This window comes from Meles meles, chromosome 15 (genome assembly GCF_922984935.1).
Source record: "Meles meles chromosome 15, mMelMel3.1 paternal haplotype, whole genome shotgun sequence".
Lineage (NCBI taxonomy): Eukaryota > Metazoa > Chordata > Mammalia > Carnivora > Mustelidae > Meles > Meles meles.
The window spans coordinates 37,039,421-37,183,599 of record NC_060080.1 but is presented as its reverse complement, the minus strand read 5'-3'; the positions used below and the strand labels follow the sequence as shown (position 1 = coordinate 37,183,599).

The 144,179-nt window shown below is 40.5% G+C and overlaps 2 protein-coding genes and 2 pseudogenes across 2 annotated transcripts; 1 reads left to right on the top strand and 3 right to left on the bottom strand.

The window, feature by feature from the left end:
* Window positions 1–29,017: 29,017 nt before the first annotated feature.
* Window positions 29,018–92,193, bottom strand: ZC3H6 (zinc finger CCCH-type containing 6). The gene is made up of 12 exons (XM_045979640.1): window positions 91,774–92,193; window positions 62,437–62,617; window positions 58,874–58,996; window positions 49,354–49,603; window positions 46,858–46,991; window positions 40,830–40,946; window positions 40,086–40,197; window positions 39,076–39,185; window positions 38,410–38,663; window positions 35,980–36,476; window positions 35,021–35,254; window positions 29,018–31,477 (listed from the first exon to the last, which is right to left on the bottom strand). The coding sequence occupies exons 1-12, from the start codon at window positions 91,803–91,805 to the stop codon at window positions 30,012–30,014; spliced, it is 3,510 nt and encodes a 1,169-aa protein (XP_045835596.1). The 5' UTR covers window positions 91,806–92,193; the 3' UTR covers window positions 29,018–30,011.
* On the bottom strand, window positions 41,647–41,846 carry LOC123926294 (annotated as a pseudogene).
* Window positions 92,194–97,909: 5,716 nt separating the features above from the next.
* Window positions 97,910–131,151, top strand: ZC3H8 (zinc finger CCCH-type containing 8). Its single transcript, XM_045980030.1, has 9 exons — window positions 97,910–98,040; window positions 102,954–103,071; window positions 111,761–111,995; window positions 112,919–113,052; window positions 115,135–115,257; window positions 115,674–115,785; window positions 116,946–117,055; window positions 118,358–118,407; window positions 129,189–131,151. Exons 1-8 carry the CDS (start codon window positions 97,964–97,966, stop codon window positions 118,385–118,387), a joined length of 939 nt encoding a protein of 312 aa, XP_045835986.1. The 5' UTR covers window positions 97,910–97,963; the 3' UTR covers window positions 118,388–118,407; window positions 129,189–131,151.
* LOC123926195 lies at window positions 106,532–106,977 on the bottom strand (annotated as a pseudogene).
* Window positions 131,152–144,179: the final 13,028 nt, after the last annotated feature.

The following is a 144,179-nucleotide window of genomic DNA, read 5'->3' as shown; positions in this document are numbered from 1 at the left end:
ATAACTTTAAAAAATTAGCTACAGTACATTATAAGTGAAAAATTTTAGTGCTTCTATGAAGTATTGTCTCCTTCTAGAGAAAGTTTAATTTATTCTGGTGGGCAATTAATGTAGGGAAAGGTCACACTTATCCAATCAAAGCCTTGAGACGATTCAGGACTAATTTCCCCTTTGTATGAAGATACTTATTTCTGGCTTGTTCTTATTCCCAAGGTGTAGACTTTTGGGGTCTCAGCTAAAATCCTGGGGTATTCGTTAGGTTCCCTTCACAACAACAAGACCCAAAGTCAAATGTTTGTTTTCTCAGAAGTTGTGGTATAGCTGCTATTTTGTAATGGCTTTTCTGTCTTTTGGCCTGTGTTACTCGGGAATAAGTCCTGGCTGTCTTGGCTATTCTCTGGGTTTAGTTAACTGTTTTATTCATCTTTTATAACTGTTCTTGATGAGCAGGTTACTCTGATACTGTCATGACTTGACACGGAAGCTTGAGCATGTTTATAGTTATCCCTCCAATCATGATCTGAAGGATCGCCAATAATACAATTCAAACCAGAGAGCAAAAAGAGAAAGATAGAAATCATGCATGAAGAAACAGTAGAATTGGAGGCCAGATGGAGGAGACCCAGCTTGCAAATAATGGGGCTTCTAGAAGGAGAAAAATGAAGACATTGAGGAGAAGCAAAACTTCAATAATAGAAGAAAATTTCTCTGAGCCTGTTAATGACCCAAATCTGTCCACAAAAATTGCTCCCTCGGTTCTCGGTGAGACTGTGTAGAAAAGATACATCTTAAAGCACATGGTGGTAAAATTCCTGAACTCTAAGTACATTCAGACACAGGAAATAGAATTACTCACAAAGGAAAATCAACTAGACTGGTATCAAATAGACTGGCCTCAGATTTCTGACCTGTACCTCTGGAGGCCAAAAGGTGCTGGAATCGGGTCTATGGGCTGCTTGGAGGAAAGGACAACCACAAAGAATGGTCACTTATCATTATATTTCCTGCACCCCCCACCCCCAGCACAGAAGAACATAAACAGTGCAGATGTGCAAAGATGTGGTGACTATTACCACCATGTACTCCAATTCCAAAAACCATGAAAATCAAGAAAAATAATGATTAACAACACTAAACAGAAACCCACAATCAGAAACCAAAAACAGAGACTTCAAGGTAAGGGAAGATGAAAAAGCAAAGAACTTTGTACAGGACAGTAATATTGTATCTTGGAATGCCTCGATGATCAAAATTCTGGGAAGAGAAAATGCAATGCTAAGGGAAATTCCAACTGTAGCTTCAAATGAATAACATTAAACTATCTCAGCCAAATCTGAAAGCAGGGATAGGAGTGCGGGCTGAGAGGAGCCCGCAGGAAGAGAGGAGCATGTTCCCCAGGTCTCAAGGAAGAGGGAGGAGCATACAGAAGTCTGGCAGGTCATGACAGGTGTCTACTGACCTTCTCTGTGTGAAGCACCTTGGACTCAAGCTTATATTGGGATATAGCCATTGAAATTTCCTTAACACAGCGCTCCGCTGTGTTAAAGAAATTCACATTGACAGTCCTGATGTTCGATAGCTTTGTTTCTTTCCCCTCCTTTTGACATTGGGAAGTGAGAAATGCCAGGAGGCCAGGCTGCGTGGGGGAAGGTCCCAGCTCTGCAACTGAACAGCTGACAGGCTGTGGCAAGTCCTATTTACGGGCTGAGCCGGCTGCATGTCAAGTGCAGGTGATGAGTATGTTCTCCAAAAGGAGTGAAAAGTAAAGTAAGGGAAGGAGACAGCTGTCACACATTCCTCGCCCTTAACGTTTCAGCATTTCAACATGCTGGGTTGTTTGGTTTATCCCACTCTGCGCGAGGGGAACTCAAGGGTCGCTGGGATGTTTGGAACAGGCCGGGATGAAGAGGTTTTGAAATCGGCTGCTGCTATGTAAGGGACCAAAAGCGGAGAGGAGATTCTCAGTGATTACCCCAGCTGGCACTCCTGTGTTCTCTCAGCCTACAGTTCAGAAGGCACAGAGCTCAGCTTCATTTGCAAAGAATAATCACAAGGGGGCCAGAGGACTTGTTCTGCTCTGTGTAATCAGGGATTACTGTTGAAAAGGAAATGTTTGCATCACATGAAAACAGTTGCTGTGGACATCTGTGTTCATGGAAATGGATTTTTGTTATGCAAAACCTTTCCTCTTGATAACATGGATTGAAATGAGATTCTAGGTATTTCTTTCTTACAAAAAGAGGCTTTGGGTTTTTGTGTAATTATACATGTTCAGTGCAGAGAAAATGAGGACAATTCAAAAAGGAATGAAGCATATTTTTATTTTTAAAGATTTTATTAATTTATTTGTCAGAGAGGGAGAGAGAGCACAAGCAGGGGAAGCGGCAGGCAGAGGGAGAAGCAGGCTCCTGGCTGAGCAGGGAGCCTGATGCGAGACTGGATCTCAGGACCCTGGGATCATGACCTGAGCCGAAGGCAGAGGCCTCAACCCACTGAGCCACCCAGGCGCCCCCCAATGAAGCATATTTTTAAATGCCAAGCTATAACCACAGTTTGATGATTATCCATCTAGGTAGATAGTTCTTTATGTAGATATGTACATAATTGAAAACTAATGAGATCTTGCCATACATGCTATTTTATAATTTGGTTTTATTTACTTAACATTATGTCTTGGAGAGGATTTTATCACCATTAATACACACTTACCTTACCATTTTAAGAGCTTCACAGTACTCTGTAAATTCTATGTATCATAATCTGCTTATGGGTATGTTTCATTTTTGTATCATTCCATTCATGGACATGTCTGTAATGCTGCCTGAAAACGTGTCTGTCCAGGCTGGCAGGAGACCCTGAAGAGGAGTGGCTCTGGGAGGAAATGGGACCTACTGCTGAGTCTCTGAACCTGTCTGGGAGGACCATCCTGCTGGTAGCTCAGAAGCTCCATCTTCAGCCCGAATGTCAAAGCCACCAGGAGGAGCTAGTGACTACAGCTCAACAGATCTTGGTGGATACCACCAAGGTGAGGCTGATATCCGATCTGGTTAGCTGGTTAGTGGGACATAGCTCATTGCAACAAAGCATGAGTTGGGCACGTCATTCCCACAGTGGATGACTGTTGCAGAGAAATCCCCTACCCAAGCTTCCAGTAAGATCACAGCACGACTTCATTACCAATTTAATAAATGCTAAATGTGGAAGATGCCATAGGGAGCCAGTAGACCTACTAAATTAGGGTCTATGGTCTTTTTTTTTTTTAAGATTTATTTATTTATTTGACAGAGAGAGACACAGCGAGAGAGGGAATACAAGCAGGGGGAGTGGGAGAGGGAGGAGCAGGCTTCCCACCAAGCAGGGAGCCCAATATGGGGCTCGATCCCAGGATGCTGGGATAATGATCTGAGCCAAAGGCAGACAGTTAACAACTGAGCCACCCAGGAACCCTGGGGTGTATGGTCTTAAACCCATGTGCCTCCTTACCCCTCCCCCCCACTTGTTTAATCAACCTCTAATAAAAAGGTGTCACTGAGGGGTTCATTTTTCACCTGGCTCATGGCCAGGAGCTCTGGAGGAGAGCCTGCTGAAATCTCTGTGAGTCTTAACCTATTTGGCGAATGTGGCTCCAAAATGAAAGCTTTCCTGGAAGGATCTTGGGGGCGGGGGACAGGATAACCTCTTGGCTTCCAAATACTCCCCATTTTCCCGACATCCCACTGTATGGCACAACTCTTGTAAGTTGGGGCATTGTTCCTGAGTAGGATCTATATGTCTTAAACATTACAATATTAGCATTCATCATTGAACCTTTAATGATGGGGTAATTGTGTGGGGACGGCATTGGCAACTTAACAGGCCCTCATTAAAGCTAGACTGGAAATGGGGCGATGTGAGAGGCAAAGGCAAAGGGCTTTGGGGCACCTGCTGATGGGAGGAAAAGAGGGGAAGAAGGGCAGTCTGTTGGAAGCGTTTGGGTACCCGCTCTGTCACTTCCTAGACAGGCCATTTCTTCAGCCCCTATCATCCTCATCGAAATAGTAAGTCTCTCCTATAGTCCCTCTTACAGTCCTCCCAACGGTAGGTCCCTCCTAAACACTTTCCCCTTAGTTACGTGTCAGTTACCACATCGACAGTTGACTGCTCCTCTTCTAGAGATGCCCACTCCAAACCCAAGTTTGACCTGCCATTAAAAGAAGCTCAAATTTAGGAACCCTCACATTTTCAGTCAAGCCAAGTATTTATTTTAGAGGTCACTCCTAGATACCTTGCGTTGTTTTGTTTTGGCCCTGAGATTCTATACTCTGCAGCCTTGGGATGTTGGAGGGAACGTCTATTCGTAAAACTGGGGCGGGGTGGGGGGCGAGGGAAGCAGCTGCCGCTGTCTGCTATCATTCCTGAAACGTGCCAGCGTTTTTAAGCCCCCCACCCCCACCCCCGTCTGTCCGAACAGGTCCTGCTCCTTGAAGACGCGGTGATGGCGAGGAAGATGGTGCAGGCGGCGGGGTGGTGCCTGACCTGCCTGGATGCGCTGGAGTACGGGGAGAACGCGACCTCGCTGCGCGGCCCCTTCGCGGACCTGGCCTCGGCGCTGCTCCGCCTGGGCGGCCTGACAGCGCGCGGGCCTGGGGAGCGCCTGGGCCGCGCCGGCCACCTGCTGCGAGGCTGTGTCCTCGCGCTTCTTGAGGCCGCCCGTGGACACGTGCAGCGTCCGCGCGACCCGCAGCTGGCCGCTTCCCAGCGCCACACTTTGGCCCAGACCAGGAAGACCCTCGACGAGCTCCTGGCGCAGCTGGAGCCCCGCGCCGCGGCCCCGGCGGCCGGCGCGCTCACCTGGCGTCTGCGGCGGCTGCGCGAGCTGCTGGCGGCGCCAGCGCCCGAGCGCATGCGCGGAGGCCCAGTGGACGTGCTGCTGGCAGCCGTGGTGTGGCACTGCATGCGCCTGGCCGCCTGCTCCGCCGCGCCTGAAAGACTGAGCCTAGTGGCCCGCTGCGGCCAGCTGCTGGAGCTGCGGGGAGCCCGGCGCCTGGGTCGGATACACGGGCCTCCCGGAAGCCCGGAGCCGGGGTGGGAGTGCGCGGCGCTGCAGGCCGCGACCGAGGCCCTCGCCCAGGGAGTCCGGGCCGGCCTGCTGCGCCAGATCCTGGACACGTTCACTGACACGCAAAGTCCTCTTCAAAGACTGGTCCAGGCCGCCTTGGCTGCTCGCCCATTCGGCTCCCCGTGCCATGGCGAGGCCTTGTCAAAGAAACTCCAGCTTTTCCTTGCCGCTTTCCGTGACCAGGCCAAGCAGATGCTCAGAGTGGCTCACGTGGTCTTGGTTTGCTGCCCCCGACAACAAACCGGCAAAGACATGGAGGTAGCCATGGCAGGACTTTGGGGGCTTGTGGTCAGAGTGCAACAGCTTTTTTCACAAAGCCCCCAAGGGTCTGGTCTGGACTGGAGCCCTGATGCCTTGCAGGCCCTGCTTCAGGCATGGACCAAGGCCTCTGAAGGCCTCTTGGCATGTTTCGATGACGTTCTCAATATTCCTGAGTTCCTGAGTGTGTCCATTCAGGAAATGACCAACCACTTGGACTTGTTTACATGGGCTTTGAGGAATGGAGATTCCAAAGAGTTTCCCGGTCTTGTGGCATATTTACAGGGTCGAGCCACACACATAGTACAGGTGATGAGCAGGTATGTGGACCAACATCGAGATCCCATTTTCCGGAATGGCCTGAGAGTCCTGATCCAGCAGCTGGAGCAGTCTTCCCTGTTCTTGAGTGCAGCTGCTGAGTGCTGTTCAGGTGGGCACAGCGCTCAGAGCACAGATGTGTTTCTAACTGTGGCAAAACATCTGATCTCTTCAGCCCAGAGCATCCAAGAGGGGCTGGATGGGACTAACCACCCAGATATCCTCAGCCCTCTCCGGGACCAGGTCCAAAGGTTTGACACCGCTAAGGGACAACCTTATTTTTTTCTCCCCAGCCTTCAGGACTCTAGAGATCCTGCACCCAAACACCAGGAGGAACCTGGGTTGGAGAAAAGCAACTCAGGTACTTCCTATCCACCGAGGGACAATCTTTCTTGCGCCCTGATTCCTGATGCCCATCCACAGAGGAGGGAGTCTCTGCTACCAGCCGTCAGCAAACTCATCCTTGATGTAGAGATCCAGAGCCACCAGGCAGTGACATCAGCTAGCACCAGCTTGCAGGAGCAGGAGGCAGCTGTGGATGTACTTCAAGAGGCCCTGGCTGGGGAGGGACCACTGGGGTCAGGGAGGTTGCTTGGACTCCAAGAAACCCCAACACTAGCACCTTCTGTTACTGACCTAGCAAGGGAGCTAGCACACTGCACAACTGCTAGAAGTGATGGGCTTCTGGAAGTGGCTCTCCAGCTGTCTGGGAGACCCAGGAAAACTGGGCAGGATTTGGTGGCCAGGGCTGGTGACTGGTACCTTCTGTGTCAACAGCTACTTTGTCACAACCCAGCAGCTGATCTTCCAGGGAACATGGCAGTGTTCATGGAGCTTCAGCAGAATTTAGCCTCAATGGTTCACCTAGCAGCCAAAAGTGGACCTGTGGACTTGAGGAAGAAGGACCCTGCTTCGACTGGGCATCCAGAAACACTTTTACAAATGCAAGGCAGATTGGAGGAAGTAGAGACCCAAGCTAAACAGCTGTTGGACAAGATTCTAACTTCTGATGGTCTTCAAACCCCTAAGTCATGCAAGGAGAGCATGGACGATGGGTGCCTTCTATGGTCAGTGGCTGTCCAAGACCTACTCCAGTGCATGGAGAGACTCAGCAGGAGACAAGGCCTGTTCTTACTGCCCCTGCGACAGGCCATGAAGGATCAGCAGGGATTGCAGGAAGGGTTGGCCCAGGCAGCAGATGGTTCTCAGAGGCTACAAGAGGCTGCCAGGCTGTCTGGCCTCCTGTGTGGGGATGTGCATATAAAAGGTGAGGTCTCCTTTTTGCTCAGGGAAATTCATGTGCTCACAGATGCTGTGCTGGATGTGGCCGAGATCCTGGCCTCCTCCCCCAGACCATCTCCCAGCCTGTCCACACGCTTTGAACTTCTCTGCTTAGAGCTGTCCTTTAGAGCCAAGACCCTGATTGGTCACCTCAGCATCATCAATGCTGACTATGAACATGCTTTCCAAGATGCCGTCTGTCCAAGCCTCCCTGTCTGTAAAGAACCTCAGACCAGACCAGAAAACTCCCTGGAAAGAATGGCGTCTGCTATCCAAGCTGCACAGGGAATTGTGGCAGAAAGTCAGGAGTCTGGGCCCGGCCAGGAAGATCTTTTTATGGCTCTGGAGAGCATTCTCACCCTCACCAAGGAGGTGGCCCAGAGGGTCCCAGCGCTCCAAGAACTCCCAGAGGAGTGGAGAATGCATACACTGGACTGGCTTCAGTGGGAGTGGGCAGCCAAGGCCCATTGTGCTATGGCCCAGCTCCAGATCTGGAAGGGTGGTCACACGGAGGCCTTGAGACTCCTGGCCCAGTGCCTGAAGCCCAGTGAGGAGACAACAGTAATGAAAGCCAGGGATGAACAAGACACTGCCCAGCCCCAGCTCCACTGTGACGAGCATGCACCAGGAGCTGTTGCAGTGGGCAGTGTGGATTCTCAGGGTGCTGCCCCCCAAAACACCCAGGAGAGCTCAGCGGGGACCTGCGCTGCTGATCCAGCCATCCCCGGGACAGGCGCGGCAGACCCAGACACGGTAGGGCTGTCAGCATCTTTCTTTCTCCCCCACCACAGCCCTCTTTCTAGTAACCACAGGCCATTGCCAAGTTCCAGAAAAAGCTGTCTTGGTGCCCACTTGTGTAATTCACATCTGGCAGGCAGCACAGAGTAGTGCAGCGTTTGAGAATCTGAGATCAGGAATCTCACTGCCCGGGGCTCTGCCTGCTTCCAGCATTTTGTAGCTCTGAGACCTCAGTGAAGCTTCTGAGCTGGGTTGGACTTTAAGATTCTAGTTTAGGAAATAGGGACATTGATACTCTTCTAGCAGAGGGTTAACGAAAGCTTCCATGTAAAATCCTCACACTTGCCTGGAGGGACATAGAAAGTGTCCTTCCTCTAGGTGGTGGCTGTGATTGTGGACCTCTGTGAAGCTTTTCCCCATTGCCCCAGCTGGAAGTGGTTCCCCTTGCTGCAACCGACAGCGCCCCTCCTGTGGGTCGGGCTGCCTCGTGCAGCCTTGGCCTCTGTGATCTTTCCTCCCTGCCCCAGGCGAGGTTCTTTTGTTGGCAAATGGTAGGGATCCAACTTGAAGCAGCCTAGGCAGAAAGTTTGTTGGAAGGGTGCTGGGTCTGTTGGATACCTTCCATACGGAGACATTTCCTTCTAGGGCATCAGACAGGACATTTAGCCTCCGGGGAGCCCAGATGTTTGATTTACTTAGACCTGCTGTGACCAAAGTCAGTGGGAGATACAGTAGATTGGTGATGGCCAAGAAATGCCCTAGCAGGCATGCTCATTCCAGCGTTTTATGCACAACTTGATCCATCCTCTTCATGACCTTATGCTTGGCTGTGTGGACCCTTCCAAGCCCTTCCCGGGGCCTTCTCCCAAAGCAAAGCTGACCAGACCGTGTGCCTCCACTCCCTTCCTCTTTAATTCCTTTCTCTCCCTCTCATTACCATGAGAGGGGACCCTCTTCCCAAAGTAGCTGGGAGGAGAGCAGGCACAGTGCCTTTTCCTCTACAGCCTAAGGCCTCTCTCCTCGGATTCCAGCTGTCTTTTAGGCCTACCTTGCTCCATAGCTCTTTGTCTCGTGAAGTCAGTATCCTGCAGTCTCCTCCTTATCTGTTTCTGCATATGGTCTTTCTGACGCTTGCTTGATGCCACTGGCTTCAAGAACATTCTGTTTCTCTCCGTTCCCCTGATGCATCCCCTTTTTGTCAAAACCTCCTGTCAGGAGCCTTTCGCACAATTGCACCAGGGCAGGTGAGGCCTGCCGCCCAGGTCTGACGCCCCCTGGTGGAGAGAACAGCAGGACCGTTCAGCCTTCATCGCCACTCCTGTCCACGAAAGGGTGTCATCTCTCTTATTGGAGGCTGGTTTCCCCTGTGTGAGGAGCAAGGCCTCATGTTCCAAGGTTTCTATTCCAGAGGAAGCCTGGTCCTACACACATCACTCCAATAGGGACAATGGCTCTGCCTCAAGCCCCCCCCACCCCCCCCCCCCCCCCGCCATGCGAGGGTCGGCAGAAAAGGGAGAATCACCATGCATGGTATCTGTCTGTGCCACTGTCCCACTCCCTGGGGGGCAGAGGCACACCCGCTGTCTATCCCAGATCAACACCTCAAACGGTGAGCCCGAGAGAACCTGCTGAGGGAGGACATGGGTTTGGGAAGGGGTTCTGTGTCTTCTGGGCACTTGGAAGTCACAAGTGGAAATTCTTCGTTCCAGGTAAGGGGATCTTACACACAGTGCTAGGCCTTTTCCCTTATTACAGAGCCTGGAGACGCTTCAAAGCCAGACATTTGGCTTTGGGCGCTTAAAGTCCCTGACAGTTGAATATGAGACACGAGTTGAAAAGAATTATTTTCTGCTTTCCTAACCTTTGACTCAAGGACCACAGATCGCACATTTGCCATTTTTGCCCTTGTTTGCAGTCACTGTGGTTGAGTCTTAGTCTCGGGTGGATTCTCTCCCTTTCCCCCTCTTCTTCTCACCTACTCCAGGGCCCCATCTGGGTAAGCTGAGGACCTCAGTGTAATTTGGTCCCTCTCCAGAAAAGCTCACCCCTCCCAGCATTCAGGGGACATCCCAGCCTGTCTAAAAGAAGGCTGACGAACCGTTTTCAGAAGGCAGGGGACCATTTAACTGAAGAAGCAGCACGAAACAATAGCGAACCAGACGATTCCTCCATGTGCACAGACACAGAAGGCCGCAGACAGATCTGTTACTGGCCTTCAGGCCTCAGTCTTACTCCTTTAGATCCTTCAAAGCAAGCGCAGATGCTGCTGCTTCGCAGGGCCCACTAAGTGATTTTGCCTCTTTGCAAGGATGCTAAAGACAGACTACAAGTGCAGAAGGGGCTCAAGTTCTGGGCAAAGTGGTCGTAGAAGGAATGAAACAGAAGTTCTAGAGGCCTAAGAGGAAGGCAGTCTCCAGTGGAGTTTCGGAGGAAGCAGGGGATCTGTCTTGTCCGCAAAGACGGGAAGGACTCTCCAAGCAACAAAAGCGCCGAGGCGGGCTGGTAGCCGGAAGGCCTCCCAGGGCCTGTGCTGAGATTTGCTCCTGGTGTGAAAGGGTATACCTGATGGCTGGAGAGAAAAGTAGCCGGAACCTAAGCCTTCACTACGGAACTCTGTACCATCTTCAGCCACGCAGCTGGCTGGTTGCTGTTTTCCTCACCTGGACAGCTTCTGAGTTGAGCCTGAGGCATTCGGACGCTTCCCAAAGCCTTAACAGCTGTTACCTCTGCTTCCTCCTGGGCCAGGCTTGGGGCCAAATGTACAGCTTTGGAACACCAAGATCCCAGGGCGGGTCCCCTGGATCTTGTCCTCTGCGGTCTCTTGGTCGCAGACTCTCGCCCCCTTTCTGTTGCAGGGCAACTTCCATACCCGCCTGAGCTCTGTAGCAACAGCCAACTGGATACAGTTCACCTCATGCCTTCCTGGGTGGTTGGTCTCCTGGTTCCACACCGTTAGCTATAGACCCCTTCCTGTGTGCTTAGTAGTGGGGGAGCATGACAGAACATAGCCACCTACCAAGGCGGGAGTGGAAGGGACACGGGCAGGTCTCTCTGCAGGACTGGAACACTTAACCTTTGATTTCCATTCCTCTTTTGCCCAAACATTTGTTACATTAACAGCCTGCAACCAAACAGAATCAGGAACTTCTGTCTCCCAATTTAGATAGAATTTATCACGTTCAGGACCTCACTTTTCCAAAAGCGACATCTAATAGTTCTATCCCTTCTGAGGCATTAGGATGCTACTCTGGGGTATTGGGGAAAAACAGGTATTGGGGGCAGGCCTGGAGGTCCCTCCCACCCTGTTCCCTGCCCACCTATACCCCTGCCCTCGGGAGCTCAGGATCTGGTGGGTAGGGTGGAGAGACATCAAGGCCAGTCTTGATCCTCTGCTATTGGATTTGGCTCAAAGCCAGAACAACTTGTCTCAATTCCAGAGTTTGGAAAAGGCTAAGGGGAGGCTCCACGAAGGATCCAATAAAAAAAATTACCTGGCCTAGCTATGCATGCCTGCTCACTTCTGGGTGCCAGTGGTAACTCTTTTTCTCACTCGAAAAATAACATGTTCATACAAGAATATTCCTAATTATTCATATCAGAACTGTAAAGTCCTTTCACATGGAGTGGTTGGTGAGAAAGTGTCTGGGTCCCCAAAGAATACTCAAGGCTTCCCAAATTTCCTCTGGGAGCTACAGAGTCTCCCTTCTCCCATGTAAGGCCTGACACTTCACAGAAAGAGAGAAAAGGGGATATTGGAACCATACTGGGATCTGAGTATGCCAGGTTCCAGTTTATGAAAGTTCGGGATGAATGGAACACCTAGTAATAAGGATTCATCGTTTTCCTATGTACTTGGAGAAAACCGCCTCGAGCTGCTGGTACGTGGAGAATCAGGAAGCCCTCTTGACTCCCACTCTTCCTTGAAAAGTGGTGAGAGGGCCATCGCCCAGTAGTTGAAGGCCTGGGCGTCTGGAGTCTCATTAGCTGTACCCTGTCCTCTTGCAGGAGCAGCCTGGCCATCCCTCAGCCAGCACCCTGAGTCCCCTGGCCTGGCTGAACCCTGAGCTGGACCAGCCCCTCCCGGAGGATGGCGGCGCAGAGAAGGGGAGCAGAATCATCCAGATTACCCGCGAGATGGCTGCAGAGGTGCTCCTGATGGCTGAGAGTCTGAGGAGGAGAGGACCCATCTTGGTACTTTGACCTTTTGCTGTGGTGGAGGGGCTGGGCACCATGGGGGCAGTGCGCCCCCTATGGCTGATGTGGGAGCTGGGACAGACCAGGCCCCGCAGCTCCCAGAAAGGAAGGGCCATTCTCTGGGCTGATGGGCACATAGCGTTCTAGGGTGCTCTATTTCTCTATCTGGGTGCGTCCTAGAATTCACTGTTCTCTGCCCCTCATCTTTTGGGCTCAATCATGAAGTCTTGGTCTTACTGCACCAGGAAAGATCATTTATCAGAAACTGCAACTCGCTAAAATCAAGGACTCATTCATATCCCCAAAGGATGAACTGAAGGGGGCTATTTACATCTTTAAAAAATTCCCCCAAATAGGAGTGCCTGGGTAGCTCAGTCTGTTTAGCGTCTGCCTTCAGCTCAGGTCATGATCCCAGGGTCCTGGGAATGAACCCCACGTTGTGCTCCCTGCTCAGCGGGGAGCCTGCTTCCCCCTCTCCCTCTGTTGCTCCCCCTGTTTGTTCTCTCTTGCTTTCTCTCTCTCAAATAAATGAAATCTTAAAAGAAATTCTCTCAGATAGAAGTAACAGAGCTGTCACCTTCCGACGGATAGCCATTCGGGGCCAGCACAGCCTGAAGAGGAAGGGGCTGCTCTCCACTGGCGTTTGGAGGCCAAGTGCAGTCATGTGTGGCTGTTCTAGTTCTCTTCATCCCTCGTCCTGATTCAAACCCAGCAGCCCCCACCACACCCAAGTCTCAGGCTTTTCATTGCCCTGCTCAGTTCAACCAGCTACTTTTTCACTGAGTACCCAGGGGTCATTCCCTCAGGAGGGGAAGTGGTTACATCTCACTGACTCCCATTTTCTTTCCAAACATCTCAGACAGTCTCCTTTATATAGGACTTGGGTGCTGGCCATGCCGTGTGGCTGAGGGACCATGAATATGCTGACCTTCCACCCCATGGAGTTCCCTGGGGAAATGTACACGTAAGGGGAAACGACAGAACAGTCAAATGATAGTCTTTACTAGCGAGCCTAGTGCCTGGGAAGATGGAGTGAGTGTCTCTGCAGAATTCTCCCACAAGCCTCCTGAATCTGTGTTAATACCTTCCAGATTTTAACCACCAAACTCAATAAGAGAAAGAGTTTAAAATAGCTGGTGAGGGGAATACTGGCAGCCCCGGAGTGGGGGACCTAGAGTATCCTGAAGCAGAATGTTAGACCCCATGACACTAACCTAGAACCAGCCATGTCAGCCACGCTTCCGCCCAGAGACTGGGGTGGAGCTGGAGGAGACAAGGAGGAAGGTGGGGTCCACTGGAAAAACAGAAAAAGGAAGCACCTCCTTCCGTGGTGGAGGTCTACACAAGATTAATGCTGTTTGTGGTTGCTTCAGCATTCCTGTGATGTTTAAGATTTTATTTGCATTAAAGGTTCTGTTTTCTGTCTCCAGCCCATTAGTGATCGTTTTCCAGCTAGGAAGCTCTACACAGGACTGTAGGCCTTTGCACCTTTGCTCCAGCCGAGATCCCCTTCAGCGTAGATGTTCCCCATATGTGACCCTTCTTAGGGGCCTCATCTCTGCCCTGGGTCTGCTGAAAACACCCTGAGCCAGTGCAGGCCATGGCTCCTGTGGGAAAAGGGCTAGACCACGAGGAGGCTGAGCTACCTTCCCTACAGCAGTTTCCCCCCAGGAGCCTAGGTGCGGACTGCTTCATTCCGCTGGCTTTCAGCAGAGTGAGCTTCCGCGTGGCTGGTCCTGAAGCCTTTGGAGGAGGTTCGGGAGATCATGAATTTAGACCAAGCTAAAATGTGTTCATTCTGGGGCTGATGTACCTTGCGACCAAACAAGTTTTGGATGCTTTATAGCTTTTAAAGAATATTTTTATTTGTTTTTATTTAGAGAGAGAGAAAACGTGTGAGTGTGAACAGGGGAAGGGGCAGAGGGAGAAGGACAGAGAATCCCAAGTATACCCTGTTCTAAGCGTGGAGCCTGACTCAGGGCTGGATCTCAGGTCCCCGAGGTCCTGGCCTGAGCCGAAAACAAGAGTCAGCCGCTTAACTGACTGAGACACCCAGGCGGCCCATTGGATGCTTTCTAATTTGCCACCGATTCCTTAGGGGAAACTTGGGAGGGCGCTGTTGATCGACTTCTAACTCTCTCATTTCTTTGATATAGACCAAAGATCAGCTCATTACCTCTGCCAGGAAAATTGCGACTTCTGGAGAAAACTTCGCCAGACTTATCCGCATCATTGCTAAGAACTGCATCGATCGAAGATGTTCCCAGGAGCTTTTGTGTGTGGTAGAGCAGATTCAGATGATGAGCAACCAGCTCCGCATCATCTCCAGGTGGGAAATGGCTTTGGGGGCCACGGCTGTGCTCTGCCTTCTCAAGAACCAGAAGAAGGCTTAGGAAGGGGAAGATCTTCTTTGCTTTTTGGGTTTTTTGTATACTTTTAAAAACGTTTCCTCCAAGAGTCTACATTTATGTTGAGAATGCTAAACAGATGTTGAAAATAGAGAGAATTATTACAGAGGACCAAAAAACACATTTCAAGTCACTGTCATTTCTCCTTTGATCCCCAAAATAGTATATCTGGCAATATACTTAAGAAAAAAAAAAAAGAAGATTTAACATGCCAAACTAGATCCTGAGGAGGTGTGAACATAAAGTAACTATAAGAAATGTTTAAAAATCAGACACATTAGAACATCTGTTCCCCTGCAAGGATCCCCATCCGGTCACCGCACCGTGCACCTGCTGCAGCCGTCCTCCCATGCTCACATCGCGTCAGAATTCATCCAGAAACAGAAATGACTCATCTCTACTTTGTAATCATGTTTACGTTTTGAGCATTAGTTCTCTATTTGTTTTTATACCAATCATCTCTAACCAAAAAACCAGTTGTCTGAAAATACCTTAATTACAAAGTGAAAGCACTGTGAATTCCATCAGCCTCAGGGAAACTGTAGCAGTACAATGCTTATGTTAAGATATATTCATTTATGGCACCTGGGTGGCTCAGTCTGTTGAGCGCCTGCCTTCAGTGCAGGTCATGATCCCGGGGCCCTGGGATAGAGCCCTGCGTCAGGCTCCCTGCTCAGTGGGAAGCCTGCTTCTCCCTCTGCCTGCTCTGCCTGCTGCTTCCCCCTGCTTGTGTTCTCTCTCTCTCACATACACAAATAAATAAATAAAATCTTTAAAAAAAAACAAACAAACATCCTAATGTAAGCATGGGATGGTTTCCTTCCAGCCCAAGTCTCCCAACACCTGCATTGGCATATTTGTCAGTAACAAACCCGTCCTCATAATATTCTTATATTATAGGAAAGCTTGATAGTTAAAATTATTATCAGTCGCTAGGAGGCATAAAAATAACATCGCCAAGAACAGGGTATGTGAATTTTTTTAGACAATTCTTTAAAAATAAAACGTGGCTTCTGTTCTCTGGGAAATACTATTTCAGGTACACAATCATTTCAAGGATAGCTACCCAACCCTTTGTACTTAGGATACAGGAACTGCAATTAATTTTAGCATTTCAGTTATGGGTATCGTTATAAGGTTACTTGGGATTTGTTTCCTTCAGGTACAGTAAGATGTGGAAATGTGGAAAAGACTGGCTTGGAGGAAGAAGGTCCCTAGAATCAGGAGGCATGGTACACCAGGCAGAGCCGCACCGGGAAGCACCGCGGTTGGTCAGAAAGCAGCAGGAGCCAGGGAGAAACACGATAAAAGCCTGTATTGGGGTTTTCATGGGAAGGAATGGGCAAGGCAGGGGAAGGAGGCAAACAGGTTTAAGACAGGTTAGATTGAGTATTTTCAAGCGGCCCCAGGAGTGCAGAGATGATCTCTAGTTGGTACCCGGCCCTGGGTGATTAGAGCTGCAGCCCCCAGGGAGAAAGCGCCAAAAAGAAGGTGTTCGGGCATGGGCTGGTTTGCCTGTGTCCAGGTCAACGGGTCATTTACCCTCTCTGGCCAGTGGCGAACCCCGGGAGGGGCAGTCGTCCCAAGGTCAGCAGGGCTCTAAGAGTCAATGCATCCGAAATACGGGAAGTCCACAGGCATGATGAATACAGGCATATTTATCAAGCTCCCAGTCTTCTAAAGTACGTAGGTCCTGAGATTTTACCAAAGTTAAAGGAACTTCCATTGCACATCTGTATTTGCCTTTGTGGAAAGCCAGTTGTCTAACTCAACCCAGTTACATGCCATTTAACAAAAGTCATTGAGGTGTGTAATGGAATTTGTGTGATCTTGGAGCAGAACACTGAAGTCCTGAATGCAGTCCAGTGCGAAATCTCTTGCTCCCCGCAGCATCTAGAGATGTTGCCACGCGCTCTGCTGCTTCCTTCCATTATTTTCTAGAAAAACACACTTCTTATTAAACTGTAGGTACTGTACGGTTCATGCTTTCTTAGTGTTAAAATATAAATTTCATTTTAACACGTGAAATTTTGCCTTGGGGATATTTTCTTCTCAGAGTCGTCCTGATAAAAAGGCATCCCAGCTCTCTAGGAGAGGCTGCCATGGTAGAACCTTCTGGTATGTGTGTATTTGAGATCGCACCTCTTACCTGGTGTAACGTTGTCTGCTTCCCTCCCCTAAACGCTCCAGCGTGAAGGCCTCGCTGGCAAGAAGCAGGTCCTCTGAAGAGCTCCTGCTGGAAAACGCGGAACAGCTCCTGCGGGCTGTCGCCAAGACTGTGGGGACCACGGAAGCTGCGAGTCTCCGGGTAGGTGCTGACCCCAAAAGCTGGCATTGGCAGAGACTGCACATGCCTGGCACCGGGGCTCAGGCTCACTGGCCGAAGGGAACATTTATTAAAATGTAAACTCCACGTGCCCTTGTGATGAGCCCTGGGAGATGGATGGAAGTGTTGGATCACTCTATTGTTTCCCTGCAACTAAAATTTTTTAAAAAGTTGACTCCATGAAGCCACAGACCTAGAATTGTGGGCTGCTGCATGGAGGCTAACTAAATCGAAGGAGAATGTTCATGTCAAATTGAAGGAAACTTCGTACCCGTTAAGCGCAAAGAGCACGTAGGATACGCACACCCAATGAAAAGCATTTGAAAAATGTGCCTATTTTAGCTATAGGCTCCAGTCTTTTGGATATAAAGAATGCTGACAGAAAAGCTCCAGCCTGGCCCCTTGGGGAGCAGTGTCTGTCCCTCCCTGCTGGCTTGGCCACAGTCCCAGCCCCACAATGGACCCCACAGCACCCTTCGAGGCGGAGCCGGTCCCCACAGCCCAGCCCCCGGGCCGCTTGAGTGCTGGAGAACCCGAGAGTGGGGCTGGGTCCTGGCAGCGTGCCCCTGTGTCCCAGTTCTGCTTAGGCCACGGGCCCAAGACCCATGGATAATTCGCATAAAGCAAAATGAATAAAGCGAAATCCCAAAGGAGGCAGAATTTGGGGTAGAGAGAGAAGTCTTTAATTGGCTACGTTCTCAGAACCTTTGATGGTGACCAACATAGGATCCTTTGTTCCGTTGCACTTCTTTCCCGAGTGAGTGAAAGAGCGGGCTGTAATTCAGAAGACCTCTTCAAACGCAGTTCCTTGATCTTTTTTTAAAAAAAAATTTTTTTTTTAAAATTTTATTTAGTTACTTGACAGAGAGAGAGAGAGAGAGCGAGCACAAGCTGGGGGAGTAGCAGGCAGAGGGAGAGGGAGAAGCAGGCTCCCTGCTGAGTAGGGAGCCTGACATGGGGCTCGACCCCAGGACCCCAGGATCATGACCTGAACTGAAGGCAGTCGCTTAACCAACTGAGGCACCCAGGTGCCCTGACCTTGATCTCTTTTAAATTAGGGCCAGTGGTGCCTGGCCTGGCTCAGTCGAAGAACATGTGACTCTTGATCTTGGGGCCATGAGTTCGAGCCCCATGTTGGGTGTAGAGTTTAATAAATATAAATAAATAAGTAATTTAACTGGGAAAAAAATTAGGGTTAGAATGTCAGAAAATCAGCTCCACCTTCTCTCAGCGGAGTCCCCTAAGCAAGAGCTCCAGTGAGTGTGTACGGTGCTCCCCAGTACCCAAAATTACCTCTCTCTCCTCCAGGGCTTGAGACCACCTTCCTCAGACCCAGAAGAATTGGAAGTTGCCGCCTTCTGCGCGCAGTGGAGAAGAAAACTGCTGAGGCACAGACTTCGAGAAACTTCAAACCTGGACTATGATGAGATGGGCCTGCGAAAAACTGGTGTGAGAGGGCCCCCATCCCTGGCAGCCCTGGTTCAGGACGGCTTATAAAGGCTGAAAAGTATTCCCCGAGTCAGATGCTCTGTCGATGTGGACCTCAACCCTGAGATGGGGCACCCACAGTGGGGAGTGCCTTTTAGGCGGAATCAGCCTACAGGGACACAGGGTGGATTGGGCGAGGGCCAGGTGACTGGGGCCAGGCTTCACAGAGAGCTTCCCTGGCTGCGTTCCTGGTTCGGGAGACTGTCCCCGGGCCTCTCATGAGGCCAATCTCCTCCTGGGCAGAATGCTGTTTCTGGGCTTAGAGGGAACATCACGTATAGACTGTGGAAAGAGGGGGAAAACATCCAAGCCGCATCAGCTTAAGCCATTATTAAGGCATTGCAAAGTGAGAAGAGTCCCAGTTATACGGAAGCCAGGTACGGGAAGATACATAGGCTAGAATGGGGAGGTCGGTCAAGTTCAAGGTATGGGAAAGCTGAGGTGGTGTTAGCCTGGGATGGCGTCCCTACAAGGGCTGCTGGCATTGCTGCGTGAAGATCAGTTAGCATACTCTAGGATGGTTTTTTTTTACAGATTGATTGATTGATTGATTGATTGATTGATTTTACAGAGCTCACGAGTAAGCAGAGAGGCACGCTCCCTCCTGAGCAGAGAGCCCGATGCGGGGCTCAATCCCAGGACCCTGAGATCATGACCCAAGCCGAAGGCAGAGACTTGACCCACTGAGCCACCCAGGTGCCCCGCATTCCCTAGGATTTTTATAAACCTGGGATCCCGTAGTAACATTCTTTCTTTCCCCTCTGGCTTCTTTCCTTCAGCATGATGACTGTGACGTAACTCTTTCCAGCTCCCAAGGGCTCTTTGCAGCGCTTAGGTCGTAAGATTTCCTCTGATGTTTTCTTCTGAAAGATTGATGTAGAGATTTCTCCATTTTATGTGCGTTTTAAAATAACCACTTTTAGGTGCGCCTGGGTGGCTCAGTGGGTTAAAGCCTCTGCCTTCAGCTCGGGTCATGGTCTCGGGGTTCTGGGATCGAGCCCCGTGTCGGGCCCTCTGCTCAGCGGGGAGCCTGCTTCCTCCTCTCTCTCTCTGCCTGCCTCTCTGTCTACTTGTGATCTCTGTTTGTCAAATAAATGAATAAAAATCTTTAAAAAAAATAAATAAATAACCACTTTTAGTTTTATTGACTTTCTCTCTTAGATTTCTGTTTTCTACTTCATGGATTCCTTCTCTTTAATATTTCTTTTCTTATCATGACTTTGGGCTTAACCTGTTCTCCTTTTCAAGTTTCTGAATGTGGAAGGGGGGGATCATGGTTCTGTAGTGTTCTTTTCTTTTTCTTTTTGAAGATTTTATTTATTTGAGAGAGAGAGCACGAGCTGAGGGAGGGGCCCAGGGAGAGGGACAAGCAGATTGCCTGCTGGCGCGGAGCCTGATGCAGGGCTCTATCCCACGGCCCCAAGATCATGACCTGAGCAGAAATCAAGAGTTGGACTCCTAACCGACTGCCCCACCCAGGCGCCTCTGTTCCTTTCTAACATAAGCTTTTAGTGCTCTAATTTCTAAGCATGACTTTAGGATTATCCTCCAATTTTTATTGTTTTCTTTCTCATTATGCGTTCTAATTTCCTTTTTGAATTCTTTGCGGACCCATGGATTATTTGCAATTGTGTTGTTTAGTTTCAAAATATTTCGCGGGGGACAGGGAATTCCAATATTTTTGTTTTATTTTGTTTTGACTTCTGTTTTGACAAAACTTTGTTTTGTGGCCTGGCTTAGAGTCTGTCTTGATAAACGTTCCGTGTGTGCTAGGTAAGAACGTCCCCCTTGATGTTCCCTCTACTTTTTCCATCCATTTTGAGAGAGGGTTATTGAAACTGGCAACTAGGAGTGTGACTTTGCCTGTTGGGTTTGTCTCTTAAGGATGACTGTCCTGTGCTGCCTGGGGTCCAAGGCTGAGGCTACTGGTTTTGTACATTTTCATCTGGTGGTTTTGTGCCTTCAGATGGGGTGTGTGTACCCAGACTTGGTCTCTGATACTCCATCTCGGCCAGCAGAAGTACTCACTTCTCTTTCTGAACTACCTTTTCTCTGGCTCATGTTCACGTCTCCTTTTTTTTCCCAGAAACATTCCCTGGAATGTTCTCCTGCTATTCAGAATCAAGCTCCTATAAATATTAGTCTCCCTCCTATTTTGTTTCTGTACCATCCACTAATTCTTCAAAAATCTGACTTAGTTTTTCATTGTTTTTCCAGTGTGTCAGATGCAGTGGGCTCTTCCCAGAACTCGGTCTCCCTGAGTTGTTGACTTCACACTCTCTCCTCTGTGGGCCTCCTCTCTGTAGTTTTCCCCTTGGTTGGCTGGGTCTTTTTATGACCTTTGTCCCACCCCTCCTCCCCCTATTCTCTACCCCGCACTGTTACCATTTTATTTTATTTTATTATTTTAAGTAGAGGTGTGGAGCTCCACACAGGGCTTGAACTCATAACTCTGAGGTCAAGGCCTGAGCTGAGATCAAGAGTCAGACGTTCAGCACTCCTGGCACCGAGCCACTCCAGGCTCCCCCTTGTTGCCATTTCCCCTCTCTAATTTGCAGCGTCAAATCTCTTTCTGAGGACAGGACAGAGCGAGAATGAGGAGTCAGCCTGTAGCCCGCCCTTCAGTCCCCGCTGAAGAAGAAGAAGCCCTGTGAGGCCAGGCTTGTCTCCTTAGGGAGACCCCTCCGGGGTCACAGTGAGGAGGCAGAGGGCCCTTCCCTGGGGGCTCCAGACACTTGGGAGGGGTGGCTTTTAGAAAGGCGTGTGAGGGAGTTACCAACTTGGGGGTGGGGTGAAACCGGGGTGAATCTTGCCGCAGGCTGGGATCTGTCTGGTATGGGTCTAATCAGCTCACCCCTAAGACCAAGCCCAGAGCCCAGAGCCTTCCGAGTTGCAGAAGACGTGGGAGGGATGGATTCGGTACTCCTTCCATAAGCCGGTACTCCGCATGGCCTCCAGATGGCAGGCAGACTCAGCTGTCCGCCCTCCCGTAAGGGGCTGAAACAAGTACAGGCCAAGTTCCTCCTGGGAAGAGAAGGAGGCTGGCCACTGTGTCCCTCCCCCGCAGCACCCTGCGGCGCAGCTGCCCTGAGAGATGGCACTCGGAGCCCTGGAATTCCACGCTTACTGCGCGTCAGTCTCCTCCGTTCGGCTGTGAACGCCAAGCCCATCTGCCCCGGTTCAGTCTGACTCCCCAAGGCCCATTGCTGAGCCTGACAAACAACAAGGCGCTTCCTATTTGCTGCATGAATACTTAAAGCATGTGTAGTTATTTACAATGAGCTAAAATATCTTCCTGCTCAACAGGCTAGGCACAAAGCACAGAAAGCTGTGCAGATGCCCCATTTTTCTTGCAGATACAGAAATATAATTAACCCCAGTGAAGATCCAGGTTTATAGAATAAGCCCAGTTTCCTCCCTTCCAGGATATTTCTTGCTTTTCAATTCCGGATTGGAAGCAGGGCCCTGTGTTGACCTCCACAGGCCCTAAGTACTCTCATTTCTTAAGATCTCACTCTAGCGTCGTCAGAGCACCCGTCTTCCTTCCACACTGTGTGTGCGCGTACATACACTTATGGATGTGCTTGTATGCATGTGTAAAATAGATACTTGTATAATTATTCATTATAAACACGAAAATATTTGATAACTTTGCTTTCAAAATTAAACATTTCATCTTTACGGTTTCTTATAGCATTTTGTAACTGAAATTCTTTTTCAAGTCTCAAACATTTCTGTAGACTTGTGAAAAGGCTGTGTGACCTGGGAGTGGGCCACCTGTATGGATAAAGTCCTCTGATTTGGAATCCTGGTCTGTTTTGTTTCCAGCAATTACTGACAGAGCTCCTCCTGGGGAACAGAGCCTGTGTGTCATCCCCTGTCCCAGGGAGATAGAGGCAAACAGAAAAAGAGCTCACGGTGCAACAGCGGACAAACTTCCAACTCATTCAGAGGGACAATTCGTTCTCTCCTGACCCAGCATTGTGACAACCAGAGGAGGGAAGGCATCAGGAAAAGAGCCTGAACTGCCAAGCCGCCGAGTTTGGACTTTTTGGGGCAGATGAGGGAATTCCTGGAGGGTTTTTAAGGCAGTGAGTGGCAGTGTGATAGCTAAATTTTACAATGAGAAGGTTGCCATTGTGTGTGTGGGGGGGGGGGGATTTAGATGAGGGCTCTCACAGGCATTCCTGTTCCTTTGAGGTGATGTGCATGTGGGATCAGCACGCCACCCCAACTTCAGCCAGAATGTCTCCACTTGTATTCATTTTGCAGACTGGGTTTCCATTGCATTTTTCACTGGGGAAATGTAGGCTATAAAAGCAGTCCATCCTACCCATCTCTGTAACCCAACACCTAATAGCATATGCTACGTGTTCAAACAGTCTTTCTTAAATGAGTGATGGATCCCGATTTTGTCGATGAGGAAAGTGAAGCTCGGGGAAGTCCTGACTTGCCCAGGGTTTGACGCTCAGGGTAGTGCATGCCAGGACCAGACGGCCAGCTCTCAAAAAAGACCTTTCCACGGAGTTGCTCAATAACTAAATCCAGGAATCTGCTAGGCCTCCTTATTCGAGATAGTGTGTCCTTGATCATCGAACATTCTAGAACAGAAACTAGAAAACCTCTCTTGATGAGGCTTCCAGACCTTTGAGGGATGCAAGATCAGTGAGTTCTTTGTTGCTCCTGATCTGGAAGGGAAGGGCAAACCCCATTCCTGTGAGCCTCGTTCTACTCTGGTCCCGAAGAGCTCCTGCTCTGCTCTAAGCAAATCATTTGCCAGCAACCTCTCGGATTCGGATCCTTTAGCTGAAAGTTAATGTAAGCTGAAGTACGAGATGCTTACATATCCAGAATGAAGGCAGCATCAGGAAATAGGACTTTAGATGTTATTAATCTGTGTGGCTAAGTGAAGCATAATCTTTGTGTGCTAACGGTACGTTGGAGGACTGCCATCCCTTGTTTTTAGGAAGGCCTGCAATAGGCCCCAGTTCTGGGTTCTTATATGAGTACATGCTCCCCTGTATTCTGTATCTTTTATTATTTGTTAAAGATTTTATTTATTTGAGAGAGAGAGAGAGAGAAAGAGCACAAGTGGGAGGGCAGAGGGAGAGGGAGAAGCAGACTCCCCACTAAGCAGGGAGCCTGATGCGGGGCTCAATCCCAGGACCTCGGGATCCTGACCTGAGCTGAAGGCAGATGCTTAACCGACTGAGCCACCCAGGTGCCCTGAGACTTATTTATTTTAGAGAGCAAGAGATAGCAAGAGCATGCATGAGCTGGAGGGGAGGGAGGACTCTCAAGCAGACTCCTGGCTGAGCACAGAGCTGACATGGGGCTTGATCTCAGGACCCTGAGATCATGACCTGAGCCAAAATCAAGAATCAAATGCTCATTCAGCTGAGCCACCCAGGTGCCCCTGTATTGTCTTTAAATGATAAAGATTTGTTAAAGAAAAGCAACACAGTGCCAGACAGATATTATCAGAAACATTTTTATTTAAAGTTAGACGATAGAAAGGTGTCACAGAAAAAAATTACAGAAACTTGCAACAACAGAATGTAACTTGGAAAGTTATTAGTAAATGAGAAGAAATAATATTCCTGATTTTACCAAATGATTTCTTAGTCCTTAAGTAGAATAATTATCAATTCAGCAAAATATACCCTGCTGGTATCTTTTGAACAGGGAGGAGATTAACAGTTCAGTTAATTTACTAAATTGGTATCTACTAAAACCTTGCAAAGTGAAACAGTCAAGGCAGCATTTCCCCAACATTTGAGATACAACTTGGGGAATTGAAATAATAACACTAAAAATTTTTGCTTTGTTTTAAAATCCCACCTCATTCTCAATAGGTTTAACCTGCATTTTAGCCTACAGATGGTGCTTGTGGGTCTGACATAAGTTGGATGGTCCTAAGCCTGGACACAGAACATCCTCCCCCTCTCCCCCGACACACACTGCATCCTAGGACACAAGTGCCACCCATGCCTTTGCCATGTGCAGGCATAGAAGCCTTGGACTAAAACCAAAATGACCTGGGCCCTGGAAACCTGGATCTATGCTGAGCCCTTTCTGAATACTGGGTGGGGGAGCAGGGGATTTAGGGTCAGGAATGTAAAATCCTTTTTAAAACTTTGGCAAGTAAGTATACAAATGACTACTACTTGATTGTCATTTTTATAAGGAAATATCATTCCACCTCTTGAAAAGATATTCTCCTCTCTTATTTGACTTCCTCTCAAACAACAGGAGGGCAAATGTCTGTAAAACAGAGGTGGACAAAAACCTCTTGTAATAATGATTAGTTTATAATTTTTCACTTTCTCTAAAAAGCATATAAAACGTATAGTCTATCACTGACAACTAACACTAAAATATTGCTCATAATGGAGGTTTGGGAACATGGCTAGATTTTTTTTTTATTTGGGTCTCTATATATTTAATTCTTTTACAATAAACTATGTATTAGACCTCTGACAAAATAATAGCTAATGCAAATTCTACTGCTCCTCTTAACCTTAATACCCTCACAGAGGTATTAAAATCAGTAATGAACCAGGAAGTATGGGGCCTGGTAATTCACAGAGCTAATATTTTTCTAAAATGCTCTAGTTAGCTATATATTAACTCTTTCCTAACAAATTCAAAGTCTTAAAAACAAGAGATTCAAGGATAAACAAGACTATAAAATACTAGTCTAAGAACTCACACCCTTGTTTGAAGAAATAGATTTTTCTCTGTGCCCACAATGATTTTGCCCACTGTAACACGTGACAGTTCTATTCCAAAGGCTAACGAACGGTATTAAGGAACACACAAGACCCAATGTAGAGTCCAAGTCATGACTTTAAAAGGTAAATTACCGTTCAAGGTGTTGGGATTAGAAAAAAAATTAAATGCTATTGGAAATTCACTAGGGTAGGCATAACTTCATAATTGTGGCTGATATTTTGAGAATGGGAAGAGAGAAATTAGATAAATATGTTTTAAAATAAAAATATGGCTCTGATTATGCAGTTCTTTCTGGCTGCAGAAAGAATCCTTCATAGATCTACAAGAAGAAATTACTGATCAATTCAAACTTCCACCACGAAGGAGAAAGTTATCTTGTAAATCTGGAGAACTCTTAGAGTTATGAATTATTGTAGAAACTTTTAACTCCTAAGTAAAGCTGCCATAACCCTACCTTCACATTGTTTGGTTGGGGGAGGGGAGGCAAAAAGAGAGAGAGAGAGAAGGTAGGTGCCTTGTGTCTACTGAAAGAGGTATACTTTATGAATTGTACTTTTGGATACAATCATGGAATGGCTCCGCCACATCAAAATCTAAACTTGGATGGATGTCGGGAAGCAGTTAACAAGCAAGTAACAAAGCCCCCACCCTGTGCCTAGAACCAGGCTTGTTGCTGCGGGGAAGCAGCAGAGCAAGGAGGCACATACTGTCCTGCCTCCAAAAGCATAAAATACCATTTAAAATGTGCTTTTTATTTCTTACTTAAAAATTAGAAATTCTAAATATTATGTTGATGTTAACCTAAAGTCCTTTCTCAGGTCTGCATCCTTTCCAAGAAAAGCAGGTTAATTTGGGCTCTGTTACAGCTGGCAGATACTGCTGATAAAGAACATACTCAAAAACAAAACCCCAGCAACTTGGTGATCAGTAGCTACTGAGACTGGTTCTGTAAATCACATTAAACTCCTTGGAGGAAAGGCATTACCTAAATGCCAAATCACAACACATACGTGAGGAAAACAGCTTTAAACCCTCAAGCCCTGTTCGGTTACATTTTGTTAAAGCTCACATTTCCTAACTAAGCCTTATTTAAACTAATTGTTTACTAATGACTTACATATCCTACTAGATTTACTTTGACCATAAATATGATCAAGAGCTGCCAACCTATTTCTGATAATATAATTACAACTCTTCATTTTAGATATCCACAAAAGCCCAGTTCCTGAAGTTTGCAGGGGCCATATCAGTGGACCACTTGACTGCAGACCACACCCAAGTCTGCGTCTTCCGCACAGACCACCTCTCCGAGGTGTAGCCCTCAAGCCCAGAAGGGTAAACTCAGGGAGAACATCTCTACCTTGACTTTGTGTTGTGCAATTGGAAAGATTTTGACAAGACCTCATATCTAGGTCCCTAGGAACTTCCGGACTTTAAGTTGCCATGAACCAAAGGAAAACGATACCTTTATCAAACAAGTAATCACTCAGAAAGACCTCCATGTCATGTGCTAGCAGAAATGTACACTAAGAAGTGGGAGTAAACATCTCTAATGTTTCTAAGAGCTAATGGCTTTTATAATGAATAAATTGGCCACTCTGCCTATACGACACATGCTATAATTGAAGCAAATACACCATGCAATATGGACTGTCATAGCATTAACCCTCCATCAATATCCAGCTTGTATAAAACGGGCAGTCAGATCTTGCACAGATGCTACAAGTCCATACAGCTATAAATTACGAAAGTCCTATGTCTTACCAACAACACACAAAATGTTAAAGGGAATTGCTAACTTGATGGGTTCATATTCTTTAAAACAACTTCTCACACAATTCTATTGTGTCTTCAATATATATCGTCTGAAACAACATAAAATTGGTAAACCACACAAATCATGTTATTTGGAATTTGTACAGCTTAATGCACCTAGTGGAAGTGTAATGTTTATGTCTGTAAAAGTTATACACCAATTTTACATTTAAAAATACTTTCATAATTCATTCACTCCTTACAGCAAGTCTGTGAGCAGTCAGAATTATACCCATTTCACAGATAAGGAACTGGACTTTGAGAAAAAACACCTACAAATCACTTCAGAACAAGAATATGAATTTATTATGTTTAGGCCACCAGCCCTCCTGAGTTCTCCTATCTTTCCTCTATTTCTTCCAATTAATTGAGTGAAGAGGCTTTTATGTACACTTATACAGGATTTCTTTACTAATCAACTGTTCTTCCACTCTAAAAATAAGCAGGACAAGCGAGGAAAACTAGTCCTTATGGTAGGGTAAAAGACACACAGAAACTGAAGCAAACATCATCCCATATTAGGCTACTTCAGTTGCAGCCTCATTCTGGGGTTTGGCACACACAGCTGGGTAACACCAGGGTCCCGGAAGGAGACATAATTGTTGAAGCAGAATTTGAAATCACTCCAGTATTTGGTTTATTTTCAGGTTCAGACTGAGGTCCTAACTGGGAAAGCTCCAGAGACAGGAGTTTGGAGCAAAACTAAATATAAAATGTGGGAAAGTAGTTGCCCAAACTAAATTGTGGTCACCTGGGTATCCAATTCAACACACTGATATATCCCACTCTACTCGACATCACAGTAAACAGGTATAAACCTTCTGTCATAAATCAGTATGAATAGTTAAGTTATACCTTAATCAATGAGTCTCATCCAGACGCTTCTAGAGCACAAGTTACTTCTGTTACCTGTAAATGTTTGGCTTATAAGAACAGGGACACAAAGTATTTTCCAGTGTGCTAGTGTAAATCAACTTACATGGATTCTAACAAATACTGATTCATCTTAAAGAGGACCTCATTCATCAGGAAAAAGGGCTACTTATTAAATTTTGGTAAGAAAAAGAAAAAAAGAGGATTAAAATAATCTAAACTGACAGGATACAATAGACTACCGCCCTAAGCTAAAGTTATCTCAATTAAAAAAGACCACAAATTAAAATTATTTTAAATATAAATAAAACATTTTCATATAAAATATACTGTTAAATTTGAAACTATGCCCACTCTTTCTTATAAAATAGCCTCTAGAACACTAGCTGACATAATAGAGACTCAAGAATATTGGGCAAATGGACATGATAATTTGCATTCATTTTTAAACCTTATTTTTAAATAATCTTTCAACATCTCAAGTAAAAAGGATCTTCTGTTAAGAATTTGGATTCTATTTGGATCTTTAACAAGCCAAATTATCTTTTTTGTATGATATTTAAAATATGAACATTATTACTTAATGTAATTACAAAATATAAGGGGAATTAAAGATTCACTAAAAATTTCCATATAATTACTAAAATTCAGCAATTTTACTGATTTTTTCCCTGATAAATATTATATATTTGTATGCATAGAAGTGTATGTGTGTATATACACACACACACACCTTTTTTCTGTCAGTTTTAACCATTTATTTACTTTTCAATTAACAATAAAAGTTCATGTGGACAGTAAATCAGAAAATACTTTCTATAGTGGCTTTAAAGTACATTTTTTAAACCCAAAAATGTTATCCAGAGCCATTTTAGGCAACAATGTAACCAAAGTATAAATAGTAAAAATTCGCATCCCCTTGAACAACTGTCCTTCCACTTAAAACACAATGAACTCCTTAGTTCATTGTGAGCAGAGTTCCTGTTCACTTAGCTGCAACATCATTTAAGTATGGAATCAAAGCCCCCCAAAAAAAGTGAATAGAAAAATATGCCTTAATATTAAATCATATGCTAGCTGAATGTTAGGTTCCCACAGAAATATTTTGCCGTAAATTTCTAAAATCACTTCTCAAGCATAGCTATTTTCATCCAAGGACCAATTTCCTTTACTTTCATTATCTTTTATAGTGAAATGCTCCATCTCAAGTTACTTATCGGAGCCATTACCAGCAAACATGGTCACACACATCTAGTTCAAGATATGAATATGAGTGTAATACTTAGTTTCTGTTATAAATAATATCTGTATAAAACAAATCAGGCTGCCATTACTTACATACTGCACAAAAGACACAAGAATGAATACAAATTATTTTTCATAAAAATGAAATTTCTAATCAATTTAAGAGATTTCCAACTATGAGGACATTAAGTACTTAAAATACCAGGCAGTCTCTTCTGTTACAGAATGCCAGTCAGGAGAGATCTGAAAGAGATTCTTTATTGGTAGCCATATACAGTTGATTATACCATCTCTGTGTTTTCTCTCTATTTAAAATATAGAACCTGGACACTTAAAACATTACCAATGCAATAATCACTACAGACTGTCACTGGATCTTTTAAAAGTTTGTTAAAAATTACCAAAGTCATGATGAATACAATTATCACAGCTATATCATTTGAAAACGTAATATAAATTATGCTAACGACAAAAACATTGAGACACATAAACATCACAATGTAACACAGCAAGAACTCATAACTATTTAATATGAAAAATTAAATTTAAAAAGTTATGTTAGAGAACTTGGGGAATATTTCACTTTAGCAAAAACAATCTATGTATCTCCAACTTCTATGATACAGTGTACAATAAAATACTTTTAAAAGATATGACATTCAAATGCTTCATTTACACAATATTGCCAATACTAATAAAAGTGATGCCCTTAAACACGAACTGCTCTGCTGATTGTGATTTTAAAAATGTTTTCTTTACTTCATTTTACATTTTAGTTAGCAGTTAGCATTACATATTAATCAGTTCTGTTGACAAATAGAGAAGATCCTAGTCAAAATACTGTTGCTCAAAAGTAATGTACATCATATTGCTTGAAACTAACAACCATATAAAAGTGGTAATCATTTATCTAAACATTGATTATGAAAGACGACTGGCATATATTTGGGCAGAGTGTCAAGTTCATGATGGGTTATTTACGATAAAAGTACTTTTACCGAAGCTAACATGATATATAGGTTTTTATGTCAATTACTACAGTCTCTTAAAGTTATAAAAATATTATATAAAATACCACAGGCTTTAGAGGATATAACTTCGTGTGGTTCTGATACTAGCAGCTGAAAAGTATTTATAATTTAAAAATAAATAAACTATAGAGGTAAACCAGTTACAAAACAGCAGAGGACTGCAATAGTCACAGAGTGAAAAGAATTGCTTAATTACACGATAGCTAACAAAATGGTGAAGCAGTCGGATCAAAAGTTTTAAAAACCTCTTTTAGAGATTTGTCATCTGGTTCTCTACTGGGATCACTTTCCGGGGTGGGACTCATATGCCCTGGCTGCCTGGACTGCCTTGGATCGCTGTACTGCGGTCTAATTAAGCCTGTTAGTGCCTGAATAGGAAGACTGTGCACTGCTGGGACCTGAACCGTACCAGGACTCCTGAGGGTGTCTGCCTGTGGGTCAGCTGGCCCATCCACGGCGACTTCCACATTTGCACTGGTTTTCTGTGGCAGGGCTGCTTCTCCAGAAGAAGGCTCATTTTTGTCACTACTTTTTAAACCACTTTTTTTCGGGTTCTCTGTATTTTCTGTTGCTAGCTCTGACGCAGATGATGAAGTATGCTCCCTAGGGTCATACAAACTAATGCCACTCAGAACTGAACTTGGGGTTCCCAGGGGAAGGCCAGCTGAAGAGGAGAGTTTAGGGGCATATGGAGGCAAGGCCCCGGGCCCGGAACTGCTAGTCGCGGCCCCTGAGGGCTGCGATGAAGCAGGGTTAGATCTGGCTAAGTGAGGGGTGACCTTTAATGCATGTGAGTCCTTCATAACCGCTGGGTGAGACTCTGTACTGTGCAGTCTATGAAGTCTAGGATCAAAATTTTTTTGCAGCCTAGGATCTCCTAATTTACTTCCTGAACTATGTAGGTCTCCAAATTGTTCTAGGTAGCCTTCTCTGTTTGCGGTGTTCACTTTGGCTTTGGCTGCTGATTTTGAATCAGTGGGCACTGTGTTCTGATGAAGATCGCTTTTTGTATTCCACAACCTACTGAGCCTCTGGTCAGCTATAAGAGGGGGCAGAGGTAAATTGATTGAAGATACTGGGTCAGGTTTAGGTAAAGGGACTGGAAGTAAGTCTTCTGGAGCCCACACAATGTGTTTTGCGAAGTTGGGTTTGGTTAGGATAATATCCATTTTAATGTGACTGAACTGCCTCAGCTGTGACCTCGGATCCTGGAGCATTATGCCAGGGGAAGAATCCAAAGGTATTAAGAAAGCTTTTTCTCTCAATTCTCTTTCTGTATCTTCATCATCATCATCTCCTCTTTTGTGTTTCACGGAGCTGGGATTTGCATGATGCGAATCAAACTTTGTTCCACCAACAGAAGATCCTACATGACCGCTTCCATTCCCTCTCAATTTCCTGGGATCCCACGCTAGTCTAAGATCCAGTGGGGCAGATTCGGAGGATTTTCTCACGTCTTGCCTTGGGATAGTCCTAAGTCTAGGGTCAACAACTTGGTTTCCTTTGCTTTTCTCTTTAGCGAGTCTTGGGTCAGTAGGAGTGCTGAGATCTGTGGAAGGCTGTTGCTGATTCCTTAAAGTTTCTGTTTGTTTCTGCAATGTTTTCAGTATTGACTTCACACTGCTTCCTTCTTCCTCTTCACTACTGGAATACCAGTTAACAGTATCATCTAAATGCAGATAAAAACTTATTGTAAAGAATGAAGCATTCGTATTTTACCTTAATTAAGATAATAAAAAAACATGCAATATTTCTGGAGTAAGTGTAGTCTAACTTCAAGAAAATGCATCACAGAAATGCCAGGGTTTCAACACTGGAATAAAATTAGATGTGGAATGACAATGATCGATTTAGTCATCATACTCTATAGAGAAAGAGGTGTGATATTAGAATATGTGTAGGGTCCTTCTGGTCAAGGAGAAGTCAGGACCTTTCATTCGGATTGGCCAAAAGGGAACTCAGAGTATGTGTGGTATGACAGAGTTGGGGAAGAAGGGAAATACTCTTGGAAAAGAATACTAAAATGTCTTGGATCTCTTTAATTTAAGTAATACTTAAGTTTCGTAGCTCTGGATTTATTGAGATAACAAGGATGAAATGTATTTTAAAAATCTGGCAAGAAAACAAAACACTGAAGTACTGGTTAAGGGAGCATTGGGAAACAAGTAAATGAGGGATGAGGTAGAGATTTTTCATTTATAGCTTATTATATTTCTAGATATTTGACATATGTGAATATATTAGCTATTTAAACATTTTAAAGTAAAAATAACAAAACTAAAATGCTGAAATCTTTATGGGAACACTTTGGGCCATACTCCTAAAGGCTTATATTTAACCCTACTGTGTTAGACACCCTGTTAAGAAGTTTAACTGTCAGAGGTGTTCTTTCTAGTAGTACAGCAGGGATTATAAACTGATGCTACAGAAAAGAGACTCCTTCCTTTCCATAAAACATACATATGTTGAGGGGCACCTGGGTGGCTCAGTGGGTTAAAGCCTCTGCCTTCGGCTCAGGTCATGATCCCAGGGTCCTGCGATTGAGCCCCACATCAGGCTCTCTGCTCCGCGGGGAGCCTGCTTCCTCCTCTCTCTCTGCCTGCCTCTCTGCCTAGTTGTGATTTCTCTCTGTCAAATAAATAAAATATTAAAAAAAAAAACAAAAAAAACACATATGTTGACTCTGACTTGGTAACACACACACTTCTGTATGTGTCCTAGAATGTCATGGATTAATAGAATATTGGGCATATTCTCATTTAACACTGCTCACTAGCACGTTTCTACTACACAGAATTTCAGTGTTACACATTTAGTTTGAACAGAGTTAAACCAGCATTGATACTTAGGGTGGAATTATGGCTTAAAATCATATAGACTATATATCACAGCGGAAAAAAGTTTTGATTTGTTTTTAAAGTTTTCTTTTTAAGGAATCTCTCCATCCAAAGTGGGACTTGAACTCACAACCCCAAGCATTAAGAGTCTTATGCTCCACAGACTCAGGCAGCCAGGTACCCCAACCCAATGGAAAAGTTTCACTCATATTTCAGTGTCAGAAAAAACTACTTCTAGAAACTTCTAGTTTCTAGAAAAAAACTACTTCTAGATCTCTTTTCTTCCTCTCTTTGACTGGGAAAACCAAAGCTGAACTAGTGACTCACTTTAACCTGTTGCCATTATTTTAAATATTTCTGCATAGCAATTCACTTCTCACAGAATTTGTTACTTGATCCAAACATGTAAGATGATCCAAATCTGACCCACAAAAGGAAGATGCTATTTTATTTTGCCTTTCTTATCAATATATTTCATAAGCCATCTTTAATCCTTTTTGGAATGAGAAGGAAAGCAGACCAATGGGTAGGCCAATGAAAAGGAGGTATTAGATAAGAAATGACAGTTAACAGCTTTTTTCAGCTTTTTATCAAAGGAGAGATTAAAATTATAAGGGCATTAATATTTATAAAAATGAACACACAGATCTAGCTGTTCACTACTAGGTATTTACCCAAAGATACAAGTGTAGTGATCCAAAGGGGCACCTGCACCCCAATGTTTATAGCAGCAATGTCCACAATAGCCGAATTATGGAAAGAGCCCAGATGTCCACTGACAGATGAATGGATAAAGAGGATATGGCGCACGCGCGTGTGCACATCCACCCACCCACCCACACATCCACCCACACACACAACACACACACACACCATGGACTGATTACTCAGCCATCAAAAAGAATGAAATCTTACCATTTATAATGATGTGGATGGAACTACAGGATATTATACTAAGCGAAATAAATCAATCAGATAAAAGACAATTATCATATAATCTCACTCATATGTGGAATTTAAGAAACAAAACAGAGGAGCACAGGGGAAAGGTGGGAAAAATAAAACAAGATGAAATCAGAGAGAGAGACAAACCATAAGAGACTCTTAATCATAGGAAAAAAATGGAGGGCTGCCAGAGGGCAGGGGAGTGTCGGGAGGACAGGGTAATTGGGTAACAGGCATTAAGGAGGGCACGTGATATAATAAGTAGTGGGTGTTATATACAACTGATGAATCACCGAACTCTACCTCTGAAACTAGTAATACGTTATATGTTAATTAATTGAATTTAAATTTTTAGTAAAACCTAGCCATACAAAATTTTTTTCTGGATACAGAGAAAAAAACTTCATAAAACATCACCAATTATATTATTATAGTACAAAATTTTATATCCAGAAAAACTGTAAAATTTCTTATTTATGAAAATGTAAATCTTTGTAAGACTTTATAGATAGATTATCATTAAAATTGTTTTTTAAGTTTAAGCACTTTAAGAAGCAAACAAATTGTATAGAAAACTAACTTACTAACTTATTAGGAATCCTTAATTTCCCTGTGATGTTAAATAAATGAAAAGTTAATGCTACCTTCTTTGAAAAGATAAGAGATGCTTATATAATAGCTTGTAGCTACCTAATGTTACCCAGTTTTACATATTTATAAATTTTATGCTTAAGAGTAGGCAAATGGGCACCTGGCTGGCTTAGCTGGTGGAACATGAGACTCCTGGTCTTCGGGTCATGGGTTCGAGCCCCATGTTGGCCATGCGATTTACTTAATTTCAAAAAAAAATACACACACACACACACACACACCCAAAAGAAAATGGGCAAACATCAATTTTGTAACTCATAAGAAGAACTGGATGCATTAAGCTTTCTCTCCTCAACTGAATTAAGTAACTGTTATATACTTATCAATACCAAAAATACTAAGGTAAACTTGAGGTTTCCACATAATCTTTTATATTAAAAATAATATTCCTTCATAATATAGTAGAATACAGCCTATGCCCATAAAAACTTCTCTAATAACTGAATCATTTTAAACTTGGGCTAGAAGTCAAAATTTCTGCACTGGAAGATGTTTGGTTCCTGTTTTATTTCCTTCTTCCATAAAAAGGGCTTCAGCCAGGCCTCACACTATAGCTTCAGATCTACTCAGTGCTTCGGGTGACATTCTTTGCAATTAATTACTAAAGCATTAATGACACTGGAAACCACGATCAATTCCAAGCAGATAGAAGCTACAAGGTAAATTGGAAGTAGAATAGATAGTTCAAGGGAACTCATTTTTCAAATTTTAACCTATTCAAGAGCATTTCAGGAACTGGGTAATCCAAAAGTAAGATGCTACCATAACAACTGACACACCTTCATCCTTGCTTGGTGCCCTTTGAGGTTGGGTGCTGCTTGGTTCATCTTCTTCTTGGTACTTCTGAGTAAGTCTGACAAAAAGAGCTCTCTGCACCGCAGGGAGAAGGCCTGGTGCAGGCAGGGAGCCATGGCCTGTCATGTTGCTGCTGCCATCAGATCCACTCCCACGGTTAGGGGAATCTTGAACAAGGGGAGGCTGATGCTGGGCAAAGTCAACATGCCACATCCCATCTATACACATAACACAGAAAGACACAGACACTGATTTAGCACCAAACTCCACTAGAGACTGCCATGGTCAATTACAAGAAATTGAAGCTTTAATAGTAACTACATTTGATTACCGTATTACTATGTGATTGTAAATGTTTTTTTAAAGATATTATTTTATTTATTTTACAGAAAGAGAGCATTGAGAGGAGAGGCAGGGGCAAGTAGACTCAATGCTGAGCGTGGAGCTGGATGCAGGGCTTGTCTCATGACCCGGAGCTGATAACCTGAGCTGAAACGAAAACCTGGACTCTTAACTGACTAAGCCACGTGGGTGCCCAATTGTAAATATATTTTTTTAAAGCTATCTAAAGTTCTGGTGTAGCATATGTTTGCTTACATTTAAAATATATTTTATGGCTTCAATTTCATTACATTTTACTTAGCTTTATTAAAAACACACATTCTTATCATATTTTTAATGAAAAATAGAGAATGCCAAAGATTTTAAATTAAAAATGAGTTATTTGAGGGGCACCTGGGTGGCTCAGTGGGTTAAAGCCTCTGCCTTCGGCTCAGGTCATGATCCCAGGGTCCTGGGATGGAGCCCTGCATGGGGCTCTCTGCTCAGCAGGGAGCCTGCTTCCTCCTCTCTCTCTGCCTGCCTCTCTGCCTACTTATGATCTCTGTCTGTCAAATAAATAAAATCTTTTAAAAAAATGAGTTATTTGAAAAGGTAAACTTACCACCAGAGTTACTGGGTGGCTGAAAATTAGGTACAGCATGCTGTGAATAGTAATTATCATAAAATTCAGCTGGGTTTTGTAGGGATTCATAACTGGTGTTGAGCTGCATTTCGCAAGGACTTTGCAGGTACGAGGAACCTGGAGAACAGTGATTCTCTCTGGGTACTTTCATCATGTGTTCTGGAAAGCCTGAGCAATGGTAAGCACCACTAATATTCTGTGGTGTCAAAGGTGCATCTTGTTGAACAAGTACTCCAGCTTGACTGTGAGGGCCTAAAATTCCAGGCGGAGCAGGCGGCAAAGGTGGGCTGTGTGGCACTGCGGCGCATGGATGATGTCCGGGGGAGCCCGGGTGCATCACAGGACTACTGTGTCCCTGAGACATATTAGGTCCAGGACCTGGACTTGATCCAGAACTATAGATATGCTGAGGATGTGGGCTGCTTTCCTGAAACTGTGGTCCTGGTGGTGAGGCACTGTTATAAAATGCTGGTGGCCTGTAGACAGAAATAATAATATTTCTTAGTTCAAAGAAAAGAGGCAAACAAGAATGCTATATTTTAAATATGTATGGTTAAGTGTGTTTTTCTGTATCACAATGTGTTTTTAAGAAGTAGTTTATTCTACGTTATCTCCAAATAAAAACGCCAATAGATGCATCTTGCCTTCATTTTAGCCCACAGTCTTAATCAACTGACACTTTCAGCTGTTCTAAAGCTTACGGCTATTTTGAAAAATACAGAAAAGTGCAAAGATAAGTAAGAATCACCTCTAATCCTGCCACCCACAGAATTATTTTTTGGTTAGCTCTCTCCTAGACTTTTTTCTAGGCATACATGGACCTTTTCTAAAATATAACAAAATTAGAATTTTACTATATAAATGCACACCTTTTCAATTTCTAATGGATTACTGCTGGCATATAAAAAGACCTTTAGGTTTTGAGTGTTGTTCTTCTTTCTGGACATCTTACTAATTTAATTACTATTTCTTTTTGTCAGTTTTATTTTAGTTTTAGTTTAGTTTAGTTTTAGTCAGTTTTATATTTTATTTCTGTTTTGTCAGTTGATTCCTTCAGGTATATAGAGGGAAACCGCCCCAAAAATGAGCTCCCTCTCCATTTTTCTTTCTCTCTTTTTTTCTTTTTTTAAAAATTTTTATTTATTTCTTATTTTTTTATAAACATATAATGTATTTTTATCCCCAGGGTTACAGGTCTGTGAATCGCCAGGTTTATACACTTCACAGCACTCACCATAGCACATACCCTCCCCAATGTCCATAACCCCATCACCCTCTCCCTAACCCCTACCCCCAGCAACCCTCAGTTTGTTCTGTGAGATTAAGAGTCACTTATGGTTTGTCTCCCTCCCAATCCCATCTTGTTTCATTTATTCTTCTCCTATCCCCCTAACCCCCCATGTTGCATCTCCACATCCTCATATCAGGGAGATCATATGATAGTTGTCTTTCTCCGATTGACTTATTTCACTAAGCATGATACCCTCTAGTTCCATCCATGTCGTTGCAAATGGCAAGATTTCATTTCTTTTGATGGCTGCATAGTATTCCATTGTGTATATATACCACATCTTCTTTATCCATTCATCTGTTGATGGACTAGGTTCTTTCCATGGTTTGGCTATTGTAGACATTGCTGCTATAAACATTCGGGTGCACATGCCTATGACCCAGCAATTGCACTACTGGGTATTTACCCTAAAGATGCCTCTCCATTTCTAACCTTTATATCTATTATGTCTTTCTCTTTTTGCATTGGCTAGCATCTGATCTACAGTATTAGCCAAACAATGGACATACCTATCTTCTTCTTGACCTTAAGAGAAATAATTTTAATGGTTTACATTTCCTGTCAATTTCTTGTTCCTCATTTACTGAGATCTCACTGATTTTCTGAGTGTTCAGGGTTAAAGTAATCAATAGTGGGATTTGCAGCCCAGGTGCACAGACTCTGGGAAAGGGCAGCAGGATTGGAATGGTGTTGTTAGAAAATGCAAATCTGGATCTAGCTTACTAAAGGTTTTCCTCTAATAGCCTAAGGAAATATTTCTCTAAAAGAATCAAATATTCTGGAGACATGCTAATGCCACTATTTGAAGATGTTATCAATGCCGAATGTAGCCTCATAATGAATTGGGAGACATACCAATTCCAGCCACCGGGCAGTGTCTCTCAGGGTTACTCTGTGGAGAGGTTTTTAAAGTTGTTAAGGATTCCACAGAGAGAAACACTGATAGCATGTAGCAGAGGACAGAGACAAAGGAAAGCAGGAAGAGCATCTGGGGTGAATGCCAGGTATCTGCTATTTCTACCTAAGTTTAATTACATGATTAACACGGAATGTAAGTTAGTTTCTCAGTAGGAAATTTTAGGGGGAAAATGATGCCATTTTTGAAGATTTTAACTTACTTCTTCCCAATCTTATGTGCTAAATCCACAGTTGGTTTTACAACTATTTCAAAAAGAGATGGGATTTTCTTGAAATCATCAGAGAGATCTGTCTGAAAATCATCTTCAGGATCAGAAAAGGGGAAATGCTCTGGTGGAGTTGGCAGAAGCCCAACTCCTGGAGGTGGTTTGGGAAGAGGAGTTATGCCCCGTTTTCTAAGTTCTTCTAATTCTCGTTCGTCTTCGTTTGTGGCTTCTTCCTCAGTGTTCAACACCTAAAAATGATTGGCAAAGATTACTATTCCACAACAAGCTTCCTTCCTTACATTTAAAAACTGTGAAGACTTCAATAAACCAGTTTTGTTATTAGAAAAATATCATTTTGAAGTTAAAATGGGTCAGAGAGAGCTAACTCATTTTTGGTAATAAGGTTCAAAGTGGTAAAAGATATTTCTCAAAGTACATTAGCTTTTTAATGGCAGAACAAGGGTAAGAATGAAAGATTTTAATTCCTAGTCTAATACTTCTGCTTTTCTAACATACTACACTCATAGATTAAAACATAAAATAACAAATCCTTGATTTCTCAGGAGACTTTTCTGAAATATGATTTATAAAATAAGATTCAAGACTAATGACTCTGTGGTGAGACCTAAGAAATAACTGAAGTGCAAAAATATTACTTACTTTGTCCAAAAGTTTCTTTGTTTCTTTAGTCAGATCATCATGTGAAAATTTACAGTTATCTCCTTGGTAACATTTTGCTCCACTATGATAGAACTTACACGGAAATTCATGTAAATAAAAATATTAAGGAACAGACCAAGTGACATCAAACTCTAATATTTTAAAATCCAAAAACATATCGGTGCTGAGTCAATAAGACTGTATTACTATATATTGTACTGAATTTTTTATACATGTCATATTAGACAATTTTTAAGATGAAATATTTCAATTATGCAGCAAAACATGCAAAGATTTTAATCTTCCTTACTATATTAAGCTAGAAAATATTTTATTTTATTTTATTTTAAAGATTTTATTTATTCATTTGACAGAGATCACAAGTAGGCAGAGAGGCAGGCAGAGAGAGAGGGAAGCAGGCTCCCTGCTGAGCAGAGAGCCTGATGCGGGACTCGATCCCTGGACCCTGGGATCATGACCTGAGCCGAAGGCAGAGGCCCCAACCCACTGAGCCACCCAGGTGCCCCTAGAAAATATTTTAAAGAAAGAATAATTGTTATAGCAAATACAACAGTATGTCAGTGTTACCCTCCACATTAAAAACTGTAGACAGAGCAAATAAATTTTGTAGCAAGAGCTTATCTATAAAGGAAACAAAGGGGCTCTATATGTCACATTAAAGTCAAATATCCCAACATGAAAATTAGAAGCTAAGCTACCTCATGATTTTGGAAACAAATTTTAAACTTCTAAAGAAAATATTAAATCCAGAAGTTTATTGAAAAATATACCATTTTCAGGTGGCTTACATTCAAGGAATTCCTGAGGGGTTTTAGGAAATTTATTATTATAATCAACACTTTGACAAGATCAAGAGGAAAAAGTCATATGACCATAGCAGATGTTATTTTAAATTTAAAACCAAAGTAGGTTTTCTAGGGATTTTGAAAAACCTCAGTAATGTTTTACAACCTCAATATTTTGGTTAACATCTTTTTAATAAAGGATATTATGCATATAAATGCAGTTCTCTCCTTTGGTACAATATCCTTGTAAATAAAACTTGCAGATCTCCTTTCTCTTCTCCAACTCTGCATCATGATCAAATTTACACTGATCTCCCTGTCACAAAAGAGAAAAAAGAAACAACTGAGTTTTCTCTACGGTGTTTCATGATGGAACTATGGCCCTATCTTCAGTGTTTAAATAATGATCTAATAATAATTCAAACACTCTCTTGGAAGTCTTGCCCAAGTCAATGGGTGTGGCTATGCACAGAGGCAAAGGCAGCACCATGAGCATGGCCTCAGAGCCTACTGTCTGGGTTCCACCAGCACTCACGGTTTGTAGCTGAGCCACTAGGGACACTTATTTAACCTCTTGGTTTGGCCATGTGTAAAATGGGGCTATTAACAGTACCTACTTCATAGGGTTGCTGTAAAGATGAAAACATTTAATATTAATAATCCACTTTAAACAGTACTTGCCACACAGTCAGCATTATGTGTTTGTTAAATAAAATCTGGATTCAACAAATTATATTACTGCCCTAGAACAGAATGAAGTAAGCTCCGATGTACAGTATTTCCATAGACACATTTTGAAGAGATACTTTGAAGAACCACCTTTATTATTACAAGTGTATGAGAAATGAAAAAAAAAAAACAAAACAAAAACTAGCCACTCCCTAAAAAGACTTTACATTTTAAAGATTGTGGAAGTTAAAATTCTTTATGATACCCCCCAAAATTTACCTTAATACATCTCCCTTCCAGAAAGTATTTACAGATTTGTTTTCCTTTGTGTTCCACTGTGTGCTGATTAATGAATTCCTGAGTCATAACCTTCCATTTTTTCCCTGGTTTACTATACTGTAAGAAAGAAAAATTCATTTGAATACAACATATAAAATATTAAGTATGTACTAAAACGGACAGTCAAATGGATTAGGAAAGCAGTACAAATTACTATTTAAAGTGGTCAAGAGTGGACATTCAGATACTATTCATTTATTTGCAGAGACAGGCTTCTAATACACTGCTCATTGCTACTAGTGGTTGCAAATAACTTATTTCTATTTTAATGAGGATGTACAACTACTTTTTTAAAATAAAATTATGAAGAGCCTGAAAATTAACAATAATACTCTGTTGGCAAAGATTTTAAATGTGCTTTCTTGTGATTTGCTGATAGCTATGTTATAAAAGATTTATAATATCCATACTGTTTGACAAAATTTGTACTTTTCAGGAGTATTCTGAAGGATTATAAGGGAGGCACAATACATTTATTCACAAAAATAATTACTGCAGAATTACTTTGCATGATAAACAGACAGACACCTAGAAATTACACATCCCAAACAATGAGACCAGTCAAATACATTATGATGTAGGTCAGTGATAGATTAGTATGTAATCATTACAAACCGATGAGATGGAGTGACAATTTAGAAACGTAAGAAAATGTTCACGATACTTTACTAAGTGGAAAACTGATCTGAATTTTATAATAATAAAGACAAAGGATAAAAGACTAAAAGAATATAACCCCACCTTTAAGAGTATATGTCTCTAGGTGGAGAAATCAAAGATTTCTAAATCTAAATCAAAGAAATAAAAAATCAGAGATTTTTTGCATGTGTGGTTATTCGGTACTTCCTTTAGGAAAGAAAAAAAAGGAGGGAAGATGTATTTCCTTAAGCTTTTAATTAGCAATAATCGCGCCTCAGATAAACCTCATTGGCTACGATACTGCCACTGCGCAAAGCTTCCTTAAGCTTTTAAAAAAATAACAAAAAGAAGTATATGGTAGAAAATCTCACAGTCCTACCTGTTTTCCTTACTTCTCCTTAGATCCCTGTTGAACTTTTGCTGAGTACAAGGAGACTGAGTAACAAGAGTATGATGCTTAGTCAGGCTAAGGACTTACATTCGTAAGCTCTATAAAATAGCACTGTTTTTCAAACACCCGGTATGCATCATTATTTATATATAGCAGGAGTTCACAATAACTATTTGCTCTTCTAATCTGATTTGTTTCCCTTTCCTTCAGTTTGCTAGGAGATGGAGAACAAAACACAACCTACTGAAAATAGGAAACTGCCTCACAGCAACCAGTTGAGGCAAAAGATGGCTAGACTTAAATCTGATCCTCAGTGCTCGCATTTGAAATATATGTTTTACTGTAAGAATTCTGGGAAAAAAGTACAAAAATACCAAGAACACAGATAATCCTATAGCTTTTTAAAAATATATAAGTATACCCAAATTGCCCCAGGAAAAACACAATAAAATTGTTCATACTAGTCTCTGATAGGATCATTTAAAATGTCTTAAATTTATGTAAATTTGGCTCACAAACATTTTCTATTTCCAGGCTCATTTAGAGCAAGTAGATATAAAAAAATTGGAAGTCCAGGAGAATGCATTATACAAAATCAACAGGCAAACTTGAAGAATATAGCTGAAATTAAAAAGTAAAATATTAGGTAATCACCCAAAAAAATCCAAAATCACCCTGAAAAATGCACCAAGTTGTGCCTATATTTCATCAATAATGCATTCTATGACTTTCTAATGATGTGCCTCATTGTTTTAATACAGGGTTATGGGTTTTTCTGTTTTGTTTTTTAGTTTAGTTTAGTTTACTTTAAATGAGTAGAAAGTGTATCAGTATCCATAACCACGCGAAACCTAATTATAATGAAGATATTCTAGAAAATCTAAAGAAACTTTAACAATAAAATTTTAGGAGAAAATAACGTGCCTAGAAGATCTGATCTTTTAAATCGAAGCCTACAGAAGCAAAGTGAATGTCCTCTACCATTAAGATCTCTCGTAATAAAGGAGTTGGAAGAACCACAGAAATCATTTAGTTCATCACCCTCACTAGACAAATGTGAAAAATGAAGATTAGAGAATTAGTGACTTGCCAAGGGTCATACAGCAAGTCAGCAGTTAGGGTAGATAGAACTCTTTGCACTGTATTATACTATCTCTAAGAAAACACAATTCAGGGTTCCTGGGTGTTCTCAGTTGGTTAAACGACTGCCTTGGCTCAGGTCATGATCCTGGAGTCCTGGGGTCAAGTCCCGCATCCAGCTCCCTGCTTGGCATGGAGTCTGCTTCTCCCTCTGACTCTGCCCCTTCTCATGTTCTCTCTCTCTCTCTCTCTCCCTTCCTCTCAAATAAATAAAATAAAATAAATAAAAAGAAAATACAATTCAAGAAAGAGGGAGGAAAAAAAGAGGGAGAGAAAGGAAAGACGAAGATAGGGAAAACTGAACTATCTACTTGGTTATTTCAAAATGTATTCCCTCTAGAAGATGTATTATACTGGCATAAGAAACAAGAGCACAAAAATTTTTTTGAAATATATAAGGAAGAGGGAATGAAAAGATTTGCCAGCAAAATAATATGTATTTACAGAAAATGTAACAGGTGTTATAAAGACAAAAAAAAATTAAGAGGTTTTATGGCCAACAGACTAAATAAGTTCTTAAAATCTATCAAACATTTGCTTGTTCTGTGACCACCCTTGAGTTTTCAAGACAGTTCATGTGAACATGCAGGTATCTACGAATTTATCTGGCTTTTGGAGGATCTCATACTCCCTGGAAAAGATGGAAATGGATGTATGTTGGCCACTCTAGCATGTTCACTGTACCCTGGACAGGATTCCCCCAGACCACTCCTGAATATGAGCTACTTGCTTGGGCTCTGGCACTCTGTTTGTTTCTAGAATCATAACAAGAAATCTCTCTTGACAGCCAATAAACTGACACAGTTGATAACATTTTAATCTTTCTTTTTTTAAGATTTTATTTATTTATTTGACAGAGAGATCACAAGTAGGCAGAGAGGCAGGCAGAGAGAGAGGGAAGCAGGCTCCCTGCTGAGCAGAGAGCCCAACTCGGGGCTCAATCCCAGGACCCTGAGACCATGACCTGAGCCGAAGGCAGAGGCTTTAACCCACTGAGCCACCCAGGCGCCTCGATAACATTTTAATCTTAATAAGCTAAAGGAAAAATATTCTAAATCTAATGAGTGCAAAAGAAACAATTTATTCTGATTTTCTATAACATGATACAGAATTTTTTAGTTGCAATCCAGATTTGTAAACACATTAGTGCTTGACAGTCTCCTTAGAGTTAATTAAACACCATACTTTCATTTTACAGATTAAGCAAATTGAAGCTCAGAGACAGGTAGTAACTTGTTCAAAGCCACACTTTGTTGGAAGCTAATTTTTTTTCCAAGCATAGTATGTACCTATTGGATATAGGAGAAAGCTCACTTTCAGACAGCATTCATATTAATATGGTCTAGGGAAAGCAACACACTCTAGAGGAATGTAGGAAGATGGACGGGCAGGTTACAATCACTCAGAAATTCTAAATTTGTCTCCAAAGCTGCTATTCCATGGAACAGTGAGTGGCTCAATCAATGTTAATAGATTGGGCAGGGGTTGGGGGAAGTTCAGGGTCAAGTACAATATAAAAACAATTGAGGGGCGCCTGGGTGGCTCAGTGGGTTGACCCTCTGATTTTGGCTCAGGTCATGGTCTCAGGGTCCTGGGATCAAGCCCTGCATCAGGCTCTCTGCTCAGCAGGGAGCCTGCTTCCCCCTCTCTCTCTCTGCCTGCCTCTCTTCCTACTTGTGATCTCTCTCTGTCAAATAAAATCTTAAAAAAAAAATACAACAACAAAAACAATGGATTGAACAAAGTAAAATAAGCTTTTTTATAACTACTTGCAAGAAGCGTTTAATACATTAATGTCAACTTAGAATCCCCAAGAGTAGACTGGCATGTGCTGGGTTTCACAAATTTATTTGGGCCTGAACTTCTTTTTTTAGGTCATACCTATTAACATCTCCTTAAATAGTATACTTAGAGTACATATTAAGAAATCTTTGCTCCTTGGGGCGCCTGGGTGGTGCAGTTGTGAAACGTCTGCCTTTGGCTAAGGTCATGATCACAGGGTCCTAGATCTAACCCCGCATTGGGCTCCCTGCTCAGTGGGGAGTCTGCTTCCCCCTCTCTGCCTACTTGTGATCTCTCTGTGTCAAATAAATAATTAAATCTTTAAAAAAAATCTTTGTCCCTTATTTAAACCCAGACATCAGATAATCAGGCATTTTCAAATTACAATATATCGCTATCCCTTTGCTTTCACTTAAGGTTGTAGCTTTTAATAACCTACTCTTGCTCTGCATAATTTAATCAGTCTTGCTGGAACAGTGTCAGAATACTAGATTTGGACTACTATAATCCCAAGAGTCTGTACAACAAGGCTGAAATGTACATGTTCAGAATTCAATTCAATATATATTTATTCAATATTCACTGTACATAAGGTACACAAGTTCATCTTTCCAACCATTTATATTGCTTTTTCTTCTCTTTCAATGTTTTCGGTTCTAGTAAGCTAATTTACCACTATAGTATCTCCCTTCTTATCAGCCATGCTTCATATTGAGCTGTTAGCATTTTATTGCCCTTTGTATCTGGGATGACTCCTAGCAAAGCAAAGTACAATGAAGAACTGCTAGGGTCACGTTTTTGCTTTCCAACATACCAGTTTTATTTGAGGTGCTTTCAAACACATTAATTTTTTTTTTCCATTTTATTTATTTTTTCAGCGTAACAGTATTCATTCTTTTTGCACAACACCCAGTGCTCCATGCAAAACGTGCCCTCCCCATTACCCACCACCTGTTCCCCCAACCTCCCACCCCTGACCCTTCAAAACCCTCAGGTTGCCCCAACCTCCCACCCCTGACCCTTCAAAACCCTCAGGTTGTTTTTCAGAGTCCATAGTCTCTTATGGTTCGCCTCCCCTCCCCAATGTCCATAGCCCGCTCCCCCTCTCCCAATCCCACCTCCCCCCAGGAACCCCCAGTTTGTTTTGTGAGATTAAGAGTCATTTATGGTTTGTCAAACACATTAATTTTATTTCGAGGTCACCTAAACATCTTTATATACTAGTATCTTGACTAATTAAAACAACAATTCCTTTAATTCTTTTTTTTAGAATCTATTTATACTCATTTGATCTTAGCTAGAAATTTTTCATTTACTAGGAAAGTAGCATTAAAATCACAATGCTTGCCATCAAAAGAAATGAAATCTTGCCATTTGCGACGACGTGGATGGAACTAGAGGGTATCATGCTTAGTGAAATAAGTCAATCAGAGAAAGACAACTATCATATGATCTCCCTGATATGAGGACATGGAGAAGCAACATGGGGGGTTAGGGGGATAGGAGAAGAATAAATGAAACAAGATGGGATTGGGAGGGAGACAAACCATAAATGACTCTTAATCTCACAAAACAAACTGGGGGTTGCTGGGGGGAGGTGGGATTGGGAGAGGGTGATGGGGTTATGGACATTGGGGAGGGTATGTGCTATCATGAGTGCTGTGAAGTGTGTAAACCTGGCGATTCACAGACCTGTACCCCTGGGGATAAAAATACATTATATGTTTATAAAAAAAAAAAAATTTGGAAGAGGAGGCGAACCATAAGAGACTATGGACTCTGAAAAACAACCTGAGGGTTTTGAAGGGTCAGGGGTGGGAGGTTGGGGGAACAGGTGGTGGGTAATAGGGAGGGCACGTTTTGCATGGAGCACTGGGTGTTGTGCAAAAACAATGAATACTGTTACGCTGAAAAAATAAATAAAATGGTAAAAAAAAAAAATCACAATGCTTTCTTTGCAGCCAAATAGGTTAAAAGATGGAAAAGCTCTCCTCATTATCTATAAATTCTCAGTACCTCTTGATAGTCATCCATTCCTGAAAAAATATTAGGCCCTTTATTGGTTCTTCCCCCACGGTCTTTGCGTTTGATTTTCTTCGGCAAACCACGTCCACGACCGACATTAAAACTTTTAACCCTCTGATCAATACCTAGAAGAGTTAAAATGTACTTCAAATATTATAGAAAAACAACATACCTGTCAGTCTATTAGCTTATAGGGAATAGCATATTTTAAATAGTCTATAATATACAGTGCATTCTTTTTTTTTTCCTCTCTAGATTCAATGAAAAAAAATTAATTAAATCTTTACATTTTACTTTCCAGGTAGTGCTTCTCATTCCTTTTTTTTTTTTTTAAGGGATATTAACAATAATAAAGAGGGCAAGGCACAAGAAGAATACACATGGCTACAGAAGTCAAAGGTAGTTTTGTTCTTTCCAGTTTTCCTTAGAATAAGAAATACCAAGGCTTTCTGTTTTTAAGGGAATTAAATATTATATTCATCCTTAAGGAAGACATTGTAGGTATTAGTGGTTAATTTGACCAAACTGAGTTTCTAGTGATAATTTTGAGTAGTATTATGTATATTTCTAAGTAAAATTTATATCTGTCTTTTACTTTTTAAAAACTTGGCTTAAATTTAAAAGTATCTGAAATTGCAAAAATCATGTATTAGGATATAAGTTACTATATAGAGTCATTTCTCATTTTACCAAATTCACATCAAACATTTTCTTACATATTAAGTGATCTTAAGCCTACAAACGGCAAATAAATATATGAAAAAATGTTTACTTCATTAAGAGATATCAAAGAAATTAAAAATTTTAAAATAACATTCCAATTTTTACCTCAAAGAATAGCGTTGGTAGGGAGTTGAGTAACTGGCATTTTCACATACTGGTGGGGTGTTATAAATTGGCCTATCAACTTTTTGGAAATCAACTTGGTAAGTGGATCAAAAATCTTCAAATGTGTGGCTATATTTTTTGATTCAATTCTGCATTTCAGAATTTATTCTTAAGGAAAAATATTTGTGAAGATGTTCTCTGAGACATGTATAAATATACAGGGTTAATCACAGAGTAAAAAAAAAAACTTGGTGCCAAAAAAAAAAAAAAAATCTGGGTGCAACTTAAATCTCAAGTGATTATGATCACCCAAACCTAAGAATCTGTTAGGCAAGCTATGGTATGTCTGTCTAATTGAATAGAATGTTGTTGGCATTAAAAGCTACTCATTAACATAAGAATGACTAAGATTCAATTCATAGTTAAGGGAAAAAACAAGTTAAACAGTATGTATAGTTTTTTGTTAAAAATAATTGTCAGAAAAATTCTGGAAGAATGCACACCAAAAATATTAATAGTAACTATTTCTGAGTGTAGGGATTCAAATTATTTTTGTTTTATCTTTGATCTTGGTTAGGTTATTATTTTTAAACATAGAAAAAGTTTTCTGCATTTGACCATATATTACTTTCATAACTGAGGGGGTAAAATGAACGTCAAAAATAAAAGAATACTCAATTATTTAACAGAACAAACAGGAAAAGATGAAAGGGAAAACCCCAGGTGGGAATGGATGAGCAAAACCTCTCTGTTTCCTTATTCCCCAAGTGGAATGATTCCTGACACCACTATGTCTAGACTTCAGGAACAAACTTACTAATTACAATAGCATATGTACAGACAAATTCTTTTCCTTTTTAGGTCAGCAAAACCTGGATTCATATTTTTCAAAAGAATTTTGCTAGGAAATCAAGAAAAAATAAAGTCATAAAAACAATCATATTTACTCATAACTGGTTCCTTTTTTCAACAATATAGAAAGTACAGTGACACTGGGTTTGGGGCTCACTCCTTCACCTTAGCCTCATCTTACTCCAGTTTTCTTGAAGCAGACATTGAGTGGACAATTCGAAAGGTTGATCCGACTTTTATGTGACCCATAGTTTCTATGGCAACTTGCCCTGGTTTCTCCAGGGATCACGTCCCTCAATACAGCAGATGAAGTGATGATCACTCCAGAAATTTCTTTAGTTTATGTTCTTATTTCCAATCTTGAAGGATATCCATAATCCTAAGTATAAGTACATTTGCACAGCAAAGATGATCATCATCTTTTAAGGTCTAATAAAAGAAAAGCTACCAGAATTCTGTCTGTACAGGTCTAAAATATGAGGCAATGTTTAGAGTAACAGAAACAACTGAAAAATGTAAGCCATGTTTTCAGTATACTGATACCATTATACAAGGAAAGGGAAAAAATGTAATGGGAAAGTTGTTTTTTTATATTTTTATATACTTTAAAAATATTAGCATATCTTTCTAATTCAAATATTAAGATATCATGCAGACTGAAATATTTGTAGATGTTTGTCCTCAAAATCTATAAAGAAAAACAAATTCAGGAACCATGGGAGTAAGCTGATCTTGAGAAGGGATTAAGAAATTTAAGTTGTTACTCTATAGCTACCTGTTCAAAAACACCGACAATTTCACACTTACCTTGCTGAACTTTCATTCTTTGTTTTTTCCCTGGTTCTTTAGAAAATGATGATCCTAAAGCAGTAGTTGAAGTTTCTTTAGCTTGTCTGTACTGTTTCAGCTGACTGGCAAAATCTTCCTCTGTTTCCTGACTGTAGGTACCAAAGTTGTCATCGCTGTACGTACTGTACTCATCATATTCTTTACTTTTAAATTTTCTGTTATGCTGACTCCTCTTTGATGTCATGTAGCTTCCTGATAAGTGTCCATGCTAAGTGAAAATGGACAATCATTATCAGGACTTTACAGTTAAATAAATGAGTTGATAGTAACACAGGATATCTTTTTTCCCTCAGAAATTTGAAGAAAGAAAGGGAAGATTGTTGTAGTTCTGAGTCTTGGTTAGTACTTGTCTATGATGGTATTTAAAATTAAATTCAAAAAACTAACTGCTACTCTGGTATTATTAAATATCATAAAGTTCACAGATCTTGCTGGTGAGTGTGTTTTGTTCACTTTTAGTTTTCCACCCATGTCTCGATATTTGTACACAAAAGTATACTTAAAAATCCACACCATTATACATGAATTCCTTTCCAAAATATTTAGTCTTTTTGAAAATATGGAAAATGTAGCAAAATAGATTGAAGTAGAAGAAAGTATGTATCTCTTAATATTGTCCCAAATGACAAATTTAAACATATTATACTTAATAAACAGAAATATGTGTGGAAATTTTAGAAAGAAGAAATGTTTATATCAGAAGTCTAACAAGGACTTCCCTAAAAGTTAAAACATCTAGTGGAAATACTGCTTGTTAGGAAATATTTATTGTAATACACATTATTAATTTTATTAATAATTTATTTTACTAAGGCATATGAAAACTTAGAATATACTTTAGTCCTACAATTTTTTTGTAAAGTAGCATGGAACCTAATGTGGGGGTTGAATTCATAACGCTGAGGTTAAGACCCAGACACTTAACCAACTGAGCCACCCAGGTACCCCTAGTCCTACTATTTTATTTAATGATAGTATTCAATTCTATCTGTACTCACTAAAATATTTGTATTAGTTCAGTCATATCTTCTGTCCAATGTTTTTAAAAGGAAGAAAAAAATGCACCTAATTAAAGTTTGAAGATCTAGCAAAACCCAGATCATGATTCATCTTCAGCTTAGCACATTTAAAATATAATATAAAGGGGAGCCTGAATGGCTCAGTGGGTTACGCCTCTGCCTTCGGCTCAGGTCATGATCTCAGGGTCCTGGGATTGAGCCCCGCATCGGCTCTCTGCTCAGCAGGGAGTCTGCTTCCCCCTTTCTCTCTGCCTGCCTCTCTGCCTACTTGTGCTCTCTGTCTGTCGAATAAATAAAGAAAAATCTTCAATAAAAAAAATATATATATAAAAATACTGTCTGCACTGGCAGATTACCAACATGAAACTGTGATTTTAATAAAATGCAGGGAAATATTAAGATCATTTCAGTACTTATAAGATAGAGAAAAAATACTTAACTAAACATACCAAGAAAATCAATTAGCTCAACAATTTTAAATTTTAAAGATACTTTATTAGGTACCTGGCTTATTTTAAGCAGTGCTTTTGAAATTTTTTTTGTTTGTTGTTTTTAAAATTCAACTGTTCTCATCTAGCACTTTCGAAATTCAAAAGGGGATTTATAATTGTAGCCAAAAGGCAGTGTTTCTGAAATTTTTAATAAAAACACTATTAAAGTAAAATAAAAATAAAAATAATTCTTAGATTAAGGTGAAGATTAATTAATTAGTTGAATGGTGCCAACTTTTCTTTTTATTAAAAAGTGTGATTCTGGGGCGCCTGGGTGGCTCAGTGGATTAAAGCCTCTGCCTTCGGCTCAGGTCATGATTCCCAGGGTTCTGGGATCGAGCCCCGCATCAGGCTCTCTGCTCCGCAGGGAGCCTGCTTCCCCCTCTCTCTCTGCCCGCCTCTCTGCCTACTTGTGATCTCTGTCTGTCAAATAAATAAATAAAATCTTTAAAAAAAAAAAAAAAGTGTGATTCTATGACACACTAGATTTAACAGATACATTCAGAACATTCCACCCTAAAACAGAATACATATTCTTTTTGGGGCGCCTGGGTAGCACAGTGGGTTAAAGCTTCTGCCTTCAGCTCAGGTCATGATCTCAGGGTCCTGGGATCGAGCCCCACATTGGGCTCTCTGCTCAGCAGGGAGCCTGCTTCCCTTCCTCTCTCTATGCTTCCCTCTCTGCCTACTTGTGTTCTCCGTCTGTCAAATAAATGAATAAAATCATTAAAAAAAAAAAGAATACATATTCTTTTCAAGTGCACATGGAATAGTCTTCAGAACAGATCATTAAGTCACAAAACAAATATCAAAAATTCAAAAAGACCAGGTATACCATGCATCTTTTCCCACCATAACATAAACTAGAAATCTAGAAATCAATCACAAGGAAAAATCTAGAAAGAGTGCAAATAGGAAATTAAAAAAATAACATGCTACTAAACAATGAGTGGGTGAACCAAGAAATCAAAGAAGAAATCAAAAAATAAACGGAGACACCTGAAAATGAAAACACAATGGTCCAAAATCTTTGGGATACAACAAAAGCAGTTTTAAGAGGAACATTTATAGCAATACAAGTCTAACTAAAGAAGCAAAACCAATCATGAATCAATCAATCAATCTCAATAACCTCATCTTATACCTACAGGAGTTAAAAAAATAACAAACAAAACCAAAAATCAGCAGAAGGAAAGAAATAATAAAGATTAGCAAAGAAATAAATGATATAGGGAACTAAAAATGCAACAGAACAGAACCAGGAATTGGTTCTGTGAAAAGACAACAAAACTGATTAAATCTCTAGTCAAACTCATTAAAAAAAAAACAACCCACAGGACTCAAATAAACAAAATCAGAAGCAAAAGAGAAGAAATAACAACCAATACCACAGAAACACAACAGACTGTAAAAGAATATTACGAAAAATATGCCAACTAACTGGACAACCTAAAAGAAATGGATAAATTCCTAGAAACACATAACCTACCAAAACTGATCAGGAAGAAAGAGAAAATTTGAACAGACTGATTACCAGAAATGAAATTGATTCAGTAATCAAAAAACTCCCAATAAACGAAAGCACAGGACCCAGATGGTTTCACAGGTGAATTCTACCAAACATTTAAAGAAGAGTTAATACCTGTTCTTCTCAAACTTTTCCAAAATATGGAAGAGGAAGAAAAACTTCCAAATTCATTCTATGAGGCCAGCATTATCCTGATTCCAAAATCAGATAAATATACCACCAAAAAAGTAAACTATAGGCCAATATCTCTGATGAACATTTTTGCAAAAATCCTCAACAAAATATTAGCAAACTGAATCCAACAATACATTAAAAATATCATTCATGACATTCAAGTGGGATTTATTCTTGGGCTGCAAGCGTGATTCAATATTCATAAATCAATGTGATACATCATATCAATAAAAGAAAGGATAAAAGTCATATGATTATTTCAATAGAAGAAGAAAAAGCATTTAACAAAGTACAACATCCATTTCATGATTAAAATCCTCAACAAAGTAGGTTTAGAAAGAACATACCTCAACATAATAAAGGCATTATATGAAAAACCCATAGCTAACATCATACTCAATGGGGGGAAAAAAACCACAGCTTTCCCCATAAGGTCAGGAACAAGACAAGGATGTCAACTCTCACCTCTTTTATTCAACATAGTACCAGAAGTCCTAGAGACAACAGTCGGACAAGAGAAAAGAATAAAAGGCATCCAAATTGGTAAGGAAGAAGGAAAATTTTCACTATTTGCAGGTGACATAATACTATATATAGAAAACCTTAATGACTCTACCAAAAAACTACTAGAATTGATAAACGAACTCAATAAGGTCAGAGACTACAAAATCAATGTACAGAAATGTTTTCCATTTCTATACACTAATAATGAAGCAGTAGAAAGAGAAATTAAGAAAAGAATCCTATTTAGGGTTATACCAAAAATAATAAAATAACTAGGAATAAACTTAACTACAGAGGTGAAAAACCTGTATTCTGAAAACTATAAAACACTGATGAAAGAAATTGGAAGATGAGGGGGACCTGGGTGGCTCAGTTAAGTTGGTTAAGCATCTGTCTTAGGCTCAGGTCAGATCCCAGTGTCCTGGGATCAAGCCCCACACTGGGCTCTCTGTTCAGCATGGAATCTGCTTCCCCTCTCCCGACTCATGCTTGCATTTTCTCTCTCTCTCTCTCTCTCTCTCCCCCTGCCTCACCCATATCTGAAATAAATAAATAAATAAATAAATAACCACGAAGCACTAAAAGGATAACATTACAGGAGCAGCCCCAGGTCTCTAGGAGACTATCTCCTTATACTTGAAATGTTCATCATTTGGAATGAACAAAATGCATCCATCAGCAAGGATCTAGCAAGTATTTCTTAAAGTCTTCCTGCAAGAAGATAACAAAAACAAAAAAGTCTGTAAGTTCTTCCAAAGGATACAGTTTCCCCAATTACTTTGCTGACTGACTATTGGGCTATACTCCTGGTTAGAATGTCTGCAGGGCAGACTGGCTTTCTGTAAAATGGAAACTGGTCCCATGACAATCACTGCAAACATGAATAAGGGAATGGGAGGCCTTGAACAAGGATGAGGAAAAGGGAAGATACACTAACTCCTCAAGTTTAATAGCTAGATGCTAATACGATATTCTATTTTTGGCCTAAATTACAGAAGTTATACAGCAGACATTTGTTAACTAGGAAAACAGTAATTTTTAGGATGTACTTAGGGTATTTTCTTTTTTTTTTTAATATTTTATTTATTTGACAGAGAGAAATCACAACTAGGCAGAGAGGCAGGCAGAGGGAGAGGAGGAAGCAGGCTCCCCGCGGAGCAGAGAGCCCGATGTGGGGCTCTATCCCAGGACCCTGGGATCATGACCTGAGCCGAAGGCAGAGGCTTTAATCCACTGAGCCACCCAGGCGCCCCCTTAGGGTATTTTCTAATCTCAGTGAGTCAACTCTAAAACATGTGGAGGAAATGGTATACTGAACTTTCTTTCTCCTAGCAGACTAAATAAATTCAGATCAGTTCTCCTCCTAAAAAATACAGAAAAGAGAGACACCATATTTTTTAGATCCACTATAAACATCAGAGAGCTATCAAATGTGTGAGGGATTAGTGGACCATTAATATCTGTGGAGTAGATGAAAATCGTGAGAAATGAGCAGCATCCTGAGCAGTTTTTGCTCTGAAAGCATCAGTCTGACATGAAAAATCAGCTGAAAGGTTCAAGAGAGCACTCGTGACTACCCCTTTAATCTATGGGAACAAAAGAAGAAATCCAGAGTCTAGAAAAAGTAGAAGCCTTTGTAATCCCCAACCACCAATTCTGGGTCAATCTCAAAATGTGGATTGGAGGCTACAGTCCAACCTATCATCTGGGTGGCCAAGAAGATTTCAAACCCTGAAGGCAGAATTAAGTTTGTAAGGGTCACTAAAAATTTGTCAGGAGCAAGTAAGAACCCTCTCTGGAGGAAATTTAATATAATCCCAGGCCTCAAATTATTTCTACAAAATGCACCATATTTTGCAAACACAACGCTCAGTACATAATACAAAAGCAAACAGGGGTGCCTGGGTGGCTCAGTGGGTTAAAGCCTCTGCCTTTCACTGAGGTCATGATCCCAGAGTCCTGAGATAGAGCCCCGAATCTGGCTCTCTGGTTGGCAGGGAGCCTGCTTCCTCCTCTCTCTCTCTCTCTGCCTGCCTCTCTCCCTACTTGTGATCTCTGTCTGTCAAATAAATAAATAAATAAATAAAATCTTAAAAAAAAAATACAAAAGCAAACAAAAAATACAGTCATATGAGGAGACAAGATCAGCAACTAGAACAGTGAAAAGCAACCAGTAATAGAAACAGACTCCAGGGGTGCCTGGGTGGCTCACTCAGTTAAGTAGCTACCTTCGGCTCAGGTCATGATCCCAGGGTCCTGGGATCAAGCCCTGCGTTGGGCTCCCTGCTCAGCACAGGGAGTCTGCTTCTCCCTCTCCTTCTATCTGCCACTCAGCCTACTTGTGCTTTCTCTCTCTCTGTCTCTCTGTCAAATAAATAAATAAAATCTTAGAAAAACAAACAAAAAAAAAGAAATAGGCTCTGGATATTGAAATTCATGTGACATGGATTTTAAAATATCTGTGCTTGTTATTTTCAAGTAAATGACATGAGAATCTTAGCAGCAAACTGGGAACAATGAAATTACCCTGAAGATTTGAAAAAAAAAAATCAAATTTCTAGATTTGAAAATACAAACACTGGAATTAAGAACTTAATGAATGGGCTTAGGGGCAAATTAGAGCCTCTAATGAGAAGAGAAGACAAGAAAGGTAAAGGATACAACAAAGCATACGCAATAAAATGTTAACATTCTGGAAATCTGGGTGAAAGATATACAGGCGTTCTTTGCACCATTCTTGGAACTTTTTTACAAGTCATTATGACAAAATTAAAAGTTATTAAAAATAACAGTGGGGCGCCTGGGTGGCTCAGTGGGTTAAGCCGCTGCTTTCGGCTCAGGTCACGATCTCGGGGTCCTGGGATCGAGTCCCACATCGGGCTCTCTGCTCTCTGCTCGGCAGGGAGCCTGCTTCCCTCTCTCTTTCTCTCTGCCTGCCTCTCTGCCTACTTGTGATCTCTCTCTCTCACTGTCAAATAAATAAATAAATAAAATCTTAAAAAAAAACCCAAAAAACAGTGAAACAATTTCCCCACATATAAAAGCTAAGAGATTTTATTGACAGTGAAACTGCACCACAAACAATGCTAAATAAAGACTTAGTATTTACATTAAAAAAAATTGATACCAGATTGAAATTCAGATCTACACAAAGGAACAAAGAGCACTGGAAGTGAAATGTGTAAATATAAAATATCATCCTTTTTCTTTTCTTGATTTCTTTAGCTGAATTTTTGAAACAAAAATAATCACACTGTATTTGTAGGGATATATAATAGTATAATGACAATAAATAACTATAACGTTTGAGGAAATACGAGTCAGTTAAAACAAATGTAATGTTGTTTATACATACAAATTGATTTTATCCTCCAGAATAGCCCCCATAGAAGGCTATATATTTATTAAAATACTTGTGCCACTGTTTTAAAATATTCTATACTTCCTTTTCTGGAATAATTTTTAGTGACAGTTTATGAATCAAGAGCTTATAAATCTCACTATTTGATACTTTCAAATGCTTTGCTATCTGAAACAGTAACAATCATTCTGAGCATTTTTTCATTGTTTGGAATAGTCTCTAAACAACTTTTGATTATTTCTAAAAAAATAAGTCTACCAGCAAATGATGAAATTTAGGTGTCGAATCAGTGTTTGATATACTTAAAAATTTTGTCATTAGCGATAAAAATAATTCTAATGACTGTTACACTGTTCTGAGAAATGAAAGCTGCATTTACTCCAGAATCAGCAGACACTGAATATACAGCTACATTCACCTAACTCGATAAAATTATTAACTAGAGTAGAATTCTTTTCAAATTTTAAAAGATATTAAAATAAACATCATTTATTCAATAAATACTGAGCAACTTCAACTATAAAGAAGGGAACAGAGAAATAGAAGGCAATGAAAGAACTAACACACACAGTATTTTGTTTTCCTAAACTCACAAGAGATTAGGAACATCAAATTAGGAAAAAGAATAGAACTCTGTAGACAAGCATATTGACAGATTGGCAGAAATCAGAACTCAGACAGTCTATGGTTTTTCAGATAAGTGCACATTGATCTGAATACTCCCCAGTGTTCCTGAGAGCATCATGATTTTTCTAGCACAAAATACTATTTATATTGAAGACTGTTCATACAGGACAACATATCTGACAAAGATATAAAGTATATCGTGTTCTTTTCTTTTCTATTTAAAACACTTCAAATATTTTTGCACTTAAAGAGATAGATGTCACAAAATGCATGTGAAAGCCCTAACCCCTCCATACCTCAGAATGTGGCTGTATTTGGAGACAGGGCCTTTAAAGAGGTGATTAAGTTAAAATGAGGTTGCTAGAGTGGGCCCTGATCTAATCTGACTCATGTCCTTAAAGAGGAAATTTGACACACAGAGACCCTAAGGGTGTGCATGCACAGCAGAATGACCATTCCATCTACAAGCCAGGGAGAAAGGCTAACAGATCTTTCCCTTATGGTCCTCAGAGGACACCACCCCTGCTGGAATCTTGATCTGTCACTTCTACCCTCCAGAGTACTAGAAAATAAACTTTGTTGTTTAAACCACTAGTCTGTAGTATTTTGTTATGATAGACCTAGCAATCCAATATATTATGAATGATTTCCAAAGATTTAAAATTTATAGCATCCATCTGCGTTGTTTCTTTTTCTATATTGAAAAATATAAAACATTTTTTCAAAATATCAGAAGGCAAAAAATAAAACTGAAAATTTTATTTTTCCCCTTAAAAGGCAATACCTCAGGGGCACATGGGTTGCTCAGTTGGTTAAGTGTTTGCCTTCAGCTCAGGTCATGATCCCAGGGTCCTGGGATCAGTGCTGATTTGGGCTCCCTGCTCAGTGGGGAGTCTGTTTCTCCTTCTACATTTCACCCCTGCTCATGCTTTCTCAGTCTCTCTCTAAAAAATAAATAAATAAATAAAATCTTAAAAAAAAAAAAAGGCAATACCTCAAAATCAGAATGAGAGGTCATTTTACACACATTAGGAAGGCCATTATCAAAAAAAAAAATAAAATAAAACCCAAAGCAACACAAAGCAAAAATAAAAACAAAAACAACAACCACCCAGAAAATAACAAGTTTGGCAAGGATGTGGAGAAACTGGAAAACCTCATGTATTCTGGTGGTGGGAATGAAAATGTGCAGCTATTATGAGAAACATTTTGGTGGTTCCTCAGAAAATTAAACACAAAATTACTATATGATCCAGCAATTCCACTCTTAGGTGTTTGTTCCAAGGCACTGAAAGCAGGGTCTCGAAGAAATATCATCCACCCATGTTCATAAAGCAGCATTATTCACCACAGCCAAAGGGTGGAAGCAATCCATCTGTCCAACAACAGCGGAACACACAAAATATGGCATATACATACAATGGATTATCTAGCCTTAAAAAGGAATGAAATGCTGATACATGTTAGATGAACCTTCAAAAAATGCTAAATGAAGTAAGCCAGACAGAAAAAGACAAATACAGTATTATCCCACCTATATGACTATAGAGTAGGCAAATTCATAGAGACAAAGTAGAATAGTGGTAAACAGGGGCTGGTCGGGAGGGGAAAGTGAGGTGTTATCATTTAATGGGTACACAGCTTCTATACAGGATGATGAAATGGAGAGTGGTGACAGTTACACAACATTGTGAATACACTTAGTGAACTGTATGTTAAAAAATTGTTAAAATGGTATGTATATTTGATCACAATTTTTTTAAAAAGGCAATACCTGAGAAAATGGAATGTCATAATCCCTGTAGAAACCAGCTCTTTTTTTGTGGGAACTTTCTGTATGTTCAACATCTGAATCAAGGCTGTAGTCTGAACTATCATCACTAGATGGAGAATTATGCTAAAAGAAAGGAAAAAACAAATAGTTATATTTGCAAAAGGAAAAAAATTTAACTAGTAACTAGATAGGCTTGTTTCAGCCAGAAATGCCAACCATAGACTATATTATCCTCTAGTAGGTTCTGAAGTATTAACCCAAAAATCCTTGTTCCGGGGCATCAGGGTGGCTCAGTCAGTTAAGCGGCTGCCTTCAGCTCAGGTCATGATCCTTTTCCCTCTCCTCTCTGCTCCTGTTCTCTCACTGTCTCTGTCTCTCTCAAATGAATTAAAAAATATATATATTTTATTTTTTTAAAATATTTTATTTATTTATTTGACAGAGGGAGAGAGATCACAAGTAGGCAGAAAGGCAGGCAGAGAGAGGGAGAAGCAGGCTCCCCACCGAGCAGAGAGCCCGATACAGGGCTCGATCCCAGGACCCTGAGATCATGACCTGAGCCGAAGGCAGAGGCTTTAACCCACTGAGCCACCCAGGTGCCCCAAAATATATATATTTTAAAAAAGCAGAGTAATTATTAACCTGAAATTAGCAGTTGGACTATATTAAAAATAGCTGGTAAATAGAGTAGGTATAGAGATGGTATATCACTTCTGAGATTAGGTTATTAAAAAAAACTAGAGCTTCCATCTTGGGTGCTTTTTCTTGTTCTCTCTCACTCATGGTCCACCTGCTTTGGGGGAAGCCAGATAACATAATGAGGCATTGATGCATTCTGTAGAGAGGTCCACACAGCGAGGAGCTGAGACCTGCCAAGAGCCATGTGAGTGAGCACGGAAAAGGACCCTGCCTTAGTCAAGCCTTGAAATGATTGCAACCCCATGAGAAAAGCTGAGCCAGAAGCACCGGGTTAAAGCTGCACCCAGATTCCTGACCCACAGAAATGGGGAAATAAATTTCTGTTCTTTTAAGTTTCTAAGTTTGGGGTAATGCTGTGCAGCAACAGTTAACTAATAAGATTTTGGTGTCTGGAAATGCTGTTTTTCCATAAGAAATATCTAAAAAGTAGGAGGGATCTTGAAAACAGGCAGTGGATAGAAACTGGAAGGACTTATAGGAGAGTATTAGCGGAAGTCTAAACTGCCTCAAATGAGGAGCACCTGGCTGGCTCAGTTAGTGGAGTATGCAACTCTTAATCTCCAGATCATAAGTTCAAGCCTCACACTGGGTGTAGAGATACAAAAAATAGTAATAATAATTTTAAAAAATGGGCTGGGCAACCAACTCTTGGTTTCCTCTTGGATTACGATTTCTTAGGTCATGAGATTGAGCTCTGTGTCAGGCTCCATGCTCAGCAGGGAGTTGGCTTGGGATTCTCTCTCTCCCTCTGCCCCTCCCACAACTCATGCACATGTGTGCTCTCTCTCTCTCAAATACATAAATCTCTAAATAGATAAATAAATTGCCTTGAATGATTGTTAGTAAAATTCTGAACTGTGAGGCAACTTGAAGTGGGATATCTTATTAAAATCGGAAGAATAGGGGCGCCCGGGTGGCTCAGTGGGTTAAAGCCTCTGCCTTTGGCTCAGGATCCTGGGACGGAGCCCTGCATCGGGCTCTCTGCTCAGCAGGGAGCCTGCTTTCTCCTCTCTCTCTGCCTGTTTCTTTGCCTACTTGTAATCTCTGTCTGTCAAATAAATAAATAAAATCTTTAAAAAAAAATCCGAATAGAAATCCTCATCATGCAGTGGCAGAAAGTTGAACAAAACAGCTACATTCAGTAACATGGAAAGCAGAAAATGTGTCTAGTGAAATAAGTGATCTAGTTAAGATTTTCAAGAAAAATGTTGAAAGTATGTATTTGCCAAAGAAGATAGACAAAAGAAAGGCTGTTAAAGAGATGGGACTTAATGGTTTTGAAAGTTCTTAGTCAACATATAGACTTTCATTTGTGCTTTTCCCTTCTTTTCTTTTTTTCTTAAGCTCTACACCCAACATGGAGCTCAAACTCACACCCCAAGATGAAGAGTCTCATGTTCCACCGACTGAGCCAGCCAGGTGCCCCCTTTTTCTTGATTAGTTTGGACAGTGATTTATATGTATTGCTGATCTTTTATTTAATAACTACTGGTTTTTCATTCTAGTTCATTAAGTTTTGCTTGTGACTTAATTAAAAGTCCTTCCTTTTTGGGGCATCTGGGTAGCTCAGTCAGTTAAGCGGCTGCCTTCGGCTCAGGTCATGATCCCGGGGTCCTGGGATGGAGCCCTGCATGGGCTCCCTGCTCAGTGGAGAGCCTGCGTCTTCCTCTTCCACTCTGCCTACCTGTGCTTTCTCTCTATCCATCTGTCAAATAAATAAATAAAATCTTTTAAAAAAAAAAGTCCTTTTTGTTTTTGTTTTGATATCCTACTTTTCTAGCTTTTATTACTGTAATACTCCAATTTTTCTCCTGATAACTGCTTTTGTTATAATCTGTTGGTACTTACACATCAAGATTTTATCATTATTTTCACAAATTTCTGAGTTCTAATGTTTCCCCTGTGTTTCACAGGCTATTTATAGCAGGTATTTGAATTAAAAGCAAAAAGACATTTTGTTTTTTAGACTTTATTAGCAGTATCTAATTTTATTGTATTGTAGTTTGATATTGCTCTTTGTAACATTTCCACTCTATTCAAGTAATTGGAGCTTATAAGGCTTACTGTATGGCCGTAAAGATGAGAGGAAGATGTATTCTCAGGATTCAGAGAACCCTGCCTACCTAATCTCTCTGTAGTATCCTTACCACCTTTTCATCCACTTGATTGATCTCTTTGGGTTAAGAGAGGCATATTGGTATATCTCCTGCTATTAGTGTATTCCTATTTCTTCCTGCGGTTCCTATAGTTCTTGCTTTATAAAAATTGCTGTTTGGGGGCTATAAAATATCCCCCAAATATTAATAACTTATACTTCATCCCCCTGCTTGTGCACACTCTCTCTTTCTGACAAATAAATAAAATCTTTTAAAAAAAGGATTTTAACTTGCATTAAAAGTTACCTTGATTTTTAAATCTTTGAGATAATTCATATCTTTATGTTCAGAAAATTTATTAATCACAAAGTAAAAATATCTAATCAACAAGTTGTTTTTGGAGGGTGGAAGAGCAGAGGGAGAGAGAGAATCTTAAGCAGGCTCCACGCCCAGTGAGGAGCCTGACAAAGGGCTCAATCTCATGCCCCAAGATCATGACCTGAGCTGAAATCCAGAGTCAAACACTTAACTGACCGAATGGATATATATACCTCTTTGGTATATATATTTTGGTATATATATTTGGTATATATATATATATTGGTATATATATTTTGGTATATATATCCATTCAGTCTGTTAAGATTAGGCACCCCTCTAATCAGTAAGTTTTATAATAAAATAAGCAATTATTTATACTTTCTAATTTTCAGTATTTTATATTTCATACAAATTTACTAAAAGAATTCAAAGTCGATTCTAACTAACCTTATGTTTTTCACGTTTTCTCCTTTTGGATTTTTTCTTCTCTCTTTCTTTCTTGTGTTTTTTCCTTGATTTTCTATAGGCTTTTTCATTTTTCTGTTTTTCATCCTCTTTTGCTTCCTGTTCTTGTGTTTCTTCAAGTCCTGCATCATCTATTTCACCATCTTCTAATTCGCCATCTTCTCTGTAGAAAACAATGACATTTCTATTTTGAAATGTTATTCAAAAATGAGTCTTATAGGAACATTTCCAAAAGAGAGAAAAAAAAAAGCAGATGCCAAGAATTTAAGTTATATTCATTTAGATCAGGGACGGCAAACTTTTCCTGTACAGGGGCCCAGTAGTATATTTAGAGGCCTAATATGATTCCTGTGGCACACTCTTCCTCCTTTCTGGGGAACAATCCTTCAAAAATGTTAGAACCAGTCTTAGCGGCAAAAATTTGCCAACCTCTGATTTGAATTAAGATCACTGACTCTTACCAAATGAATGAATGCATGCATGAATGCGGTGGTATTCCATTGTATTACAGTAGTTGCCATCTACTAAACATTACCTTTTAAAAAAAGGTTGAACGAAAACATTTCAGTAAGTAAACATTGTTACTACAGGGAGGGATTTTTAACTTAGCATCATGTAAACAATTAATTAGCTTTAAAATAAAAGTAATCTGTATTAATTCTCACCATCAAAGTAAACTTCAATAAGAAAACAAATTTCAACAGGTAAATAAGGAACAAAATCTGAGCTGCAGAAGAATCATAAATTAAACTTGAAAAAAAATTAAACTTGAATTTGCAAAAAATATTCGTAGTAAAATCATAAACTGAATTCCACTTCCCAAATACTAATATGTTTGCTATAATGGAGGCCAAACTAGAAACAAACTTTTATATTGCTTATGACCTTTTTTACTTATAGAAGCCAAAATATTAATAGTATTTTAAAGGCAAATTAAACAATGATCTATCTACATAAGTATATAAAATAAGTTTAGCATTTAAAGTTTCCATACAGTTTGAAAAAATGCAAACTTCTATAAATAATACAGAAAAACAAATGTCTATATGACTGGAAAAAAATGAGAAGCAACTAAACAATGGTGTGTGCATTGTAAAGATACTTTTAAGTTGCTAGGGTGGGTGCCTGGGCGGCTCAATTGTTAAGCGCCTGCCTTGGGCTCAGGTCATGATTGCAGGGTTCTGGGATTAGCCTTGCAGTGGGCTCCCTGCTCAGCAGGAAGCCTGCTTCTCTCTCTCATTCCCACTGCTTGTGTTCCCTCTCTTGCTGTGTCTCTGTCAAATAAATAAAATCTTTTTAAAAATAGTTACTAGAGATATGTGATTTCTAAAATGCAAAACTGATGCTGTCATTCTCCTGCTCAAAATCCTCAATGACGATGTGATGTCTCAAATTTGCTTCACAACTATCGACTGGGGGAGGAAGGAAGTGGTATCAACAAGATTGGTCTTGAGTTGGTAATTGTTCATTGTGGGATGTGCAGGTGTTTGAAGTTTTCCATAATAAAAGGATGACACCAGAGATTCCCTTCTGACTTGAGGATGACATCAGAACTCCATGATATTACCAAAAGGCACTTTATAATTGAGTCCCTGTTTGAGTCCCTGTTTCCTAGCTACTTTCAATTTCTCATATCTCTAAGCTTTAAACATTGCCTAAAAACTCATTGCCCTGCTCCTCTCAATACCTATCCTCCAGTTCCTTCACCTGGCTAACTCCAGCTCATTCTACTGGACCCAGTTCAGCTGTCATTTCCTCTGAGATGCTTCCACTGATTACCCAGGTTTTGGTGAGATGCTTTACCCAAAGTACACTCCTAATAATTCTCATTTCTTTATCACTACACTCTATGCATTATGTTCAAATAATCTGAACATATTGGTTGAGGAAAGTAGGCTGCAATTGAGTCTTTCATAGCTGTATCTCTAAAACCTAGGATGGTTCCCTGCTGTTCACTGAATGAATGAATATATAATATCCGTAACTCCTGCATTGAAGAAAAGGCACATGATAACACCCAAAACTGGCTGTTAAGTCAATGTTGTTTTCCCCCAGTCTCTATTACAAAATCAAAGAGGTATATATATCCATTCAGGCAGACTTGAAAATTTCTTGTGAGGCGGGGTTGGCATTCTGGCTGTTTTAACAAAAAAACGTTCTGAACTTTTATAACACTATAAAACCTGAAGTTCCAAGAAAAATGAGTACATATATTCATCAAAAGATAAGCACAAGAATGTTCTTTGCAGCTTTAGTCACAATAGTAAAAAATTGTTAACAACCCAAATCACCATCAACAGGTGAATGGATAAATTTGCTTTATTTATATAATGAAATACTATAAATCAAAAAAGTTAGCCACTGTTACACGCAATATGGACAAATCTTATAGACACAATTATGAGTAAAAGAAGCTAGACATGAGAGTATTGTTTGATTCCATTTATATACATTTCAAGAAGAGGCAAAACTAACGTATTGTGACAGAAGTCAAAATAGTAATTACCTCTTGGAGGGTTGTAACTGACAAAAAAGGGGTACTAAGGAATCTTCTGGGGAGTTGAAATATTCTGCACATTGATCTGTGTGGTGGTCATTATATATACATACATATTTATGTGTAAAAATTCATCAAGTTGTACATTTTCGAATTGCGTACTTTACTGCCTATACTACACCGTAATAAAATTTAAACAGCACCAAAAAAACCTATGGGCATTCACCCTTTCTTTTACCACCCTTCTCCTCCAACATGAGCTCCTTAAAGCATAAATCTTTTTATATTTTAAAATCACTAATTCATACTTATCATTTTGACTGGAGCTATTTAAATACCTAAGTATTCAAGCTAAAAATGCTGCATATGAATTTATGTCCTACTTTACATAAAGTCTTTAACTGTGAAATATGGGGTGTTTATATTTGTCATTTGACAAAAAGCAATGAAAGATATTTTACTTTTCTTTCTTCTCCCTTAGCCTATTTACCATTTCAGCATTCACACAATAACAAATTTAAACTTGGGAATTTATGTACGGTTACAAATAATAAGATAGAAAAAGCAAATAAAGAACATTGATCCCCATTTCCATGAACTGTTTATAAATGTGGTTTAAGCCGCTACCTTCGGCTCAGGTCATGATCTCAGGGTCCTGGAATCGAGTCCCGCATCAGGCTCTCTGCTTGGCGGAGAGCCTGCTTCCCTCTCACTCTCTCTGCCTGCCTCTCTGCCTACTTGTGATCTCTCTCTGTCAAATAAATAAATAAAATCTTTAAAAAAAAAAATCAGCTTTGGGGGCCTCTGGGTGGCTCAGTTGGTTAAGCAACTGCCTTCGGCTCAGGTCATGATCCTGGAGACCTGGAAAGGAGTCCCACATCGGGCTCCCTGCTCGGCGGAGAGTCTCCTTCTCCCTCTGATGCCCCCCCTTCTCATGCTTGCTCGCTCTCTCTCTCTCACTCATTCTCTCAAATAAATAAATAAAATCTTAAAAAAAAAAACACCCCAAAACCAAAAATCAGCTTTGGGCACAAATGGAAAGCATGTATGGCATGATGGAAGATGAGACTTCCAGGGAGGACAGCTGGCTTCTAATTCCAGTTCTGCCACCAAAACAAAATAAAGCTATCTTGATTGAGCATCTACTAATGTATCACATTCTAATCTAGGTCTGTGAAAAATGAAAAACAGAAGAGATAATATAAGAGTATTTAGCATTCTCTAGATTCTGAATTAGCTCAACACCGTTATGAAAGCTGTTGTTTACTAAACCCAAGATACTTGTTTAAATTAATAAATCAAAAAGAGAAGCTCCCAGTTCAATTCTATATGGAGACTTTTCATTAATGTAAAATAATAGAGTGATTATGTCCTTTTTAGGAAGAGACCTATTCATGTTTATGGACATGTAAATAACTGTCCAGTTAACGAACAAAAAATTATTTTTTAAAGAATTTATCTCTTAGGCAAATCCATAGAGACAGCAAGTAGATTAGGCACTGACAAATAGATCAGAGGGAGGAATGTGGAGTGACTGTCAATGGCCACAGGGGGTTTTCTTTTTGGAGTGATGAAAATGTTCTAAAATTTAAAAAAAAAAAAAAAAGGTTCTAAAATTAGATAGTGGTAATGATGGCACAACTCTGAATTTCCTAAAAACCAGTGAGTTGTACAATGCCCTCACTGATCACGACATATTCTTATTCTGAGGTAAATTTCACTAAACCCTTATAAACTGATTTGTTTCATAAAGGACGCTACTTTTCCCCATTCTGATATTGTTGCTATTAGAACAATTTAACCTGAACCATTCAGTCTTACCTCCACAGGTAGTTTCTGCTTTTTCTTTATGCTTGCCTAAATGCTCCTGTTACAAGCTACAGATCAGAAACTGAGTCTTCTGGAAGAAACACAAAAGCCTCAATAAAAGACTATACAAGGACTCCTTATAGTTGATATTACAAAGATATTACTCATAAATACAAGCGTCCTGGGAAAAGCTGACATGATCACCGGAAAAAAGACATTCTCAGAAGGTATCAAGTGACTGTCAGGGTATCAAGGATGTCTTTACATCCCAGAAGCAGATGACTTCATAGAAGTAGACTGCTTATACTAAGACCAACAGAACACAAATTTCCTAGATACTTGAAACTACTACTTATAACACTTTTCTTTTCATGCTTTTGTTCTAAATCACCCTGTCATTTCTCCTTTACCGTGGATAACGTAGAAGAACTACTCTGAACTGATGCGCTGGTAACCAGCTCATCATCCACCTAGCTCACACTGGCAAGCTCAACCTCAGGCTGACCTCAGCCCTGGCAGAATGCCTCATGAGCCTCCAGAATACGGAAATAGAGGCAGTCTTGGGAGGTGCTGCTACATAGCTATTTTTAACCCACCTCCATATATCTCCTTGTATGGCCTCTATTCCTCAGCCACAGGGTACCCTACCACTCATGCTGCCTAGGATTATCTGGCCTCTTTGGTTTCAGTGTTACCCAGTAAGATGATGGACACGAGGAGCTGACACCATGGTGATCCTACATTTGTTGTCTATATAAGTAATAAACTGAATTTTACTGGCTGAATTTGTCAGCATGCCTAACGGAAAACTTGCTTGGGTCTAGGCTTGCCCACGCCTACTCTGATCTTTTCCTTCACCATATATAGCTTATGTATGATCCTCTTGATAAAGCCTTGACCGAACCCCCTACCTTCTACCTCCCAAACTCGTTATTTCTTCTCAAGGAAAACGCTGTCCAGTCATGGAAGAGCTACCTGACATGTGTTTTTGTGATTTTATGTTTATCCCCAAACTGAACCTTGGGCTAGATGGCTCGCTAGATGGCTCATCTTAACTTGTTTCAGCAAACGTTTCTTTTACAAACTACCAGTGGTAAAATCTGATAGATATCTACAGTTCTCAAAGTGTTTTTCTCTTTATCCTTTATCCAATACATTCTTACACCCTCTGGAATGTATTTGGTTTGCAGAAATTCAGCTTATCCTTTTTGACTATCTACAGCTATAGCAAGTTTCACTCCTCAAGCCAATCTTAGAATTTGCAAAAGCCTCAACTCAAACAATTCCTTCAACAATGAGACTTGGTACAAATTTATGGCCAAATTATAAATTCTAATTAGCCTAACATCCTCCATAGTCTTATGACAACCCTTCCAAATTTTCCTTAACTCTATGTAAGTTATCAGGATCCCAGAGATAACAAAGAATCCCTTTCTCACTTTCTTTTTACAAGTAATTCTACTTTTGTTTTTACATATGTAACCCTTCTAATCTACATTTCCTGAATCAACATGTTTATTCATATTTGTCTAATCAAAACCTAACTTGCATATACATAATAACTATACATAAAAATACAATAATTAGAAAATTTGAGGTATTTCCTTCCCATGTCCTTGGAGTGTCTAAAGGGACACTGATCTCCCCAGAAAAAAAAAACAGATACTCTTTTTACTAGAATCATTGGGGCTCTATTTTCAAATAAACAGGTCACATAACTTGAAAACGTTATCCAAAATATGTTGTTAACATTGACTGAAAAGATAAATAATACCGCAAAGCCCCAGAGTTACAACAAACCAATGTCATTGATCTAAGTGGTTGTAGATAATAGCATAAGCCTTAGATTTCTTGCTGGCAAGCCAAGAAAAGTTATGATTTGCTGCTAATACTTCCTTCTGCCCATGAAGTAATATCACAGGGAAAACTGACCAATCTATATTCAAATAAAAGACGAGACGACTTGGCTATCAAAAGTGGACGCAGGGGCACCTGGGTGGCTCAGTGGGTTAAAGCCTCTGCCTTCGGCTCAGGTCATGATCCCAGGGTCCAGGGATCGAGTCCCACATCAGGCTCTCTGCTCAGCAGAGAGCCTGCTTCCCTCTCTCTCTGCCTGCCTCTCTGCCTACTTGTGATCTGTCTGTCAAATAAATAAGTAAAATCTTTAAAAAAAAAAAAAGTGGACGCAAGGGGCTCCTGGGAGGCTCTGTCAGTTAAGCTTCTGCCTTTGGCTCAAGTCATGAACCAGGGTCTTTGCTTGTCTCTCTCCCTCTGCCCCTCCCTCTCACTTATGCACTCTCTCTCTCACTCTTTCTCTCTCAAATAATTAAAATCTTTAAAAAAAAAAAAAAGTGGACTCAGAAGCAAGATTCCCTTACTTTGGTCATCCCTCTAAAGAACCTTCTAGTTTCTTCTTATAATTTAGTCATAGCTATTCTTGTCTCACAGTCTTTCAGTGCCTGGTCTCCAGAGTCATATATGCTTCTGCACAGCTCTTATTTCATCAGACGGTATAAATACTCATTTGGTAACAGAAGGAAAACAAAAGGACTCTGATATTCAGTCAGGCTAAATACTAAGGCCTTTGATCACAATTCCTACAAAGATCATAACCCATACAGCAGTGAATATATAGCACGCTGTTCTATAAGGGTAGGACTAAGGCAGTACTGTTAAAATAAAACTCTACCAAGTTCCCAGCATGTGTGTATAAAAGTGCTGATCTAAAAAGAAAAAAATGAAAGTGCTGACCTTATATCTCTGCATCTAACAGACACTTTCATATCCCACCTTTATAAAGCAATCTCTATGCTTTTTGTGACAGAACAAAATCTAAAGGAAGACTTTCTAGTTCCCAAATGACCCAATCAGAACATAAAACCTAGAATTCCTAATATATAATAAACCTTCTATTTTCCTCTTTATCTTTCCCACTTTCAGCAATGAGAGACAGAGTGAACTCATTTCTTACCCAGCAAGCAGATTAACTAAGCTTCAAAAAAAAATCTTGGGTGAATTATATTATTCCTTGAATGCTATTTATAGAGTCTTTGGTTGATCAATATATAAACTATGTTAAAATTCTTAAGATTGAGGTGAAGCTAAGACCAAGATTAATTTACACAGGGGTGTGCCAGAAATCCTTGACTAAGTTTTATATGTGAGCTGCAAATTTGGCTCTGAGCTTCAGGGAACAAGGATTAGGTTTAAGACAACAGTGCTTCCAAGACAAAAAAAGATCAGTTGCTCAAGAGGGGTTTAGTTTTTTCTAGTAGTGAGATCAGAAAGAAATTTCTCCCGAGTCCTTATAAAGACAATATTATCTGATACAATTGTCAGTTCTTGACACAATGGACGCTACTTTCAATAGTGTCCATACAACCAATGCAATAGTTTATCACCTTGAACCAGGGCTTACTGCCAAAATCCAATTGTGAAAAAGCAATTATATAAGAAAAAAATAATATTGTCCAAGTACGTAATTATCTGATGTTCTGACTTTTTTTAAGATTCTATTTTTTAAAGTAATCTCTTCACCTAGTTTGGGGCTCGAACTCAAAACCCCAAGACCAAGGGTTACATGCTCAACCAACTGAGCCAGCCAGCCAGCCACTCCTCTGATATTCTGACTTAATCTAGGGATGAAATCTACAACATCTAGAGCAGAGATTCTCAAAAACTATATGTATACTAGAATTTTCTGTCCTCCTAAAAAAAAAAAGGGGAGGCATTCATTCACTTAACAGGTATTTATTTATTCACCACCTTCTCAGTGGGCATACAATGATAAACAAGACATGGTTTCTTCTTTCAAGAAGTTTTTAATCTAATGATGAAGGAGATAGACATCAATGAAAGAACCATATAAATAAATACAAAGTAACAACCATACAAGTAGCGCTATGAGAGCACCCAATAGGAGAAAGTCATCTGTCAGAGGCACCTGGAAGGCCTTCCCTGAGGAAGTCATGAATGAATTGGGGTGAGGAGTTCTAGCCTAAGAGATAAAGGGTTACAGAGGGATCTGTGGCAGGGAGAGATAATAGGATAAGCAAAATTTCTGTGTAGAAGAACTGAGACAAAGCCAAGGTCACTGGATTATAAATAAAAAGGGAAAGCTGGTTTAAAATTATACTGGAGGGACGCGTGAGTGGCTCAGTGGGTTAAGCCACTGCCTTCGGCTCAGGTCATGATCCCAGCGTCCTGGGATCGAGTCCCACATCGGGCTCCTTGCCTGCTTCACCCTCTGCCTCTGCCTGCAACTCTGTCTGCCTGTGCTCTCTCTCTCTCTCTCTAATAAATAAATAAAATCTTTAAAAAAATAAATAAAATTATGCTGGAGTTGGGACTTCATCAAGATCAAAAGCTTCTGCACAACAAAGGAAACAGTCAACACACCAAAGAGGCAACCCATGGAATGGGAGAAGATATTTGCAAATGACAGTACAGACAAAAGGTTGATATCCAAGATCTATAAAGAACTCCTCAAACTCAACACACACAAAACAGATAATCATATCAAAAAATGGGCAGAAGATATGAAGAAACACTTCTCCAATGACGACATACAAATGGCTATCAGACACATGAAAAAATGTTCATCATCACTAGCCATCAGGGAGATTCAAATTAAAACCACATTGAGATAACACCTCACACCAGTTAGAATGGCCAAAATTAGCAAGACAGGAAATAACATGTGTTGGAGAGGATGTGGAGAAAGGGGAACCCTCATACACTGTTGGTGGGAATGCAAGCTGGTGCAGCCACTTTCGAGAACAGTGTGGAGATTCCTCAAGAAATTAAAAATAGAGCCTCCCTATGACCCTGCAATTGCACTACTGGGTATTTACCCCAAAGATACAGATGTAGTGAAAAGAAGGGCCATCTGTACCCCAATGTTTATAGCAGCAATGGCCACAGTCGCCAAACTGTGGAAAGAACCAAGATGTCCCTCAACGGACGAATGGATAAGGAAGATGTGGTCCATATACACTATGGAGTATTATGCCTCTATCAGAAAAGATGAATACTTTTATGTATTATCTTTATCAGTATTTATCATTATGTATTATCTTTATCAGAAAAGATGAATACCAACTTTTGTAGCAACATGGACGGGACAGGAAGAGATTATGCTGAGTGAAGTAAGTCAAGCAGAGAGAGTCAAATATATGGTTTCACTTATTTGTGGAACATAACAAATAACATGGAGGACATGGGGAGATGGAGAGGAGAAGGGAGTTGAGGGAAACTGGAAGGGGAGATGAACCATGAGAGACTATGGACTCTGAAAAACAACCTGAGGGTCTAGAAAGGGCGGGGGTGGGAGGTTGGGGGAACAAGGTGGTGGGTATTAGTGAGGGCACATGTTGCATGGAGCACTGGGTGTGGTGCAAAAACAATGAACACTGTTATGTTGAAAAGAAATATAAAAAATATATAAGATGTAAAAAAAATTATAAATTAAAAATAAAATTTGAAAAAATAAAAAATAAATAAATAAAATAAAATAAAATTATGCTGGAGTAATGGGTGGTTCTAGATTATGCAGATCTTTGACCATGTCTGGGGTTTATTCTAATATAAATGAGAAAGCACTGAAGTGTTTCCAGGAGAGAGCTGATTTAATTAGATCTCCATTCTGAAAGATAACTTTGAGAGTAAAAAAACAAGACCTAAAGGGGAAATAAAACAGATACAGGAAAGCAGTTAGGATGCCACTGTAATAAACAAGCAAGAATCTAGGGGCACCTGGGTGGCTCAATGGGTTAAGCCTCTGCCTTCAGCTCAGGTCATGATCTCAGGGTCCTGGGATCAAGCCCTGCATTGGGTTATCTGCTTGGCAGGGAGCCTGCTTCCCCCTCTCCCCCTGCCTGCCTCTCTGCCTACTTGTGATCTCTCTCTCTCTCTGTCAAATAAATAAATAAAATCTTAAAAAAAAAAAAAAGCAAGAATCTAGAAGAAGAACGGAACATATTTGGAGAACCTAATAACTTGACATCGCTCCCTCAAATACAATACAGTACAAATGGGAATGTTTTTTCTACAACAGCATTGAGACAAAAAAAGAAAAAAAAAGGCTGAAGACTATCAATTCAAAAAATTAATAATTATTATCATTCAGGCAACCCTCCATGAATATTATAAACATTCCCATGATTGATATGTTTTTTTTAAAAGATTTTATTTATTTGACAAGAGAAAGAGAGAGATCACAAGTTGGCAGAGAAACAGGCAAAGAGAGAAAGGGAAGCAGTCTCCTTGCTGAGCAGAGAGCCCCATGCGGGGCTTGATCCCAGGACCCTGAGATCATGACCTGAGCCAAAGGCAGAGGCTTAACCCACTGAGCCACCCAGGCGCCCCAGATTTATGCTTTAAATGTAGTCACCTCCTTATTCCTTAGGTCATTCCTTTGAACAGGATCAATACTTTTCTTAAAAGTAGTAAGGATATTCATGCTTAATGAAATAAGTCAATCAGAGAAAGACAACTATCATATGATCTCCCTGATATGAGGACGTGGAGATGCAACATGGGGGGTTAGGGGGATAGGAGAAGAATAAATGAAACAAGATGGGATTGGGAGGGAGACAAACCATAAGTGACTCTTAATTTCACAATACAAACTGAGGGTTGCTGGGGGGAGGGGGGTTGGGAGAGGGGGAGGGGGGTTATGGACATTGGGGTGGGTATGTGCTATGGTGAGTGCTGTGAAGTGTGTAAACCTGGCGATTCACAGTCCTGTACCCCTGGGGATAAAAATACATTATATGTTTATAAAAAATTAAGAAATAAATAAAAAAATTTTTAAAATGACAAAAAAAAGTAGTAAGGGTATGAATGAATAATGTGCAAATATTCTATATCACAGGAGCACACAATCCCCATCATTTCAGCCTCAAAATGTTCAAAGCAGGCATTATAATGATCTGATGCAGGTAATGAATATATCAGTAACATAATAATGGAACATCTAAATTCAAGCAATGTAACTTCCTGGTGAACCTCCCAGTATAAATTTAGTACAGAATATACCATGAAGTTATTAAAAAAAAAGTCCTTAGAAGGAGATCTATGCTTTTACTTAAACATGTTTTTTCAGGAAATAAAAGGTTAAAAATAAATGAGCTATACATTCAACTAAAGAACTCAGAAATGGGTAAACTGAGGAGAAGAATGAAAATAATAAATATAAGGGCAGAAATCAACAAAATACAGAAAACAAAAGAGAACATAAATAAAGGCTCTTCTTTAAAGAAAGCATTAATATTCATCATTCATTATAGTGCCAGTTTGTCTTCGTAGTCCTGCAATCTCTCACATCTAGATATTAACAAATAAAAAAATGCAAATAATTCCATTTTAGCTGTTCCTTTTCTAAAAAAAGGGTAAATTAACTTTGTTATTTTCCCCATAAAGGCCAAAATACTGCCTAGAAAAGAACCTTTAAAAAACTGGGGGCCGGGGCGCCTGGGTGGCTCAGTGGATTAAGCCGCTGCCTTCGGCTCAGGTCATGATCTCAGGGTCCTGGGATCGAGCCCCGCATCGGGCTCTCTGCTCTGCGGGGAGCCTGCTTCCTCCTCTCTCTCTGCCTGCCTCTCTGCCTACTTGTGATCTCTCTCTGTCAAATAAATAAATAAAATCTTTAAAAAAAAAAAAAACAAAACAAAACTGGGGGCCATGATTCACAGACCTGTACCCCTGGGGATAAAAATGCATTATATGTTTATAAAAAAAATAAGAAATAAATAAAAAATTAAAAAAAAAAAACTGGGGGCGATCAGAGGATTACAGATATGTGACTTTAACAAATACTTTAAAATATAATTCTCAACAGTTTTTAGTCTATACTTTTTATTATATAATTCTTTTACTATTTAAGGTTATCTTCAATTCTAGCAAATGTGTTTATGATCAAGTAACAGTAAGTCTGAAGTAAAATAACATCTTAAATCAAATTTACAGTTAAAAAAACCCAACATGATAGTTAACAATTACTGGATAATTACTAGGCTACAGACATGTTCAATCAGTTCACTTCATTTTCATGTTAACTATGAAATATGTTGTTATCCTCATTAAACAGGTGAAGAAAAGGGACAAAGAGCTTAACTGACTCTGCTAGTAGATGACAGAGCTAGAGCCCAAACTCAGTCTGATTCCCAGATCCATAATTCTTGACCATGTTGCTGCAACAGCTACACACATTTGGTGTTAGGAGGAAACTGCAAATAGCCAAACCACTTAATAGCTGCTAATGTAAAGAAGATTATTTAAGAAGCTCACCAACTGGTGAGAAGCTCACCAACTGGTGGGTAGGATATCAGGGTGTTTACTGTAAATTTTTCAACATCTTTACTATTTGAAACTTTTCGTAATAAATGTTGAAAAAGAGAAACTTCGTCCACACACATTAAGTGATATTTTAAGAGATGACAGAGAAACTATTAAGGTCTAAAAGTAAGTATGAGTTACTTCAACTCCACAGAAGTTACTTTATTTTTTTAAGATTTTACTTATTTGAGGGGCGCCTGGGTGGCTCAGTGGATTAAGCCGCTGCCTTCGGCTCGGGTCATGATCTCAGGGTCCTGGGATCGAGCCCCACATCGGGCTCTCTGCTCTGCGGGAGGCCTGCTTCCTCCTCTCTCTCTGCCTGCCTCTCTGCCTACTTGTGATCTCTCTCTCTCTGTCAAATAAATAAATAAAATCTTTAAAAAAAAAAAAAAAAAAAAAAAAAAGATTTTACTTATTTGACAGAGAAAGAGAGAGAAGGAGAGCACAAGGAGGCAGAGCGGCGGGCAGAGGGAGAGGGAGAAGCAGGCTTCCCACTGAGCAGGGCGCCCAATGTGGGACTCCATCCCAGGACCCCAGGATCATGACCCGAGCTGAAGGCAACACTTAACCGACTAAGCCACCAAGATGGTCCCCACCGAAGTTCTTTTAATGTTTATAAGGAAATGGCAGCCACCATGCTAGATCAGTTGGACTGATAATATGGGACTTAGAGTAATAAGGTACTATAGGGCTTTCTTTTTACTAAACAGTATTTTTTTAGGGGCTCAAAGGAAATTGGTCAAAAATTTTTATTGTATAGATTTTTTATAAGGTATTTTTTTTTTAATATTTTATTTATTTGACAGAGAGAAATCACAACTAGGCAGAGAGGCAGGCAGAGAGAGAGGAGGAAGCAGGCTCCCCGCGGAGCAGAGAGCCCGATGTGGGGCTCGATCCCAGGACCCTGGGATCATGACCTGAGCCGAAGGCAGAGGCTTTAACCCACTGAGCCACCCAGGCGCCCCTATTGTATAGATTTTTTAAAAAGTAAAAAGAATCAAATCACATAGAGGTGGAAAATGGGTTTCCTGTTCATTTCAGGGTCCCAGATAAATGGATAAAGTAGTGGTGCAGTTTAGTTGGAATGTAGATTGGTGCATCCACTGTGTAAAACAGTATATAGGGTCCTCAAAAACTGAATATAAAAATACAATCCAGTAATTCCACTACTGGGTATGTACTCAAGGAAAATGAAAATAGTAATTTGAAAAGATATATGCACCCCAGTGTTTACTGCAGCATAATTTAAAACAGACAAGATAGGGAAGCAACCTAAATGTCCATCACTAGATAAATGGATAAAGAAGATGTGATGTATATAACACACACACACACACACACACACACACACACACACACAGGAAAATCACACATAATATAATGAGAGATATATATGTGTGTATATATACACATATATACACATACATACACACACAGAGTAGAATATTATGTGATACAATGTGATACACACACACATGCACATACACGCATGGTAGAATAATACTCAGCCCTAAAAAGAGAAAAGATCTTGCCATTTGTGACAACAGGGATGGGCATAGAGGGTATTATGCTAAGTGAAATAAGACAGGCAAAAACAGGGATGCCTGGGTGGCTCAGTTGGTTAAGCGGCTGCCTTCGGCTCAGGTCATGATCCTAGCGTCCTGGGATGGAGTCCCACATCGGGCTCCTTGCTCGGCAGGGAGCCTGCTTCGCCCTCAGCCTCTGCCTGCCACTCTGTCTGCCTGTGCTCTCTCTCTCTCTCTCTCTCTCTCTGACTAATAAATAAATAAAATCTTAAAAAAAAAAAAAAAAGACAGACAAAAACAAATGTCATATGATTTCATTTAAACATGCGGAATCTAAAAAATAAAACAAGCAAGCAATCAAACAAACAAACAAAAAAAACCAGAAATAGATTCATTCAGAGAACAAACCAGTGGGTGCTAGAGTGGAGGGCATTAAAGGAAAGGTCAAAATAGGTGAAGGGGATTAAAAGGTATAAACTTCCAGATATAAAATAATTAAGTCACGGGGGTGAAAAGTACAACATAAAGAATATAGTCAATAAGGTTGTGTAATAACATCTATGGTGACTACACTTACTATGATAAGCAATGAGTAATGTACAAAATCGTTGAATCACTACGTTGTATACTAATCTAACATAGTATGTCAACTGTACTTCAAAAAAATTTTTTTTAAATATATATTATCAGGGGGCCTGGGTGGCTCAGTGGGTTAAAGCCTCTGCCTTCGGCTTGGGTCATGATCTCAGGGTCCTGGGATCAAGTCCTGCATTGGGCTCTCTGCTCAGCGGGGAGCCTGCTTCCCATCCCCTCTCTCTGCCTGCTTCTCTGCTGACTTGTCAAATAAATAAATAAAATCTTAAAAAAAAAAAAAAATATATATATATATATATATACACTCACACACACATATATTATCCCACTGTTTTCTGGCCTCCAGGGTTTCTGATGAGAAGTACTATTTAATTCTATTTAAAAATCACTTATATGACTTGGAAAAAAAGACAAATGGTGCAGTTTAGATTAACAACTTTCATAAGATGAGAGCCTCCACATCAAAATCAAAAGAAGGAAAAAAGAACGAGAGGAATGCTGGAAGTAATGGAAACTGCTATGTCATCACTAAAGGTTTGCCATTTAATAAAAACAAAAAGGAGCTAATTAAGCACCAACATCCAGAAAAGAGAGTCAAATACTAATGAGGTAGTTGGCTGCCAGAAGAGTAATTTTCACCTAAATCTAAAGAAGACCCAAACCAAAATCAAACAAACAAACACCTTATTTAATGAGGACCCATGATTCTGGCAAAGTGAGCTCACCTGAACCTGGAAATAAAAGCAGGAATGTTAAGTAAGAACAATAACCAAGTTTGTGGCATGTTAAAACCAATTACTTAAAAAGGCATTGTGTAGGGGGCGCCTGGGTGGCTCAGTGGGTTAAAGCCTCTGCCTTCGGCTCAGGTCATGATCCCAGGCTTCTGGGATGGAGCCCTGCATCGGGCTCTCTGCTCAGTGGGGAGCCTGCCCCCCCCACCTGCCTCTCTGCCTACTTGTGATCTGTCAAATAAATAAATAAAATCTTAAAAAAAAAAAAAAGGCATTGTGTAGGGTGCCTGGGTGGCTCAGTGAGTTAAGCCTCTGCCTTCAGCTCTGGTCATGATTTCAGGATCCTGGAATCAAGCCCTGCATGAGGCTCTCTGCTCAGCAGGAAGCATGCCTCCCCCCACACCCCCACCTGCCTCTCTGCCTACCTGTGACGTCTCTGTCAAATAAATAAAATCTTAAAAAAAAAAAAAAAGCATCATGTAAGGTGGAAGAACAAAAGCTCTAGAGCCACAAAGATCTGTACTCAGATTCTGCTTCCCAGTCATATATTACCTATACAGACTTCAACCAATTATCTTTCTCCTTAATATTGTTTCCTTATCTGCAGAAAAAAATCAATCAATCTACCCTCAAAAGGTTGTTTAAGGATTAAGTGAGATAAAGTTAGTTAATTACTTAGCACTGTTCATGATAGATAGCCCTCAACTTAAGTTTCCTCTTCTCTTGTGATTTACCTGAAATATGTGCGTTTTAATAGAATGGGTATGGAAGATGACAGATACTTTCACAGAAACTGGGAAACGTTACAAATCCCAAAAGCATGGACTCCAAAGGGGAAATTTCTTTTATTCTTCCCTCAGAGAATAAAAATGAAAAATTATTTCAAATAAGTAAATGCAGAAAAGAAACTGTGGTAGACCAAATCTGGAGTCTGTTCCTGAGGCTTTTCTCCTTTATCCTATCACTAAGCAATACTTAGCAACAGTGTGTGTGAAAGCCTCCTATATTTCCAAAGTCTCCTGGACCCAACAAGAAAACACAAGATGGAGCATAATACCTAGGGTTCATAGTAATTATAGTGACAACAGATATTCATGATGATCCAAAGTAATTAAGAAAAAAATATCAGTAATTGTCTAGTTAGTAAGAGGAAGGCATGCCACAAATTTTATTGACAAAGCGATCCCTTGGAAATATAATAAAATTAGTTTCTGATAATAAAGTATCTATTAATGCTAAATTCCCAGTGCCAGATAGAAGAGGCATTGCTGTATCTTAATCTTGGGAAATGAAGAGTTGCTTTTTTTTTTTAAGATCTTATCTATTTGACAGAGAGAGACAGTGAGAGCAGGAACACAAGCAGGGGGAGTGGGAGAGGGAGAAGCAGGCTTCCCATCCAGCAGGGAGCCCCATGTGGGACTTGATCCCAGGACTCCAGGATCATGACCCAAGCCAAAAGCAGAAGTTTAAAGATTGAGCCACCCAGGCGCCCCTTGGGAAATGAAGAATTTTCAAATATATCCTTGAGCTTGTATGGTTGACATCATGAAAGAAAACTATATTACTCCTCAAACATCCTTTATGCCATAAGCTGAGACAGACTATTACGGGAATAAAACAACATTGTGTGTTAGGTTACCATATGTTTTTTTGAGATTATATTTTTAAAAATTATTTTTTTTTTTTTTTTTTTTTTTAAAGATTTTATTTATTTATTTGACAGAGAGATATCACAAGTAGGTAGAGACGCAGGCAGAGAGAGAGGCAGAGAGAGAGGAGGAAGCAGGCTCCCCGCGGAGCAGAGAGCCCGATGCGGGGCTCGATCCCAGGACCCTGAGATCATGACCCGAGCCGAAGGCAGCGGCTTAATCCACTGAGCCACCCAGGCGCCCCAAAAAATTATTTTTAATATTTCATTTGCTATCTTGGTTAACTCACTAAGCTAAAATTCATGTACTTTCATTTCCTTTCAATTTATCCTCTTGACTTAGGCTCTCCAGTATAAGCTGGAGAAACTAGAAACTCAATAGAAACAAATCTCAGCAAATAAAGTACACAGGATTTGAAAGCTAGAAAGTAATCTTCTAGGGGTTATGACATCATAACAAAAGTTGAAAAAGTTGGGGTGCCTGGGTGTCTCAGTGGGTTAAGCATCTGCCTTCGGCTCAGGTCACGATCTTAGGGTCCTGGGATCGAGCCCCACATTGGGCTCTCTGCTCAGCAGGGAACCTGTCTCCTCCTCTCTCTCTGCCTGCTGCTCTGCCTACTTGGGATCTCTCTCTCTCTCTAATAAATAAATAAATAAATAAAATCTTAAAAAAAAGTTGAAAAAGTTTTGTTGGATGAATCTATAGTGAACTGGGTAAAATTACCTACAACCCAGTAATATTCAAAAAATCCACTTGTTCTGTTAAAGTTCCCAATATGCCAAATTACTTGCTATCATATTACCTATGATATGAGGTACCAGGGCTCTAGGTTTTGGGGAGTGGTGTTGGAATATTTTTTTTTTTTTAAACATGCCAAAATTGGGCTTTGGTCTAAGTATCCAGCTAAAGCATGTTTCTCCATTCTGCCTTGGCCTGCTTCAAGTCATTTCTGGAACCCTGAATATGACAAGACTAGAAATTACATGACCCTTAGATTAGTTACTATTATATCTAATCAGTGTAATAGATCATATATACTAAAAAAACCACACCATCTGGATTTACTATTATTATCTGAATATCCATTTTCCAGGTTAAGATGGTATTTTAGGTCTAGCTTACAACAAGAATCTCCTTGTGTGCTTTATATATTTAAATTTTATCAATTCGATGAAGTACAAATGAACATTAATGTAAGAGAAAAATGTGCAATTAATGATTATGAAAACCATTCTATGTACAAAAGAAACTAACAATCTTCAAATAGCCAAGTAGAAAACAGGAGTAATTTAGCTATTGATTTTAAGAATAATATTATACACTGTTTGAGCTGACAAATGATTATAAAAATTTAAATGGAAAATACAAGACAGGGGTGCCTGAATGGCTGAGATGGTTAAGTGTCTGCCTTTGGCTCAGGTCATGATCCCAAGGTCCTGGGATCGAGCTCTGCATAGGGCTCCCAGCTTGGAGGGCAGCCTGCTTCTCCCTCTCCTTCTACTGCTCACCCTGCTTGTGCTCTCTCACTCTCTCTATCAAATACAAAAATAAAATCTTTTAAAAAAGAGAGAGAGAAATACAAAACAGAATAATAGAAATTATGTCATGATTCTAACTTTATTCATTTATTTGGTATTCTAACATTCATAACATTAAACAGTAACATTAAACATTTAGAATATTAAAAAATATTCTAAAGAATATTTTTAATTATGTAATCCCATGAATCTTTCAAGAAAAAAATCCTATTTGAGAATTCACACCTTTTGTGGATGGATGAATTAAAAACAGAATGTTACTCTGCTATCTCAAAATTTCATGAGAAAAAAACTCTAAAGTTATGTGAAACATAATCATCTTTTCTCCAGATATTTAAAAAAAAAATTATAAAGGAAAATGTTAGAGGAAAAAAAAGTTTCCCCAACTATCTTGTGTTCCAGTAATCTCAGTTGAAAGTGACCCTCTAGGGGCATCTGAGTGGCTCAGTGAGTTAAAGCCTCTGCCTTTCGCTCAGGTTATGATCCCAGGGTCCTGGAATGGAGCCCCGCATTGGGTTCTCTGCTCAGCGGGGAGCCTGCTTCCCTTCCTCTCTCTCTGCCTGCCTCTCTGCCTACTTGTGATCTGTCTGTAAAATAAGTAAAATTAAAAATCTTAAAAAAAGAAAAAGAAAAAGAAAGTGACCCTCTATTCACTACCTATAATGTGCATTACAGTTGCTTTTCACACTTGGATATCTGTAATTTTTTTTTTAAATGTTTGGTACAATATGTACATACAGCCAAAACATGTAGGTATTTCTTACATAAATGCATTATTCACTTCCATTTTTGCTTACATGAAATATAATTTTAAAATAGACTCCTACGTATGCCAAGGATGTAGAAAAGAAATCAACCCACAAGATCCTTCATGGGCCAAAGAGTAGTCTTTGTAAAAAACTCAAACCCCACACAAAAGAACCAGCGATCTAGTACTTTATTGTCAAGTGCCAGTCAAGCAAAAGAGGTGTTGGCTCTTCTGATCTCTATGCATTTTCAATAAATTCTCTTAATAGGTTAAAACCTGTACACAATAGAAGAATTCTTGTTTTCTACAGCTAAACATGTGCAGACGTAGGTAGATTTAACTGATCTCATACTCTTTTAAAAATATGTGAAAATTAATATTCTTTATACACTCAATTTTTTTTTTTAAAGATTTTATTTATTTATTTGACAGAGAGAGATCACAGGTAGATAGAGAGGCAGGCAGAGAGAGAGAGAGGGAAGCAGGCTCCCTGCCGAGCAGAGAGCCCGATGCGGGACTCCATCCCAGGACCTGAGATCATGACCTGAGCCGAAGGCAGCGGCTTAACCCACTGAGCCACCCAGGCGCCCTATACACTCAATTTTTAATGTTTTAGGATTTAGAAAAACTGTCATATAAGATGAATTTATAACAAAGTAGGCCAAAATTGCCTGGGATCAAGTAGTATCTAAAAGAAAAAAAAAACCCAAACCCCTTTATGGATCCAATATCCCAATCCAGCATCTGGTATAAGATTTTTTTTTTTTTTTTTTTAAATCCTAGTTTCTTTATTACAGAAAATCATCAACTGGGTGTTGGGACTGGTGTCAGATTTAGTACCATCAAGAGGCAACAGTGGCAAGGGAAAGCGTACGAAATCAAATGCTACAAGACACAGACTGTCATAAATAGTTATTTACCCTCTAAATCTGTTTCCTAAACTATAAAATAAAGATATTGCTATCTGTTCTGTCTACATGAATCATATGAATTAAAGTATGTGAATTATAGGGGTACCTGGATGGCTGAGTCGATTAGGCATCTGCCTTTGGCTCAGATCATGGTCTCAGGGTCCTGGGATCGAACTCCGCATATGGCTCCCTACTTCTCCCTCTGCCCCTCCTCCCACTCGTGCTTTCTCTCTCTCTCTCTCTCGCAAATAAATAAAATCTTAAAAAAATAAAGTGTGTGAACTATAAATAACAATATATGTAAAATATTGAGTATCACAAGTTCTAAACCTCAAACAAGTTCTAAACCTCGTTTTCTATCACTTTCATAAATAGATTGTTAATAATTATTACATGGTTTTATAATTTTAATGATAATTAACTTAGGATTCCCTTTAAACACTCCTTGGGACTTACTTTGGCTATCTGCCACTCAAAAATGTGGGTATGATTTATAAAAGCTGACATAAGAGTTCATTTGAAGTAGTAATATTAAGCCATTAACTCACATTAAAAACAAAGCAAAGCATGGAGTGCCTGGGTGGCTTAATTAAGTGTTATGAGCCCATCTCAGCTCAGGTCTTGGTCTCAGGGTTGTGAGTTCAAGCCCTGAATTGGGCCCTGAGCCTACCCAAAAAAAAAAAAAAGAGAGAGAGAGAAAAGAAAAGAAATTTAAAGCTATTTTACATTAGAGAAAGGTTGTTCTTTGCCAAGAATAATAATAATCTGCTGAAACTGCTTTTGCAAAGGTCATCCAATGACTGCTATCTGGGTTGGTACATGGGATCAGCAGTCAAGCAACACCTCCCAGGACCCAAACACCTCAAAAAAGATACTAGAAATTGAGGCGCCTGGGTGGCTCAGTGGGTTAAGTCTCTGCCTTCGGCTCAGGTCATATCTCAGGGTCCTGGGATCGAGTCCCGTATCGGGCTCTCTGCTCAGCAGGCAGCCTGCAAAAAAAAAAAAAAAAAAAAAAAAAAAAAAATACTAGAAATAGTATCTTCTCAGAACAGTATCACCTCAGAAAGTTCAACCATAAAATCAAGATAAGATGAACCCAAAAAAAAAAAAAAAAAAAGATAAGATGAACCAAAACAGAGATGAGGAAGTCAGATACACAGGACCAAGTAAAACATGACTAACTAAATATAAGATATTAACATGCAATGAAAAGAAATGCACCTATCAGAAAGGAGGGCTGGTTAGCAACAGAAATGATGAAAAAGGAAACACAGAGAGAGAGACAAATGTGGCCAGTGCTGATATAAGCAGTGCCCAGGGGAGAAGATATCCTATATGGGTGATAGATGCAAGTAAGTGCTTGGCAGATACATTATGAAGATGGAAATATCACTCTATCTGAGCCCGAAGCCATTTAAACTTATAGTCATTTACAATCAACTCCCTCATTCTAATCCCATGCTCCTGTTCATTAGGCAATACTTGGTAATTTGGTTTTCCATATAGCATTCTACATGGAAAGAATACCCTCCCTGATGGAAATATCTAATCCTCATTTTACATTACTGAATTGGTATTCTGATACACGCACACAAATACACACATTCTCTTGTGATAGGGATTTCTATCCTTGAATAAAAATGCAGGCTCTAGAATCAGATTACTTGAGTTCCCACTGATGTACTCTGCAACCTTGGGAAATTCATCCATCTCTTGGTGTCTATTTCCTCATTTGTAAAATGTGTAGGGCTGTCATGAAGATTAAATGCAATAATTCATGTAATAATTAAATGCAATAATTAAAACAGAACCTGGCATATAGCAAGCACCATGTAAATGTTAGCCACGTTTATTACTTTTTAGGATGAATTAACATCTCCAAGTCTGATCAGCTGAAACTGATGTGTTTCTGAATCTGAAAAACTGAAACAAGGCCACTGGGGGCGTCGATACACAAAAGAATACTGGGCTAGCCCTAGACTGACTTGAGGCTTGATCCGGTAAATTCAAAGCCACCCATTTCTGTGAGATTTTTTCTGAAACCAGATACCAGTCTGTCCAGGTGAAAACTTCGTCATATAACAAAGGGTCACAAACTCAAATGCCTACATGATCGGGCAAGTCACCTAATGAGCAGACCTCGGGTGCTGAGTTTGCAAAGAAAGTAAAGTATCCCTGAAAAGACTGTGGAGGATGAAGAACACGAATCACATCTAATGGCATCCAAACACAAATATTTTTAAACATCCTGTCAGGCAAACTACAATGTGGACAGATTTTAGGTGTGATGGCCAGATGCTTGCAAGCCCTGAAGCACTCTTTCATTTATCCTTTTAAAGGTCCTAATTTAGGATATCCTGTGGCCAATTTCTAACCCTTACCTTTATCTGCTCTGTGATCATTCCTTCTTTGAAACTTTCTCCTCCCTTGGCTTCCAGAAAACTTGTCTTCCTTACTGTCTACCACATATCTCGTCATTTTGACTGACATCTTTGCTAAAAACTCTCCGATTTTATCTCCAGTTCTATCAACTCTAAGAAATATCTCATGAATTTTGCCTTTTATCTGCTTTCTCATTGACAATGCTTTTGATCAGGTCCTCATTACCCAATTTCTAGACTTTTACAGTAGCTTTGACTCATTCCTTTCTTTCATATACTGCATCCATTGGCAAATCTTATTGGTTATATCTCTGAACCATATCCCAAATCCAACCATCTTCTCACTGGCCTAAAACCATTATCACTCCTCACTTACATTACCATAAGCAACTTCTTTTTTATCATTCCTTTACCACAGCCTGACTCTGCTCCTCCTCTGTTCAAATCCTCCTGTGGCTCCTTTACCACTCAGAGTGAAACCCAAGTTCTTTATAGATTTTATTTTTATTTATTTGACAGAGAGAGATCACAAGTAGGCAGAGAAAAAGGGGGAAGCAGGCTCCCCGTTGAGCAGACAGCCCAACTCGGGGCTCAATCCCAGAACTCTGGGATCATGACCTGAGCTGTAAGCAGAGGCTTTAACCCACTGAGCCACCCAGGTGCCCCGAAACCCAAGTTCTTTAAAGCGGCTTTACAAGGCCCTACACAATTGCCCCTGTTGCCCATCTTATTTCATCTCTTACTTCTCTCCCCCTTGCTCACTGTTTTCTCTAGCCACACTGCTCCCTTGTTCTGTCTTTAATTACACTAGGTTCATTCCAGGTTCTAGGCTTTTTCACCTTCTTGTTCCCTTTATCTAAAATGCTTTTCCCCCAGACATACTAGGCCTGGATTCCTCTCTTATTCCAGGGTTTTACTCAAATGTTACTTTTTCAGCTGAATGTTTCACTAAACACCTATTTAAAATGGGAATGCCCTCCCTACACCCAAAGGGTACCCCACCTCCCTTTCTACCTTATCAGCATTGACCACATTTGTTTTTCATGTTTATCGCCTCTTTCTCCAAAGAACATGTAAGCTCCATTAGGCAAAGGATTTTTTCTTTACTGATGTCTTCCCCAAGTCCAAAACAATATATACTAAATATTAGGTACTTAAGATTTAATGGAAATTATTGAAAGTTCCCTAAATTGTCTTCCTTCTACTAATCTTCCCTTTCTGTAGTCTGCCTTCTCCTAGCCCTGAGGTATCATGCCAGGAAATGGCATGATCTGTGAGTTTGAGCCCCACGCTGGGTATAGAGATTAAGTAAATAAATAAATAAATAAACTTTAAAAAAACCTTGAGGAGATCTTTACATCACTCAGGGTCAGATCCCTAATTCATTGAAGACTTTTCCTCATTCCCCAAAATGTTGTACACACTTCACATACTATCATTTTTATCATCTCTGAATCTACCATGCCAGTTCACTTCTTCACGCTTTTCATATATTTGACTCTGCATGGCCAAAATTTACTCACCTTCCAGATGTAGGTAATTCCACGATGCCTCCCAGAAGCCCCCACCTATGCCACCACAGCACTCAATTTATATCATCTTCTCCTCACTGGCCTAAAACCATCATCACCCATCACTTATACTACCATAAGCAACTTCTTTTTTACCATTCCTTTACCACAGCATGACCCTACTCCTCTCCTGTTCAAATTCTCCTGTGGCTCCTTTCCTATTATAGGACTTTACTATTACAGGACTAGTGCTATAACTATGTATTTACCAATCTATTTCCCCTACTACATTATAAGATCACAGAGAGCAAGTTTGGTGATACTGTATTCAGATTTGCTTCCCCAGTGCTTAACACTATATACTTGGCATAGAAATCTGTTGAACGAAAATTTAATCAATGAAAATTTAGAAGCAAATGAAATAGTTTATGAAGGGCTAGGACAGGAAAAATAGAATCTAAGAGTCGAAGTGCTTTCCAACCTCAAACCTGAACGTGATGTATAATTTGAGTTTTTTACATTTGCTAAAGAAAAGCTCATTTTGATAGTTTTAACAATAAATTAGTAGACTCAGGAGTAAATAATAAACTAATGATAAAATTTAAGTTTTGCAAGATGAAACAGTTCTGAAGCTTGGTTGTACAACAATGTGAAGGTACTTAACACTACTGAACTATCCACTTACAAATGGTTAAAATGTAAATTTTACATGTGTATTTTACAATTAAAAATAAGTTAATTAGTAGCCCAGTGAAGGAGGGCATTTGCTCAAATACACATATTAACTTACAAAGGTATTTTATAGAACATTAAGTGAACTCTAACATGAAATAAGGCTTTACAATTTTTTAATTAAAATTACTGACTTATTAAAGTAGGAAGGAAGATTCAGTATCACCTAGCTTAACTACCTTATTTCACAAATAAGAAAAATAATCATAGAAAATAGAAAAATATTAACTAAGAAAAAAAAACCCAGGATCAAAACCCAGGTTTTACTAAAAATGGAGGGCTCTCTTAATTGTACACATTACAATCCCCAACAATTTAGAAAGTAAAGCTATGGGCACCTGGGTGGCTCAGTTGGTTAGGCAACTGCCTTCAGCTCAGGTCATGATCTTGGAGTCCTGGGATCAAGTCCCATATCAGGGTCTCTGCCCAGCAGGGAGTCTGCTTCTCCCTCTGACCGTCCCCTCTTGTGTTCTCTCTCCCTCTCTCTCTCAAATAATAAAATAAAATCTTAAAAGAAAAAAAAAAAAAGAAAGAAAGTAAAGGCTAGAACTTCTTTTATTCCATCCCCATGCAAAGATAATGAGTGAAAATAATATTGCAGGCAGGAGTTTGCATACCTAGGCTCTATCTAGCCCCTATCTGTGAGATCTCATAGATAGGTTACTGAGCATTGTAATACTATACTGCCTCATGGGACTAATGTGAGAATCAAATGAAAACCCTGTTACACATGGAAAGTATAATCATCAGCTCTATCACCAATCCCTTCAGATTCTCCAGTGTAGTCTCTTAGCAATGTTTTAATCATTATGTGTCAGGGGAGACAGAGCAGGGAGAAAATATAACCTACTACAATTCTGACTAGTTGGGAGTTCGGTTCTTACTTTACATGAGGAAGGAAAGTGGGGGAGAGAAGGGAAAGAAGGTAGGAAGGTTGTTCATAATGGGCAAAGAATAACCTCTTCCCAAAGGAAGGTTACACATAGCTCTTATCAATTAAAGACTCTCAAAATCATAAGCTCTTCTATTACTCACACTAAAATTAACATTTTTCCCAGTTCAGATCCTGTAAAACTTTTTACTTTTAGCATATTTCAGAAAATTATGTAATACTTATATAGGTATATATTTATCTTTCCTACTCTACTGTACCTGTGTCCAAACAGGGACTCATAGTATTTAGCCTTTTAAAGTTATTTGTGTATTATTTTAACTGGGTCAACATCCAGTGAAATATAAAGCTAGATGGCTGAAGTTGTGCCTAGGAAACTGGAAGAAAGGGAAGAACTGAATGAAAAGACAAGAATTTTATCCCCTTGACTTCCCCCAACTCCTACTTCACCTCTATTCTTGATTTCTCAGATTCTATGCAGAAGTTCTCTCTACTAATATTCTATATATCCAAAATTTATTTATGCATATTGTTACATTAGTGACACATATAAATATACCATGTTTCACTCACTATAGTGAAACACCAAATCAGTATTTTTTTTTTAAGATTTTATTTATTTATTTGACAGACAGAAATCACAAGTAGGCAGAGAGGCAGACAGAGAGAGATGGGGAGGCAGGCTCCCCGCCAAGCAGAGAGCCTGATGTGGGGCTCGATCCCAGGACCTCGGGATCATGACCCGAGCCGAAGGCAGAGGCTTTAACGCACTGAGCCACCCAGGCACCCCCCAAATCGGTATTTTTTAAAAAAGCAACCTCATTTGGCAAACAAACCTTGTGCAAAACGTTCACCATATAAACCATGTCCAAGAAAGCTACCATTTCTTAAAAGAAAAAAAATTGCAACTTCTGTGAATTTCCATTTCCATTTCAAGTCTCATTCTCATGTAAATTATAACAGCAATATTTTAATATGTATAAAGCAGTTGTAAGTAAAAATCATATATCCTACTTTTATCCTTGTATTCACAATATGCCTTAACTTTCAAAAACGTTAGAAAAAAGATATCCTTGAAACAATGCCTAGCACCAAATACCAGAATTCATATATCTTTTCCAATAATTCACAGAAACTTGTATTACAGTGTAGAATAGCTATCACATGGAAGCACCGAATATTTCGGAATTTCACAGACTAGTCCATTTTTCCCCACATTTCTTAAGAACCACCTGGGCAGGCTATTAAAAACAGATTACTACAGTCCTCCCCTAGAGATTCTGATTCAGTTGCTCTGGGCAAGACAAAAATCTTCATTCCTTAAAGTGATTTTGAGGATCAGCAAAGATTGTAAAACATTAATCCAGTAGAGTGGTTCTCAATTCGGCACATGATAGAATTACCTGAGGAGCTTTAAAAAATTTTCAAACCCAGGCCGAAGCTCAGACCAATAGAAATGAAATAAACACTTTTAAAAAAGCTTCCCACAGGAGGAAGAAAAACACTGACCTTGTAAGAACTTGAAAAATTGTTGTAGAACCCTCTTATCAATAAAGAAACTAGGCTTGCTCAAGTTCCCAAAGCTCAGGTGTAGCAAAGCTGGAGCTAGACCATGTCCTGACTCTCAATTCACTTTGTTTTTTTGATGTAATTGTTTGTTTTCCACATAGGTTGACAGAAGAAAATGTGAAAAAGTTAAACTGTCTCTTCTTGCCTCAAAATAATACTGTCATTTAACAACTGAATAAGTTAAAATGAAGCTTACCTTTTTATTTCAGTAATCACTAGAACACATTATTTTCTTAGTCCTAATATAAAACAAAAAAAGACTAAATATCACTATTATTTAATCTCCAGTTCTTAGTACTGTTAATAAATCTTACAAAAACTTCTTCAAACTCTTTTTAACTTCTAATTCTATATTTCAAAATTCCAAATTCTTTTTAAAGTCTGGCATCACAGTTCCTTACTGGCAAAGTTATTTCAATACTTGAATTTGGTGACAAGGTTTCTTCATTATATAGAATACATAATTCTACATATTGAATCTGCTTTATGAACAGAGAACACATTTCCTTCTTCCATACAAAATAATGAATTTAGGGTGCTTTAGCAAAACCCGGTCATTGGTTTGTCCACAGATATTCTGAGTGGGAAATTCAGAATGGGAAATTTCTCAAAGTATTAGTTAATCCATTAAGAATTCTGTCATTTTAATGACAAAATAATGTAAAATAATCATGAAAAATATGTCAAATGCAAGCTTACATTGCCATAATTTTTAAGTGTTTTTTACTTTCTAAAAATTATTCTGTTTAATTGACTTGTCTTCTGGAGCTCTACTTTCATCACTAGGATATCAAAGTTTTTGAAATATTTTTACTACTCTAAAGGTTGCCAAATGTTTAGATATTTCCAATTTCAGTGATTGTTATTTCTGCTTGTGGCGTGTGCACTGCTTCACAAAAACCACATCACATTACTCCACAGGTAAAACTTAAGCAATCTGTACCTAGTTTAGAGTACAATGTATACTTTTGATTACTTCTATTTACAAAGGAGTAATTGCCAGGTTTCATATTTTTAAATAAGAATTAGATGCAACAGATTTTATTGCAGTAATTTAATGAACTAAAACTCTGTTTTTACAAGCAAGGTAGGTAGCATCGTAAATTAAAAAACCTAACCAAAACTTAGGTATGCTATTTGCGCTTTTTAAAATATGAAAATACCCCCAAAGCACTACAAGGAACCAAGAATGCGCCCTCAAAGCAAAAATAAAATATCAGAATCTCCATTAAATGTTCAAATTATACACAGTACTTAGAAAATGCAGTTAGAGGGGATAATCCGGGGAGTTTTTACTTTAGGAGAAAGCTGTGCTACACTAAGGTCTGAGAAGCCTCCGTATTTTGTGTTAACATTTTTAACTTGAAACTCAAATTCTGAGGAGTTAAGACTATAAATACATGGCCTTTGGGGGTTGTTTAAAATTTTCCTTAAAAAAAAAAAAAAGTTTATTTTTAGGAGTGTGCTAGGGCAGCAAAAAGAACACCCGCTATTACAAATTCCTGGCTGGTCCCGTCTGGAAGCGCACCGCGGACCCCGGGCTCGGAGAGGCTTCGTTTCAGCCCAGGCTGGACCGCAGCACCGAGCCAGCACGCGGGAGGCGCCGGGCGCAGACCGAGCGGCAGACGGAGCCGCCCGGGGGCGGGGGGCTCGCACGTGCCGGCCGGGGGCGGGGCCGGCCGGAAAGGACCCCGGCGCGGGGAGGCGGGCGCGGCCGGGCCGACCTCCCCCGCGGCCGCCAGCCTGGGCTTTACATAAGGGCGCACGTCATGGAACTGATGGAGCCACACAGAGACGTCTAAGTCATGCAGGAGGCGCGCGGCCCCGGCCCGCTCCCGCCGCCCCAGACCCCTCCTCTCATCCGACAGAAAGACAGACAAGAAGGGTTCCCGACCTGTCGTGCCCTGCATGTTCAGAGTCTGTCATGTTTGGTCAAGAACGGGGCGGGGCTGGAGGACAGGTCTGCGAGGCCGGCGGCGGCGGGGCGCGGGGAGGACCCCTGCGCCGCCTGCGGGTACCTGCTCCCGGCCGCCGCCGAGAGGTGACGAAGTGGTAAAAACTCACGGTTACTAGTGAGCGACACAGACACAGACTTTCCAGTCTATTAACAACCACGCCAGAGAGATGGGGCTCTAACTGCAAACACTGGGCAACGGCCCCGCGCTGCCGGCGCTGCCGCTTTAGTCTCTATTCGCCGCCGGTGGCTGAGGCTTGGGAGCGGGCGGGCGGGCGGCGTGCAGCGACGCGGGGATTTGGACACTGGCCGTAACGGTGATTTCTCCTCACCAACATGGCGGCACCCGAGACAGGCGGCTCGATAAAATGGCGCCTGCCGCAACACCTAGCCCGGGACTAAAGGGCAGGAGAGATTCCTCCGCGTGCCGCGGCCCTTGCTCGGCCCGTTGGGGCCGAACGCGTTGGCCATTGGAGGAGGAAGCCCGTCAATCACTCCCAGGGGCGGGTTCCCATCCTTCTCTGTGAAGCGGCGGAGGCGGCTGCCAACTGGAGGGGCCAGGCGGCGCCTTGGATAGCACTGGGCGGGGGAGGAGTCCTGAGGAGCTCGGTGCTGTTGATCCGCGCCTCTGGGCCCAGCTCGTGCTGGCCCGTTGGGAAACGGGTGCGGGGGCTCAAGACGCGCCCTCAGAAAGGGCCCCTAAAGCCATTCTGCCGCGTGGTTTGGGGTGGGGTGATGAAGAACAGGCGGGTGTTGAAAAAATCACTTCGGTCGCTTAAATAATGCGAAAATGTGCTTCCTCTACAAGTTAGCGCCTTTTTTGGGTAATGTCTGGTGCTGATAATTGCGTTTGGAAGTAAATAGCTTGGCATGTGCCTTTTTCTGATACTAAATTTACTTACCCAATTAGTAAATAATAATATTAATAAGAGTAAAAGAAAAATCAGATTTGTTTAGTTAAAACAATATTCCATATGTGAAATATACATGAGTATTTTGTAAATAAAAACTAGCCATCAGATGTCTTTATACTTGTGAACCTGACCTTTGGCAATAATTTTTTAACGACAAGTCAATGTTTTGGCCTATTTAGTAAATAAACTTACTTCTGAAGCAAAGTTCCTTGTTTTGTAATGGAATGATGAACTTAATGGTAAATTCTCTCAGATTATCTTTGTGGTGGTGAATGCATTTGACCAAGGCATAAATGCAATCCATTCAGAAGCAATCGCAATTAGTAAATTAAATTTAAAAATTAAAAAAATTGGATATGTACATTGAAAAAGAAAAGAAATCGCGCTTCTTTTTTTTTTTTTTTTTTTTGCTGTTGTTAAATTGAATGCAGCCATTGACAAGAACTGCACACTGATAGATAATTCTGCAGGCGCTTGCCACATTTTGACATAATACATTACTAGAAAACTTCCAGAAAGCGGATCTATTTTGTCTGGAGTAACAATAATTAGCATTTGGAGTTAGATTAGAATCTCTAGGTCTTTGTCTATTGTAACTATTTTATTTAATTTAGGTCTTATGGTAACTAATTCAGATACCCCGCTTCTCATTCTCCCACAACTCAAGGACTGAGCCATCCTGGTGCTCCCTCCCTTTATATATATTTTTAAAATAGCTCTATTGATATAAAAGCGTGTACCTGAAAATTTACCCATTTTAAGCATATAATTTAATGACTTTTAGTATATTTTCCAAATAATGCAGCTATCACCAACATTCAGTTTCAGAACATTCCATCCCAAGTGTCTTGCCACCCCTGCCTCAGGCAACGGATAATCTACTTTCGTTTCTATAGATTTGGCTTTTGAACATTCCCTGTAAATCAAATTATATGTTATTTCATTCTCCCTTTAAAAGACCCAGTCATGGGGCGCCTGGGTGGCTCAGTGGGTTAAGCCTTTACCTTCGCTCTGGTCAAGATCTCAGGGTCCTGGGATAGAGCCCCGTGGCGGGCTTTCTGTTCAGCAGGGAGCCTGCTTCCTCCTTTCTCTCTGCCTGCCTCTCTGCCTACTTGTGATCTCTCTCTGTCAAATAAATAAAATCTTAAAAAAAAGACACAGTCATCTCTACATAATTTAAATGGAGTTCAGCCTTTTACCCTCAGTTAATAGTTTCTAAATAAAATCAGTCTTTGCTACTTTAATGTCTGGCTTTGTTTATCTTTGACAGTTATCCCGCCCTTAATGCCCACAAATACTGTAATCGCTATAAAGGTGCCAACAAGGAAAGGAGTGCTACTGGCATCTAGTGGGGAGAGGCCAGGGATGCCTGCTAAACATCCTTTTACACACAGGACTGTCGGGGGTATAGCTCAGTGGTAGAGCATTTGACTGCACACAGGACTGTCAATTACTCAGCCCAAAATGTCAAAATGCTGACGTTGAAAAACTCTGTTCTTGACAAGCAGAACTCAAAGTTTTGAAGATTAGAAGCAAAAATTAAAAAAAAAAAAAAAGCAAAACTCTACTAGGGTGTCACAGGGATAATAAAGGAAAGGTCGACTCCTATTTCCATGGTTTGATTCCCAGGCCCATGAATCCTGACTATAGGAGAAACAGCACCATTTTTTTTTTGAAGATTTTATTTATTTGTTTGAGAGAGAGAGAGCAAGAGAATGAGACAGAGAGAGGATGAGTGGAGAAAGGTCAGTGGAAGAAGCAGACTCCATGTTAAGCAGGGAGTCCTGTGTGGGACTCCATCCCAAGACTCCAGGATCATGACCTGACCCAAAGGCAGTCACTCAACCAACTGAGCCACCCAGGTGCCCCACAGCACCATATTATTGGTGGCTCAATCCCAGGAGAGTACCAGGTACATACGGGCTTCTTCTCAAGGTCCCTGTCTCATTTACTGTTCTTGTTTTTGAAGATTTTATTTATTTATGAGAGAGAGAGAGAGAGAGAAAGCACACACAGGAGAGAGAGAGACAGGGAGAAGCAGACTCTCTGCTGGGCAGGGAGCCCAACGTGGGGCTTGATCCCAAGACCCTGAGATCATGACTTGAGCCAAAGGCAAACGCTCAACTGCCCGAACCACCCAGGTACCCCTCATTTACGTTTTAAACCACAAAGTTTAGGGATAATTTGCTATGCAGCAATAGATAAGTGATGCCCCATCATTATAAAGCAGCTGGCCTAAACATAGAATTATCGCATGACCCTGCAATTCTACTCCTAGGTATATACCCCAGAGAATTGAAAACTGGGATTGAGACAGATATGTGCATACTCCTATTCATTGCAGAGCAACCTGTAGGATGTTACCGCTTTTTCCTGCGGAACAAAGCACCGGCAAAAGGAACAAGCCTAGACCAGGTTCAGACTAGCCTGAGATAAAACGGCCAGCAAACTTACCTTTCACTGATTTTTTCCCTTTTTATTATGCTAAAACACACACCCAGAGGTGGAGAAAACATGCAAATGAAACATAGGATAGAGGAAGAAGCACAGTTTTGTCAACTGGGCCTGTGTCCCCAATTCCCTGAATTTCCCTGTCCCTATGTGCTTAAACATCACTCCTTTCCTGCCTCAGTCCCTTTAAAAGTTTCCCTGGTTATTATTCAGAGAGCAAGAGAGCATTTTATTTGACCCCTTTGTCATGACTGTGTCTCCCTTCAGCAGTAGTTGTTGCCCCTATAATAAAGCCTTGCCTGTGTTTTTAAATTTTGGGTCCAGCCTCATTTCTACCATTACTGGGTCCGAAGAACCAAGTCCAGTAACATAAACATTTATCTTCTTATTTATTTATTTTTTGTTTTGTTTTTTAAGCTTTTTATTTATTTATTTATTTGACAGAGGGAGAGAGATAGATCACAAGTAGGCAGAGAGGCAGGCACAGAGAGAGGGGGGAGCAGGCTCCCTGCTGAGCAGAGAGCCTGATGTGGGGCTCGATCCCAGGACCCTGGGATCATGACCTGAGCTGAAGGCAGAGGCTTTAACCCACTGAGCCACCCAGGCGCCCCGTCATATCATATTTTTAACTTCTGAAAGCTCTACTTGGCTCTTTTCCACTCCTTTTTATTTTTTTTTTAAGATTTTATTTATTTCACAGATAGAGATCACAAGTAGGCAGAGAGGCAGGCAGAGAGAGAGGGGGGGAAGCAGGCTCCCTGCTGAGCAGAGAGCCCAATGCGGGGCTCGATTCCAGAACCCTGAGATCATGACCCTAAGGCAAAGGCTTAACCCACTGAGCCACCCAGGCGCCCCTCTTTTCTACTCCTTAATGTCATTTTTTATAGTTCCCTTTTTTATCAGGTTTTGCTGTATAATAAGCTTCTTTTAAAACATGGTGGCTTAAAACAACTATTTAGTTTACAATGTTGGTCACCAGTTTGGACCGGGATCACCTGGGAGGTTCTTCAGTTCTTCACTGGTCTCCATTGTGTGTCTGTGGTCAGCTGTGGGTTGACTTGGCGGCTTTGCTAGCTGTAGACTGGGTGTTGCTGTTCTCCTCCTTTTGTCTTATCTTCCACATGTCTCTCCCTTCTCTTCAGCAAGGTGGCCTGGGCTTGTTGTTCTGGAGAAGGCAGGAGTTCAAGTGAGAGCAGACACACACACGGCCTCTTAGGGCCCAGCCTGGCATTGGCAAGGCTTTTCTGCTCCATTCTATTAGCAAAAGTAGGTTACGAATTCAATTCAGATGCAAGAGGTGATGAAATAGATCCCACCACTCGGTGGGAAGAGCTACAAAGTCATATTGCAAAGGATGTGGGTATAGGAAAAGGTAGAGAATTGGGCCCATTTTAAAAGATTTTATTTATTTTTTTTTACAGAGAGAGACACAGTGAGAGAGGGAACAGAAGCAGGGGGAGTGGGAGAGGGAGAAGTAGGCTTCCTACTGAGCAGGGAGCCCGATGAGGGGCTCTATCCCAGGACGAACTGAGCTGAAGGTAGCCGCTTAACAACTTAGCTACCCAGGCACCCAGGGCCATTTTTTAGAATCAATCTGTAAAAGCACTCTAATGGTCTTAAGCGTACCTTGCTTCAAGCCTATGCACTCCTTGCTTGCTGATTTAAGTCCCTTAGTCTATAGCAGAACCAGCCTTTCCTTGAGATTTGCAGATGGTTGACAGATGTTTCAAAGACCACCTTCCCTGTCCAGGTGAAGCTGGAGGGCTTTAATGGGGAAGGCATGGGAAAGAGAGAGGAGGGCTACTTGCAGAAGCAGGTGCCCAGGTGCTTAGTCATACGTTGAAATGATCCTGAATAGAATTGGGGGCATCAGCAGCAGCTGTTTTCAAATGTAGTAGGCCTTATCTTCTGGGAAAGTTTGGAAGGCCAGTGATCTGTCCTGTAACAAATCTATCAAAACATACTTTGCCTCTTATAGTCTTTATCTAAAAAGGATAGTATCTGATGCCTTTGCAGGTCAGTTTTTCTTGCTATATTTGCTGCTTTTTACCTACCATTTAATTTTTTTTCCCACAGACTGGTTATCTTTTGCTGTACACTGGACTTTTAAAGAACGAAAATGTATGTAATAATCTGAGTTCTGTAGTATAGTACTTTCCTCCAAGTGGGGTAATACCTTAATTCATTTCAATTTTCCTCTCAATTTTTAGTAATGACTGATGTACAAAAAAGGATTGGCTATAATATAAACAACAGGAGAAAGTACAACTTCTCTTCGCTTGTCTGGGAAGTGGACCCTGATTCGTGCCGGCAATCAAACAGTCGCTCACTAGTAGGTGCCCGTCGGGTTCGATATCTAGGGTTTGAGGCTTTCAAGATTCCCACAACTTCTACTCTTCCACAGGCATTAGAGTAAGCAAAACTCAACAGTTCCTTTTCCCAAGTGGGTGCTCTGTTTTCCGGCCTTAATACTATTCTCTCCACGTGGAATGCCCACTTACCCCTAATGAAAGTGAAAGGGGACTTCCAAGGACTCAGGTTAAAAATTCTAATATGTTAGATAACAGATCAAAATGCACACCAAAATCAAACAACAAAACCCCATCTACCCTGGCGCCTGCGCAGAGCCGCGGGGAAGGAGCAAGCAGACGTGAGCGGGGGCGGAGCCGCGCATGCGCGGGGCGATCTGCGGCTGGGGCCGGGAGCTGGGTTCCTCCTCCTCACGCGGTGGTTGTTACTCTAGCTGCCGGGCCCTCGCGAGGGTGATGGATTTTGAGAATCTTTTCTCCAAACCCCCCAACCCGGCCCTGGGTAAAAAACCGACCACGGACTTTGATGAAAGGTGATTCCCCATCTTTTCATGCTTTGATCGCAGGGGCCCCAGTCGGATTCCGCCTTTTGGTTCCATTCGGAGGCAGCCGGGGCCGTGTGTGGGCCACGCCGCTGGGTCGTGCGGGGAGTGCGTGGGCGAGCGTGTGGGGTCAGCCTGGCAGGCGCGGGGGTCGGACGTGGAGAGGGCGCTCAGGAGCCGCGGGGACGAAAGCCGGCAATGGGGCTTGGTTCGTAAGCCGCCACGGCCAGAGGTGCCGGGACCCTGCTTAAGGGGACCAGCGGGGTCCAGGGAGCGATCGCAGGAGGCTCCCCTTTCCCTGCGCTCCTGACCCTGGAGACCCGGTTAGAAACCTCCATGTGTTCCCACATTACTCTTCCTTCCACCGGACCCTCAGCTCGTAGGGGACAGATCATTTGTCATTTCTCACTGACACATGTTAAACACCTTTTTTTGTTTGTTTAAGAAAAACCCGAAACCCTAAGTTTATTAAGCAATGAGGGTAAATAGTAAATAATTTGGCGTTAGTTCATTGATTTGCATCAGAAGACCCTTAAGACCACAGTAAAGCAGCAAACATCATTTGGATGTAACGTTTCCTTTAGGTTGAGAAAGGGACTGACGCTACCAGCCAAATGGTGCTAATTTGTTGATCTTATTTTTAGAGAGGTGTATAGTGTAATTTATTTACACCCAGATATTCATTTGCGTTCTTTCCGTTTGAAGTGCTAAAAACCAACTTCTAAACCTGTGTGTTTCCCCCAGTTTCCTTAAGCTGAATCCGAGACAGCCTTTTGTTCCTTTATTTCACTCATTCTCTTAGTCTGGTTGATTTTTACTTCCTGTTATCGCTCAGATTTGTTCACTTATACCTTAATTGAAACTATTACCTTAATTCAGGCCGCCATCAAAAGTTTTACTAAGTGCTTTACGTGAAATATGTCATTTAATCTTAACCTTGAAGAAAAGAAACTGTCCTTGTTTTTGCAGATGAGAAAATTGAGGCACGGAGAGGAACATAACTTGCCAAGATTGCATAATTTAAGTGGAAAAACTAGGACCAAGTTACCCATGATTTGATTTCTTTGTTTCTAAGGCAAAATAACTAACATAAAATAAGATCTATAAATACTGAAAAGAGACAAAAATGATATGATCCCCCTGCAAAGGAAAACAAGAGGAACGTTAATAAACGTTAATAAACTATTAAAATCCATAAGAGAATTCAGCAAGGTGAATCATCACAAGACAATAGCCGCATGTTAGAAAACAATAGCATCTATCAATTTGAAAATGTGTGGGACAGAAGATTCTATACCTAAAAACTGTACTAAACTACATAAAAGACACTTCTGAATTTTTGCTCAAATGTTAGATGTGGAATGGTATTGAAGTATGAAGAGCATCTGTGAACAGTTCCTTGTTCATATCCTTTGCCTGTTTTTCTCTTCATTGGTCCTTCTCTTTAAAATTTTAGGAACTCTGATCAGCAGATATTTTACTTCATATTTGTTATTTGCCTTTTGACCCTGCTTATGGCATTATTTTCATTGCATAAAGGATTTTTTTGTTTGTTTTAAATAAGTTTATAGGAGTCAATCTTTTATGGTTTCTGAATTTTTTCTTAGTAATTTTATGAGGGGATTACTTATTTCTTGAGCACCTGCCATTATCCTAGGCCCTGGGGCTATAGCAATAAATAAACAAAAGAGGTAAAAATCTCCATATTCATGAGATTTATGGCCCCCCACAATGCATAAATAGATAGTATTTTGGGTGATGATAAATGCCATGGAGAAAATGAAAGCTGGGTAGCGGGGTAGGATGGGATGGCAGGGAGAATGTAGATATTTTATTTTATTTTTTTAAAGATTTTATTTCATTGACAGAGAAAGAGATCACAAGTAGGCAGAGCAGCAGGCAGAGAGAGGGGGAAGCAGACTCTCTGCTGAGCAGGGAGCCCAGTGCAGGGCTTGATCCCAGGACCCGGAGATCATGACCTGAGCCGAAGGCAGGGCCTTAACCCACTGAGCCACCCAGGCATCCTGAATGTAGGTATTTTACAGAAGGTAGTTAAAGCTTTTGTAATACCACTGATAAGTAATACTTGAATAGGGGAGTGAGGCAGGTTGGTTTCTAGCGGAGAGAATATAAAGGTCCATATAAAGGTCTTGAGGTGGAGTGAGCGTGGTGTGATTGGGTGATGGGAACAAAGTGGCCAAAATGACAGGTGAAGTGAAGTTCAAGGAGCAGGACTTGAACAGAAGTGGGACTTGAGAGGTACTGGGAGATAGGGTCAGGGAGGCAGTCCATGTAGTCCATGTAGGGACTTGTAGGTGCCATAAGGACTTTGGCTTTTACCCTGAATGAGATGAAAGGGCTCTTAGAAGTTATGCAACAAGAACATTTTAGCAGGGTCATTGTGGTTGTGTTGAGAGTAGAATGTAATGGGGCAAGAGTAGCTTGGATCATACTAGTAGTAGTAAGAAGTGGTCAGATAAGGTTATATTTTGAAGATAAACTGGATTTTTCACAGATTGGATGGGGGATATGAAGGGAGTATAAGTTACTACAAGGTTTGGGGTCAGTATCATTAGAAGGATGGATTTGCTATTTAAAATAACAGGACAGGGGCACCCAGGTGGCTCAGTTGGTTGAGCATCTGCCTTTGGCTCAGGTCATGATCCCAGGACGAGTCCTGAGTCCCATGTCAGGCTCCCTGCTCAGCAGGGACTCTGCTTCTCTCTCTCCCTCTGCTATTCCCCCTACTCGTGCATGCCTTTCTCTCTCAGATAAATGGATAAAATCTTAAAAAAACAAACAAAAACAGGATTAAGTCAAGAGTTGAGTTTGAACTCTATTAAAAATATGCCAAGCAGCTATTCAGGTGGACGTGTTGACTGGGAAGTTGGCTTTGGCTGTCTGGGCGCAGAGCTCAGCTCTACCTATTTACTAGGTATGTGGCAAGTTCTGTAAGCTTTCTGTAATTCTGTTTTCATCTGTAAAATGGGCTTTCCATCCACAGTACGTATATCATAGGACTGTTGTGATGTGGGTAATGTGCGCGGACTTGCTTCTGGCACAGGGTAAGCATGACGTAAGTGTCAGCTGCTGCCGTCACTGCTCTTGGAGTCATCATTGTTGGTATTGCTTTGCCTCCGGAGAGGCTGCTTCCTACTCCATAAGATGATTCATTACTGACAACTGGAGTAGTGAAGTTTCACAGTCTGTGGCTTATCGGGTCTTGTGATGGCTTCTGTAGGGGCTCCCATCTTGGCGCCTTATCTGAGATGAAGCTCTGAGACTCTGACTAGGGACAGATCACTGGTAAACTGTTGAATTCGATGAAGCCGGGAAGCCTGAGCTCCTCCTGTAACTTTGCAAGAAGCTCAGAACCACTATTCACATTCTTGTGCTAGTAGTGCATTCTAGTTGTAACATGTTTTTTGAGAATGTACACATTGCTTCCTCCTTGCCTTTGTCTGGCATGGAACTCCTCTCGTAAGCTTTTATTCAGTAGTCACTCCTCATCCAGACACAATTGCTTTCAGCCCCTTGTATTTATGGTGTAAGCCGTTACTTAGATCTACCTATAAATTTCAGTGACATCCTTGTTGATCACCTTCCCACCTTCATCTTTCTTGGGTTCGTTTTTCGTTTTGTTAGAATATCCTCAGGTTATAGTCTCAGGCAATGTCTCTCTGCATATTTGACTTCTCTGTGCTTGTGAGTCTGCAAACAACTTTTCTTTGTCATCTTCCCACTTGAATGTAAGTTAGGCTCTCTCCTGACCTTGAAAGGCCCCTTGCATTCTACCTGAAATACTGCTTTCATGATGGTCCTCTTTGCTAACTTTTCTTCCTTCTTCCTTCCTTCCTCCACTCCCTCCTTCCTTCCTTCTTTTCTTTCTTTCTTGATTTTATTTATTTGAGAGAGTGCATGGGAGGGAGCAGAGGGAGAGGGAGAGAGACAAGGAGGCTCCCTGCTGAGCAGAGATCCTGATTCCAGGCTTGTTCCCAGGACCCTGGGATCAGGGCTTGAGCTGAAGGCAAACACTTGACTAACTGAGCCACCCAGGTGCCCCTCTTTTTTAAAAAGTTGATTGATTTTAAGTAATCTCTATACCCAACATGGGGCTCAGAGTCACAACCTGGAGATCAAGAGTCACACACTCTACCATCTGAGCCAGCCAGGTGCCCCTGTTTGCTAATTCTTACATATCTTTAAAGGTTAGAAGATCTGGGCGTCTGGGTGGCTCAGTGGGTTAAACCTCTGCCTTTGGTTCAGGTCATGATCTCAGAGTCCTGGGATTGAGTCCCATATCGGGCTCTCTGCTCAGCGGGGAGCCTGTTCCCCCTCTCTCTCTGTCTGCCTTTCTGCCTGCTTGTGATTTCTCTCTGTGTGTGTCAAATAAATAAATAAAATCCTTAAAAAAAAAAAGTTAGAAGATCTTTGACCAGTTAAGTGTTCCTCATGTATGTACCTATGCTTATCATACTATATTAAAATTGCTTTATTTTTTTCTCCCAAGCACATAGAAAGTTCTCAGAAGGCAGGGACAAGGTCTTTTTCATTGCTGTTATCCCAGGATTTAAGGCCTATAGCCTGGTATGTGGTGGATACTCAGTATCTGTTGAATGAATACAGTGATGAATGAATGGGTGGTTTATATAGCTCCTGTTACTAGACCATGAAGGTTATGTAATCTAAAATTTCAGCTTTATGATTTACTTACAAGCACATGTTGATATGTACTGCTCATCCTAAATTTGTATATTATTCCTTGGAGTATTTAGAGTAGAATGTGAGTTTGGAATTTCTTTGAGAGCAAGTAGAAGATAAGCCAAAGCCATTCATTTTAATGCTGTGGTATGTACCATTTTCAGATTGAAAAAAATCTCTTATGTTTGATATTTTTGCTGTAGAATCGGTAATGGAATAGATGATACAGAAGTTGAAGAAACACAAAAAGAGAAAAGAAAAATACAAGAAGATAAAATAAAATGGGAAGTAAAACTGGAATGTGAGCAGATACCCAAAAAGGTAAGATTAAGTTGGCATATTGAAAAAAAGGAGAGGAGTGGGTGTGAGAAATCTGTTAGGGGTCCTGTTTGTCCCGGTTAGTCAGCATTGGAGACCTAGTTGGCTTATATCAAGGAAACCTGATAACACTTCAGAAAGTTTATCATTCAGTCATTTAACATGAACCGTTTTAGTGTATTGCTTTTATTTTGGTTTCCCCTGTTTCTGAAACGGGTTGTAAACTGTTTCAAAAACTTCTCTTTTCAAATTAGGTCGTAATTTTTAAGGATTTTGATTTGCTAATAACTTAACTAGCCCTACTGATTTTAGCTTAAAAGTTTGTGTTACTTTGCTAGGGCTGCCCTAACAAAGGACCGCAAACTGGGTGACTTATGCAACAGAAGTTGTCTTGTGTTTCTGGAGATTGGAAGTCTGAGATCAAGGTGTTGGCAGAGTTGGCTCCTTCTGAGGGCTGTGAGGGAGAATCTGTTTCATGCTCCTCCAGTAGTTTCCGGTGGTTTGTTGGCAGTCTTTGGTGTTCCTTGCCATGGCTTCCAGAAGCATCGCCTTGATCTTTACCTTCATATTCGAATTGTGTTCTCCCTATGTTCATATGTCTGTGTCTAAATATACCCTTTTTATAAGGACACTGGTCATAATGGATTACAGTTTACCCTAATGACCTTATCTTAACCAACTACACATGTAATGACCCTATTTCTAGATAAGGCCACATACTAAGGTACTGGTTGTTACGAGTTCATCAGGAGAATTTGGGGAGGACATAGCAACCCATAACAGCCAATATCTGCTCTTTTCTTGCCTCTTTTTGAACTTTTTTTTAATTGTGAAAAAAATTTTTTTTAAGATTTTATTCACTTGTCAGAGAGAGAGAGAGAGCGCGCGAGCGCACACACGGGGTTAGAGCAGCAGGCAGAGGGAGAAGCAGACTCCCTGCTGAGCAAGGAGCCCTGATTCGAGAGTTGATCCCAGGACCCTGAAATCATGATCTGACCTGAAGGCAGCCACTTAACCAACTGAGCCACCCAGGCATCCTTTCTATTATGAATTTTAACACACCACAAAAGGATGGGTTTGAATTGGCAGTGAGACTCAAAAGACACAAATAGGCTTTAATGTGATCCTCTTACACTTAGCGTCATAAAAGGGTACAGGACAGAAAATACAGGAGATACAGCATCCTCATCTCCTCAGCAAGCCTCTCAACTACCCAAGTATATAACTTCTTTCGCCCTTTGGGGCATGTATGGCTGTTGTGGACAAGAGCCAAGGTCTTAACCCTGAAAATCTGTGGCCTGGATTTCCCCCCATTTTTTTTTTTTTTTTAAGATTTATTTATTTGTGAGAAAGAGTGCATACACGTGCAAGAGAGCATATGAGTGGGGAAGGGGCCAGAGAGAGAGAAAACCTCAAACAGGCTCTACGTACCCCACAGAGCCCTGCTCGGAGCTTGATCTCACGACCCCGACATCATGACCCAAGCTGAAACCAAGAGCCTGACACTCAACCAACTAAGCCACCCATGCTTATTTTTTTTATATTGTTTTAGTCTCATAGACCCCAGTCCTTCATGCCCAGTTAAAGGTCCCTAATCCATGTATAACCCAGTATAGGAGATAGGCGGAACACACTACGGTTACTTTAAATAGATTCCAGTAAACAGTTCTCTGAGTAGTTGGACACCTGCATTATTCCTAAGTAGGCTTGTTTTGGCCCAGGCTCGTTACTCACAAGTTACTCACATCAATGTGCCGTATCACAGCTGACTAAAAAGAGAACACCCAGGTAGAGACTTTGCCAATTCAAGAAAGAGCATTGCCCGCAAAGCCTCTAATGCCTTCTTTCTCAGTCATTATTCCTTTGTTTCCTCCTAGAAGTAACTAGAATCCTAACTTGCATGCTAATCACTTCCTTGCCCTTCTTTACAGTTTTAGTTTTACTACTAATGCTGTCAGCCTTGAAATTACAGTTTTTCAAAAAAAAAAATTACAGTTTTTCCTTGCCAATTTCCTTGCCAAATTACACTTTATAGAAATAGAATAGTATTGTATGTGTTCTTTCTGTTGTCTTTTCCCCAACATTATATTTATAAGATTCATAGATGTATACTTGTCTGTTTATTTTCTGAGCTGGATAGTATTCCATTATTGAATACACTACGTCTCGTTGGTCGACATTTGGTCTGATTTCCATTTTTGGAGGTTACGGGTAGGGCTGCTACGTTCTTTCGCTTGTATCCTGTTGCACATGTGCTTTGTAGTTACCGAAGAGTAAAGCTGCTGGGTCTTAGAGTGTAAGCATCCTTACTTTTACCTTAGTGCCAGACTGCCCTCCAATCCAGAGTGGTTCTACCAGTTTTATTCCCACAGGTGGTGTATGAGGGACTGTATTTCTGCTGCTCCTCACTTGGTATTGTCATCTATCGTATTTTTCACCATCTGAAGTAGCTCATTGTAACTGAGTTTGCATTTCTTGATTACTGTTGGGATGGAGCATCTTTTCATATGCTGGTCCATTTGGATTTCCCTTTTTTTAGTGCCTGCTCAGATGTTTTTGTCTTATAATTATTGGTTTGTCTGTGTTTTTTTTCTCCTTGATTTGTAGTTCTTTATTTTGGATCATTTCCTTTTATTGTGGGTTATGTGTTGCAAATATCTGCTCATTTTGTGGCTTTACACAATGGTATTTTTTCATTAAAAGTTCATAATGTTATTATATTAAAATTTATTAAGGTTCTTTATAGCTAGTGTTTTATTTAAATATCCCAAGATAATAAAAATCTTTTTACTGTGATGTCTTCCAAAGATTTATTGTTTTGCTTTTCACATTTAAGTTTGCAGCCATCTGTAATTGATTTTTCTATTTGTAACTGTGAAGTAGGGGTGACAAATTTTGTTTTACCTTTTTTTTTTCGTGTTATCATACCCAGTTGTTCCAGCACCATTCACTGAAGGGAAAGAATTGTCTTTCCCCACACTGGTCTGCAGTGTCACCATTGTCAAAATCAAGTGCTCATGTTTGATGGGTTTGTTTCTGGACTCTTTGCTTTTTTTTTTTTTTTAATTAATTTATTTATTTAACAGAGATCACAAGTAGGCAGAGAGGTAGGCAGAGAGAGAGGGGAAGCAGGCTCCCTGCCGAGCAGAGAACACAATGCGGAGCTTGATCCCAGGACCCTGGGATCATGACCTGAGTCAAAAGCAGAGGCTTAAACCCACTTAGCCACCCAGGGGCCCCAGGGACTCTGTTTACTTCTGCTGGTTTATCTGTTTAGCCCTCCCCCAAGACCTCACCATGTTAATTACTGCAGCTTTATAATAAGTTTGGATGTCAGGTAGCCAAATCCTCTCCCCTTGTTTTTCTTCCTTAAGTATCTTGGGTATTTTTAGCCCTTTGTATTTCTTTTTTTTTTCCTCCCTCTTTTTATTTTTATTTGCATTTATTCCATGCAGAATTTACTCTAGGCCATAAGTTTTTGTTTCTTCAGTTTCCTCTGGAATATCTTTTTCTTCTGTGCAAACTCCTCTTCTGGTTTAGGAACAATGTGCTCTTTTTCAGTAAGGATCATCTCGATGAGGCAGGGAGAGCTCATATATGGGTTAATCCAATCGGGAGCCCTGTACATTCTACGCCACATCGTGGGGGCTTTGCTCACCTGGCTGTACTCAATGAGCAGAGAGGGAATCAATATCTAAACCCTTAAGTTCAGCATTACTCTGCATTTTTAAGCAGTAAAAATTCAGCACTCTTCTTGGGCCATCGACCTTGTGTCCAGCCCCACTGTTCGGCCTGGACACACCTCCCAACTCCACCACTGTAGTGATGGAATGGTACACACTGCTTATGCAAAGTGATATCTTACAGATACTTGGTGGCTTTTTGGACATGCATGCTCTGGATGGCCTGGGCAGTTTCATGTGTGTTCTTAAAGTGAACAGAAAGATTTGAACCTCTTGATTTGCATGATTTTTTAGGGTTTTCTAGGTCAAACAAAGAGCGAAACATTTTCAGAGGTCACCTCAGGCCACTTAGGGGAAGAGAGGCCTTTTGCATGTCTATATGAATTTTAGAATCAGTTTGTCAAGTTCCTTGGAAAATCCTGGTCAGATTTTCAATGATTTTCAATGGGAATTGAAATCCTGGTCAGATTTTCAATGGGAATGCATTTAATCATTCAGAAGAGAATTGACATCTTTAGAATATTGAATTGTCTAATCTTTAGGTCCTCTAATTTCTCTTAACAGTGTTTTGTAATTTTCTTTGTAGATGTTTTACATCTTCTACACTTTTTGTTAGGCTTATTGCTAGGTGTTTGATGAGGCTATTATAAATTACATCTTTTTTTAAAGCATCATTTTCTTTTTTTTTTTAAAGATTTTATTTTTATTTATTTGACAGAGAGAGATCACAGGTAGACAGAGAGGCAGGCAGAGAGAAAGAGAGAGAGAGAGGGAAGCAGGCTCCCCGCTGAGCAGAGAGCCCGATGTGGGACTCGATCCCAGGACTCTGAGATCATGACCTGAGCCGAAGGCAGCGGCTTCAACCCACTGAGCCACCCAGGCGCCCTAAAGCATCATTTTCTAATTGTGGGTTTCTCATAATTTACCTATTCAAGAGTTCTTTCTTGTTCTTTGTTTTGATGTTAGAGCTTTCTGGCATCTTTTTCATATATAATGTCTTGAATGTCTTTATGATCTGTTTTGCAGCTACTCAACTCTGCTTATGTAATGTGAAAGCAGATAGTACAGTATATAAATGAATGAGTGTGGCTGTGTTCCATTAAATTTTCTTTATGGATGTGAAGTTTGAATTTTGTATAACTTTCATTGTCATGAAATGTTATTCTTTTGTGTTTTTTTCCCCCAACCATTTAAAAAAATCTAAGGACCATTCTTAGCTTACTGACTATTACAGAAACAGGTGGTAAGATGGATTTGGCCTTGGGATCATAGTTCAATGACACTTGCTCTAAATTTTTGTGATGTGTTTTTGTGTTCCTTCATTGTCCCTTGATTTAAGAAAGGCTGGAAGAGTTGATGGATGGCCTTTGTTTGTGTGTTAGTGGGTCTGTGTCTCTATAGGCTTTTCCTCCAGATGGGAAGCCTGATTGGACATTCAGTACATGGGTGGGCTGTGTGGATAGGTAGGTTTCCTCCAGCATAGTTCTTTTTTTTTTTCCCCCCCAGCATAGTAGTTCTTAGCCTTCATTGTGCTTTATACTCCTTTTGGTAGCCTGGTGAAGCCCATGGATCCCTTCTCAAAATCATGTTTTTTTACTGAATAAAATGAAATACATTGGATTACAAAGGAAATTTACTTTATTGAAATACAGTTATCCAAAAAAATGTAGAAAGAATAATATGTTCTTCATTAATATACTAAGTAATTAGAAGTTCCAGCAGTAGGTCTAATTACTGTAACTTTGACATAGCGGTGAACATAAAAGCTATTTTGAGATTTGCAACAACCATCATGTGATGTATGAAAGTACTAATGTCAGTGGCAGATACTGTTGATACTACTGTTTGTTGCCTGTGTTCAGAACAGCAGAATGCTAAATGTCAACTTAGAGGTTGATGTAAATAATGTGTGGTTTTTACCCTCATTCATTGTTGAATTTTGCCCATAGACCCATGTGAAGAATCTCTTCTGGAAAGCAGGGTAGAACTTCTGTTGTACATTGAGTGGATGGAGTATATTTCTGGTAGGGGTTGCTCCCAAATGCTGGAATGTGGAGGACTTCACTGTGGGGTCTTAGTACTCACACAAGACGATCTGGCTTTATCAGACATTTTATTCAATTTCTTTATTTTCTTTTTTGTCTGGGATAAATTTCTCTTTGAATGTATTCTGGTGAGGGATGGGAAAGAGAATTTGTTATAATAGCTTTGTGTGTTTTTATGTAGCATCTTAATCTATCCTAGTTTGTAGCCCCATTTCTCACATTCCAACTGAAGTCCAACCTCCCAATTATAACTTGCTTTTTGTTTTTCAAAAACTTGCCAAGAATTTGTTAGACTTTTCTTAATTACTGATGAATATACTTCATGTGCTCCCCCACCCCCCTAATATTATGGAACTATTTTTACATTTCTTTTCTTTTTTTTTTTTTTTTAATTTAAAGATTTTATTTATATATTTGACAGATAGAGATTTCAAGCAGGCAGAGAGGCAGGCAGAGAGAGAGAGGAGGAAGCAGGCTCCCCACAGAGCAGAGAGCCCGATGCGGGGCTCGATCCCAGGACCCTGAGATCATGACCTGAGCCAAAGACAGCGGCTTAATCCACTGAGCCACCCAGGTGCCCCTATTATGGAACTATTTTTACATTTCTTTACTTTTATTTCTATGGAGTCTCAGGAGGCCATACTATTCAATAAATTCTCCTGAATGAGAAATCTTTTCCTTAAAAAAAAAAACTTTATTTAGTCTCCTTCGTTAAAGGGAGAAAAGTTTAGTATATTTATATGTTTTCTAAATTATATAGAGAACAACAAATATCAAAGTAATGAGTTTAGGGTTAGCTGCATGAAGATAAGTATTAAAGCAATCATTTGTATTTTGTGTCTTCATTGCCCTCTGAAAAGAATAATATCAATTAGTAATACTCATGTCTAATGTATAATAAAACAACATAGTTGATGATTGTCCTGGTTTTGTTTATGTTGCCATATCATCTCATCTCTTCGTTTAATGCAAATCAGACACGTTATCACCTGTTAAAGGGGTATCTGCTTTGGTACATGTTTTGTGTGTAAGGGAGGACTTACTCACTCATTTGGATCATTGTGATATTTGGATTCAGATGTACTGAATAGAATTTCATCTCTGTATTTGACTAAGCCAAACTTTGTGGGAGCTGTTGCATAATTGAGTGATTCTCCCTGTGCCCACTAAATAAAACCAAAGGGCAGAAACAGGGTAAATAAGCATAATAATTATCACAGGAATTGGCCAGCTTTTTCATAAAGGACCAGGTAGTGCATCTTGTTGACTTTGTGAGCTATATTGACTCAGCCACAACTGAACAGGTATAGATAACACGGAAGTGAATGAGTGGGTGTGACTGTATTCCAGCACAACTTTGATTAACAAAAACAGGAGGCCAGGCTGACATCTGCGGAACCCTGACCAGATGTTAGGTTTACAAGTTTGTTCTATGGTATTGGTTTTAAGAGGTGCCCTTTTGGGGCGCCTGGGTGGCTCAGAGGGTTAAACCTTTGCCTTCAGCTTAGGTCATGGTCTCAGGGTCCTGAGATCGAGCCCCGCATCGGGCTCTGCTCAGCGGGGAGTCTGCTTCCCCCTCTCCCTCTGCCTGCCTCTCTGCCTACTTATGATCTCTCTCTCTCTCTCTCTCTCTCTCTCTCTGTCAAATAAATAAATAAAATCTTAAAAACAAAACAAAACGGTGCTCTTTCTTGAAAACTTGGAGGCAAGGAACTTGGTGACCTGATATTTTTGGATTGGTTGAAAGTCTTGTCTGGTATAATGAAGATGAGGTAGTAGTGTACATTGGGGCCATTGTCAGGTTAGGAGACTATCTCCAGTTGATTCTTCACGCAGGGAGCAAATTCATTTCATCGGCCTATGATCAGTCCTCTGGTGTACAACTCCTAGCTTTGAAGTTAACATCAAAAGTAAGCCATGAAATTGGACCACCTGGTATATTTTATAATAGTGATTCTTCTGGTTTGTTTTTTGTTTTGAGTCTGCTGCCTTCAGCAGTTAAGTGGAAGTAGATAAGAGTCCAGACACCAGAGCACACTCTGGAGCAGGATCATTGGCCAGTTTAAAGGTAGACATGTTATCTCTTCCTGACATCAAAATAAGAGCCTTTTAGCACTTGGACATTTCTTTATAAGCGTTTTAATTAAAACGTGTCATACATACTAACTGTAATTATACAACTTGATACCCTTGTGTCACCATGTATAGACATGTATACTAATGCTTGGACATTCTTGTAGACAAAATAGTTTAAGTTGTCTGCTGTGATCATCTCAGGCTGACTCGGGGTCAGTTGCCATACCCAGCTTCCTGTTCCTGTGGGCACCTGTGCTCACTTCTGTTGCCTTGGGGCAGCTGCACCAACAGAGTTAGAAAACTCTTTCTGAAAGTAAAGTTAACTTGATTACAGAGAACTGGGCAGTTCTTTGTTCCTTGTCATCAGTGTGAGCGACCAACACTGTGAGTTGCAAGAAAAATAATGGGCTTTGCTAGCAGTGATGTATTTTAGTATAGTGGATTTTCACTTGGGCCATTACAGTTTACCTACTTCTTAATGAAGTGTTGAGTTATTGAATTAAACCATTTAAAAGCATAGTTGATGCAAAGAGAGAAATCAAATATGAAGTATAATACTGTAGTTCAGTCAAGTAAATTATATTAAATAATTAAGATTTGGGGTTTACTCTTTTAACTCAGTAAAGCACATCCAGTGTACAAATTCAGAATCTTCCATCAAATTTTTTTCAAGGATGGATATGTTCTGTTGGTTTTTGTTTTGTTTTGTTTTTAATTCTGGAATGTTTTAAAAAGGTAAGAGTGGAAAGAATAGTATACGAACCCCTATATACCCATCACCCAACCTCAGCAGTGATCAGTTCATGGCCAGTCTTTATTTCTTCTTTATAACCAAATTGTTTTGAATCATTCCAGCTTTTTAAAATTGGAAATTTAATTTTTACTTAGTTTAGGCACTTTGGGAACTCCACAACATCCCCGAAGAATTTGCAATATAGAAAATCAAGAAGTAAGGACTATGATGTATATAGTGATAATGATACCTGCAGTCAGGAATCAGAAGATAATTTTGCTAAAGAGCTTCAGCAGTATATACAAGCTAAAGAAATGGCAAATGCTGCTCAATCCTTACCATTTCCTGAAGAATCAATGAAGAAAGAGGGAGTGAAGGATACCCAGAAAGGTAAGGGTGAAACTATTTTGTCATTTAAAGTTTATGTAGACAATCATTCACAGTTGATGGTAAATGGACTGGGGTTTGGGGAGGGGGAGAATTTCTCCTGCATTTTATCTCAAAGATCGTGCTTTCCTTAGGTCTTTACACCAGATGTGAGCTTGCATGGCCTGAGATGCCTACTCCACCCCCCAACCTGGCCATTCAGTGTACAAATGCAGTTTATAGGAGGGTTATCAAAGCCCATGACTGCTTTGAAAGGGAGAAGGCTAAATCCTTGGCCTCCGCATATATGAAGGACAAGATGTGCCTGTTTGTATTGCTCTCAGTTTAGAGAGGAATTGACTTAATGTCTGATACTGTGGTGTGTCAGACTATATATTCTTTTAGATTACTCAAAATATATTCTTTTAGATTAATAAAATGAAATTTAGTCATAAGTATGAGGACAAATGGCAGCTACAGATGACATTAACCCTCCATTGTACTGCCTTTTATTTTTTTTTTTTTTGGATACTCTTATTTTATTTTGTAACGCAATCTGTACAGTCAGTATGGGGCTCAAACTCACAACCCCGGGATCGAGAGTTGCATGCTCTACTGACTGAATCAGCAGGGCTCTCCTATGTAGAAGGTTTTCAATGAAAACCCTGACAGTAGTATATGAGGTAATTTTAAACATTTGAAGCTTTTGCTGCTAGAGTGCTATGGCAGTTCCTAATTGGCTCCATACACTCTGAACCCTTCAAAAGGATCTGGCTTATGGCAAGCAAGAGTCAGACGCTTAACCAACTAAGCTACCCAGGCGCCCTTATAGAGTGTACCTTAGAATAACCTGCTGTTGTGCCTTCATGTTCTCGTAAATTAAAATTAAACTTCTAACACTTAGTGTCTAAGATTTAAACACATAAGATTAACTTTCTTGTTTTCAGCTGTTAAACAAAAGAATAAAAACCCGAAAGCTGTCCAGAAAAATGGTAAGCAGAAGAAAATGAAGCGAAAACGGGCTGGCGCGGGCCCAAAAGGATCCAACGCTTCCTTGCGGAACAGGAGCTCACAGGAGCAGGTAGGTACAAGAGTGCAGGCATGCAGGAGGACACTTACTTGCTGCAGAATTTTTAATCTTACACCACTGTGACGAGCCACAGAACGAGGGTTCTCTGATGGTGAAAAATCTCCTCACCGTCAGTGGGCTCTCCCGTGTTCTTCGCTGTCACTGTCACAGCTGCCTTCCCCCTCGCTCACTCTGGGTTAAGCCTTAGTGTTGGCCCTGTTTACTTGAATACATGCATACGATTCCCTTGATTCTGGACTGTTGTACTGTCAATGACTGGAAAAACAGGGGAAGCAGGGAGAAGATAAAGTGCCCAAGGGAGCACTTCAAAAGTCACAGAGTCTTACAGAGTTTCTACTGTTGCGGTCCCTGTGGAAATGAAAAAGGAATATTTCTGAGCGTTGACCTTATAAAACACCCCAACCCTCCCGGTATTTTGATTTCATTCTTTAGAACTTCCTCTTCCTTGGTCTGCAGATGTATGCAGGATAGGACAATAAGGACTCTGCTTTTCTGAGGGCTTCTAAACTAACCTTTTTTCTTAGGCTTCGTCCAGAAGACAAGAGTTAGGGGTGGTAAAATATTAGCTCAAATATAATAGAAAAACATATTTATGTAAAAATCTTGCCTTGCTTCCATATTTTACAAATGAGGAATCTGAAGCCCTGGGGGTTCAGGTAACCCTCCGAGTCACACAGGGCCAGGCCACAGCTGGAACTTTATTTCCTGACCCCATCAATATTCCCTGTGATTCTTCTGCTTTACATTGACTCAAATGATCATTCAGTGGACAGCTTTCCTATGTGAAGAATGGATTATAAACATGTATGTTAGAATTTAATAACATACATAACATAATAACATATATGTTATTATGTTATTATGTTAACATATAATATATTACATATAATATATTAACATATAATAACATAACATTTAATAACATAATAGTCAGATAAAACCAAGGATTTACAGTGACCCATCTTTATTAGACACAATTTTGATGGTGTTAAGTGGAAATCTGACTTTGTTACAAAGCAGATCACATAAATGTAGTTAGGTCCCTTCTTTGCACATACTAAATTTGTAAAACTATTCAGAAATTTGGTATTGCAAGAGCTATAAACTACACACAAGTTAACACACTAAAAATAGTTTATATTTCTGAAAAGCTAGAATGTATTATGAAATTCCCCTTTTGTTTTTATATAAAAGTCACCTTTTGTTTTTATATCTCTTTTGCTATCTTTGAGGTTTTATTTTTAGTAATGTTTGTTAATTTGAGCTGGTTATTATTCCCTCCTCTCACTCAGTGATCATCTCTTTGGAATTAAAGAGCACGCTGCTCTTGGTTCACCTTACAGTTTCCAGTTTTGTCTCCATTGTTAAGAGCCTTTTTCCTAGACTTCATTAAATTTTTTTATCTGATTTTGAAAAAAGATTTTATTTATTTATTTGAGAGAATGAGAGAGAGAAAGAGAGAGGGTTAGGGGGAGAAGCAGACTCCCTGCTGAGCAGGGAGCCCAGTGCAGGACTCGATCCTGGGACTCCAGGATCATGACCTGAGCTGAAGGCAGTCACTTAACCAACTGAGCCACCCAGGCGCCCTTTTTTTAATCTGATTTTTTAAAATAAGGGCGAGGCACCTGGGTAGCTCAGTGGGGTTAAGCCTCTGCCTTTGGCTTAGGTCATGGTCTCAGGGTCCTGGGATTGAGCCCCATATCAGGTTCTCTGCTCAGGAGGGAGCCTGCTTCCCCCTTTCTCTCTGCCTGCCTCTCTGCCTACTTGTGATCTCTCTCTCTCTCTCTCTGTCAAATAAATAAATAAAATCTTAAAAAATTTAAAAAAATAAGGGCAAAGTATAATAAAATATTCAAATTGCACACACACTAATATTCAGTGCTGGAATGCTGTTATAATTGGCAGAATATTTATTTTTCAACTGATGTGTGAAAGTTCAAATCTTTCAAATAAAGGCCAATTTAGAAGATCACTTTGTAATGTTTTAAAGGTGGTTAAAATGATTTTGTGCAATGGAATAAAATATTTAAATTTCTATTTCTCACATTTAGTTATTTGTTTTTGTTTTCAAAGGATGATAAACCTAAGGAGAAGCAGCCACGTGTGAGAATGAGTCAAGGATTCATCAACCAACATACAGTGGAACGCAAGGGGAAACAAATTTGTAAATATTTTCTTGAAAGGAAATGTATTAAGGTATAAAAACTACGTAAGCAAAAATATACTAAAATGTGAAGTGTAACAAAAATGTACTAAAGCCAACTTCCATTTCCTTTGGGTAGTCTAAAAGCATACCTGTATATTTTTATAACTGTTTCGTTCTGGAAAGTTCAACTAGGATACTTTATTGAAATATTCCTCTATGTTTTAGAAAGATACTTTTTAAAAAATGCTTTGGGTTAAAAATGTTTAGGTCTTAAGATTTTAAGCAGGTAAGTGTGGTGTGGTTATAAGATAGCTCCTTAAGAATTAGACTGTAGTAAAAAAAAAAGTTTTATACTTTAGCGTTTCTGAGACTTTCTGGAATCATTTGCTTATCTTAAGCTTAGTAGGAATTGAATGACTTAACTTTGAGAATGTTAATGGCTTTTCCTTGTTCCATTTTGGCCCAGGGAGACCAGTGTAAATTTGATCATGATGCAGAGATAGAGAAGAAAAAGGAAATGTGTAAATTTTATGTACAAGGATATTGTACCAGAGGTGAAAACTGCCTATATTTGCATAATATCCTTTATCACAAAATATAATAACTACTTTTTCTAAATATTTACATGAACATTTTAAATAAATGTAATTTCCAATGAAACCCATGTTTTAGCTATGATAAAATTATGTTATCCAAGCCCAACTCAGTATCAGAGTGGTTAGTTGTGTAGATTTTTTTTTTGCTCCAAAGAAAGAAAAGATGGATTCTTTAGCAATTCTCTCAAACCAAGATCATTCACCTGGGTATAATATAACAGCAGGTTCATGAGACTTATTCAGCCCGCAGAAAGACTGTCAGAATTCCTGCTGTGACATTAACTAATTATATTTATATTCATGTAAGTTACTGTGTTGTTTTTGTTTCTTTAATGATTTTATTTTTAAGTAATCTCTGCATCCAATTTGGGACTCAAATTTACAACTCTGCAATCAAGGGTTGCATGCTCTATGATTGAGCCTGCTAGGTGCCCTCATCTAAACTACTTAAAAAAAAGGTGGAGGAGGAATTACATAATTTGGGAGTACTTATTTTCTATATATTCTATACCAAATAGAGGTTAATTGTCCCTTAGTTTGGAAAATAATCCTAACTCGTCAGTGCAAAAGGTACAGACATGTTGTAAAAACATGGAACATAAACACTTTAGGGTAATAACACATTTGGGCACCGCAAAAGTTGTTTTCCTTCAGTCATTCAATAGAAGGAATCTCAATTCTAACTTGAGCATTTTTTCCCTAGAAAATAATATTGAAGTTGTTTAATTGATCCTATTTTAAACAAGCTTATATCTGAAGGATTCAGATTTGTAAAGCCTATCATTGTTACTGACTTTAATTTCCCCACCCCAAAAGAATGCTTTAAAAATAATCACATTTCTTAAAGTATTTGAAATACATTCCTTTTCTTAAATTAGTGAAATATGCCGGTAGTTTATCGTGAAAATGGATATGAAGGAAAAGTATCCTGTGATAGCCATTAAACTTAATTTATATAGTTATTCTAAAATTAGATGTTTCATGTAATTCAGTTAGTAATCTACTGTCTCATATTTTAAATAGACATTTTAGTGTTTCTACTGTTAGGAAAGACCTTTGCAGAGGGCAAGTAAAGTCAGTAAATTAATAACAAAATATTTTAATTGGATTAAACATGTTCTCTTCCTTAACATTTGGATTACATGAATATCCTTGCAAGTTTTACCACACAGGAACAAAGTGTTATCAGGGTGAATATTGCAAGTTTTCACATTCTCCACTGACTCCTGAAACACAAGAATTGTTGGCCAAAGTAAGTACAATTTTAATTTTTGTTTTTCTTTTTTAAAGAGTATGTTTGAACTAAAGACTGACTTTGAACTAAGAATTTTGAAAACACACTCTTCTTTAAGGTTACCATTTGGGGTGTATTAGGACTGACAGTCTTAGAATTTAATTCCATTTAGAAAGTTAATATTTATATACATATTTTTGTAGCTTAAAGGAAAATTTATACTTACTGATGGTGAGAACATTCCAGTTTATACTTATACAAGCAATAAGTATAAATTGAATGTTCTTAAAACCTTCAATGTAGTTGGCAACCTTAGTAGCCAAGCTAACCAAAGGAAAACAAAGTAAGTAGGAAAACTAGTACTCCTGTTATAATCTTAGAAGGAAAGCAAAGAATCACTGGATGGTAAATATTTTTAGAGTTACACATACTCAAGTAGTTATTTCAAAAGTTTTCTTCACCAGGCGCCCGGGTGGCTCAGTCGGTTAGGCATCTGCCTTCAGCTTGCCGTGATCCCACAGTCCTGGAATTGGGCTCTCTGCTCAGCGTGGGAGCCTGCCACATCTTTCTTTGCCCACCTCTCGTGTTCTCTCTCTCTGTCTCTCACTCATATACATAAAATCGTTAAAAAAATTTTTTTTTCTTCAAATACTCTTTCAGGGCACCTGGGTGGCTCAATGGGTTAAGCCTCTGCCTTTGGCTCAGGTCATGATCTCAGGTTCCTGGTATTGATTCCCTTGTTGGGCTCTCTGCTCAGCAGGGAGCCTGCTTCCCTACCCCCTCTCTCTCTACCTGCCTTTCTGCCTACTTGTTATCTCTCTCTGTCAAATAAATAAATAAAATCTTTAAACAAACAAAAAAGCCTCTTTCAGTGAGGAAAGATAGTTGAAAAATAAGTCATTTATATTCTTTCATTTCCTATATGTTAATTGGAATTAGTGTCTTCAAAATTAAATTGAAATACAGGGGAAAATAAAAGATTCTCCTAGAACCAAGCCATACCATCTTGTGGCAGAAAGTTCTCTTGAGTATATACAAATATTAGAAAGTCAAATGTACTTATTTTTGGATATTTTTAGGTTGTAAAAATGAAGGCTTACGCTGGAATTAAAAGTCATACCAAATATTTTGTTGTTAGTATGAAATATATATGAAAAAAAGATAGATATAAAAGTTGTCTTTCAGGCCTCATTGTAAACATTAGATGATTACTAGGATAAATAGTATTGGACTTACTAGACATTTCTAAGAGCATTATGATGTACCTGAATTAGACATTGATGCATAAAAATGATTGTGTGATTTTTTTTTTCATATTAGGTTTTGGATACTGAAAAGAAGTCATCATGAAAATAAAAGGCATAAAAAAGGTAAAATTAGCTTTTAGCACATTTCCTTTTTATTCTGTGAAACATCTAGAAATTGGCTTGGAAACATAGGACTTTTCCATTTTCTAAAATAGAAATCTTTTTCTTTATCTTCCCCTGCTAACAAATTATAAAATATTTGCTACCTGTGCATGGTGGTATGTTCATGTCCTTGGGCCTACTTCCCTCTCTTGGTTTGTCACTATCTTTTGTAGTTTTATCCTCCTCTTTTGTTTCTTTGTAGATTTACCAAGTGTGTGTGATCTGTGAAATAGTGTATTTGGTTTTGTTTGTTTTTGGATTTTATTTAAATAGCTTGGATTTTATTTAAACAATAAATATCCTATGTACTCATTTGTATATTTATGTGACTTGCTATTTTCACTCACCATTACACTTCTTTTTTGGTGCGGGGTGGAAAGAGAGAGAGGGAGGGCAAGCAAGGGAGCAGGGGAGAGGGACAGAGGAAGAGGGAGAAGGAATCTCAAGCAGGCTCCATGCCCAACTTGGAGCCAGGTGCAGGGCTTGATCTCATGACCCTGAGATCATGACCTGAGGTGAAATCAAGAGTCAGACGCAGAACCAGCTGAACCATCTAGGTGCCCTTCAACATTATGTTTCTAGATTCATACATGTGGATACACATAGCTCTTATTCATTAATTTATACTTTCATATAGCATTTCATTCTATGAATATGTTAAAATTTATTTGGTTGTTCAACTACTGATGGACACTTAGGTTATTTTCAATTTTTTAAATTGTTAAATTGTTAAAAATAATTATATGTATGCCTTTTGATGTAGGTGTGTGTACGTTATCCTGGATATAAACCAAGGAAAATGTAAAATTTAAGATAATACCAGTCTTTTCTAAAATAGTTAGAACAGTTTATACTCCCACCAACTGCGTAAAAGAACTCCCGTGGCTCTATACTTCTGATACTTTTATTGTCAAGACTTCAGTTTATTGGACATAAAAGTGATGTCACATAGCTTATTTTCATGAAATTTAGCATCTTTTCTTAAGCTTACTAGCTTTTGAGTTTCATTTTTGGTGGAATTCCTGTTGTGTTTTTGCCTGTGTCTCAGTTGGGCTGATTGTACTTTATAAATTGATTTTATATATTCCTGATGTTAATTCTTCATGGGACATGTGTGGCAGGTCTTCTCCCATTTTGTGCAATTGTCTTTTCAGTTTTTCTGAGGAGGCTCAATGAGCAGAATTACTTCCTTTGGCAATCTTTTTAAGTTTTGGAGTTTGGTTTTTATATTTCTTTTTTACTCCTTTGGAAAATGTATCAGCTAACAGTTGCTACCATAATGGTGTTAACAACCAGAAGCCTCTCAGTAGCATATAAAAATAAACATTTCTTTTTCCATACATCTGCATTGGCTGGAAATAGGCTGATCTAGCCTGGCTTTGGCTGGGTTGGCTCTGCTTCATTAAGCAGGTTGACTGGGATGGTTCTGCTCCACGTTCGTCTCAGTCTCCTGCTATGCCCACTAGGCTAGCTGGGATGTGTTCTTCTCATGGTGGTGGCCGAAGCTCAGGGCTGTTTGCATCAAGTTTACTCATAACCCATTGGCCTGAGTAAGTGACACAGCCAAGCCCAAAGTCAAGAAGTAGAGAAGTACACTCTACTTAGACTTTCCACGTGGGAGGAGCTGCTAAGTTACATGAAAAAAGAGGGTGGTTGTGGCTACAGGGAGAAAAGAATGAAAACTAATTGATTTTTTTTTTGAATGGTATATGGTAGGGGCCTATTTTTCCCTTTCCTTATACTGACAAGCAGCCTCCCTGCACCATTCCACTGAAAAGACTGCCTTTTCCCCACCGGTCTGTAATACCTGCCCCATGTGCTATATATAAAGTTTCCTCCAAACAAAGATTAGTTTCTGGGCTATCTTTTCTGCTTCATTTCTCTCGCTCTCAAATACTCTGTCTTAGTTACTGGAGCTTTCCTGGATTTTACCAGTTTGATAGTTTATCTAATGCTGTTCTTCAAAAATGCCTTGGATATTTTGGGCCCTTATTTTAAAAAATTCTTTGGTAACATTTTGTTTATTTATTTGAGAGAGAGAGACAGAGCACAGATTGGGGGAGACGCAGAGGAAGAGGGAGGGAGACAAGTAGACTCTCTGCTGAGTGGGGAGCTTGACACAGGGCTCAATCCCAGGACTCCAGGATCATGACCTGAGTTGAACTCAGATGCTCAACCAACTGAGCCACCCGGGTGCCCCTATTTTGGGCCCTTTTACTTTAATATAGTTTTCACCTGCTTTCAGCCTAAAACTTAATACTTCTTGGTAAATTTACAAAGTTGTGTGACATCACCATATCCAATTTTAGGATGTTTTTGACATCCACAAAAAGATCCCTTGTACCTATTTTCATTCACTCTCTGATCTCACCTCCAGTCATAGGCAACCACTGATCTCCTTTCTGTCTCTAGATTTGCCTTTTTTGGGCCTTTCATATAAATTTCAATATGTGGTCTTCTGCTTCTGGCTCTTTGTGTAGTATAATATTTTTGAGATTCATTCATGCCTTATCATAGATCACTTTTTTTTAAGATTTTATTTATTTATTTGGCAGATCACAAGTAGGCAGAGAGGCAGGCAGAGAGTGGGAAGCAGGCTCCCTGCCGAGCAGAGAGCCCGATGTGGGGCTCAATCCCAGGACCCTGAGACCATGACCCGAGCTGAAGGCAGAGGCTTAACCTGCTGAGCCACCCAGGCGCCCTGTTCACTTTTTTTTAAATAATTGCCTCATTATACCATTGTATGGTTAGGGATTTATGGATACTATGGTAATTATATGTTTAAATTCTTAAGAACTGTTTCTTAAGAATTTTCTTAAGAATTCTTAAGAATTGTTTTCCAAAGTGGTTGTATCATTCATTTTGCATTCTAGACAGCAAAATAAGAAGATTTTAGTTTCTCCACATCCTCACCCACAGTCGTTATTCAGTTGTTTTGATTATAGCTTTTCTAAAAGGGGTGAAGTGGTATCTCACTATAGCTGTAATTTGCATTTTTCAAATGATTAATGGTGTTAAGCATCATTTCATGTGCCTTTGGTCAGTTCAGATCTTTACCTATTCTGTAATTGGATCATCATCTTACTATTGAGTTGTAAGATTTCTTTGCTGGATACAAGTCCATTATCACATATATGATTTAGAAGTATTTTGTCCCTATATATGGCTTTGTCTTTTTGTCCTAATTTGTGCCTGTGTTTTTAAAAGTGTCATTGGGGAGGGTATGTGTTGTGGTGAGTGCTATGTGTTGTGTAAGACTAATGAATCACAGACCTCTAGCCCTGAAACAAATAATACATTATATGTTAATGTTGATATTAATATGATTCTTTTGGGTTAATTCTTGGGAAAAGTATGAGCTAGGATCTAAATTTTTCTTTTTGCATATAGACATCCAGTTGTCCCGGCACTATATTAAAAAAGACTGCCCTTTATCCACTGAGTTACCTTGGCACCTTTGTCAGAAATCAATTGTCTATAAATAGAAGAATTTCTTTCTAGACTTTCAGTTGTGTTCTCTTGCTTTGTATGGTTATCCTTGTACGCTATCACACTGTCTTGTGATAGTGTCTTGTGATTACTGTAGCTTTATACTAAGCTTTAAAATAGGAAAATATAAACTGTCCAGTTTTATTCACCTTTTCAAAGATTGTTTTGACTATTTGGTGTCTTTTGCTTTTTCATATAAATTTTAGGATCAGCTTGTAAATTTCTGCAAAACACCTATGTTGGAATTTTGACAGTTTGCATTGACCTGTGGAGAATGGCCGTGTTCTATGAATATGGAATGTATCTCACTTTATTTAGATCTTTAATTTCTCTCAGTTTTGTAGTTTTCAGCATACAAGTGTGTTATTTACACTTATTTTGTTAAATTTACTTACACACATTTTTTTCCTCTTTGATGCTGTTGATGAATGGAATGTTTTTTAAACTTAATTTTTGGATCATATATTCCTAGTATAAAGAAATATAACTTATTTTTGCATTTTCATCTTTTTTCCTGAGTCTTTTATGAACTCATTTATTAGCTCTATAGTTTTGTGTGTGTGTGTATATGTGTGTTCCTTAGGAATTTCTTTCTTTTTTTAAATATTTTTTTAAAGATTTTATTTATTCATTTGACAGAGAGAGGTCACAAGTAGACAGAGAGGCAGGCAGAGGGAGAGAGAGGGAAGCAGGCTTGCTGCCGAGTAGAGAACCCGATGCGGGACTCAATCCCAGGACCCTGAGATATGACCTGAGCCTAAGGCAGCGGCTTAACCCACTGAGCCACCCAGGCGCCCTCCTTAGGAATTTCTACATATTATCTGAGAATAAAGACAGTTTTACTTCTTCTTTCTAATCCGGATGACTTATTTCTTGAGTGATTTCACTGCCTCAAACCTCCCATGTAATGTTAAGTAGAAGGGACAGCAGACATCATTGACTTTTTCCTGATGTTGGGGAAAAAGCGTTCAGTCCTTCACCACTATGTATGATTTCAGCTGTAGATTTTTCAAAGATATGCTTTGAAGGGAAAGTTCCCTTCTATTCATACTTTATCAAGAGTTTTTATCGAGGGTGGATGTTGGATTTTGTCAAATGCATTTTCTCTATCTGCTGAGATGCTCGTATCATTTTTCCCTTTAATCCTATTAATATGATACACTACATTATTATGACATATTCAGATGTTAAACCAGTGTTGCATTCTTTTTTTTTTTTTTTTAAGATTTTATTTATTTATTTGACAGACAGGGATCACAAGGAGACAGAGAGGCAGGCAGAGAGAGGAGGAAGCAGGCTCCCTGCTGAGCAGAGAGCCGGATGCGGGGCTCGATCCCAAGACCCTGGGATCATGACCTGAGCTGAAGGCAGAGGCCTTAACCCACTGAGCCACTCAGGTGCCCCAAACGAGTGTTGCATTCTTTTTTTTTTTTTTTTTTTTAAGATTTTTTTTAAAAAATTTATTTACTTGACAGAGAGAGACCACAAGTAGATAGAGAGGCAGACAGAGAGAGAGCGAGAGAGGGAAGCAGGCTCACCGCCAAGCAGAGAGCCCGATTCGGGACTCGATCCCAGGACCCTGAGATCATGACCTGAGCCGAAGGCAGCGGCTTAACCCACTGAGCCACCCAGGCGCCCCCGAGTGTTGCATTCTTGAGATAAGTCCCACTTGGCCATGGTATATAACCTGTTTTGAATATTTTTGGATTTGGTTTGCTAATATTTTGTGAAATATTTTTATTCTATTCATATATAGCTTTCTTTTCTTATTGTATCTTTTTCTAGCTTTGGTATCAGGGTAATACTGGTTTCCTTAAGTGAATTGACAAATGTTCCTTCTTCCTTTATTTTCGGGAAAAGTTTTTGAAGGATTGGTATTATTTCTTCTTTAAATATGTGGTAGCATTCACCACTGAGGACACCTGAGCCTGAGCTTTTCTTCAACAGAAGATTTTACATACTGATTCAATTTCTTTCCTTTTTATAGGCTTATTCAAGTTTTTTTCCTTGAATTCTGTTTTGGTAACTTGTATTTTCCTATTAATTTTGCCATTTCATCTAAGTTGTCTACTTTGTTGGCATAAGTTTGTCCAATAGTACTGTTTTATAACTCTTTTGATTTCTGTATCAAGATTTTTGTATCAAGAAGAGATTTCTGTGCCAACAGTTTTGAGTTCTATATGATAGTGATGTCCCCTCTTTCATATCTCGTTTTGGTACTTTTGAGTCTACTCTTTTTTTTTCTTGGTCATTGTAACTAAATGTTTTGTTGATCTTTCAAAGAACCAACTTGGTCTATTGATTATTCTCTCTTTTTTTTTAATTGATTTCCACTCAATTTTTCTTATTTCTTCCCTTCTGCTTGCTTTGTGTTTCATTTGGTCCTATGTAGATTTTAAGATTTTATTTATTTATTTGACACAGAGAGAGAGATCACAAGTAGGCAGAGGCAGGCAGAGAGAGAGGGGGAAGCAGGCTCCCTGCTGAGCAGAGAGCCGGATGTGGGACTTGATCCCAGGACCCTGAGATCATGACCTGAGCCAAAGGCGAAGGCAGAGGCTTAACCCACTGAGCCACCCAGGCGCCCTCCTATGTAGATTTTAGAGTCAGTTTGCCAAACCCCTCCTCCCCAGCAAAGCAAAACAAAACCGGTTTGGGGTTCTTTTAATTGGAATTTGTTTAGCTGTATGCATTAGTTTGGAAACATTTGACAGCTTTTTGGAGTGAGTTCTTCAGTCCATGAATATGTTGTCTATAGTCTTTTTAAGTGTTTTTTTGATAAAGTTATCATTGTCCCCAGTGGGCCTACACATTCTTGTAAATTTTTTTTAAGTACTTTATAATTTTGGACGTTACTCTCATTCATATTTTTAAAAATATTTATTTATTTATTTGTTGGAGGTAGTGTGTGCACAAGCAGGCAGAGTGGCAGGCAGAGGTGGAGAGGGAAGCAGGCTCCCTGCCAAGCAAGGAGCCCGATACGGGACTCGATCCCAGGACCCTGGGATCATGACCTGAGCTGAAGGCAGTGGCCTAACTGACTGAGCCACCCAGGCATCCCATCTCATTCATATTTTTAAACTTGATTTTTCTGATTTGAACCAAAAACTTCGCTAATTTCTCTTTTAAAGTTGATAATCTGAGTAAGGTTTTCTGGATTTTTTTGTAGACATACATCTGCATATAATGATTTTTATTCCTTCTGCGGTTCTTATTTATTTTTATTTTTCTTGTCTTGTTGACTAGGCCTTGTAGTACAAGATTTAAGAACAGCTGTGTTGAAGTATACATTATATGTAATGCACTCATTTTAAGTGTACACCTCAGTTATGTTAAGTATATTCACACTGTTTGCATCCAGTCTTCAGAACCTTTTCATCTTGCAAAACTGAAATTCTGAACCTATTAAACAGTAACTACCCATTCCCTCCCTCCCCCAAGCCCTTGACAACCACCATTCTCCTTTATGTCTCTGATTTTGATGACGCCAGATACCTCATATAAGTGGAATCCTAGAGTATTTGTCTTTTTGTAACTGGCTTATTTCACTTAACATAGTATCTTCAAGGTTCATTAATGCAGCATGTGTCAGGATGTCCATCCTTTTTCAGGCTGAGTAATATTCCATCGTTCAGTAATATATTATTCCTATTACTCAGATTCCATACTGAGTAATATTCCATATTTAAAATGTATCTCCACATTTTGCTTGACCATTCTTCTGTTGATGGTTACTTGGAGTGCTTCTATGTTTTAACTGTTGTGAATAATGCTGTTACGAACATGATGTACAGATACCTTTTTGAAACTCTCCTTTCAATTTTAGGTATATATGCAGAAGTGGAATTGTTGGGCCATGTGATAATTCTGTTCTTAATTTTTTTGAGGAACCACCATATTGTTTCTGTAGTAGCTGTACCATTTACATTCCCACCACAAGAGCACAGGATTCCAATTTCCCCACATTCTCACCAACACTTGTTACTTTCTTTTTCTTTTTTCATTTGATAGTAGCCATCCTAATGGGTATGAGGTGGTAGGCATCTCATTGTAGGTACAGTTTGCATTTTCCTAATGATTAATGATGTTGAGCATCTTTTCATGTGCTTATTGGCCACTTGTATATCATCTTTGGAGAAATTCAAAGACTGTTCAAGTCCTTTGAACAATTTTGAATAGGGTTTTTGTTGTTTTAGGGAGTTCTCTAAATATTCTGGATTTTAATCACTTATGATAATACAACTTGCAAATATTTTCTCCCATTTCGTAGGCTGCCTTTTCACTCTGTTGATAGTGTTCTTTGATGTATAAGATTTTAAAATTTTCATGAAATCCAGTTTGTCTTTTTTTTTTTTCTTGTTCTGTTTCTGCCTCTGGTCTCATATTCAGGAAATCACTGCTGAATCCAATGTTGTCAAACTTTTATCCTGTCTCTTTTTCCTAAGAGTTTTATAGTTACTAGCTCTTAGTTTAAGTCTTTAATTCATTTTGAGTTAATGGATGAAGAGATATAGGAGATCGAAGAGAGAAAACTTTTTAAGTCTTTAATTCATTTTGAGTTTGGGAAGGGTTACAACTTCATTCTTTTGCATTTAGATATCCAGTTTTGCCAGCCCCAGTTGTTGAAAAGACTGTCATTTCCCCATTGAATGACTTTGGCACCTTTGTCAAAAATTATTTGACCGTGTGTGGGAAGGTTTATTTCTGAGCTCTGTATTCTATTCCATTGGTTTTATATATGTTTGTCTTTATGCCAATACCATATTATTTGATTATTGTAGATTTATAGTCAGTTTTGAAATTTAGAAGTGTGAACCTCAACTTTGTTCTTTTTTAAGATTATTTTTGGCTCTTTAGGCCTATTGAGATTCCATATGAATTTTAGGGTGGATTTTTGTTTCTGCCAAAAATGTTAAGATTTTTATAGTGAATGCACTGACGCCATAGATCACTTTGGGCACTATTAACAACTATATTAAGTCTTTCTGATTCATGAACATTGGGGTGCCTTTGCATTTATTTATGTTTTTATCTTCAGAAATGTTTTGTAGTTTTCATTGTACAAGCCTTTCACCATCTTGGTTAAATTTCCTAAGAATTTTATTCTCTTCAAGGTATAGTGAATGGAATTGTCTTCTTGACTTCCTTTTCCGATTGTGTGTAATTTGTGTATAGAAATGGAACTGATTCTTCTGTGTTGACTTTATATCCTACTGGTTTGTTGAATTCATTTATTAGTCCTTTTTTTTTTTTTTAAGATTTTATTTATTTGACAGACAAAGATCACAAGTGGGCAGAGAGAGAGGAGGAAGCAGGCTCCCTGCTGAGCAGAGAGCTCGATGTGGGACTCGATCCCAGGACCCTGGGATCATGACCTGAGCCAAAAGCAGAGGCTTTTACCCACTGAGCTACCCAGGCGCCTCTCATTTATTAGTTCTAACAAAAAGTATTTTTGTGGAAGCTTTAAGGTTTCCTACTTATAGATCATAGATTCTACATGTAGATTATAGATATATAGATAAATGTTTTTTTACATGATAAAATATATTATACCTTAATAAGAAAGTAAGCGCCATACTTAATGGGGAAACAATGGAGGCATTTCCACTAGAAGTGTTTATGTGCAGTGGGACTGTCTAGTTTCTGAAAGTTGAATAGAATTTCCCTCTGAAACCATCTATATGTGGTGCTAGTTTCATTTAAGAATGTCCTTGATGAAACAGTAAAAATTATTAATGTTAAACTTCAATTCTTGGTTTGTCTTGTCAATGTTATGTATAATGAAATGGAAAGATGTATAAAGTATTTCTACCTACTCAGTGGTGTTCTCAAGGAAAAACATTTGTGTGCTTTTATCTTAATTGCAAGCTGAATTAGCTGTATTTTTTCACGAATACTCAAAAGAACAACTAAGGGGCAAACTTTTTTTTTTCAGATGTAGATGTTCAGCAGGTACTTTTTCACAAATGAATGAAATGACCCCATTACTTCAAGGAGAGTAACTAAAAGTATTCGTTATCAATGATAAAAATCTGGCTTTGAGCAAAAATTATAATTTGGAACATTTGATCTGTCTCTCTGAGCTTGATAGCTTTCCTATACTTTTTGTCAGATTGGTTGGTAATAAAAGACTGGTGATATTTTAAAATGTGGTGTTTTAAATAATGTATAATGAAACATTTGAAAGGTATGCATAAATTAGTAAGCTAATATTTCCAAATAAATAATGCATGGTGTTTCAGAATTATGCATGGGTTAAATAATCCATCCAACCTACAATATAGATTATTGAGTTTTAATGTAACAGTACAAAAATTTCCTTCTTGGGGCACCTGGGTGGCTCAGTGGGTTAAAGCCTCTGCGTCTGGCTCAGGTCATGATCCCAGGGTCCTGGGATTGAGCCCCTCATGGGGCTCTCTGCCCGTCAGGGAGCCTGCTTTCTCCTCTCTCTCTCTGCCTGCCTCTCTGCCTACTTGTGATCTCTGTCAAATAAATAAATAAAATCTTTAAAAAATAATAATAATAGGATAATAGAATACCACCTTTAAAAAAAATTTACTTCTTGTGGTTTCAGATTTATATTGTAACTGGAAATTTGGTTGTGTTTGCTTTTAGTATGTGTTTGCTCACCACTTTATTTTTTAGCTTTTCTGAATAAGTTTTAGCTTTTCTCGTGTGGAGTATATAATGTAGCTGGGTTTTGTTCTATGAGCCAAACGTAAAATCCTTTACTTCTTTTGATAAGTGAATTAAAGCCCATTCACATTTATTGAAATGACTGAACGTTTGGGTTCATTTCTGTCATTTTATAATATAGTTGCTATGTAAATTATGTTACATTACATTTGTGTGTTTTCCCACTATGATGCATTTTCTTGTTTTGCTCTTTTATACATTTTACTTTCTTCATTTCCTTTTTATCCTTTTGTTCTTTTTCCACTTTTATCCAATAAATCTTACTAAGTTAACATTAAAATCTCTCCTGTCTTGTAATATCGTTTACATTGTTGATGTGATCTCTTTTTTGTATCACTTCTGAAATCAGTCAACTCTTGTTTCATTACTTGCATTTTTTTTGTTCAGTTTTTGTCTTAGTTTTTGAATTTTAAGTCAGGATATTTAATTCAGTTTGGATTTTTGTGTTACAGTTTACTGCTGCTGCATGGATTTTTGTGGGGAAGGGAGTAGGGGTGGATAAGTTGGTAATTTTCACTGGCTGATGTGTTTTGTTGTGTTTTTTTTTTTTTCTGTAGTTTTGTATAGATGAAGAATACTTATGCCTATGCCCGTTCAAGACTGTTGATTTGGAGTGGTTTACAAGAGTCCTCATTTAAAGCGCCCTCTTGTGTCTGTATGATGTTGTGCATCTTCTTTAATGGATGGTGCGGAGTGGACAGAATCTAGTGTACGAGTGAGGGAATTAGTCTTCACCAAGATATTCCAGCCGGTGGAACAAGAGAGAAGCATATATGGCAGAGATGCTGGCTGGTAGGTCAGTATTATGGTACTAAATTGCAGAAGTCTTTTCTGATTGAGTTTTGGCAATAAAATAGGAAGCAAGGTTAAGCTGAGTGAGGATGGATAAAGAGATATAGGAGATCGAAGAGAGAAAACTGTTAAGTTTCTCTAAGAAGACACTGGGATAACAGGTAGATGATGACTATGTGGTTAGATCTTTTCATGTCATTAAATACATTTGCAACATATTTTTAATGGTTGCTCATAATTTTGTTTTATGGCTTAAATTATGGTTTTCTGATTTTTTTTAAACCTGTTTTTTCCAATATCTTACTATTGTAAATAAAATGGAACAATGCCTCTTGCTATGCCATTCCTATACTTGGAGTCAACTTTTTTTTTTTTGTTAAGGCATGAGAATGGTTATATTTTTCGTTGGTTCATAAACTGTAGTGAAATTGTACACTTGTGTAAAATGTAAATTTTAGAAGTGTGATGATATGTTTAACATGATAGTCAAAAGCAAAATTCTCCAAGCACAAATCATGAGATTCTAAATATGCACTTTTATATAGTGGTACTGATTATTATTAGAACAGTACTGGAAGACTGAAACTGTCATCATCATATTGTTTTATTGGTGGGAAGAATAATAGCATCACTGACTTGCTGTATACAGAGTATACCAAAGGTAACAAATTTTTAGCAAAGTTGTCTTTGAAAATATGAGTCAGTTACTTATAACATAATCCTGCTAAAACAAGAAAGAGAATTGTGCATACTTCCAGTAGAGGTTTATCAGTCAAGGCCTAGGAAAGGAAGAAACGAGGATAGTTCTTAGACCATTAGCATTAGCAGTCTATGAGCTAGGAGGGAGTCATCTCTTCATGCCCCAAGGTTGCTTGGTTCACTCCCTGGCAGAAGCTAGGGAGGAGGGTAAGACGATGCATTAGAAGCTGCCAGAGGAAGTGACAGAGGAGAGAGGCTGGGCTGATATTTCAGAAGGATCCATTATAAAAGTCTTCAATAATTTGATGAAATTGTGCAAAGGAGCGATTACATTACCTGTAGAATTGTTACTTTGTATTTTTTAAACATCACATATAATTCAGAGGATTTCCAGATCCTGTCATAGCTCACAATTTTAGAAGGGCAATTTTTTTTTTTTTTAAGATTTTATTTATTTACTTGACAGACAGAGATCACAAGCAGGCAGAGAGGCAGGGAGAGAGAGAGGAGGAAGCAGGCTCCCCGCCGAGCAGAGAGCCCGATGTGGGGCTCGATCCCAGGACCTTGGGATGGTGACCTGAGCCGAAGGCAGAGGCTTTATTAACCCACTGAGCCACCCAGGCGCCCCTAAAAGGGCAGTTTTATAGCAAACCTGTATGTATGTAACATTGGTCAGCAATAAGCTAGCACTTGTGCACACTTATCATCTGTGGGCACTGTGCTATTTTATTTCAACTATTTAACTTTCTTATTTAAGCCATATTACTCTATGAGATAGATAATGGAATCAAAGGCATAGAAAAGGAAATAAATAGGAACATTTACCTTCTATTTTTTCTATTTCCATGAACCTTGAAAATACTTATATTTGATCTTCTATGACAGTTTAACAATTTATTTCTGTTAGGGACTGTAATCAAGGGAGCAAGACTGATACAAAGCAAAGGTCAAGCAAAGCTTTATTTTGCTCCAAGCATCGAGAATCAAACCGACTGGTCGGGGCCGTCTCTTACAAAGAGGTGACCCCTCCCAACCTCACAGACTAACTTTTATAGAGGTGGTTGAGCCTGGCTATACACAAGTGGCCAATGAGATTGCAATACACAGAGAAAACTGCATAGTCATGCTAGGTCTGCCACACAGAGAAAACTGCTAGGTCACACACGGGTGGCCAATTGAATTTCAATTTACCCTAGTAGATATATGCAAGCCCCACTGATTGGATGTCTCCACCTGGCCTGACCCACCCTTGTATCTGGGCTTTGCAAGTAAGTTCCTCTGGGAGGGGCAGGGTCAATCTGAGTTCACTGCATAAACACAAAATGGCTCCCTCTGGCTAAGTAGGCCCTTATAATTTCCTTATGTTACTTCGTGTACAGTTCAATGCTGGTGAGGTATAAATATTTACCTGTAAAGTTCATGTATGGGAAAAAGACAATTATATATTCCAAGTGACACTATCCTTCTCATTTGTAAACTTAGGAGACCAAGCAGAGGTTTGAGGGATTGAGAAGTCAGAGAAGTTTAAAAAAAAGCTCTTATTTTACAACTCCTATCTTGATGAGGCACAACATATTTGTGTGAGTGAAATCTCTTAACTTCATTAAATTAAGTTGAGGAGAGACCTGTTCTCCCCAGTGTGCCCTTCATAGCTAAGGCAGCCATTAGGCTGTGAGTGTCTTACATCTGGGTTATTATTGCATCCTAAGGCGCACTCTCCTGCCTCCATTTTCGACTTTTGGTTCTCCAGTTCACTCTCTTTTCCTCAGTGAGAGCCCATTTCCCAGTGTCCTGCTTCAACCATGTCCCCCCACCGAGTAGTACCAAATCAAGATCCATTTGTCCGCCAGTCTTTAGTGCCCTGCGGTATAGCCGTCTCAGCCGTACTGTGTTTAGTTCCTGCTACCTTGTGCTCCTCGCTGCTGCTCCTCTTGATTTCTTCCTATGAGGGAAATGTCCCTGACCCTTGATGCAGCTCCAGACAGGTACATCAGTACTAAAACTAGAATCAGTAAAAAAAAAAAAAAAAAAAAAAATCTGGACCAGAAGAAATGTAATGGAAGAAATTTCCATTGTAATAGAAAAATCTGTACGTGGATTTCTACATCATTTGGCCAGGATGGTTATTTTTTTTTTTAAAGATTTTTATTTATTTATTTGACAGACAGAGATCACAGGTAGGCAGAGAGGCAGGCAGAGAGAGAGGAGGAAGCAGGCTCCCCGCCGAGCAGAGAGCCCGACGCGGGGCTTGATCCCAGGACCCTGAGATCACGACCTGAGCCGAAGGCAGCGGCTCAATCCACTGAGCCACCCAGGCGCCCCAGATGGTTATCTTTTTTAGAGCCGAAACAAAAAGGATGACGTGGTTATCTCTTTAACCTCTCATTATCAGAAAGGAGGTGGGATATAAAACACCTCTCCTAACAACTCATGTAAACAATTCTTATGTGGGTCTACTTAGTGAGTAGAATGAACACAGTTTTCATTTCTCAGGTTCTGTGTTTCATATAACGTTTTTTTGTGGTCAGTTGCTAAAAGCCACAAGACAGTAAAACTCAATTTTTTTCAGTTGGTAAGATAATAGAAGTTGAGTGTGTAGTCTTTTGCTGTTTTGATTTGATCTCGTAGAACTTAAGGAATTCAGACCCAGAGGTATTAAATGACTTGCCGGTTGTCTCAGTAGGCTTCCTGACTTCCAGCACAAGTGTCTCACTCCGTTGACTGGTTTTGCTAAGCATAACCACTGGAGGGTTGCTTTCAAAGATTTCTTCTGAGCTCTTGCTTGTTGAGGTCAAAATACTATGACTTGGTGATCTGGCCTACGGAATATGGGGCTCATACTGACAATTAGAAGCATAAATGCCACATTTGGGGTTTAAGGAGAGCAGAATATCTCAGGTTAAACACCTGCTGAATGCTAGGATTATATATATGAAATCCTTTTAATAGCTGTTATAATCCTATAATAGGGATTATTATAGCAATAGTCATTGTTATTATTATTTACAGACAAGGAAACCATATTTATAAGAAGGCATTACCTGCCCTGAGTTTCCATAGCTTATCTGCTTAGTTGCATGCCGTCACCTATGTTTTCTCACTTTTCTAACAGAATTTCGGTTTTGCTTAGATGTCCTTTCCTCTTCCATTTTATCATCTTGCTTTGTAGATGGTGGGCTCTGGCTTAAACCCTTAAGGTTGTATCAACAAAGATCTAAAGTTGTGGTTCTCAACCTTGGCTTAGCACTGGAATCTTTGTAAAGGGAAACTTAAAAAACACTCACACACACAAACACAAAACACAAAACTCAGAAATTCTGATTTTCTTTTGGCCGTAGTGGGGGGCAGCGTGTAAGGAGGCCTGGGTGCGGACATGAGATTTTTGGTAGCTCCCAGGTGATTCTAAAGCATAGCCAAGGTTGAAAACCACTGGTCTCAACAACTAATGGAAGTGCCCATTCTTGCCAATAGCCGGTTTAGGCTTGAAATATGAATCCTTGTCCTTAGTGTACACTTACGGGAAAGTTAACCTCTCTTGAGACACACAGGGTTAGACACTGCCATGTCTAAAAATGACACCAGAACAGATGCAGCTGTCTTACGACCTCAAGGGGAGCTAGCTTATCAGCTGAAGATGACAGAGAAGGAAGCTGGGTCCTTGATAACAACTGACCCATGGAATTTCTCAGTCTTAGGAGATACCAACCTTCACACTTTGTGTTATACTACATGAGAAGTACATTTTCGTTACTCTATAAGCCATTTTGATTTGAGTTCCCTGTTACCTGCAGCCAAAGGCAAGCTGATAAATGTGAGTCAAGAATCAAACCTCCATTCATCTCTCCAAAGTTCATGTTTTTCCCCTGACAACCTTCTTCACTGAAGACAGTGTTCCTTCAGGCATGGACCAGTAACTGGGAAGGAAGAGGTATATTTAAAGGAAAGGAGAAAATGTATGTTTTGGGTCTGGAGGGATAGGATGCCCAACTCAATTCAAAGTGGGGTTGATTCCTGTAAAATTTGTAACACTCTCCACATGATTTAAAAAGAAAGTAAGAAAAAAGGGTGTATCTTTAGTTGCTATGTGTCATTCTGGGATATGTGTTTATTTTCATAGTTAATATCTCTGTATTTGGAATGTATTTTACAGTTGATGGAATATCTCATTTTACTCAGCAGGTTATTTTTTCTTATTGGTGCATAAAAAATGATCTTACCGATAAGTTAGTGACATTTAGATTTGATTGAATGTAATTTTTAAATTGAATTTATGTATGTATATAGTCAAAAGTTTACTGTGAGATAAACTTAACAAAATTTATTTTGGATTAATAAATTAAAGAAAACAAGATTTTTTTAATGAAAAAGAGTGGTTCCCTATGTCTGAACTTCCCCTCCCCTCTTTGTGGTAGGCAGAATTCTAAGATGGCTCCCAGGATTCTTGGCTCCTGGTGTACACGATCTGTTTAACCGCTGCTCTCTGGGCATTACCATGTGATGGACTTCACTCCCATGATTATCTTACATTATGTGTCAAAGATGAAGTGGTTTTACTTCTGAAATGATTGAAGTCTTAAATCAGTTGGTTTGGCGTTTAATCCCAAGGGAGATATTCCCAGGTGAGCCTAAGCTATAATCATATGAACCCTTAAAAGTGACTGGGTCCTTCCTGAAGCCGAAGATTAGAACGGAGCTTCCTCCTGGCCTCGAAGAAATAGGTTGCCATGTTGTGAGAGGGCCATGTGTCTAGAGCCGAGAACAACGCTTGAATGGTGCAGAAGAAGCAAGAACTCAGTCTTTATAAAACCCCAAGTTACTGAAATCTGCCAACCAGAATGAATGAATTTGGAACAGGTGTTCTGGGCTCATTTTGTACATTCCCACCCCAGCCTTCAAATCCACCATTTCTCTAAGGAGCTCCAATTCCTTCTAATGGAGACTAGTATTTATAATCCATGATGTAGGCGCTGGGTATGATTCTTGCTATGGTGTCTGGTCAGATGAAGACAGGCCCTGAGAACACAGATCGAAAAGTGACGGTCTGGTGGGGAATGGAGCTTCTGAGGAGCCCAGAATCTGGCCTACCCACTCTGGGGACCACTAGGGTTAGGACTCTGGTTTTCGCAGTGACTGAAGTTGTGGGGCCGTTGGTATTCAAGGCGACTGTGGGACTAGGGAGAGGAGAACGATATTAGGGCAGGTCACTGCCACAAGGCATTTTACCAAGATTCAGCTGTTTTTCTTGAGTAAATTCTCTCACTTGTAAGCCTTTAATTTCCAGAGTTCTGAAAAAATTGGTTTTGACTGTTTTTGCCATTTCTCATGCCTTTTATGGAGCGGTGGATTTTCAGAGATCCTTAGTCTGCCATTCCGGAAGTAGAAACTGTGGTTCACTTTTAAGTATTGTTTGACATCATACTACCTTCTGTCCCCCCACCCGCTCCTGTCTGCACTTTAGAGATATTTATTTGTGACTGGTATGAAGACTGAACGTGTGCCAGCTTCTAGTCCTTTTATTTCAGAATTCCCCCTTTCCTGCCTTGCCATCCAGGGACTCCTCTTTCTGGCAGGATGCTCCTTGTTCCTGAGTATCTGGGACCTTCTCTCCTGTTCCAAATTTGTAACTACCTTTTTTAAGAGTTCCACAGAAGTGGTCTTATTTACCAATTCACATAAGCCTTAGATAAATAAAGTTTTCTATCCCAGCTGTGTCCTATGCAAAAATACTTCAAATTTATTTGCCTGCGTGTGTTGCTTGGCAGGTATATTCGTTACATAATAATATAAACTAGACTTTAATCTTGGACTTCCTGAGCAAGTCTGTGCTCCGGCCCCGTATCTGCTGACACACCAGCTCTTTTCAGCTTTCTGTAGGCCCACGGACTGCAAGCCAATTTAAACTTCCTCGCGTAGCTGAACTCTTGTTAGGTGAACCCGGAATCAACAGAAATGCTCCTTATTTCAGCCAAATGCGCATAAACAGTCATTTCAGTCCTTGAAGAGGGAAAACCTGGTCCCCGTGAATTCCTGATTGTCTCAGAGGCTGAATGCCTGTCCTTGTGCAGCCGTGAAGGGTTCTATGTTCTCCCCAAGCTGGGGAGATGATGTGTGCGGCCCCTCCGGAAACAGAAACCTGCCCAGCCTCCCTTGGCCCCTGCCACTCCTGCCTGCCAAGCTGCAGGGCTATGTTCTTTGAGATGCTCTCCAGCTAAATCTGGACCAGGAAAGGGAAAAGAGTCACCCTGAGTTTTTAAATGGGATGTGCAGCGACCCCCTGCCCCAATCTGGGAGCCAAAAGGCAAGACAGAGAGAAGAGGGTGCCCTGTAACAAATGGGAGGATGCTGCTGGTACCCATGGCCGCCATTTTGTTAAAGCTCAGCAGGACACCAGAGCTGTACCCAGCATAGTGTGGGAGTTGCGTAAAGGATTGTGACACAGGTCTCCTGGGCCCACCCTCTGAACAGCAAGCCTCCTTTCTTCAGCCCCCAGATCCATTCCCAGGACTGGAAAATAGGGGCTTAGGACCTCAGTCATGCCTGCAGGTGTCATTCTCCTTGCTGACAAGGAGAGGGCCTGGCCCATATCTCTGTGGTTAGGGGACAGCTTTAGTGAATGCCGGGCACAGCGCCCTTCATCCTTGACTCTTCTGGGCTCAGCATCCTTGGACTCCTTGTCCCTGATACTCTGGAAGCAACACGAGGGCATCCATCCAATATGTCTGTCTTGTTCAAGGCTGTGCCTGCAAGGATCAGGCACATAGAAGACCCTCACTCAGTATTCATTAAATCATTATCAAAATTTCTTTTCTTTTTAAGAGAGAGCATGCCAGCGGGGGCTGAAATGTCTGGAGCACATGTAAGGGAGGCTGGGCTAAGCTATGAGGCTCACTTGCTTAGGTGTGGTAGACGCGTGTTCAACTCAGGAAATTTCCAACCTATAATGGGTCGGAATATAGGGCCGTGAGCCCATCATAATTCAGGGAAGATCTGTATGTGACATTCATGTGCACACATGAGGGGCCTTCGAGGCTTTGTAGCTCCTCCTGAGCAACCCAGCCTCCCTTATTATTTCCAGACTCAGGACTCTTAACTAGCGCCATCCCCAAATCCCTGCTAAACCTAGCCAAGCTCTGCACGCCAGGGATCCTGGGGCCCTGGTAGAGAGCACTGGTTGCTCGAGTTGGGAGTTGATGCCCATCGCAGACCACCCGGGACCCACTTAGAGTCAACAACAACATGCTTATTATTTGCTGTAGCATGGGAGAGGTTGCAGTTCAGGGGGCTGGGTGCCATCTCAACAGAAGGGTATTGGGGAAAGATAATTCGAGTTCTTGAGACTAGAGTGAATCATGGGATGGTCTTGGCAGGCATGGGTCAGATGTCGTCAACTAGAGAGCTTCTGGCAGGGTCGGTGGTCTTGTCTGTGAGTGAACAAGTGTGAGGAGTCTACACCGGGGCGCTCTGTGACGTGCGTGCCCTGAAGGGAGGCAGGTTGTGGGGTGCGTGAGGCCTAGAGCTTTGCGTTTCGTCAAGTCGCGGTTTCTGTTTCAGTTCCCTGGTTCTGCTCACAGCCTGGCTGACAAGAGAGCAGTTTTTCACTCTTTATTAAGGGGAGACTGTGGCAAATCCTATGAGGGGGCACGCTGGGCAGGGACCTGCCTATCTGACCACCATGTCCCCGCCAACTCTGAGAGGGGCAGCTGCGTACAGCGGCGCCCCTGGAGACTGCCTGGGAGATGGCTCGGCTTCCGGGAGGGCCCTGCCTGGCCTCGGAGGAGTTTCTGTGGCATTCCCATCCGTGTGTGTTTTGCCTCACTTTTGAGCTAGATTTTAAATTGTATCTTCTGTTTGTATAAGAGGAAATGGGGGGCACCTGGGTAGCTCAGTTGGTTAAGCATCCGACTCTTGATTTTGGCTCAGGCCATGATCTGAAGGTACTGGGATCGAGCCCCACTTTGGACTCCATGCTCAGCAGGGCATCTGCTTGAGATTCTCCTTCCCTCTGCCCCTCCCTCTGTGCGCGCTCTCTCTCTCTCTCTCTCTGAATAAATAAAATCTTTTAAAAAAGAAAAAGAGGAAAAGGAAATGCAGGCCTTGTGTTCTGGGTCTTATGGCACAAGTTGACTGTAATCAAGTCCCCCCCCCCACCCCCCACTCTCTAATGTCACTTCATGTTCATGAAAGCAGAGACTCTCACGGAAGTGCTCGTTCACGGGCAAGCCACAGAGGGAGGGGGCTCCCATGGCTGTGCTGTGGGAGTAAGAGCCGCACCCCTTCTGCTGTGGGAATCCTGCTGGAGAGGGGAGGGGGTGGTGGGGAAGGAGGGGCAGATCCTGAAGGGAGAATGGCTTTGATTTTGTTTCCAGCCTCTAGACTAATCCAGGGTTAGGATTAAGAGTCCAAATTCCTTCCTTATCCCTGGAGTCAATGACTCTCTTTATGAAATATGCTGATTGAGCCCTTTGTTTCGGCTGGTCCTGCTGAAAGAAGTAGAATTATATCATTACTAGTTACAATATGAGCCGATTTCTCTTTCAAAAAAAAAGAAAAAAAGGGTACAATGTTTGAAAATCAGCCTCTGCCATGTCCCCAATGTGACTTTGTACTCCTCGCAAATGGCCTTCTTCTGGGACTTTAGCACCAGTTGTTACTTTTTCTTTAAGATAAAAATCTTTATCTAAAGTCTATCTTTATCACTTTATACTGTCATCTTTATCACTCTGCAGTGAGCCAAGATTATTGACAAAGACAAGGATGGTGGGGCCAGGATGCAGACTTCTAAAGAGAAGTCTGTGCCGGGCAGTTAGTGGCTGTCCATGATGCCGGGGATTCCCCGGGTTCGAGATGAGCCTCCCCCAGCAGGTGAGATGACTGACCCTCAGCAGCTGCTTCGGAGAGGAGACTGGGACCCTGGGTGTATTTGTTTCCTCTGGCTGTGGTACCAGAGCACCACAAACTGGGGGTCTTAAGACAACAGAAATGTATTCTCTCACATTTCTGGAAGCTACAAGTCGGAAGCCAAGGTGGGGGCAGGGCCACACTCCCTCTGAAGGCTTTAAGGCCTGATCTTGCCCTGACTCTTCCTGTCTTCTGGTAATCCTTGGCATTTCTTAGCTGCGACAGTGTAAATCCAACCGCTGCCTCTGCCTTCTCTCCCTGTGTTTGTGTCTGTGTCTCGGTTTTCTCTTCTTATAAGAATACTTGTCATTGGATTAAGGCCCACCCTCATTTTCATTTGACTACTTGCATCTTTGAAAACCTACTTACAAGCATTTGACTACTTGCATCTTTGAAAACCCTACTTAGAAGCAAGGGTCCTATTCACAGGTACCAGGTGTCAGGATTGTACGTATCTTTTCAGGAGGACACAATTCAACCAACAACCCAAAGCCTGCTCTGCTCCAAGGCAAGAGGTTGGGGTAGAGCTGGGTTTGGCTTTTCTGACCTAATACTCTTACATGGTGCTGGGAAGCCCATCTCAACCTCTGAGACCTACCATTCCAGCCCAGTTTTGCAATTTAAGATATTAGTCATGTGTCTCTCTGTTCATTTGTTGTAAAGCAGGTAGAAGGAGTTGAATTTATTCCATTCCTCCCTCTACAGCATAATCTCATCATCAGTGATGGAGGGATTCTTTCACATTTATTTTTTCCCCTTTCTGCGCTGACCCAGTCAGGCTATGAACCAGTCAGTGATGCGGGGGTCAGAAACAATCCTAAAATCTCCACGATTTAAAACCACAAGGATGATATGACGCTCATGCTGTTCATGTTGTAGGTCGGCAGTTCGCTGCACTGCTCGGGCACCTGAGTTGAAAGGACAGCTTCCACCTGAGTGGGGGCGGCTGCCATATTGGAGGCTAGAGGAGGACTTGGATGTTCCACCTGGTACAGCCCAGTCTTTGGCCCTGAAGAGGCGTGCACCACCTCTTGGACAGGACTGGTCCCACCTCCAGCCACAGTGGAGAGAAGTGCAGATCTACCATGGCCACCCCCCCAGAGGTGGGAGAATAGAAAAGATCTCACCAAATTCACCTGTGTCTGCCAGGAACGCAATTTCTCTTATTCTGTGTCCTGTCCATCACCTTGTCCACAGGTTTCCATTAAGAATTTCATCTGTAGGAAGCCCTCACTCCTGTTCCCGTCCTGTTCCTCTAATAATTCCCTTCCCAATCTATTGTCTCGGGGCCCTGCCCTTTATATACCGAATTAAAGCGGTTTATGGCAGCGACAGGTGGTCCCTCATGATTTAAGGTTCTTCAGTTATCAGCTGGTGGACAAGTATTGAGCACCTTCTGTGAGCAGGCAGATGCTGAGGCTGCGTCCTCGGGAGTGCAGAGGAGATGCCTGATCTCATGGAGCTGGGAGTCACGCCAGTTAGATCCAGGCTGTATTGGGCTACAAACAATAAGAACTCCACCTCCAGCCCACTGACACCACAACCACATTATCTCATATAACAGGAAGTCCAGAGGTGGAAAAGGTTCAGGCGTATTTAAATGAAACTGGGACCCCAACTCATTTCCCTTGGCTCTGCTTTTAGCCAGGAGGCTTTTTTCTTATACTCTCTTGTTGTTAAAAAAAAAAAAAAAAAAGGCTTCCAGCAGTAGCTGTGATATGTATTTCTTCCTATTCAGTGGAAAGGAGACCTTTCCAACCATACTGTAAGAAAGCCCTTCCCTTCACTCCGCCTGGGACAATCCCTGGATATATAGCACGAGCTGGGGACTACCCAGTGTCAGCCTGGGTCTCTGACACCCTTCAGCCAAGGATGATGCTGTGTCGCCTTGGAACCTGGAGGGTGGGGGTGCGGTGGTCCCCTTCCCCTAAGACACAGCCTGGAATAAGGAGTGTATTTGTTGGCTAGTGCTGCCAGAGCAGAGGACCAAACACCGGGTGATGTAACAACAAAACAGTTTCTTCACAATTCTGGGGGCTACAAGTCTGAGATGAACCTGTCAGCATGGTTGATTTCTTCCGAGGCCTCGCTCCTTGACTTGTAGATGTCCATCTTCTTCCTTTGTCCTCATATGGCTTCCTTCTGTGTGTATCTCTTCCCTAATCTCTTTTTATTTTTTAAAGAATATTTATTTTTGCGTGAGAGAGCGTGAGTGAGCACATGCACGCGTGAGCTCACGAGCAGGGGGGGTGGAGCAAAGGGAGAGGGAGGCCCCCCTGCTGCGAATGGAGCCTGATGCAGGTCTCCCTCCCAAGGATCCCTCCCTGGGATCATGACCTGAACTGAAGTTAGACGCTTAACCGACTGAGCCACCCAGGCGCCCCAATGACCTCACTTTAACTAAATTACCTCTTTAAAGACCCTGTCTTTAAAGTATTAAGGATTAGGACTTCAACATGGAATCTGGGGGAAGGTGGGGACAGAGTTCAGCCCACAACAACAAGAAAAGGTCGTCTGAACAAAATAAGTTTCTTTTCGGAAGGTAGAAAGGGGAAATGGATACTGGTTAGGCAATGAACAGGGTCTGTGCTATGGAGAGAGGGAAAAAACCGGGTAACCAATACAGTGATGGCAGATAGTGAAAAATACTTGGAAAGAAAATGCAGCAGAGTAAGGCAATCAAGAGAGACTGCAGAGGGTGAGCAGCGTTGGCGAGGGTGGCTGGGATGTTGGAGCTACGCCAAGTGGAAGGCTGAGCGAGGAGAACTGCAGGGAGGAAGCAGCAAATCCAAAGGCCCCCAGGCAGGAATGAACTTGGCAGAGTCAAGGGACAGGGAGGAGGCCGGTGCATTTAGAAGCATCATGAGCAGTGGTCCAGGAGGTCAGCAGGGGCCAGACTACTCGGGACTCTGGGTATTTGGGATTACATTCTACGATCCAGCTGCCTTTGGGGAGACACCTTGGTGATGATTGAACATGGAGTGTGTTGAATTTCCACATGGCCAAATAACCATGGAGATACATCTGACCTGTGGGCAGACTCCAAACCACCTAAACCCATCACTGGAGTGAATAAGACCCCCCCCCCCCCGCACCCCCACCCCCAACTGCAGGGCGGTGTTCTCATCTCCAGCATTCAAGGCCTGCCACCTCCTACTGGCCAAAGGTGGAAATGGAGGAATTTGTACCTGAATTTTTTTTTTTTTTTTTTTAGGATGGCTGTTTTTTAATTTTTTTTTCCTTTTTCTCATTTATTTATTTATTGTACCTGAATTTCTAACCTAGGACAGGGCCATAGGTGAGGAACAAACTCTTCCTGTGATGGCCTTTGGCACCTTTGGTGGTGAGGGTGGACGCATCCAAGAAGCAAAGATCTTGGGGCTCCTGGGTGGCTCAGTGGGTTAAAGCCTCTGCCTTCAGCTCGGGTCATGATCCCAGGGTCCTGGGATCGAGGCCTGCATCAGGTTCTCTGCTCAACGGTGAGCCTGCTTCCCCCTCTCTCTCTGCCTGCCTCTCTGCTTATTTGTGATCTCTGCCTGTCAAATAAATAAATAAAATCTTAAAAAAAAAAAAAAGAAGCAAAGATCTTGTCTTCAGTAGCATATCTGACAACTCGGAAAGGGAAGGGAGGCGAGCCATTGTACAGCGTCCCTGTGTGACTGTTGCATAAGCAAGATGGACATACCACAGGGCCGGTTTTCCCCCTAAAAGTGTATGTAAAGATATTCCTGGGGTAAAGAACTAGATTGCTAAAATCTAACTCTTCACTTGAGGGTGGTCTCATTCAGAAAATTCTTTTAGCTCAAACCTGCTTTTCACCAAATCATACACTCTCATTTCTAAGTTAGCAGACATTTCCTTGGCTTTGCTAGTGCTGGATTTTCTTGGGGATCCTCCTTGTGAGAGAGGGTATGGCAAGTTGTGGCTCACTTCCCACTTGAGTTTCACTAATGAGAAACATTTTAAGGGCCTCCTTCTCCAGCAACTGGTCCCGACCCTTCTAGTGGTCTCCTTCCCCCATCTCTGCCCTTGGCCAGCTTGCAGCACCACGCATGTTGGACTTTCTACCCCTTCTACCATCGTGAATGGTACCCCTTGTGAGAGTGAAGATCTGATCTCCCGGGCACCTGGGTGGCTCTGTCGTTAAGCATCAGCCTTTGGCTCAGGTCATGATCCCAGGGTCCTGGGATCGAGTCCCACATTGGGCTCCCTGCTCAGTGGGAAGCCTGCTTCTCCCTCTCCAACTTCCCCTGCTTGTGTTCCCTCTCTCGCTGTGTCGCTCTCTGTTAAATAAATTAATAAAATCTTAAAAATAAAAAAAAATCTGATCTCCCAACATAAGTGTAAGTCCTGTCTCAGGCAGGGGTCATCTGAAAAGGACAGCCAAAAGAGGTTGAGCAAAGGAGGACAGAAAGGACGCAGGGCTATAGAATAAAACCCATAGGTCCGAAGCCAGATCTTGTGAGGCACCGGAACCTGAAACAGGAAATTAGAAATGGCCCTAAAATCCTTTAAAACTTCTCCATTCAACTCAACCTGATTCTGACACTGAGGACTCAGTGGTCCATTTCCGTTTCCCTTGACTCAGTGCCTGCCTGTGACTACTTCAACCAACAGTGTGACCGAGGTGACCCCATGTGACTTCTGAGGCTGGATCACAAAGGTCATGCATATCTCGTTTTCTGGAACACGCACCCTAGGAATCCCGAACCACTGTATCAGAAGTCTGATTATCCTGAGGCCACCACACTCTGAGAAACCTGAGCCACGTGAGGAGCCCAGGGATGGCTGTTCTGGTCATCAGTTCCCATCTTCACGTTTCCCGGCCAGGTCAGACATGCGAGGAAGTGAGTGACCCTCGGGTCACCGCAGCCCTGGCCCTGGAGTCTTCTTATCAGAGGGAGGTGCAGACGTCATGGAGCGAACACAGACCATCCCCCTATACTCTATCTGAATTCCCGACCCACAGAATCCATGAGCATAGTTCTATAATGGGATATTTCATACAGCAGTGATAACCAGAACACAGAATTAGGCTCCAAGTTCCCATGGTCTTATTTTCTCTCTTTCCATGTCAGCATCATTGTTCTCTGTCTGTGTAGGTGCCTTTCTTTTGTGCCCGTAAGCCAATGTGGTCATCCTAGGCCTTGCTTTACATC

Bases quoted from the DNA above. Each gene is read 5' to 3' on its own strand.
- ZC3H8 (XM_045980030.1), top strand. From the start codon at position 97,964: ATGGATTTTGAGAATCTTTTCTCCAAACCCCCCAACCCGGCCCTGGGT. The intron at 98,041-102,953 runs GTGATTCCCCAT...TTTTTGCTGTAG, and splicing joins ACCACGGACTTTGATGAAAG to AATCGGTAATGGAATAGATG. The intron at 103,072-111,760 runs GTAAGATTAAGT...ATTTTTACTTAG, and splicing joins GTGAGCAGATACCCAAAAAG to TTTAGGCACTTTGGGAACTC.
- ZC3H6 (XM_045979640.1), bottom strand. From the start codon at position 91,805: ATGACAGACTCTGAACATGCAGGGCACGACAG. The intron at 40,947-46,857 runs GTACTGAGAATT...TCTTTCTTACAG, and splicing joins GAATGGATGACTATCAAGAG to TATAGTAAACCAGGGAAAAA. The intron at 39,186-40,085 runs ATATCCTTTATT...ATTTTTATTTAC, and splicing joins GAACTGCATTTATATGCATA to ATGAATTTCCGTGTAAGTTC.